General features: G+C 41.7%; 2 protein-coding genes across 5 annotated transcripts; one reads left to right on the forward strand and one right to left on the reverse strand.

Annotated features, from left to right (window-relative positions):
• Window positions 1-1,652: 1,652 nt before the first annotated feature.
• Window positions 1,653-64,962, forward strand: SLC9B2 (solute carrier family 9 member B2). 4 transcript variants are annotated; one of them, XM_063458556.1, is made up of 13 exons: window positions 1,887-1,935; window positions 3,833-4,038; window positions 10,160-10,277; window positions 12,962-13,139; window positions 13,603-13,773; window positions 17,430-17,572; window positions 19,399-19,526; window positions 23,926-24,101; window positions 53,017-53,123; window positions 59,000-59,149; window positions 59,321-59,429; window positions 62,724-62,860; window positions 64,412-64,962. In XM_063458556.1, the coding sequence occupies exons 2-13, from the start codon at window positions 4,019-4,021 to the stop codon at window positions 64,631-64,633; spliced, it is 1,659 nt and encodes a 552-aa protein (XP_063314626.1). In that variant the 5' UTR covers window positions 1,887-1,935; window positions 3,833-4,018; the 3' UTR covers window positions 64,634-64,962. The 4 variants fall into 4 exon arrangements, with proteins under 4 accessions (XP_063314625.1, XP_063314626.1, XP_063314628.1 ...); XM_063458555.1 differs by lacking the exon at window positions 3,833-4,038 and having other exon boundaries at window positions 1,653-1,935; XM_063458558.1 differs by lacking the exons at window positions 1,887-1,935; window positions 3,833-4,038 and adding an exon at window positions 1,991-2,041.
• A 29,226-nt stretch (window positions 64,963-94,188) lies between these two features.
• On the reverse strand, window positions 94,189-103,713 carry CISD2 (CDGSH iron sulfur domain 2). Its single transcript, XM_063458559.1, has 3 exons — window positions 103,577-103,713; window positions 99,439-99,653; window positions 94,189-95,432 (listed from the first exon to the last, which is right to left on the reverse strand). The coding sequence occupies exons 1-3, from the start codon at window positions 103,677-103,679 to the stop codon at window positions 95,343-95,345; spliced, it is 408 nt and encodes a 135-aa protein (XP_063314629.1). The 5' UTR covers window positions 103,680-103,713; the 3' UTR covers window positions 94,189-95,342.
• Window positions 103,714-144,179: the final 40,466 nt, after the last annotated feature.

The following is a 144,179-nucleotide window of genomic DNA, read 5'->3' on the forward strand; positions in this document are numbered from 1 at the left end:
TATTATGAATAAAATTAAAAAAAAAACTGTGAGAAATTTAGATTTTTTAAAAGATTTGTAGTTCCGCCTGACATTTTATCTGTAAATGTCATAATTCTGTTAGCTTTTACTGCATTAAAATGCACATATTTATCTAGGTCTAGACATTAATCAAGGCTTACCGTACATACAGTTAAGAAACTCCCTAGCAATGGAGATTTAGCATGCCGTTACACCATAAGCCTAGGTTATTTCCATGTTATAAAAAGTGCATTATTATCATTGGTTATATAGCCAGCAGCATTAGCACACATGCAGACAGAGGACCTAGATACGAATTACCCAACCTAGCATGTTTGTATAGTTATATTGTGTATATAAGTTTATTCTCTAAGCTTTGTTAGCAAACAGAGAAAACTAACTGTTAAATCCTTTACTCTAAAAAATAGTGCCTGACAAACAAATGTCACAACTCGTATTACATACTGTACTACTACATACCTTGCAATCGCTGTTGTGGCGTAACAAGGCTGTCTGTTAATTTTGTGCACAACAAAAATAAAGAATAAAAAAAAAATGCACATATTTGTATTCAGCAAAGTCTCATGAGTACAACAGTACCCCCCTTTAACAGGTTTTGCAGTGCTTTGGAAAGTCACAGGGTCAAATATAGCACATTCCATCTTTCCGTTTTATTCACATTGAAATTTGCCAGATTAGTAATGTTACTTTTGAGACTGTGTGGTAGCCCAGGAATGAGAATTACCCCCATGATGGCATACCGTTTGCAAAAGTAGACAACCCAAATTACTGCAAGTGGGGTATGTCCAGTCTTTTTTAGTAGCCACTTAGTCACAAACACTGGCCAAAGTTAGCGTTCATATTTGTTTTTGTGTGAAACAAGCAAAAAATAAATATTTGGCCAGTATTTGTGACTAACTGGCTAGTAAAAAAAAGACTGCACATACCCAACTTGCAATACCTTGGGTTCCCTACTTTTGCAAATGGTATGCCATCATGGGGATAATTCTCATTCCTGGGTTACCATACGGTCTCAAAGGCAACATTACCAAACTGGCAAATTACCAAACTCTCTAACTTTCCAAAACACCATACTTGGGAGACCTCACTGAACACAAACATTAGTGTTTCAAAACAGTAAAACATATTACAACAATATCGTCCGTTTCTCTGAAATTGCTATGTTTATAGCTGCAGGGTTAACCCTAGATGGACCTGGCACCCAGACAACTTCATTGAGCTTAAGTGGTCTGGGTGTGGTCTTTTAATTTAATACCTTAGCTTAGTTTAGGCCCTTTAGAATTAAACTACCAGTAGCATGGACCCCAGAATACTTGAGTCTAAGGATATTTTTTTGTATTTGCTCTTGAGTCTTTGGCACACACACTCAAAAAAATACTTATTAAAAAAAGTATATATTACCTTTGTGTGTGTATAGTTTCCTCACAGCTGTTAACAGTACATTCATTCCTAGCTGCACTAACTACTGTGTCACACATAACGCATATACCAATCAGCCATCCATCTTCCTTCTAGAAAGGTGCATGAATGTAGAGTAGCAAACAGAAGGGGTGTGACTCCTCCCCAATGAAAGCCGCTCCTACACTCATACATTGAGGACTGTACCGTTATTATTAATTTATAATGAAGGGCGCTTCATTCATAGCACTTAATGGATAGATGTATAGTCTTAGCAGCTGACGTGTGGTAGTCTATGGAGGTTAATGCAGTCCGAGGATTTTGCTGGCTATCAGTCATTAGACTAATATTTATTTTAACCCTGAGTCCTCCCACTTTTGCCTCATGGAGACACAGCTGATAGGCAGCTATATTGAGAAAGAGGAAGCTGTACAGTAGCCTGAGGCAGTGTATGAGAAAAGGGTGTCTTCTGCCTGCTCTGTGTTTGTGGAAATCCGGATTGGGGGGCGGTGTAAGGTAAGCTTTTACTGCTGCTGTGGATACAAGAAGTGTTTCATGCCCCGGATGGAGATTCATGCTGCCTCTATCTATTGGACTGCTGCTGGCTGCCATTGAAGAGGGGGTGAGGAGATAGCAGACAACCTACATAGGGCTTTAATTCAGTCGAAATACACTGATTGCTTTGCACAACGCTTATCTAAGTGTTTTGGTTTATAAGGCAGCATCCTGATCAGCAATGATGGTTACCTTTAAGTTCTGTTCAGTACAGACCTGTAGAACAATACGATGTTACAAAAAAAACCCATTATATTTCTGGTGAGTTCACGTTTTCATTTTAAATTATTGTCATTGAGACAAAGTTGTGAAAGTAGATCAGTCAGTAGGAGCATGAGGTTTGAATGTGGCATTCTTGGTGATACATAGTATATTGTAGTATATATCTGTTTCCATGGTGACTGCTCCACCGTTAGTACTTTTCCCCACACGTATCCCTTATTGATAATACGTTTTGTTCTAAATCAGTTGCAAACTATAAGAATGTTTGTGCCTTGCCGTTGGTGACCGGTTGTGGGTGCTTAACTTTGACAGTCATTTTATAAACAATGATGTAAAGTATCAAATGACCTTTGTAGCTTCATACAACACATGCCAGTGACACCTTTTTAGGGTAAACCAGAGCAGCCAGGAAGGGCAGTGTTTGTTTGAAGTCAGTCAAATACGAGCACAGTTTGGCAATTTGGGAATGTGTTTTTAAAATATATTTTTTGTTTCTGTTCCATTCTAGCCAATTTAAAAACATGTATTTTTTTGTATGTTAGTTTTATTGATACATTTTAACGTGGTTACATCTATCTGATAATCATCACTGACAAACTTATAAAAGCAAGCAATGTGTGTTGCAACAATGTCAGTGTGGAGAGTGGAGTTACAGGTGGGAAAATTCTAGAAAACTACTTTTGGATGACAGGAAAAAGCTAACTGACCCCTTTTATCAATCACTGGTAGTTTTTAATTGGTTTCTCACATACATATTTACAAGGTGTGTACAAATGTAGTAAAATCCCCCATTTTGTTTTCAGCTATGTCAGTTATATTTAGCTGTAATTCCATAGTATTCACCTTATAACTCCTTACATGACTCGATAAATCTATTCCATAATGTCTACCAAATGTCAATAGTTTGCTCTCATTTGGATTCTACTTAATCCTGACAATAAAATGCTTCCTACCGTTTAGTAATGCTATATAATGTTTAAGGGGTTTAAAATACTTTTTATAAAACAACACAGCTCTGAGGATTCAATCATCATCAAATGTGGTTTGGAATTTGAGTGCCAAGTAGTGCTCTACGCTAACTGCTTTTGTCCTTCTCTAGTTATTCTGTTTGTGCATCAGATTAAGGTCCCTAAATGTGTCAAAATATTTTAAAAGTGGTTTCATGAAAACTGGGTTTTTCCCACCGCCTACGCCGCTGCTTTTGCTTGCCGTTTTCAGAAATTGACTTCTACATAAGCACATCCAACCTTATAAGTCAATGGAAGGCTGAGAGTGCTGGGCTACTACAAAACAGTTGGACACAAAATGAGGAGGCATTGCACTACACTAACCATGGTGAAATTTGGGGCACCAGTTTTGAAAGAAAGACTGCAGAACTAGAAAAAGTGCTGTCAGGCTACGAAATTAGTAAGGGGATGGAAATTATTAGGTCATGATGAAACACTAGAAAAACTACATTTGTTTTCTTCAGAAAAAAAATACATCTCATAGGGAATCTGATAGCACTGTACAAATATATACTGGGTCAGTACAGAAAGGAATACACAACAGACAAGAGGCCACACATTGAGACTGGAAGAAAGGCGTTTTCGATTACGGCAGAGGAAGGGATTCTCTGATCATGTCCCAAATCTAGGGTTTGCAGGGAACTAATCTCAATCAGCGTAGTGTGAGCACCCCTTTTTCTGCCCTGTCCACCTCCAGCATCAGAGTATATGAGGGCACCTAAGGAGAGATATTGGGTTGGAAATTTACAGCAGCTGTTGACAAGGACACGCCGAGCACCATAACCACAGTCAGGCTTAGTTCAGTGCTGGGGCTTATGTCTGAAGAGGACACTAGGTAAATTGTCAAATCGATTTTAAATGGTTTGACTGCTTACACTGGGAGGGCGCCATGGCACTCTTGGCACCATAACCACTACTTTTTAAAAAAATATTACTAAATACTAAAATATTTCTGTAATTACCTCAAAACATGTACGAAATTATCTTATGTTTTACTTTGGTTTAGGAGGTTCGTGTCTGTTCTAATAGAAATGTAATATTACACTCCGTACCAATTCCACGTATCTCCATTGTAAAAAGACGTGTTGTATAATTGAACTCTGGCAATGGTTTACTAGAACATTTTGGTATTACAAGAAGGTGTGTTTTCAGTAGTTACACATGATTAGGATTTGAATGGTGTGTTTACAGAAGATGTTTGAATTGATAACTGGCATAATTATGACCTAATAAACCCACCCAATATACCTAGATTGGATAACTGCTTTTTCAATAGTGGAAAAGCCTATGTATAGCCTGTTGTTGTACTGCAACATACATCACTCTCAGCAAATATGACATTTGTTGTACATCTTTATTGAATCAAATTGCAGTTGTTTAAACAGTTTGAATTGCAAATGCCATAACCCTGCAGATCTCCTTTGGTAATAGCATGAGTTATAGTTTTTAAAAGGTCACTGGCAGTATATGATTGTTAAAATTACCGGTAAATGTGTTCCTTACAGTGTTTATTCATGTCTCCCCCGTTGCTTAAAAAAAAAAAAAAAAAAAAAAGCACAGCAATAAAAGTTCTCTCTTATCTAGAACCAGGACAGTCCTTTCCCGCACTCAATCCACCTTCTGTGAAATAATCAGGATTGCTGATCACAGCAAAGCCTGGACACATAAGGAGAAGCATGACACATGCATAGTCGTCCTTTTTAGGCATTGGTGGCAAACACCTTTATTGCACCTTCCCTAGTAAGACACGGACACAACTTAGTATTGGATTCAATTTTCTACAGCTTTAATAAAAAAAATCATAACATTCAAAAATAAGGTCATTGTCAAACATCCCGGAACAAAACCCCTTAAACTCCATCCATCCCCCATTTACCCCTTGACAATGACCCCACAACGTACATCACCGTATAACCATAGACTTATAAAAACAGCCTAAGAAGGCACCATTTCCTACACAGATCCAAACCTTAGGGGTCTACCAGGATACCCTTACACCCCAAGGTTCAGAGCCACCGACGAGCTTGAACCTACCAATAACACACATAATACTACTTAATCAAAACAGTTATTTCCCAGCCTAGATAACCCAGTTCACCCCAATTTTCTTATTTAACTCCCCGCCACAGCTCAGTGCTTGACCGCCTAAAGCCACCTGAGCGTCCCCCACCCAGCTGGAAGAGCGCAAGCCCTCTTGAAATCCCTGGTTGAGAAAAATCATTGCTTATGTCTGAAAGATGCACTCCATCTTTCATAAAATATCCAGGGAGAATGTGTTCCAGCTCTACATGCCTAACCACTATGCCTCCAATCCACCTGATGAAGACTGACATCAACTTGTTCACCTTGCCCCTACATTTTACAACAGCTACCATATCCCTGGAAGTTGAAGCGAGGCACCATCTCGGACCAAATGATAACCACCCCCGGAAAAGGCCTCATAATCAGCCCATATCCCTCTTCATGTAACTGACCAAGTCCCTCTGAGGAATAAGCCCAAGATCATTACCCCACACATGAATTAACACCACGTCTTGCACATGCCCTATACCCACTCTCAAATATTTCCCAGCCGATCTGTCTCCACCCTGCACCCCGAAAACTGAACCATTTCAACTTGACCAAGGCCCGCGAACTGCAGCTCTCCTCTGTGCCCAGTAAACTAAAGAGTGGCCGACCACCCATGCGACCCCACCTGAGGAAATAAACAAACAAGTGACTCTTCGAAAAAAAAAATCCTTACAGGCCCCTTAGCCACCCCGCTTACCATCCGACCAACCAATGTACCTATTCCACAGACGTAAATATATATTTTTTTTATATTATATAAATCTCTGATACTTACATTGACCGATCGGGCCGCACGTAAGACCGGAACCGTTTTGCTTTCCACCTTCCAATCCGCTTAACTAATTGTTCCCTAAAACCCATGCCCTCTGTCGCTGCTCTAATCCGGAGGGAATGTGTGCCGAATTGCTGTGGATCTAACCCCCATTCCCTGCAGGCCCAATCAGAGAAACTGGAATCGTGACAATGAAGACCTGTTTTCATGCTGCAAGAAAGAACCCCCAGCTTTCGACCGTGCGTTCCGATAAATTGATGCACAGTAAACCAGGCACATGCTCGACCCCTCCAATGAACACAAGGTGATTGTGCAACCTTTTCCAAAAAATGCTTAGTCAGATGTGTCCAGCCATTCATCTTAAACAAGAACGCTAAAGCAGCCATGTTCCGATCTACCACTGATGGGGATGCCCGTGCAGCTAATAACTGACAAAGAAATCACAATAACGAATCTAAGCGCTTCTCCAAAGAGCCCCCCCCTCCCCCCGTCCTAGCTGCCGTTTCATCCCAAGTATTCCAGACCTTCACATAAGCCGCCCAAGTACCGGGTGCCAAAGACTCCCTTATGAGTCCTCCAAGCAGGATGTCCCAAGCTGCCACATTTCATCCGGGCAAGCTGATCCTTCGACCCTGGAGTAGCCGTACAAAATGGCTCCCTCTGCAAACGAGAGAGCGCATCAGCGACAACATTCAAATACCCTGGCACATGGCGTGCCCTAAAAACAATATTCAGTGACATGCAAAGTAAGATAAAATGCCGCAGTAACCGAACAACAGATATGGAGGAAGCAGTCATATGCTTGACCGCGTCAAAAACCGACATATTGTCTGTAAAAAAAATGACCTTTTTATTCAGCAGCAGATCCCCCACAAAACCAACGCCACTACCAAGAGGAATAGTTCAAGAAATGTCAAGTTGCGGATAAGTGCCCTATCTTTCCATGTCTCTAGCCACCACTCCGCACACCACCTGCCTGCAAAGTATGCACCAAAATCCACACTCACCAATGCATCAGTGTACAACTCTTTTTTTCAGAAGAGAAAAGAAACATGAAAGAAACATGTCTATTGAAATCTCTAAGGAATGTCTCCCACATTTCTAGGTCAGCCTTCATGGGTGACGTCACCCTGATGAAGTGATGAGGAGACTTTACCCCACAGGTTGCTTTTGCCAGGAACCTGCTAAACACCCTTCCCATCGGAATCACTCTGCATGCAAAGTTAAGGCGGCTAATGAGAGATTGTAGGGTAGAAGCATAACCTTCTTTGCCTTTCGAACCTCCTACAGTCGGAACCAGAAAACAGGATCAGAGGACATAGCAACGAAGGAACAGGAGGACACAATAACGCAGGATCAGGCGGACACAGGATGAAGACCAGGAGACGCAGGACACAGGACAAGTCACAGTATGCAGGAGCCAGGAACACAGGAAACCAGGGAAACAGGAAACAAAAGGCAATGATCTGGCAAGGAGTGAGGGGAGAACCCAAACTAAATAGTTGCTAAACAAGGACCAGGTGAAGTGCTTAGTGAAAAGAAATCAGGAACAGTGCCAAACAGAAACAGTGGTGAGTATGAGTACTGCACGAGGGCAAATCAACTAAGGAGTGTCGTGACACCCGGACTGCTGCCTTGATTCCTGCCCGAAGGGCTTCCAGAGCAATGCCTGAGGACACCGCCGCCGCCATCTGAAAGGAAGGAAACCAAGAAAAAATGGACAAAAGAACAACAAAGGTAGGGACCACACGGGAGGGACAACAAATGGTCTCTGGTGTAAGTTAACAAAAGACCAGCTTTCACAAAATGTCTGTGTTAAATACCAGCTAAAAACCCCTCCTACCCATTGCCTCTCCCCTCCATGGCCCCCTCCTCAAACCTTTAACCCCTCCTATGCCAGCCTCCTTAGCTCTGTCAAGGCCCTATTCCACTGCTTTGCTGTTCTATGTGCTGCATTATTAGCTTTCAGCTTCATCATGCTGTGTGTGATGACACCAGACATGAAGACCTTGTAAAATCAAAGGTCTTAAAGGATCACTATAGGCACCCAGACCACTTCAGCTCAATGAAGTGGTCAGGGTGCCAGGTTCCTCTAGTATTAACCCTGCAGCTGTAGTGTCAGAGAAACTGCTATGTTTACACTGAGGGTTAATCCAGCCTCTCACTGACTGCCACTATAGGCCGCTTCCGTGATTGGTTCATTATTGGGTTGCCCTATGACAGTTTGTTTTTTCTTCCTAATGCAGTGGCACCTTAACAGCTGTTTATGGTATAGTTCTTTTATATTTCTTTACCACTCGGCACATTTATATAAGTGGTGTCTGATACACAATTGTATATACATCACATAGTGTGCTTTTATACACATCGATTTTTTGATATAGATTATGTAATGTTTGCGCTGTCCACTACCTATTTTTTGTACTTATCTTAAGATCGGAAGTGTTTGTGATTCCTTCCACAGTAGCACTAGCTGCACTTTATCTTTAGAGCCTGGTATTACACACTGTATGTTATAGCATCTTAATTCTGCATACTGCAGGACAATGGTTTTTAAAAGCTGTGCACCAATCTGTTTAATTTATAAGCATCTACGGCAGGGGTTCTTAACCCAGTCCTCAAGGACCCCCTACCAGTGCAGGATTTAGGGATTACCCTGTTGTGACTAAAGTGTTTGTTCCTCCCACTAAAAAACACATTAGACACAGCAGGGTAATCCCTAAATCCTGGACAGTTCAGGGGTCCTTGAGGACTGGGTTAAGAACCCCTGCTCTAGATGCTTATAAATTAAACAGATTTGTGCACAGCTTTTAAAAACCATTGCCCTGCAGTATGCAGAATTAAGATGCTATAACATACAGTGTGTAATACCAGGCTCTAAAGATAAAGTGACTGGGTTGAGAACCCCTGATCTAGAGAGACATGGAGAACCTGATGACCTTAGCTAAAGGATTTCTCATACTTTCTATCAACAGCATTCAAATATTGCTTACTGCTGTACAACCTGTCAAAATGTATACCATATAAGATCAGCAGAACATGGTGGTTCTAACAATCCTAACCTCAGTTGATTCACATAGAAGGGTAAAAGATCCCACAAGATTGGTAATGTTTGTACAGCTGTAGTTGCAACAGGGCGTGTTAAAAGCCAACAGGCTAGCTCTGAATATGTAGCATGTTGTAACTCAACAGAAGAACCAATAATGAGTCATTAACTAAGCCAAAAAACCTGGAGAATTCAAAAGAGCTTTAATCTCCAGCGCCGGGCTTGCCTATGGACGTCAGCGTCTTCTCACTGGGAAAATCATTTAAGGTGCCACTGCATTAGGAAGAGAAACAAACTGTCATAGGGCAACCCAATAATGAACCAATCACGGAAGCGGCCTATAGTGGCAGTCAGTGAGAGGCTGGATTACCCCTCAATAATGAACCATAATAAAATAGAAATAATAAAATAGATCTAATAAGTATCACACTCACATTTCCTTAAGTCTGTTAATAGTAACTGGCTCAGGTAGTATAGCCTTGGTGTGACACAATCGTTTTACTGGATAGGATGAGTATCTTGATCTCCAATAGGTACATAAAATAGGAGCAAGGCAAGCCCAGTTAAAATAGTGCAACTTAAATGTATTATAACACACATAAAAACCTTACATCAAGGTAACTGGAATGCCACAGTCCAACATATATAGCAAAACGCGTTTCAATGCTCCTCTTGCGTCTTCCTCAGGTGAATAAAGTTATTTCTGGCCTCTCTAGTGCCATTTTGGGCTGCGGAAGCTGCTGCGGCCCGTCGAATAACTGTCTAATATCGGGCCTTTTGGAGTCATCAATTTCCGATTTTTCCCATCGCTCTTTTGGGGGGTACAGGGTCATCACTATTACAGTCAATGAGCGATGTTGTTTGATTTTCGTGGTAATTTTGTGTGTTTTTGGAGGTAGCAGTTTGAGCTCCACATAAACACACCTTGTTAGGTGCTCAGCTCTTTTTTTATAATATTTACATCCCCCCCATAGGAACACCTGTTTAAACTGCTTGATTTTGGTTATGCATTGTATTTAAACAATATTAGGTTTACAGGTATTTATGTATGATTATTCTTATTCTCAGAGGGAACACAATGGAGAATAAAGAAATATTTCATGAAAATTATAATTCTGGAGAGGAACAAGTGGCCACCTCGGAGAGTCAGCCATCTGATGTGAGCAGCACTGGGAACATTGTTAAGGTAAATGTCTAACTAATTATAAGCTGCAGTAAAGCATTCACCACGTTCAATGATTTTAATAACCAGAATAGTGTAACCCTACTAGGTGCTAGAACTGCAACTTTTGCAAAGCAAAGTTTCCTATGTCTCCAAAGAAAACATGTTCTTTTAATCTTTTTACCTAAAGCGGTGTGGGGAGGAATGTCTGGTTGCTACACAAGGCAAGGTAATCAGGATAAAAGAAGCAATATGGCCCTCTAGCAATCCTGCTTGATGTCTATTTTTAAATAAATCTTTCTTTGTTTTACTGCTTTTCAAGTTTATTTAGTAAGGTGAGAATTGTCCGGAATTTACAGTGAATTTCAAATTTAAAGCCAAGGTAGCTGAACTAGAAACTTACGTAATTGACTTTTTTCTTGTCCCTTGTAACTTATCTGGAGTGTGATTTATATTCCTAATCTTGTCTTCCTTATCTTTATTGATGTTTCATTGACAGTTAAAGGACCACTATAGCCTGATTTCCCATAAAACAAAAATCTGTGTTTAGTAGATATAACTTCAATGAATACAGGCATGTCTTTTTCATGCATGTATTTATTGGAGTTACAGTATATCTTAAAACGAGCATGTCAAACTCAAAGGCTAACACGGGACAAAGAACAAGATTTAAGTTTATGTGAATCGCAAAAAAACAAAAACTTCAGTTTTCATAGAAACATAGGTTTATATAGAAAAGTACGGTCTAAAATAAGTTGCCTAACTGACACTGGATGTCCTCATGCTCGCTTCAAAGTAAACAAAAGAGCAGATTTATTTTAAGGAGACGTGCATTTGTATATAACCAATGTTTCAGTCCAACTACCTTGGTAATAGGACTGAAATGGTGAATGTATGCTGTTGCACAGCTGTAAAAAACAAATGACGTTATCTTGTTGATTTTGAAGTCCTATGAGTGTGTTCTTTACTTTGGCTGAGATCATCAAACTTGATGATCTCAGCCAATCCAATATAGGAAAGCATTGGGAGGCTATTGTGCATTTGTGGAAAAACGCTACACGTCTAATGAGCTTCTCCATGGGGAGTGTTCAGCGTCTCCATGCAGACCCAGTCTAATACACTGCCCCATTTAATACACTGCCCTCAAATCCAATACACTGCCCCCTCTCTCCACTCTAATACACTGGCCCTTAATCTAATACACTTCTCCTACTCACTCCACTCAAATTGAATACGCTGCCCACCCCCCTACCCCCCAATTTAATACACTGCCCCCTCCATCCCTCAATATAATACACTGCTCCTCTTCCCCTACCTTAAGATGAGCCACCCGTCCTCCAGTTCCAGCCCTGCTGTTCTCTAATGAAGCAGGCCAGATGCTCCTCTGGCACTGCGAGCAGGAGGGAAGGCTGGCCTGCTCTGCAGACAGAGAGCCACTCTGCACACTGTAGCGCAGCCGCAGGATATGACTTCACATGCTGTATGCGCATATCCGGTGGTCGGCGTGGACTAATGCTTAGCGCTCTTGCAGCTGTCGCAGCACGCGATCGGCCATGGTAGGGCAGATGGAAACAGACAGGAAAGATATTTCCTGTCTTGTGGCTGGTCATAGCCACAGCACAATGAAGCCCTGGGCAGGAAGGCTGCAAAGATAGTCATTATGGCCCGCATGTGGCCCATGGGCCGCAAGTTTGACATGCTTGTCTTAAAAGAACTAGTAAATATTGCAGTTCTTATGAACTGCATCCTTTGCAAGTACTCCCTTTTTCCCAATAAACCTATCAGATTTATCATAGAGAAGTCCCTAAATCTCTTTGACCAGGCGTGTGTCCTCGCATCTGATCTGAATGTCTGTGCAGGCATCAGGGGAGCACACAGAAGGAGAAAGCAAACCTCCCTGTCTGTCTATTTGATAGCTGGGGGTGTTCCATAAATTAATTATAGAAGTGCTGATTTCTTATAGAAATCCACACTTTCATAAAATGAGGATAAGGTAGGATACCCCTTACCTATAAAGCTGAAGTGCTTGGTGTGGAGCAGTCCTTTAGCTGTCATTTATTATGTTCATGGTTCTGATACTCTTTGTAACTTAAATCTTTAATTTTGTCTTATCTGTTGGAAATGTTTACAAAATATTATTTGGGGAAAAATGTGCTACCCTGCCCTCTTGTTATGGCAGGACAGCTTACCTATCATCCCAGGGTCTGCTCACTGCTGTCTCTGCCATTGTAAGGTCATCTCAAAAGTACAGAAATGAATATGGGCAGATAAGCATCCGTTGATGTTGCAGCTGTGATTTTGTCCACCGTTCTTTCCTTGTTAAAGTGGATAATAACTCCAGTACTAAAGTTTTCCTGTCTTGGCCTGCGATTGCTCCATTTTTAGAATTTCTGTAGCCCTTGGCTACCATTCTGATGATGTCAAGGGACCGGGTGATAGTCATCAAATGTACTGCTTAAAAACTTTACACCACCTGTTTAATTAATAATGTGGTGTAACACATGATCAGGGACTTTATAGATAAGATTTTTTTTTAAGCATGACTAGACAAATGTTTTCGGAAAAATGTCTCCTACACGCCATAAAACAAAAAAATAGTCAAAATTATAATGTGATGTAATTAACTTTACTTGATAGACATCAATTATGTTATTCAATTCTTTGTTATTACTAATTCAAATGTATTTCATATATTGTTTATTTCCTAGGATGGGGCTTTTGTAAATCCCAAAGTGCAAGATGGAAACTTCCCTACAGAAGAAAGTGCACTATTAAACAGTGGGCAGCAGTCAGCAGAGGTCAGAGCGGAGTCCACCATGTGCATGAAGATGAAGAAGCTATTTGCCTGTCCCCCCCAAGGACCTCTATCTGTCATAATCACCAATGGTACAACTACTCTACTGTAGCTTTTAAGGGGTTAAAAATGCCACACATTGTGAGGACAGATATGTATGGGTATATAAAAGTTTTGGGACGTGTCACTGGACTGTATATACAAAGTGATTTAACTCCTCAATTGCAGAGAATTGAGCAGGGGCATGATCTATACACCAAAACTGCTTAATTAAGCTAAAGTTGTTTTGGTACTTAGACTATCTCTTTAATGGCTTAAAGGTAGCTGACAATCTGTATGTAAGTGTCAAACATGATGTCTATCTCAAAGCTATAAAAACCTTTACCAAATGCTGCATTGCCTGCTCATGATGTTCAGACATGACATTGTTTGATCAGAAGAATGTGATGACTGTCAGTGACTGCTAATTCACTACTAGGCTGACGTTGATCCTATTATGTAGTACTGAAAAACTATATTCATACTCTGATCTCAAGTCATGTGATTACCTTTCAGTTACCATGATAGCCCTTGTTTGGTGTGTCATATGGTCTATAACCGGTGCGGAATGTCTTCCTGGAGGAAACCTGTTTGGAATTTTAGCTCTATTTTTCTGCGCATTCTTCGGGGGGAAACTTGTTGGTCTCATTAAGCTGCCAACTCTTCCTCCAATGCCTCCACTCCTTGGTAAGTTGAAAATTAACAATAAAAAAATATATAAATATTTACTAAAGTGGGAATTTAAATGCATCAGTGCATCTCTATGGGGAATGTTCAGTATCTCCATGCAGAGTGTGCAGCACTGGACTAGAAAGCACCTCCAGTGGCCATTTGACTGTAATTAGCCAGCAATATACACTGTCTTTTCAATGTTAAAGCAGCGTTTACAGTGCTCAGCCTGCAGGGACAGGCTATAGACATCAGAACCACTACATTAAGCTGTAGTGGTTCTGGTTACGATACTGTCCCTTCAAGGCCAAAATTGCTGAACTGGAAGCATTCTCTAAATCATCTATGCTTACACTTGTGCTACTCTGACCTTAAAGAAACACTATAGTGTTAGGAATACAAAGCTGGAATCTCTGCTGGTACAGCTTGTGCAACTGTACTGGGGCCCACACACTGTCAGGACGCATTGGGTGGCAATGCACTTAGGGACAGCCAATGGGCATCACTAAACAGGGGCCTGGTCAGGTGCAGCGTCCCTCTAAGAGCGCGAGCTGTGATATCTACCGTCTTGGAGGAAGTGACAGATGATCACTTCCTCCAAGCTTCAAACAGAACGCTCCATGCTGGGGGTAGAAGGCAGCAGCAGGCAGAGAGACCCATGTCATCCTCAGAAACCCCAAAAAGTCACCCTCCTGCAGATAAAAGGTATCCAACAGGAGGGTGGCTACATATGATCTGTGTGTTTATATGTTAGTGTGTGTGTGTAATTATGTTTGTATTTCTGTGTGTCAAGGTGTGTGTATGTGTCACTTTGTGTATCTGCGTGTGTGTGTATATATGGCAGGGTGTGTATCTGTGTAGCAGTGTGTATGTATATGTGTCACTGTGTGTCAAAGTGTGTGCATGTGTCCAGGTATGTGTATCTTTGTGTGTGTGTCAGTGTTTATATGAATGTGTGTGTAAGTGTCAGTGTGTTTATATGTGTCTATCTGTGTGTGTGTGTGTGTGTGTGTGTGTGTGAGAGAGTGTGTGTGTGTATATATATATATATTTATATATATATGTATGTATGTATGTATGTAGGTATGTGCATACATCTCAGCAATCAAACACAATCACATCTAAACACACCCTTGCAAACACAAATATTACATGCAAAAACACTTCTGCATGCAAATGCAATCATTACATACAAACACCCCTGGTATTAAAACTATAAAAGTATATACAAACAGCAACTCTACACACAAAAGCACACCTGCATTCAAAAGAAAACATTACATACAAACACACCCATGTATTCAAACGCAAATACAACACACGACTACACGACTGCATTCTAATGGCAACAGTACATACTAAAAGACCCCTCTATGCACTCACAAAGTTTATACAGAAACACACTTACATTCAAATGCACAAAAACTGCACACAAATGCAACCCTGCAAGGATGGGCAAATGGTAGATCCCCAGCATCTTTGGATTTGCACAACAGATATCTTTTCATCATTCTTGCGCTGGACAGGGGCCCAAAATTTCTTGCACCAGTACCTCTTAACATTCGTTCCGACACTTCCTATAGTGTTCTTTAAATTTTAAATTCACTTTAAATTCTCACTTTAGTAAATAACACTTTTCGGCAAGTTCTTAGTTCTTAACTGCTATTCTTAAACTAAGTAATAGCATTAGAGTACTGTTTATTTGTGAAAATACAAGAACATATTACCAAATTACATAATGTGCTTTATTCTCCAGAAGCAATATTTTTGGAAGCTGCTTCTGTTGCTTTGGTACTTTGTAGCTTTCTCAGTCCATTGCAGTGTTTGTGCTACAGAGTACAGCATCCCCAGTGCCCCAGTCTCCAGACTTGGTTTAGAGCCCAATCCACATAACATATCTGTTTTGCGTAAGGATTAAAATGTATGGTTAAGCTAGTGGTTGCAGTTGAGATTCTACATTCAAAATGTTGTGGAGTATGAGATAAATGCCCAGATTTGGGTTAGGATAGTATACACAGTGTTATCCAGTGCCTAAATTTGTGTTTGAAACACCCAGATACATAGTTGCCAGAGCAGGAGACTGTTTTGAACTGTACCCAGTGTTGATTTTTTATTATTATTATTATTTATATAGCGCCATCAGATTCAGTAGTGCTGTACAAAGGGTGGACTAACAGACATTGAATTGTAACCAGACAACTTGACGTACAGGGAAAGAGAGGTGGAGGGCCCTGCTTAATGAGCTTACATGCTAGAGGGAGTGGGGTATAGTGACACAAAGGGTAAAAGTAGGGGTATGACGTAAGTTGTTAGAGTGTTAACCACCTGTATTTGCTTTCTTAGGATTGAGTTAGATTGTTGGGTACATTTGTGTACCTTGTTCAAGTGAGCTATAAAGACACTATGCCCTAATTAGTGCAGACCCGTTACAAACCAGACATTATCTTTGTGCATTTATGGTGCACAGCATTATATTATATGTATTAGTAACCATAGTGTGCCTTAATTTTACATATGCAGATGATTTTCTTTTCTTACATTGAAAATATTCAAAACTGTTTAATGCAAACTATTGTGAAAAGAAAAAGAGGAAAATAGTGTAATAAATTATAAGGCTATTTCACCTATGTGACAAAATGCTGTGCTGCAACAATCACCATCTCTTCGTTGAATCAGTGCATCTCTATGGGGAGTATTCAGCGCCTCCACGCAGGGTGTTGAGATCCTGATAGGATGGAAGCACATATAGTGGCTGTCTGAGTGACTGCACCTAGAGGTGTTACAAGCAATGTAAAAGACAGTGTTTACGGGGTTTTTTGTTATTTTTTTTTTTATTTTTTTTTTTAGAAATGCTGCATGGTAAGCTTTTATGCTCCAAAATCATTTCATTGAGGTGAAGTAATTTTGGTGCTTAGACTGTCCTTGTGTTTTCCTGCCTCTTCATTGGACCATGGAGCCTCTTTACTCATCAGGTCATGTAACTATTTTTGTTCACACAGGACCTGTATGTCCTGTTCATGTGAACCCCCATTTGTCATAAATTCAGTTTTCCAGCGGTTAAGATGTTCATTGAGACTTATCATGGATAAATAGTATGTATAAACTGAGAAGAGGAAGTAATCTCCAACTAGGGAGATCTAAAGTGCTGGTGAATTGTTGACCAAGTGCCAAAATATAGTCTAATCTAAATACCCATTTAGTGCATCAAAGTGTCCCAAGTGAGAAGATAAAACAAAATCCTCCTTTAATTTCGTACTTTTAATAAAGGATCAATAAAGTAATATATGTATTTAGTTTTTCTTTCTTTTTTGTTAAAGGACACATGTAAATACAATTGGAACAACTGGTTCCTATTTGTCCCTCGCATATATACCTACCATAACCAAGATACCAAGAGATATTGGTTCCTCATTCCAATTGTGTTGTCGATTTATTACAATTCACCATCACTTTAGATCTCCCTAGTTGGAGATTACTTCCTCTTCTCAGCTTATCAGTTAATTTGGGTACAAGCCCTCTGGTGTAGCTGGTACCACCATCTGACCACACTACCTCGTACCTATTCCCCTTCCCCCCTCCCTTCTTTCTTAGAGCGGGGGTGTTAGTGACAAGGCACGAATTCGTATAATGTGTGTGTGTTTTTTTGTTTTTTTGTTGTTTTTTTTTACTTTCAGGGATGCTCTTAGCTGGTTTTCTCATAAGAAATATACCTTGGGTCACTGACCTTGTGCAGATTAAGTATAAATGGTCTGCTGCTTTGAGGAACATTGCTTTAGCCATCATCCTGATACGAGCTGGACTTGGACTGGACCCCATGGTAAGAGATACATTATTTAGTACTTAAAGATACATGCATCACTTGACAATAATTATTTTTTTAAATCAGCAAGCAAACACAAATATACACACCAAAATAAAACATGAAAAAGTTTGAAAAGTATATAATACTTGTTTATAAACTTGGTCAGATTTCATTATTGGACATACCTCTCAGCTGGAGTAGTGTATTCTGCCTTCCCTCCCCCCCACCCAACCGCAACCTATCTCTGTTCTAAACCAATCTGCTAATGACAGAAATGGGGCATCATTGTGCAAACAGGAGAGAGAAACCTGACAGTGGAGACTGCATGATAAGACTCTCTTCTCCCGTCAGGATGTTGCTTCGGTTGATCTTCTCACTGCACATGTGTAAATCTGTCAGACATACCCAAAGCACTTTTGCAGCATTCCTAGGCATAAAAAAAAATATTAGTTAGTTCAGTGTTCTCCCTGGAGTGGGTGTGGTAAGCATAAGAATGAAGAAACATATAAATATGAAAAAAAATCATATTTACCTGCTTTACCGTACCTAGAGCATTTAGCGCCCGGGGCGTATTCTGGGTTTGGCACCTCTCCCTCTACCCTCTTCCTCCACACTTTAAAATTAAAAAAACACCCACAATATTTTCGAAGTTTAATGTTTTCATTTTTTAAAATTGCACAAATTTGTAAATTTTGAAATAAATCCTGTCTGGCCCCCTTCTACAAAACCCCTCTCCTGCCCGCCGTTCTACAAAACACATGTCCTGCCCCCGTTCTACAAAACCCCTGCACCCCCCTTCCACAAATACCCTGCTTAGCCCCCTTTAAACAAATCTCTGCCCCCATGTTACAAACCACTGCACCCCCTTCCATAAAACTCCTGCACCTCCCCTTCCCCCAAAAACCCTGCCTCTCCTTCTAAAGTCTCTGCTCAGCCCCTTACAATAGAATACATTTTTTTTTACACAATGAAATTAGCAACAGTCCCAGGCATATAGTCACTCGCACACAGTCACACATACAATTAAAGGCAGATAGTCTCACACACACACACACACACTTACAGGCAGCATTCCCCAATCACAGGCAGACAAACACACACACACACAGTCACAGGCAGGCACTCACACAAAATCACGGGCAGACAATATGTTACTTACAGACAGTATGGGCTGGAGGTAGAGTGGATCCCTTGAAGTCCCTGGAGTCTGTTAGTTAGGGAAGCAGGGACTCCATCCTGCTTCCCCTCGATGTGCAGCAGTAACAGCAGCAAGTGGAGGGCGTGTTTAGCTCCAACCCCGCTGCTAGTTTGGCTCCACTGCCGATTAGCTCCGCCACCATTTTTCTTTGATGCAGCCGGTTTTGAAGTTCTGCGGCTGCCTGCGTGAGTGAGCTGTGCGACTGCCATGCCGCCTTGGTCATGGCACCTCCTTTGTTAGTGCCCCCCCCCCCCCACTTCTGCTTATCACAGCCTTTAAAAACTCTTGACTCTAGATAAGCATGTGCCTATATTCTTAGGTGTTTATTCTGTAAACAGTAGGTTGTTAAAGTAATTTATAGAAGATTTCAAAATAAACTGGATGTGTAATTTCTGATGTAAAATATGCAGCATGGTTTTTGCAGGTTTATTTACTAAACTGTGGGTTTGAACAGATTTTAAATTAATTTTAGCCGAAAGTAGCAAAACTAAAATGATTTGAAGAGGTTTTTCTAATTCACACTTGGCTATTATACTCTTTACTCACTGTGTCCAGCTCTAAGTAATTTGTTGGTTCTACATACATACGTGATAATAATAGTAAAGTACCAATCTGTCTCTTTTTTTTTTTTTAATTCTTCCAGGCTTTGAAGAAGCTCAAGGCAGTGTGCTTGCGTCTGTCCCTTGGTCCATGTGCAATTGAGGCTTGCTCGGCTGCTCTTCTTTCGCATTTTCTCTTGGGACTGCCCATAACATGGGCATTTATGTTGGGGTAATTATTCATTATGTACTTGCTTATCTTATATTTGGCATACAGACGTATCATTTTTTTATTTTTTTTTTAATTCTTTATTTATGTAGCGCATAGATGGAACATAAGCAGGCGGGAGGTACCCCAAAGGCATTCCTCCAGCTTATCCCACGCGGAACATGCGGGGCACATGAGTGACATGCACATTTTTACATTTATAACCAGTAGTTACCATAGTAAATTGTGAGGATGGTAGTAGACAGAGGCTCAATTTTCAAGTCTAAAGCATTAAAAGGTGCAATCAAGCTTCGGTTCGCATAGTCAGAGCAGCTGTCGGGGTGTCAGGAGCATAGTAAGTGCGGGTTGGCATGCTGATACGAAGAGTGGGCGGATTCAGGCGTAATATGGCACAAAAGGCTGTGTACCGTCAGACCATAGTTGGCGATGAAAACATTAAGTTACTGACCACCGGTTGGATATTTGCTTGCAGTGGATAAAACATATTTATAAAGCAGCAGTTGCAGTTAAGAAATACTAAAATTAAACGGAGGTCATGCTAGTGAATATATGGGTACGTAAGTATGTGGTGGCTCCCTTCCAAAGTAGTGTTATTACATTGTCAGCCTGTATTGGACATGCTGTTGGGCTAGTGTAGTCGGTAACCTATTGGAGACGTCCCTCATTGCAGTTGGGACTGGTCGAGTGATGTGAGGGATATACTTCTAAGTATGCCCTAGGTCTAGGTCAAAGTCTTGTGGGCAGAACCTGCCTGCAGCGTGTGAGTGCTATGTGTTGATAGCTCTTTGTCGGCTAGGTGTAGGGAAGGCATACTAAGTAAGCAAGTATAAGGACGGTCGGTGGGGCCGGCAGGCTAGTGACCGTTGGTATAGTCTGCTGTCAGGTGTGTGTGCCAAGGCCCACCTCGGAGGTAGCAACGAAGGTGGAAACGTAACAATGGAGGATTCAGGCATATACCATTACACGGTTAGGAGTTAGAGGAGAGGGAACAAAAATATGAGTAAGAACATAAAAAGAGAAAAGGCACAAAACGTATTGTACTTAAGTGTGGGGAGACTAATAGTCCCCGGTTTGTCTCAGTCCTCAGGTCATCTGAAGGTATGCACGGTGTCGTGCTATAGATTGTGTTTGACCTCCGGGATATGTCCATTGTCAGGTTGTAACCCTGGCATATGGGTCTGCGGGTATTTTGCGGGGCACGAACTCCGGTGCTTCAGCAGAATATCTCCCCGGTGGGTGTACTTTGCTTGCTGGTCGTGTCGGCTGGGCCAGTGCGTTCAAGGGGAGGCCGAGCAGGCTCAGCTTCTCAGTGGCTTCTTGAAGGTCGCGGATGGTATGCTTATTGCCTTCTGCTTCTACCGTAAGGGTGCGCCCCGGACCCCATCTGTACCGGATTTGGTGGAGGCGCAGGAGAGCCGTGAGTGGGCTCATTTGCCTCCTCCACCCTAACGTTCCGCCCGACAGGTCCGCATAAAACGATATGGACATGTCTTCGAAGGGGTAAGTAGGTTGACCCTTAACGGCTTCTAGGATCGCTTGTTTGTCCCTGAATGACTGGAACTGGAGGATCAGGTCCCCCGTTGCAGTCGGGGGGGCCGAGGCAGGTCGTGGAATGCGGAACAGGCCTTCCAGTACGGTTGCCCTTGCTACCTTAGGGGTGAGTATTGATGTGAGTAATCTCCTAACAAAATGTGGCAGCTCGGCTTCGGGAACGGAGTCTGCGACCCCACGTAGCTTTATATTGTTCCGTCAGGCCTTGTCCTCGTGGGCGGCAATTTGTTGCTCATGTTGCCAAGTTTTGAGTTGCAGGTCCCGTAGTGCGGTCTGGAGGTCTGCAATCTGCTTCGCTTGTCTGGTAGAGGTGGTTTCCACTGCAGCCAGTCTGTTGGTAATGCCCTTAATGTCCCCTCTGATCAGGGCCACGTCCTCCGCTATTTTTTTGTGATGGTCCGCCATGAGGGCCCCTATTGCCTCCATGGTCACTGGGGTATGGGGTTTTGTGGGTGGCTGTGTCCGTGATGCGGTCGGAGTCGACATGGGCAGCATGAGGTCTCCCCCATCTTCGTCTGACGACCCTTCTGTGAAGTCAGAGCAGCCTCCATGTAGGGACGCCATCTTGGCTCCTGCAGCATCGTGCGCCTGCCGCCATAGTTCCCCGATATCCATGCCCTGGCGGGGTTTCTCGGGTTTCGCCTTTTTGGTTTTTCTGCCCATTGTGCTCGTGGGGTCTCGGGATCCCCACTTGAGAGGTTTGGCGAGAGAATAAGTGCGGGTATTACGGGTTTTTTCGCTATTTGGTCCGGAGCTAGGCGGCCATGCGACCGTCTGCTTCAGGTGCTAGGCTCCGCCCCAAATCATTTTTAATTTTACTTATATCAGCAAACATATAATTATATCGTCCAAAAATGGGATTCTTATCTCAAACTCCTATTGGAATTGTTTGGGGGGGGGTGTTGAAAGTTGAATCCCTAATACTATAGGACCCTCTGATTCCCCCATCTGGCATGTCTTTCGACATCATCTGGGGGGGACATAATACGCAGGCACAGGGCGCACCCCGCTCACTTTAGGCCTTCCCCACAGGAAAGCATTGTCTCAAGGTTTTCCTATGGGGTTTTCTCATAGGCTGGACCTCTTCATGCAGGAAGTGTCTCTAGTGACTCTCTGAGAGACCATTTTTAGTGACTCTCCGAGAGACCATTTTACAGATCAGTTGGCCGTATTAAGCTGTTGTCCTTGTGCTATCCCTTTAATATGTATGGTGATAGTTTAATTCAAACAATAAATCTGTTAAAATGAACAGATAGTAACAGAATGTAATTCTTTGATTCTTGACATCTGAACTTGGCAGGAAACCATGGCAGCTTTAGACTGCTTCAAGGTTAGATGTTTAGTCTACAAATAGTTGCAAGATTCATCTAAATGTAGTAAGAACGTGCAGGCATGTGGCATGGAAAAACTCTTACAATTTTCTACTTTACACTATTGTTATATTAGAGTAATAGACATCTGCCCTGTGTTTTTTGTAGCCTAAAACACACTTTTTTTTTTTTTATTGCGACTATTTAAAATGTTATAAATGTTGTTTTATTTTTTGGGCCTGAAGAAATAAAAAATTATGTATTTGTGGGAGTTAGGAAGGGGGGGGGGGGGGGGGGGGGGACGTGCTGTGCAGATGTGTTTTTCTGGAGCTCCTCCATACTCGGACCAATTATACAGATTTCATGCCTCCAAATAGATGATTTTCTGATCCAGCCAGGTCTACTTGTTGCAGGAACTACTGAGATACCTTATCTGCTCATCAGTCCCGGTTACTCATCTATTTTCACCATGCCTCGGGGTATTCGGGCTAGGCGCCTGAAACACTGGGGATGCGGCTGATCCCCTAGCTGAAGCAGAGCTGCTTTCCGCAACAGGTAGCCAGTGACAACCCAATCCCTGGACTGGTGGGGGTTATCCCGGTCCTCACTGACTTGTTAATCATCTCTTGGGACATAAGGCTTACAGTGTACTGTTATCCTCTCCTCACTACAAAATGACTACTAAACTGCAGTGCAGAAGAATGGAGGCACCTGATTACACACCCCGAGCTTTGGGCTACAAAGCCATATTCGACCAGAAATGCAATCGCTTTTGGGAGACCCTAGCCAAAAGTGGTACCCACTATCGGACAAACCTCCAGGGCCCTGTGCAGCTGTCCAAATAGCAGTGGAGAAAGCTGCCACCATTTGTTCATGCTCATGAACACCCAAATCACAAGCAGGTCGGGAAATAAACTTTCTACTCCATGCATTGATCAGAAAGGGCCCACTCAAAGCCCAGTTATCCACCAGCAATTGAAAGATTCCACACATCATGGGCATGCTGGACTGTGGACTACATGATGCAAGACCAGTAAAATGGGGGTGCCTGTGATATGTGGACAATGGCACCGGCCTGCTGGCTCTTTCATCCAACCGAGCAGGGCTTTCTGACTATGAGCTCAATGTCTTGCCCAATTGCTGGTGCTGATTGGGACCCTGTCCCTCCTGTATAGACTGGGGGTTGTATGACATAGCATGATGATTGTATGGTGGAATGCCTACATGTTTCAACCCATTATGCAATATATGGCTTAGCCAGCTAGTACTTGTTAGGAACTCATACTTTTATATGATGTAATCTTTGCAGCCCACACGTTTAATGTTGTATATATTGAAAATAATTTCTCACTATATTCATGTCACTCTCAGTGGAAAATATATTGGCATTTCTTTCTGTTCTAAGCTACTCTAAGCGACTATCCTCTCCATAATTCATAAAATTAGATGTCTTTATGTGCTAGCCTTACTTATACTATGGGATTTGTCTGGTTCTCACTATTATGTTCAAGTATGAAATATATACATATATTTTTTGTTAGCTTTGTCTTAGGGGCTGTATCTCCTGCTGTTGTTGTCCCTTCAATGCTGATATTGCAACATGGAGGATTTGGGGTTGAGAAGGGTGTCCCGACCTTGCTAATGGCTGCTGGAAGCTTCGATGACATCTTGGCAATAACAGGCTTTAATACTTGCCTAGGCATGGCTTTTTCATCAGGTAAATACTCTGACTTATTATTGTTAGGGTAGTTAAAATTTGCCATATCACTTTATTTTAAAGTTAAACTGTCCTATTTCTACATTGTGATAAATAGGAATGTATGGTTTTCATTGTTCTACTCTCTGTGAAATGTAACTTATAAATTAAAATGTAACTATATTCCCAGCATATTTTTTTTATTATTTATATTTTTGCAGTGCAAAAGATAGGTGCAGAACGGCTCGAGGTACCCCAACGGCAATCCTCTAGCGTCATATCAAGCTTTACAATTGGGTATTAGATTGGATGTGCACAATTTTATATTATAGTAATCAACAGTTAATAGCAAAATGAACGTGAGCAGTTTAGCAGAATATTGTCTGAGGAGACACACTGCGCCATCTTAGGACATACAACTTGCTATGCATATAGGGAATGGCACATAGTAGAACAGTGATGTCAGGTTAGGTAGACAGCTTGTTGTGTAATTAACACAGCAAGTCTGCCTTTTGCCAGGTATAGGTATGTTATTGCAGTGTGTGCAACTTGTGCATATGCAATAATTGAGAATAAACCCCCTGGCCACACTCCTAAAAAAACATAGCTACATTGCCCGTGGGAGCACAAGAGTGTTCCCCCCCCCATAGCATAGGTAGAGTTATTGGTGAAGAGTATTGGCGAATAACATAAAAAGAGTAAAACATAATAAACACTTTTTGGGGGGGAGTGGAATCTCGCTGCTCAGTGTACGGAATGGTCAATACATTTAACCCCCAAGGCTTTACTCCCTGAATTATAGCTGCATTGCACATGTTATTACAGGACTCCTTGCGACTGCATCATTAGAGTCATTGTAAAAATAAAGAAGAGAGGACACAAATAGAGACACAACTGTTTCAACATGAAAGTCAGCATGTCTCCGTGTTTCTGGCATAGCGGAAGATCCAACTACACACGATAGATTATCAAGCAGGTTTATCATCAGTTTTGTAGAGAGTTCACACTTTGTGGAGTTGGTCGAGAACTATGGGCAGCGTAGCAAGTTAATCCATACCAGTTCAGCCTGTAACCACGTCTGGAGGCCGTGGTTACATGCTCGGAATGGACGCCGATGAGCCTCCCCGGCTGCACCTCGGGACCCTGTGCATCCACATGAGTTTCCAAGTGGATTCTGGGTGAGGTGCCCCATCTGCCCTGAGATCTTCAGTATTATAGTTTGTAGTTTAGTTGGCTGCTTTGCCCAGTTGGGGCCCCTCTGGCTGCATCTCGGTCTTGCGCCTTTCAGGGTACAGAGCTCTGGCTGGCTTTCGTGCCGTGGGTTGTGATGGTGCGGGAGGTTGGGGCCTATTCTCCAGGCGTTTCCAAAATTGCCTGCATATGGCGTCAAATCTTGCCTGGAAAAGGCTGCTGCCCAATCACTTGGAGTCTGTCGCTTTGTGCGGGTAGCGATGCCGTCAGCCATCTTGGTCGTGCCTTGTGTCCCCGCTAGTCAGATATGCGCCCTGAAGCGATTTGTAGGTGAGTACTCTCTGTCTGGGAGTAGACCGGGATGACCCCCGCCGGACCAGCGGGGGGTGGGGGAACGAGGGCTCTTGTGCAGAAACTTAGTCAGTCATGGCAGCGGAGAAGCGGCCGTCTCCCCGCGCCCGCCATGCTTGTAGGCCTCATACTCTTCTTGGGTACGTATTACTCGAAACGTCTATAGAGCTTGGTTGCTTCATCTAAGTGTTGCTTCTAAGTGTGTGTGTGGTTGGAGATATTCTGGAGAGTTTTACAGAAGCTTCAACTGTCTAAGAGTTGTGCTAAGAGTTCTTTTTTACTGTTACAGGTAAGATTCATCTGTAGGAAAAGGTTACTGACTGCACAAGGTTTGATTTCCTGTTGGTAATTATAAGGCATTTGATTGGATTAGGTAGCTACTTGCTATTGATTGCTATTTAAATTAGCTATTGTTTGCTAATAAGCAGAGGCCTACCCAGGTGTTAAACATTCCTAGTGGGAGGTGATTTGAGGAGTATATAAGGGCTGTTGTCATTAGCTTGGCTAATAGAGCTTGGTTGCTTCATCTAAGTGTTGCTTCTAAGTGTGTGTGTGGTTGGAGATATTCTGGAGAGTTTTACAGAAGCTTCAACTGTCTAAGAGTTGTGCTAAGAGTTCTTTTTTACTGTTACAGGTAAGATTCATCTGTAGGAAAAGGTTACTGACTGCACAAGGTTTGATTTCCTGTTGGTAATTATAAGGCATTTGATTGGATTAGGTAGCTACTTGCTATTGATTGCTATTTAAATTAGCTATTGTTTGCTAATAAGCAGAGGCCTACCCAGGTGTTAAACATTCCTAGTGGGAGGTGATTTGAGGAGTATATAAGGGCTGTTGTCATTAGCTTGGCTAATAGAGCTTGGTTGCTTCATCTAAGTGTTGCTTCTAAGTGTGTGTGTGGTTGGAGATATTCTGGAGAGTTTTACAGAAGCTTCAACTGTCTAAGAGTTGTGCTAAGAGTTCTTTTTTACTGTTACAGGTAAGATTCATCTGTAGGAAAAGGTTACTGACTGCACAAGGTTTGATTTCCTGTTGGTAATTATAAGGCATTTGATTGGATTAGGTAGCTACTTGCTATTGATTGCTATTTAAATTAGCTATTGTTTGCTAATAAGCAGAGGCCTACCCAGGTGTTAAACATTCCTAGTGGGAGGTGATTTGAGGAGTATATAAGGGCTGTTGTCATTAGCTTGGCTAATAGAGCTTGGTTGCTTCATCTAAGTGTTGCTTCTAAGTGTGTGTGTGGTTGGAGATATTCTGGAGAGTTTTACAGAAGCTTCAACTGTCTAAGAGTTGTGCTAAGAGTTCTTTTTTACTGTTACAGGTAAGATTCATCTGTAGGAAAAGGTTACTGACTGCACAAGGTTTGATTTCCTGTTGGTAATTATAAGGCATTTGATTGGATTAGGTAGCTACTTGCTATTGATTGCTATTTAAATTAGCTATTGTTTGCTAATAAGCAGAGGCCTACCCAGGTGTTAAACATTCCTAGTGGGAGGTGATTTGAGGAGTATATAAGGGCTGTTGTCATTAGCTTGGCTAATAGAGCTTGGTTGCTTCATCTAAGTGTTGCTTCTAAGTGTGTGTGTGGTTGGAGATATTCTGGAGAGTTTTACAGAAGCTTCAACTGTCTAAGAGTTGTGCTAAGAGTTCTTTTTTACTGTTACAGGTAAGATTCATCTGTAGGAAAAGGTTACTGACTGCACAAGGTTTGATTTCCTGTTGGTAATTATAAGGCATTTGATTGGATTAGGTAGCTACTTGCTATTGATTGCTATTTAAATTAGCTATTGTTTGCTAATAAGCAGAGGCCTACCCAGGTGTTAAACATTCCTAGTGGGAGGTGATTTGAGGAGTATATAAGGGCTGTTGTCATTAGCTTGGCTAATAGAGCTTGGTTGCTTCATCTAAGTGTTGCTTCTAAGTGTGTGTGTGGTTGGAGATATTCTGGAGAGTTTTACAGAAGCTTCAACTGTCTAAGAGTTGTGCTAAGAGTTCTTTTTTACTGTTACAGGTAAGATTCATCTGTAGGAAAAGGTTACTGACTGCACAAGGTTTGATTTCCTGTTGGTAATTATAAGGCATTTGATTGGATTAGGTAGCTACTTGCTATTGATTGCTATTTAAATTAGCTATTGTTTGCTAATAAGCAGAGGCCTACCCAGGTGTTAAACATTCCTAGTGGGAGGTGATTTGAGGAGTATATAAGGGCTGTTGTCATTAGCTTGGCTAATAGAGCTTGGTTGCTTCATCTAAGTGTTGCTTCTAAGTGTGTGTGTGGTTGGAGATATTCTGGAGAGTTTTACAGAAGCTTCAACTGTCTAAGAGTTGTGCTAAGAGTTCTTTTTTACTGTTACAGGTAAGATTCATCTGTAGGAAAAGGTTACTGACTGCACAAGGTTTGATTTCCTGTTGGCAATTATAAGGCATTTGATTGGATTAGGTAGCTACTTGCTATTGATTGCTATTTAAATTAGCTATTGTTTGCTAATAAGCAGAGGCCTACCCAGGTGTTAAACATTCCTAGTGGGAGGTGATTTGAGGAGTATATAAGGGCTGTTGTCATTAGCTTGGCTAATAGAGCTTGGTTGCTTCATCTAAGTGTTGCTTCTAAGTGTGTGTGTGGTTGGAGATATTCTGGAGAGTTTTACAGAAGCTTCAACTGTCTAAGAGTTGTGCTAAGAGTTCTTTTTTACTGTTACAGGTAAGATTCATCTGTAGGAAAAGGTTACTGACTGCACAAGGTTTGATTTCCTGTTGGCAATTATAAGGCATTTGATTGGATTAGGTAGCTACTTGCTATTGATTGCTATTTAAATTAGCTATTGTTTGCTAATAAGCAGAGGCCTACCCAGGTGTTAAACATTCCTAGTGGGAGGTGATTTGAGGAGTATATAAGGGCTGTTGTCATTAGCTTGGCTAATAGAGCTTGGTTGCTTCATCTAAGTGTTGCTTCTAAGTGTGTGTGTGGTTGGAGATATTCTGGAGAGTTTTACAGAAGCTTCAACTGTCTAAGAGTTGTGCTAAGAGTTCTTTTTTACTGTTACAGGTAAGATTCATCTGTAGGAAAAGGTTACTGACTGCACAAGGTTTGATTTCCTGTTGGTAATTATAAGGCATTTGATTGGATTAGGTAGCTACTTGCTATTGATTGCTATTTAAATTAGCTATTGTTTGCTAATAAGCAGAGGCCTACCCAGGTGTTAAACATTCCTAGTGGGAGGTGATTTGAGGAGTATATAAGGGCTGTTGTCATTAGCTTGGCTAATAGAGCTTGGTTGCTTCATCTAAGTGTTGCTTCTAAGTGTGTGTGTGGTTGGAGATATTCTGGAGAGTTTTACAGAAGCTTCAACTGTCTAAGAGTTGTGCTAAGAGTTCTTTTTTACTGTTACAGGTAAGATTCATCTGTAGGAAAAGGTTACTGACTGCACAAGGTTTGATTTCCTGTTGGTAATTATAAGGCATTTGATTGGATTAGGTAGCTACTTGCTATTGATTGCTATTTAAATTAGCTATTGTTTGCTAATAAGCAGAGGCCTACCCAGGTGTTAAACATTCCTAGTGGGAGGTGATTTGAGGAGTATATAAGGGCTGTTGTCATTAGCTTGGCTAATAGAGCTTGGTTGCTTCATCTAAGTGTTGCTTCTAAGTGTGTGTGTGGTTGGAGATATTCTGGAGAGTTTTACAGAAGCTTCAACTGTCTAAGAGTTGTGCTAAGAGTTCTTTTTTACTGTTACAGGTAAGATTCATCTGTAGGAAAAGGTTACTGACTGCACAAGGTTTGATTTCCTGTTGGTAATTATAAGGCATTTGATTGGATTAGGTAGCTACTTGCTATTGATTGCTATTTAAATTAGCTATTGTTTGCTAATAAGCAGAGGCCTACCCAGGTGTTAAACATTCCTAGTGGGAGGTGATTTGAGGAGTATATAAGGGCTGTTGTCATTAGCTTGGCTAATAGAGCTTGGTTGCTTCATCTAAGTGTTGCTTCTAAGTGTGTGTGTGGTTGGAGATATTCTGGAGAGTTTTACAGAAGCTTCAACTGTCTAAGAGTTGTGCTAAGAGTTCTTTTTTACTGTTACAGGTAAGATTCATCTGTAGGAAAAGGTTACTGACTGCACAAGGTTTGATTTCCTGTTGGTAATTATAAGGCATTTGATTGGATTAGGTAGCTACTTGCTATTGATTGCTATTTAAATTAGCTATTGTTTGCTAATAAGCAGAGGCCTACCCAGGTGTTAAACATTCCTAGTGGGAGGTGATTTGAGGAGTATATAAGGGCTGTTGTCATTAGCTTGGCTAATAGAGCTTGGTTGCTTCATCTAAGTGTTGCTTCTAAGTGTGTGTGTGGTTGGAGATATTCTGGAGAGTTTTACAGAAGCTTCAACTGTCTAAGAGTTGTGCTAAGAGTTCTTTTTTACTGTTACAGGTAAGATTCATCTGTAGGAAAAGGTTACTGACTGCACAAGGTTTGATTTCCTGTTGGTAATTATAAGGCATTTGATTGGATTAGGTAGCTACTTGCTATTGATTGCTATTTAAATTAGCTATTGTTTGCTAATAAGCAGAGGCCTACCCAGGTGTTAAACATTCCTAGTGGGAGGTGATTTGAGGAGTATATAAGGGCTGTTGTCATTAGCTTGGCTAATAGAGCTTGGTTGCTTCATCTAAGTGTTGCTTCTAAGTGTGTGTGTGGTTGGAGATATTCTGGAGAGTTTTACAGAAGCTTCAACTGTCTAAGAGTTGTGCTAAGAGTTCTTTTTTACTGTTACAGGTAAGATTCATCTGTAGGAAAAGGTTACTGACTGCACAAGGTTTGATTTCCTGTTGGTAATTATAAGGCATTTGATTGGATTAGGTAGCTACTTGCTATTGATTGCTATTTAAATTAGCTATTGTTTGCTAATAAGCAGAGGCCTACCCAGGTGTTAAACATTCCTAGTGGGAGGTGATTTGAGGAGTATATAAGGGCTGTTGTCATTAGCTTGGCTAATAGAGCTTGGTTGCTTCATCTAAGTGTTGCTTCTAAGTGTGTGTGTGGTTGGAGATATTCTGGAGAGTTTTACAGAAGCTTCAACTGTCTAAGAGTTGTGCTAAGAGTTCTTTTTTACTGTTACAGGTAAGATTCATCTGTAGGAAAAGGTTACTGACTGCACAAGGTTTGATTTCCTGTTGGTAATTATAAGGCATTTGATTGGATTAGGTAGCTACTTGCTATTGATTGCTATTTAAATTAGCTATTGTTTGCTAATAAGCAGAGGCCTACCCAGGTGTTAAACATTCCTAGTGGGAGGTGATTTGAGGAGTATATAAGGGCTGTTGTCATTAGCTTGGCTAATAGAGCTTGGTTGCTTCATCTAAGTGTTGCTTCTAAGTGTGTGTGTGGTTGGAGATATTCTGGAGAGTTTTACAGAAGCTTCAACTGTCTAAGAGTTGTGCTAAGAGTTCTTTTTTACTGTTACAGGTAAGATTCATCTGTAGGAAAAGGTTACTGACTGCACAAGGTTTGATTTCCTGTTGGTAATTATAAGGCATTTGATTGGATTAGGTAGCTACTTGCTATTGATTGCTATTTAAATTAGCTATTGTTTGCTAATAAGCAGAGGCCTACCCAGGTGTTAAACATTCCTAGTGGGAGGTGATTTGAGGAGTATATAAGGGCTGTTGTCATTAGCTTGGCTAATAGAGCTTGGTTGCTTCATCTAAGTGTTGCTTCTAAGTGTGTGTGTGGTTGGAGATATTCTGGAGAGTTTTACAGAAGCTTCAACTGTCTAAGAGTTGTGCTAAGAGTTCTTTTTTACTGTTACAGGTAAGATTCATCTGTAGGAAAAGGTTACTGACTGCACAAGGTTTGATTTCCTGTTGGTAATTATAAGGCATTTGATTGGATTAGGTAGCTACTTGCTATTGATTGCTATTTAAATTAGCTATTGTTTGCTAATAAGCAGAGGCCTACCCAGGTGTTAAACATTCCTAGTGGGAGGTGATTTGAGGAGTATATAAGGGCTGTTGTCATTAGCTTGGCTAATAGAGCTTGGTTGCTTCATCTAAGTGTTGCTTCTAAGTGTGTGTGTGGTTGGAGATATTCTGGAGAGTTTTACAGAAGCTTCAACTGTCTAAGAGTTGTGCTAAGAGTTCTTTTTTACTGTTACAGGTAAGATTCATCTGTAGGAAAAGGTTACTGACTGCACAAGGTTTGATTTCCTGTTGGTAATTATAAGGCATTTGATTGGATTAGGTAGCTACTTGCTATTGATTGCTATTTAAATTAGCTATTGTTTGCTAATAAGCAGAGGCCTACCCAGGTGTTAAACATTCCTAGTGGGAGGTGATTTGAGGAGTATATAAGGGCTGTTGTCATTAGCTTGGCTAATAGAGCTTGGTTGCTTCATCTAAGTGTTGCTTCTAAGTGTGTGTGTGGTTGGAGATATTCTGGAGAGTTTTACAGAAGCTTCAACTGTCTAAGAGTTGTGCTAAGAGTTCTTTTTTACTGTTACAGGTAAGATTCATCTGTAGGAAAAGGTTACTGACTGCACAAGGTTTGATTTCCTGTTGGTAATTATAAGGCATTTGATTGGATTAGGTAGCTACTTGCTATTGATTGCTATTTAAATTAGCTATTGTTTGCTAATAAGCAGAGGCCTACCCAGGTGTTAAACATTCCTAGTGGGAGGTGATTTGAGGAGTATATAAGGGCTGTTGTCATTAGCTTGGCTAATAGAGCTTGGTTGCTTCATCTAAGTGTTGCTTCTAAGTGTGTGTGTGGTTGGAGATATTCTGGAGAGTTTTACAGAAGCTTCAACTGTCTAAGAGTTGTGCTAAGAGTTCTTTTTTACTGTTACAGGTAAGATTCATCTGTAGGAAAAGGTTACTGACTGCACAAGGTTTGATTTCCTGTTGGTAATTATAAGGCATTTGATTGGATTAGGTAGCTACTTGCTATTGATTGCTATTTAAATTAGCTATTGTTTGCTAATAAGCAGAGGCCTACCCAGGTGTTAAACATTCCTAGTGGGAGGTGATTTGAGGAGTATATAAGGGCTGTTGTCATTAGCTTGGCTAATAGAGCTTGGTTGCTTCATCTAAGTGTTGCTTCTAAGTGTGTGTGTGGTTGGAGATATTCTGGAGAGTTTTACAGAAGCTTCAACTGTCTAAGAGTTGTGCTAAGAGTTCTTTTTTACTGTTACAGGTAAGATTCATCTGTAGGAAAAGGTTACTGACTGCACAAGGTTTGATTTCCTGTTGGTAATTATAAGGCATTTGATTGGATTAGGTAGCTACTTGCTATTGATTGCTATTTAAATTAGCTATTGTTTGCTAATAAGCAGAGGCCTACCCAGGTGTTAAACATTCCTAGTGGGAGGTGATTTGAGGAGTATATAAGGGCTGTTGTCATTAGCTTGGCTAATAGAGCTTGGTTGCTTCATCTAAGTGTTGCTTCTAAGTGTGTGTGTGGTTGGAGATATTCTGGAGAGTTTTACAGAAGCTTCAACTGTCTAAGAGTTGTGCTAAGAGTTCTTTTTTACTGTTACAGGTAAGATTCATCTGTAGGAAAAGGTTACTGACTGCACAAGGTTTGATTTCCTGTTGGTAATTATAAGGCATTTGATTGGATTAGGTAGCTACTTGCTATTGATTGCTATTTAAATTAGCTATTGTTTGCTAATAAGCAGAGGCCTACCCAGGTGTTAAACATTCCTAGTGGGAGGTGATTTGAGGAGTATATAAGGGCTGTTGTCATTAGCTTGGCTAATAGAGCTTGGTTGCTTCATCTAAGTGTTGCTTCTAAGTGTGTGTGTGGTTGGAGATATTCTGGAGAGTTTTACAGAAGCTTCAACTGTCTAAGAGTTGTGCTAAGAGTTCTTTTTTACTGTTACAGGTAAGATTCATCTGTAGGAAAAGGTTACTGACTGCACAAGGTTTGATTTCCTGTTGGTAATTATAAGGCATTTGATTGGATTAGGTAGCTACTTGCTATTGATTGCTATTTAAATTAGCTATTGTTTGCTAATAAGCAGAGGCCTACCCAGGTGTTAAACATTCCTAGTGGGAGGTGATTTGAGGAGTATATAAGGGCTGTTGTCATTAGCTTGGCTAATAGAGCTTGGTTGCTTCATCTAAGTGTTGCTTCTAAGTGTGTGTGTGGTTGGAGATATTCTGGAGAGTTTTACAGAAGCTTCAACTGTCTAAGAGTTGTGCTAAGAGTTCTTTTTTACTGTTACAGGTAAGATTCATCTGTAGGAAAAGGTTACTGACTGCACAAGGTTTGATTTCCTGTTGGTAATTATAAGGCATTTGATTGGATTAGGTAGCTACTTGCTATTGATTGCTATTTAAATTAGCTATTGTTTGCTAATAAGCAGAGGCCTACCCAGGTGTTAAACATTCCTAGTGGGAGGTGATTTGAGGAGTATATAAGGGCTGTTGTCATTAGCTTGGCTAATAGAGCTTGGTTGCTTCATCTAAGTGTTGCTTCTAAGTGTGTGTGTGGTTGGAGATATTCTGGAGAGTTTTACAGAAGCTTCAACTGTCTAAGAGTTGTGCTAAGAGTTCTTTTTTACTGTTACAGGTAAGATTCATCTGTAGGAAAAGGTTACTGACTGCACAAGGTTTGATTTCCTGTTGGTAATTATAAGGCATTTGATTGGATTAGGTAGCTACTTGCTATTGATTGCTATTTAAATTAGCTATTGTTTGCTAATAAGCAGAGGCCTACCCAGGTGTTAAACATTCCTAGTGGGAGGTGATTTGAGGAGTATATAAGGGCTGTTGTCATTAGCTTGGCTAATAGAGCTTGGTTGCTTCATCTAAGTGTTGCTTCTAAGTGTGTGTGTGGTTGGAGATATTCTGGAGAGTTTTACAGAAGCTTCAACTGTCTAAGAGTTGTGCTAAGAGTTCTTTTTTACTGTTACAGGTAAGATTCATCTGTAGGAAAAGGTTACTGACTGCACAAGGTTTGATTTCCTGTTGGTAATTATAAGGCATTTGATTGGATTAGGTAGCTACTTGCTATTGATTGCTATTTAAATTAGCTATTGTTTGCTAATAAGCAGAGGCCTACCCAGGTGTTAAACATTCCTAGTGGGAGGTGATTTGAGGAGTATATAAGGGCTGTTGTCATTAGCTTGGCTAATAGAGCTTGGTTGCTTCATCTAAGTGTTGCTTCTAAGTGTGTGTGTGGTTGGAGATATTCTGGAGAGTTTTACAGAAGCTTCAACTGTCTAAGAGTTGTGCTAAGAGTTCTTTTTTACTGTTACAGGTAAGATTCATCTGTAGGAAAAGGTTACTGACTGCACAAGGTTTGATTTCCTGTTGGTAATTATAAGGCATTTGATTGGATTAGGTAGCTACTTGCTATTGATTGCTATTTAAATTAGCTATTGTTTGCTAATAAGCAGAGGCCTACCCAGGTGTTAAACATTCCTAGTGGGAGGTGATTTGAGGAGTATATAAGGGCTGTTGTCATTAGCTTGGCTAATAGAGCTTGGTTGCTTCATCTAAGTGTTGCTTCTAAGTGTGTGTGTGGTTGGAGATATTCTGGAGAGTTTTACAGAAGCTTCAACTGTCTAAGAGTTGTGCTAAGAGTTCTTTTTTACTGTTACAGGTAAGATTCATCTGTAGGAAAAGGTTACTGACTGCACAAGGTTTGATTTCCTGTTGGTAATTATAAGGCATTTGATTGGATTAGGTAGCTACTTGCTATTGATTGCTATTTAAATTAGCTATTGTTTGCTAATAAGCAGAGGCCTACCCAGGTGTTAAACATTCCTAGTGGGAGGTGATTTGAGGAGTATATAAGGGCTGTTGTCATTAGCTTGGCTAATAGAGCTTGGTTGCTTCATCTAAGTGTTGCTTCTAAGTGTGTGTGTGGTTGGAGATATTCTGGAGAGTTTTACAGAAGCTTCAACTGTCTAAGAGTTGTGCTAAGAGTTCTTTTTTACTGTTACAGGTAAGATTCATCTGTAGGAAAAGGTTACTGACTGCACAAGGTTTGATTTCCTGTTGGTAATTATAAGGCATTTGATTGGATTAGGTAGCTACTTGCTATTGATTGCTATTTAAATTAGCTATTGTTTGCTAATAAGCAGAGGCCTACCCAGGTGTTAAACATTCCTAGTGGGAGGTGATTTGAGGAGTATATAAGGGCTGTTGTCATTAGCTTGGCTAATAGAGCTTGGTTGCTTCATCTAAGTGTTGCTTCTAAGTGTGTGTGTGGTTGGAGATATTCTGGAGAGTTTTACAGAAGCTTCAACTGTCTAAGAGTTGTGCTAAGAGTTCTTTTTTACTGTTACAGGTAAGATTCATCTGTAGGAAAAGGTTACTGACTGCACAAGGTTTGATTTCCTGTTGGTAATTATAAGGCATTTGATTGGATTAGGTAGCTACTTGCTATTGATTGCTATTTAAATTAGCTATTGTTTGCTAATAAGCAGAGGCCTACCCAGGTGTTAAACATTCCTAGTGGGAGGTGATTTGAGGAGTATATAAGGGCTGTTGTCATTAGCTTGGCTAATAGAGCTTGGTTGCTTCATCTAAGTGTTGCTTCTAAGTGTGTGTGTGGTTGGAGATATTCTGGAGAGTTTTACAGAAGCTTCAACTGTCTAAGAGTTGTGCTAAGAGTTCTTTTTTACTGTTACAGGTAAGATTCATCTGTAGGAAAAGGTTACTGACTGCACAAGGTTTGATTTCCTGTTGGTAATTATAAGGCATTTGATTGGATTAGGTAGCTACTTGCTATTGATTGCTATTTAAATTAGCTATTGTTTGCTAATAAGCAGAGGCCTACCCAGGTGTTAAACATTCCTAGTGGGAGGTGATTTGAGGAGTATATAAGGGCTGTTGTCATTAGCTTGGCTAATAGAGCTTGGTTGCTTCATCTAAGTGTTGCTTCTAAGTGTGTGTGTGGTTGGAGATATTCTGGAGAGTTTTACAGAAGCTTCAACTGTCTAAGAGTTGTGCTAAGAGTTCTTTTTTACTGTTACAGGGAAGATTCATCTGTAGGAAAAGGTTACTGACTGCACAAGGTTTGATTTCCTGTTGGTAATTATAAGGCATTTGATTGGATTAGGTAGCTACTTGCTATTGATTGCTATTTAAATTAGCTATTGTTTGCTAATAAGCAGAGGCCTACCCAGGTGTTAAACATTCCTAGTGGGAGGTGATTTGAGGAGTATATAAGGGCTGTTGTCATTAGCTTGGCTAATAGAGCTTGGTTGCTTCATCTAAGTGTTGCTTCTAAGTGTGTGTGTGGTTGGAGATATTCTGGAGAGTTTTACAGAAGCTTCAACTGTCTAAGAGTTGTGCTAAGAGTTCTTTTTTACTGTTACAGGTAAGATTCATCTGTAGGAAAAGGTTACTGACTGCACAAGGTTTGATTTCCTGTTGGTAATTATAAGGCATTTGATTGGATTAGGTAGCTACTTGCTATTGATTGCTATTTAAATTAGCTATTGTTTGCTAATAAGCAGAGGCCTACCCAGGTGTTAAACATTCCTAGTGGGAGGTGATTTGAGGAGTATATAAGGGCTGTTGTCATTAGCTTGGCTAATAGAGCTTGGTTGCTTCATCTAAGTGTTGCTTCTAAGTGTGTGTGTGGTTGGAGATATTCTGGAGAGTTTTACAGAAGCTTCAACTGTCTAAGAGTTGTGCTAAGAGTTCTTTTTTACTGTTACAGGTAAGATTCATCTGTAGGAAAAGGTTACTGACTGCACAAGGTTTGATTTCCTGTTGGTAATTATAAGGCATTTGATTGGATTAGGTAGCTACTTGCTATTGATTGCTATTTAAATTAGCTATTGTTTGCTAATAAGCAGAGGCCTACCCAGGTGTTAAACATTCCTAGTGGGAGGTGATTTGAGGAGTATATAAGGGCTGTTGTCATTAGCTTGGCTAATAGAGCTTGGTTGCTTCATCTAAGTGTTGCTTCTAAGTGTGTGTGTGGTTGGAGATATTCTGGAGAGTTTTACAGAAGCTTCAACTGTCTAAGAGTTGTGCTAAGAGTTCTTTTTTACTGTTACAGGTAAGATTCATCTGTAGGAAAAGGTTACTGACTGCACAAGGTTTGATTTCCTGTTGGTAATTATAAGGCATTTGATTGGATTAGGTAGCTACTTGCTATTGATTGCTATTTAAATTAGCTATTGTTTGCTAATAAGCAGAGGCCTACCCAGGTGTTAAACATTCCTAGTGGGAGGTGATTTGAGGAGTATATAAGGGCTGTTGTCATTAGCTTGGCTAATAGAGCTTGGTTGCTTCATCTAAGTGTTGCTTCTAAGTGTGTGTGTGGTTGGAGATATTCTGGAGAGTTTTACAGAAGCTTCAACTGTCTAAGAGTTGTGCTAAGAGTTCTTTTTTACTGTTACAGGTAAGATTCATCTGTAGGAAAAGGTTACTGACTGCACAAGGTTTGATTTCCTGTTGGTAATTATAAGGCATTTGATTGGATTAGGTAGCTACTTGCTATTGATTGCTATTTAAATTAGCTATTGTTTGCTAATAAGCAGAGGCCTACCCAGGTGTTAAACATTCCTAGTGGGAGGTGATTTGAGGAGTATATAAGGGCTGTTGTCATTAGCTTGGCTAATAGAGCTTGGTTGCTTCATCTAAGTGTTGCTTCTAAGTGTGTGTGTGGTTGGAGATATTCTGGAGAGTTTTACAGAAGCTTCAACTGTCTAAGAGTTGTGCTAAGAGTTCTTTTTTACTGTTACAGGTAAGATTCATCTGTAGGAAAAGGTTACTGACTGCACAAGGTTTGATTTCCTGTTGGTAATTATAAGGCATTTGATTGGATTAGGTAGCTACTTGCTATTGATTGCTATTTAAATTAGCTATTGTTTGCTAATAAGCAGAGGCCTACCCAGGTGTTAAACATTCCTAGTGGGAGGTGATTTGAGGAGTATATAAGGGCTGTTGTCATTAGCTTGGCTAATAGAGCTTGGTTGCTTCATCTAAGTGTTGCTTCTAAGTGTGTGTGTGGTTGGAGATATTCTGGAGAGTTTTACAGAAGCTTCAACTGTCTAAGAGTTGTGCTAAGAGTTCTTTTTTACTGTTACAGGTAAGATTCATCTGTAGGAAAAGGTTACTGACTGCACAAGGTTTGATTTCCTGTTGGTAATTATAAGGCATTTGATTGGATTAGGTAGCTACTTGCTATTGATTGCTATTTAAATTAGCTATTGTTTGCTAATAAGCAGAGGCCTACCCAGGTGTTAAACATTCCTAGTGGGAGGTGATTTGAGGAGTATATAAGGGCTGTTGTCATTAGCTTGGCTAATAGAGCTTGGTTGCTTCATCTAAGTGTTGCTTCTAAGTGTGTGTGTGGTTGGAGATATTCTGGAGAGTTTTACAGAAGCTTCAACTGTCTAAGAGTTGTGCTAAGAGTTCTTTTTTACTGTTACAGGTAAGATTCATCTGTAGGAAAAGGTTACTGACTGCACAAGGTTTGATTTCCTGTTGGTAATTATAAGGCATTTGATTGGATTAGGTAGCTACTTGCTATTGATTGCTATTTAAATTAGCTATTGTTTGCTAATAAGCAGAGGCCTACCCAGGTGTTAAACATTCCTAGTGGGAGGTGATTTGAGGAGTATATAAGGGCTGTTGTCATTAGCTTGGCTAATAGAGCTTGGTTGCTTCATCTAAGTGTTGCTTCTAAGTGTGTGTGTGGTTGGAGATATTCTGGAGAGTTTTACAGAAGCTTCAACTGTCTAAGAGTTGTGCTAAGAGTTCTTTTTTACTGTTACAGGTAAGATTCATCTGTAGGAAAAGGTTACTGACTGCACAAGGTTTGATTTCCTGTTGGTAATTATAAGGCATTTGATTGGATTAGGTAGCTACTTGCTATTGATTGCTATTTAAATTAGCTATTGTTTGCTAATAAGCAGAGGCCTACCCAGGTGTTAAACATTCCTAGTGGGAGGTGATTTGAGGAGTATATAAGGGCTGTTGTCATTAGCTTGGCTAATAGAGCTTGGTTGCTTCATCTAAGTGTTGCTTCTAAGTGTGTGTGTGGTTGGAGATATTCTGGAGAGTTTTACAGAAGCTTCAACTGTCTAAGAGTTGTGCTAAGAGTTCTTTTTTACTGTTACAGGTAAGATTCATCTGTAGGAAAAGGTTACTGACTGCACAAGGTTTGATTTCCTGTTGGTAATTATAAGGCATTTGATTGGATTAGGTAGCTACTTGCTATTGATTGCTATTTAAATTAGCTATTGTTTGCTAATAAGCAGAGGCCTACCCAGGTGTTAAACATTCCTAGTGGGAGGTGATTTGAGGAGTATATAAGGGCTGTTGTCATTAGCTTGGCTAATAGAGCTTGGTTGCTTCATCTAAGTGTTGCTTCTAAGTGTGTGTGTGGTTGGAGATATTCTGGAGAGTTTTACAGAAGCTTCAACTGTCTAAGAGTTGTGCTAAGAGTTCTTTTTTACTGTTACAGGGAAGATTCATCTGTAGGAAAAGGTTACTGACTGCACAAGGTTTGATTTCCTGTTGGTAATTATAAGGCATTTGATTGGATTAGGTAGCTACTTGCTATTGATTGCTATTTAAATTAGCTATTGTTTGCTAATAAGCAGAGGCCTACCCAGGTGTTAAACATTCCTAGTGGGAGGTGATTTGAGGAGTATATAAGGGCTGTTGTCATTAGCTTGGCTAATAGAGCTTGGTTGCTTCATCTAAGTGTTGCTTCTAAGTGTGTGTGTGGTTGGAGATATTCTGGAGAGTTTTACAGAAGCTTCAACTGTCTAAGAGTTGTGCTAAGAGTTCTTTTTTACTGTTACAGGTAAGATTCATCTGTAGGAAAAGGTTACTGACTGCACAAGGTTTGATTTCCTGTTGGTAATTATAAGGCATTTGATTGGATTAGGTAGCTACTTGCTATTGATTGCTATTTAAATTAGCTATTGTTTGCTAATAAGCAGAGGCCTACCCAGGTGTTAAACATTCCTAGTGGGAGGTGATTTGAGGAGTATATAAGGGCTGTTGTCATTAGCTTGGCTAATAGAGCTTGGTTGCTTCATCTAAGTGTTGCTTCTAAGTGTGTGTGTGGTTGGAGATATTCTGGAGAGTTTTACAGAAGCTTCAACTGTCTAAGAGTTGTGCTAAGAGTTCTTTTTTACTGTTACAGGTAAGATTCATCTGTAGGAAAAGGTTACTGACTGCACAAGGTTTGATTTCCTGTTGGTAATTATAAGGCATTTGATTGGATTAGGTAGCTACTTGCTATTGATTGCTATTTAAATTAGCTATTGTTTGCTAATAAGCAGAGGCCTACCCAGGTGTTAAACATTCCTAGTGGGAGGTGATTTGAGGAGTATATAAGGGCTGTTGTCATTAGCTTGGCTAATAGAGCTTGGTTGCTTCATCTAAGTGTTGCTTCTAAGTGTGTGTGTGGTTGGAGATATTCTGGAGAGTTTTACAGAAGCTTCAACTGTCTAAGAGTTGTGCTAAGAGTTCTTTTTTACTGTTACAGGTAAGATTCATCTGTAGGAAAAGGTTACTGACTGCACAAGGTTTGATTTCCTGTTGGTAATTATAAGGCATTTGATTGGATTAGGTAGCTACTTGCTATTGATTGCTATTTAAATTAGCTATTGTTTGCTAATAAGCAGAGGCCTACCCAGGTGTTAAACATTCCTAGTGGGAGGTGATTTGAGGAGTATATAAGGGCTGTTGTCATTAGCTTGGCTAATAGAGCTTGGTTGCTTCATCTAAGTGTTGCTTCTAAGTGTGTGTGTGGTTGGAGATATTCTGGAGAGTTTTACAGAAGCTTCAACTGTCTAAGAGTTGTGCTAAGAGTTCTTTTTTACTGTTACAGGGAAGATTCATCTGTAGGAAAAGGTTACTGACTGCACAAGGTTTGATTTCCTGTTGGTAATTATAAGGCATTTGATTGGATTAGGTAGCTACTTGCTATTGATTGCTATTTAAATTAGCTATTGTTTGCTAATAAGCAGAGGCCTACCCAGGTGTTAAACATTCCTAGTGGGAGGTGATTTGAGGAGTATATAAGGGCTGTTGTCATTAGCTTGGCTAATAGAGCTTGGTTGCTTCATCTAAGTGTTGCTTCTAAGTGTGTGTGTGGTTGGAGATATTCTGGAGAGTTTTACAGAAGCTTCAACTGTCTAAGAGTTGTGCTAAGAGTTCTTTTTTACTGTTACAGGTAAGATTCATCTGTAGGAAAAGGTTACTGACTGCACAAGGTTTGATTTCCTGTTGGTAATTATAAGGCATTTGATTGGATTAGGTAGCTACTTGCTATTGATTGCTATTTAAATTAGCTATTGTTTGCTAATAAGCAGAGGCCTACCCAGGTGTTAAACATTCCTAGTGGGAGGTGATTTGAGGAGTATATAAGGGCTGTTGTCATTAGCTTGGCTAATAGAGCTTGGTTGCTTCATCTAAGTGTTGCTTCTAAGTGTGTGTGTGGTTGGAGATATTCTGGAGAGTTTTACAGAAGCTTCAACTGTCTAAGAGTTGTGCTAAGAGTTCTTTTTTACTGTTACAGGTAAGATTCATCTGTAGGAAAAGGTTACTGACTGCACAAGGTTTGATTTCCTGTTGGTAATTATAAGGCATTTGATTGGATTAGGTAGCTACTTGCTATTGATTGCTATTTAAATTAGCTATTGTTTGCTAATAAGCAGAGGCCTACCCAGGTGTTAAACATTCCTAGTGGGAGGTGATTTGAGGAGTATATAAGGGCTGTTGTCATTAGCTTGGCTAATAGAGCTTGGTTGCTTCATCTAAGTGTTGCTTCTAAGTGTGTGTGTGGTTGGAGATATTCTGGAGAGTTTTACAGAAGCTTCAACTGTCTAAGAGTTGTGCTAAGAGTTCTTTTTTACTGTTACAGGTAAGATTCATCTGTAGGAAAAGGTTACTGACTGCACAAGGTTTGATTTCCTGTTGGTAATTATAAGGCATTTGATTGGATTAGGTAGCTACTTGCTATTGATTGCTATTTAAATTAGCTATTGTTTGCTAATAAGCAGAGGCCTACCCAGGTGTTAAACATTCCTAGTGGGAGGTGATTTGAGGAGTATATAAGGGCTGTTGTCATTAGCTTGGCTAATAGAGCTTGGTTGCTTCATCTAAGTGTTGCTTCTAAGTGTGTGTGTGGTTGGAGATATTCTGGAGAGTTTTACAGAAGCTTCAACTGTCTAAGAGTTGTGCTAAGAGTTCTTTTTTACTGTTACAGGTAAGATTCATCTGTAGGAAAAGGTTACTGACTGCACAAGGTTTGATTTCCTGTTGGTAATTATAAGGCATTTGATTGGATTAGGTAGCTACTTGCTATTGATTGCTATTTAAATTAGCTATTGTTTGCTAATAAGCAGAGGCCTACCCAGGTGTTAAACATTCCTAGTGGGAGGTGATTTGAGGAGTATATAAGGGCTGTTGTCATTAGCTTGGCTAATAGAGCTTGGTTGCTTCATCTAAGTGTTGCTTCTAAGTGTGTGTGTGGTTGGAGATATTCTGGAGAGTTTTACAGAAGCTTCAACTGTCTAAGAGTTGTGCTAAGAGTTCTTTTTTTACTGTTACAGGTAAGATTCATCTGTAGGAAAAGGTTACTGACTGCACAAGGTTTGATTTCCTGTTGGTAATTATAAGGCATTTGATTGGATTAGGTAGCTACTTGCTATTGATTGCTATTTAAATTAGCTATTGTTTGCTAATAAGCAGAGGCCTACCCAGGTGTTAAACATTCCTAGTGGGAGGTGATTTGAGGAGTATATAAGGGCTGTTGTCATTAGCTTGGCTAATAGAGCTTGGTTGCTTCATCTAAGTGTTGCTTCTAAGTGTGTGTGTGGTTGGAGATATTCTGGAGAGTTTTACAGAAGCTTCAACTGTCTAAGAGTTGTGCTAAGAGTTCTTTTTTACTGTTACAGGTAAGATTCATCTGTAGGAAAAGGTTACTGACTGCACAAGGTTTGATTTCCTGTTGGTAATTATAAGGCATTTGATTGGATTAGGTAGCTACTTGCTATTGATTGCTATTTAAATTAGCTATTGTTTGCTAATAAGCAGAGGCCTACCCAGGTGTTAAACATTCCTAGTGGGAGGTGATTTGAGGAGTATATAAGGGCTGTTGTCATTAGCTTGGCTAATAGAGCTTGGTTGCTTCATCTAAGTGTTGCTTCTAAGTGTGTGTGTGGTTGGAGATATTCTGGAGAGTTTTACAGAAGCTTCAACTGTCTAAGAGTTGTGCTAAGAGTTCTTTTTTACTGTTACAGGTAAGATTCATCTGTAGGAAAAGGTTACTGACTGCACAAGGTTTGATTTCCTGTTGGTAATTATAAGGCATTTGATTGGATTAGGTAGCTACTTGCTATTGATTGCTATTTAAATTAGCTATTGTTTGCTAATAAGCAGAGGCCTACCCAGGTGTTAAACATTCCTAGTGGGAGGTGATTTGAGGAGTATATAAGGGCTGTTGTCATTAGCTTGGCTAATAGAGCTTGGTTGCTTCATCTAAGTGTTGCTTCTAAGTGTGTGTGTGGTTGGAGATATTCTGGAGAGTTTTACAGAAGCTTCAACTGTCTAAGAGTTGTGCTAAGAGTTCTTTTTTACTGTTACAGGTAAGATTCATCTGTAGGAAAAGGTTACTGACTGCACAAGGTTTGATTTCCTGTTGGTAATTATAAGGCATTTGATTGGATTAGGTAGCTACTTGCTATTGATTGCTATTTAAATTAGCTATTGTTTGCTAATAAGCAGAGGCCTACCCAGGTGTTAAACATTCCTAGTGGGAGGTGATTTGAGGAGTATATAAGGGCTGTTGTCATTAGCTTGGCTAATAGAGCTTGGTTGCTTCATCTAAGTGTTGCTTCTAAGTGTGTGTGTGGTTGGAGATATTCTGGAGAGTTTTACAGAAGCTTCAACTGTCTAAGAGTTGTGCTAAGAGTTCTTTTTTACTGTTACAGGTAAGATTCATCTGTAGGAAAAGGTTACTGACTGCACAAGGTTTGATTTCCTGTTGGTAATTATAAGGCATTTGATTGGATTAGGTAGCTACTTGCTATTGATTGCTATTTAAATTAGCTATTGTTTGCTAATAAGCAGAGGCCTACCCAGGTGTTAAACATTCCTAGTGGGAGGTGATTTGAGGAGTATATAAGGGCTGTTGTCATTAGCTTGGCTAATAGAGCTTGGTTGCTTCATCTAAGTGTTGCTTCTAAGTGTGTGTGTGGTTGGAGATATTCTGGAGAGTTTTACAGAAGCTTCAACTGTCTAAGAGTTGTGCTAAGAGTTCTTTTTTACTGTTACAGGTAAGATTCATCTGTAGGAAAAGGTTACTGACTGCACAAGGTTTGATTTCCTGTTGGTAATTATAAGGCATTTGATTGGATTAGGTAGCTACTTGCTATTGATTGCTATTTAAATTAGCTATTGTTTGCTAATAAGCAGAGGCCTACCCAGGTGTTAAACATTCCTAGTGGGAGGTGATTTGAGGAGTATATAAGGGCTGTTGTCATTAGCTTGGCTAATAGAGCTTGGTTGCTTCATCTAAGTGTTGCTTCTAAGTGTGTGTGTGGTTGGAGATATTCTGGAGAGTTTTACAGAAGCTTCAACTGTCTAAGAGTTGTGCTAAGAGTTCTTTTTTACTGTTACAGGTAAGATTCATCTGTAGGAAAAGGTTACTGACTGCACAAGGTTTGATTTCCTGTTGGTAATTATAAGGCATTTGATTGGATTAGGTAGCTACTTGCTATTGATTGCTATTTAAATTAGCTATTGTTTGCTAATAAGCAGAGGCCTACCCAGGTGTTAAACATTCCTAGTGGGAGGTGATTTGAGGAGTATATAAGGGCTGTTGTCATTAGCTTGGCTAATAGAGCTTGGTTGCTTCATCTAAGTGTTGCTTCTAAGTGTGTGTGTGGTTGGAGATATTCTGGAGATAAACTGGAGGTAATCTGAGGTATCCAGGAGGATAAATAAAAAAAAAAAAAAAAAAGGTAAAATTTGTTTGATTTAAATTATTCGCCTCATTGGAATGGCAGACTTAGTTCAGTGTAATAGTTGCTTTGCATTTGTTTCACGTTCCACTTTTTGGAGGTTTGGTTGTTGTCTAATCTGTAGACAGTTCTCTATCTTGCGGCAGGAGATTGTATTTTTGAAGTCTGAGATTTGTAAATTATCTGGTAAACAAATTCAGGCTGGAACTGCTGCAAAGCCATTGCCGCAGAGACATACTAGGAATGGCAGATGGATTACTGTAGGATCTGGTAGACTTGGAGTTGTGGATAAAAGGCATATTGCACAGTCTGTTGTTCTACATAATTCATTTTCTGCACTTTCAGAGTGTAGTGGTGTCCTGGAGATAGGCACTGAGGCTAGTGGTGTTGTGCAGAGAGGCACTGAGGCTAGTGGTGTTGTGCAGAGAGGCACTGAGGCTAGTGGTGTTGTGCAGAGAGGCACTGAGGCTAGTGGTGTTGTGCAGAGAGGCACTGAGGCTAGTGGTGTTGTGCAGAGAGGCACTGAGGCTAGTGGTGTTGTGCAGAGAGGCACTGAGGCTAGTGGTGTTGTGCAGAGAGGAACTGAGGCTAGTGGTGTTGTGCAGAGAGGCACTGAGGCTAGTGGTGTTGTGCAGAGAGGCACTGAGGCTAGTGGTGTTGTGCAGAGAGGCACTGAGGCTAGTGGTGTTGTGCAGAGAGGCACTGAGGCTAGTGGTGTTGTGCAGAGAGGCACTGAGGCTAGTGGTGTTGTGCAGAGAGGCACTGAGGCTAGAGGTGTTGTGCAGAGAGGCACTGAGGCTAGTGGTGTTGTGCAGAGAGGCTTGAAGACTATGGTGAGGCCTAATAGAAAGCAGTTGTTGTTGGGGGATTCCATCATAAGAGGTGTGGAGATGGACAATGGTGGTCTTGTGAGGTGTCTTCCCGGAGCTACTGCTCACAGAGACAGGAGACGTATCTGTAATATTGTTAAGCAAGCAAAGCAGGAAGGGGAATTGGATGTACTTGTCCATTTAGGGACAAATGACTTGGCTTGCAATGAGGTTTCAGAGGTTAAGGAAGTTTTTAGTGTTTTTGCCAATGATATACGGCAGGTTGCTTCCACACTGTCATTCTCTGAAGTTCTGCCTGTGCATAACACTCAGAACGACAGGCGGATGCGTATTAGGGACTTTAACTTGTGGCTTGGTGAATGGTGTCGGGAGCAAGGATTTGGCTTTATTGCTCATGGTAGCTCTGTTTGGAATGGAAATAAACTGTACAAAAAAGATGGTTTGCATCTTTCTCAAAAGGGAACAAATGTTCTCAGTGAGCAGTTCAGAGGTTTTGCTAGGATGTTTTTAAACTAGGAGGGGGGGGCAAAAGGGTGATAAAACATCAATCCAATTGTCCCCCAAAACAAGGACAGAAGGTGCCTGTAGCAAGTGTGTTAAAAAATGATAAGCTTAGAGTCATGTCTACAAATGCTCGCAGTTTAGGGAATAAGATCCATGAACTTGTGGCAATAATGGCAACTGATAGTGTAGATTTAGTCGCTGTTACTGAGACATGGTATAATGAGAAAAATGACTGGGACATAGCAATACCAGGGTACTCTTTATATAGAAAAGACAGGGAAGGCAAGAAAGGGGGAGGGGTGGCCCTGTATGTAAAGGATAGCATAAAATCTAGCCTAATAAAGGTTAGTGAGGCGAACATAGAGTCCGTTTGGGTTACGTTAGAATTTGGTAATCACACAGTAACTCGTGTAGGTGTGATTTATAGGCCCCCAGGACAAATTGAAGAGTTAGATAATCTACTAGTTGAAGAAATAGCTAAAATGACAATGAAGGGGGAAGTTATCATCATGGGTGACTTTAATCTTCCTGATGTGAATTGGAAAACAAAAATAGCTACTTGTGCCAGGAGCACACATATTCTAAACTCCCTACTGGGATTGTCTCTAAAACAAGTCGTTGAGGAGCCAACTCGTAAAGAGGCCATACTAGATTTAGTGTTAACAAATGGAGATTTGGTATCAGATATTACTGTAGGTGAAAGTTTAGGATCCAGTGATCATCAGTCAGTGTGGTTTAATATAAGAACAGTGACTGAGTCACACCACACAAAAACAAAAGTTTTAGACTTTAGAAAAACAGACTTTTCTAAAATTAGAATATGTGTAAAGGAGTCATTATCAGACTGGAGCAATTTATATGGAGTCCAAAAGAAATGGGATTATTTAAAAGTTGCACTACTGAAGGCAACAGAAAATTGCATTAGGCTTGTCAGTAAAAGCAAAAAATTCAAGAAACCACTGTGGTACTCCGCAGATGTGGCCAAAATAGTAAAAAACAAAAAGTTAGCATTTAGTAATTATAAAAAAACCCAGAGTGAGGAAGACAGAATGACCTATAAGATTAGGCAGAAAGAGGCTAAGCAAGTTATAAGAGCTTCCAAATCCCACACAGAAGAGAAAATAGCACAGTCAGTAAAAAAGGGGGACAAAACTTTTTTTAGATACATAAATGAGAAAAGAAAAGTAAAACAAGGATTAGTTAGATAAAAAACAAAAGAAGGAAGGTATGTAGATGAGGATAAAGGTCTAGCTGACTGCCTCAATGAATATTTTTGTTCGGTATTTACAGATGAAAATGAAGGAAAGGGACCTCAGTTAAGAAAAAGGATAAATGAGTCATTTATTACACGTGAGTTTACAGAGGAAGAGGTTCTATTTCAACTGTCAAAAGTAAAGACAAATAAGTCAATGGGACCTGATGGAATACACCCAAAGCTATTAAAAGAGCTTAGTGGTGTACTAGCAAAACCATTAACAGATTTATTTAACCAATCATTGATAACAGGAGTAGTCCCAGAAGATTGGAAGTTAGCAAATGTTGTGCCCATTCACAAGAAAGGTAATAGGGAGGAGTCGGGCAACTATAGGCCAGTAAGCCTTACTTCAGTAGTGGGGAAAGTGATGGAAACCATGTTAAAGGATAGGATTGTTGAACATCTAAAAACACATGGATTTCAAGACCAGAGACAACATGGGTTTACTTCAGGGAGATCATGCCAAACTAATCTTATTGATTTTTTTGATTGGGTAACTAAAACTATAGATCAGGGTGGTGCAGTAGACATTGCTTACCTAGATTTCAGTAAGGCTTTTGACACTGTTGCACATAGAAGGCTTATCAATAAACTACAATCTTTGAGTTTGGATTCCAATATTGTGGAATGGGTAAGGCAGTGGCTGAGTGACAGGCAACAGAGGGTTGTAGTCAATGGAGTATATTCAAAGCTTGGGCTTGTCACCAGTGGGGTACCTCAGGGATCTGTACTTGGACCCATTCTCTTTAATATTTTTATTAGTGATATTGCAGAAGGTCTTGATGGTAAGGTGTGTCTTTTTGCGGATGATACTAAGATATGTAACAGGGTTGATGTTCCAGGAGGGATAAGCCAAATGGAAAATGATTTAGGTAAACTAGAAAAATGGTCAGAGTTGTGGCAACTGACATTTAATGTGGATAAGTGCAAGATAATGCATCTTGGACGTAAAAACCCAAGGGCAGAGTACAGAATATTTGATAGAGTCCTAACCTCAACATCTGAGGAAAGGGATTTAGGGGTGATTATTTCTGATGACTTAAAGGTAGGCAGACAATGTAATAGAGCAGCAGGAAATGCTAGCAGAATGCTTGGTTGTATAGGGAGAGGTATTAGCAGTAGAAAGAGGGAAGTGCTCATGCCATTGTACAGAACACTGGTGAGACCTCACTTGGAGTACTGTACACAGTACTGGAGACCCTATCTTCAGAAGGATATTGATACCTTAGAGAGAGTTCAAAGAAGGGCTACTAAACTGGTTCATGGATTGCAGGATAAAACTTACCAGGAAAGGTTAAAGGATCTTAACATGTATAGCTTGGAGGAAAGACGAGACAGGGGGGATATGATAGAAACATTTAAATACATAAAGGGAATCAACACAGTAAAGGAGGAGACTATATTTAAAAGAAGAAAAACTACCACAACAAGAGGACATAGTCTTAAATTAGAGGGACAAAGGTTTAAAAATAATATCAGGAAGTATTACTTTACTGAGAGGGTAGTGGATGCATGGAATAGCCTTCCAGCTGAAGTGGTAGAGGTTAACACAGTAAAGGAGTTTAAGCATGCGTGGGATAGGCATAAGGCTATCCTAACTATAAGATAAGGCCAGGGACTAATGAAAGTATTTAGAAAACTGGGCAGACTAGATGGGCCGAATGGTTCTTATCTGCCGTCACATTCTATGTTTCTATGTTTCTATGTTTCTATGTCTCTTGAGTCGTGTCAACTTGTGCAGCTGAATGTCACCTCTCTGTTGGTGGCTTTCTCGTGTCAATAAATTGCCATTTCAGCATTGAAAGTCTGCTTTAATCGCTGCATGCAGTAGGAGCTGTTGAGGTTTGCTTCCTCTCATCTCTGCAGTCAGGCCCCGCCCCTCTCCCAGCAGATTTATATGCACATCTAACTAGGTTATTGTTGGTCAGCACCTGACTGTTCCTTAGTGTGTTAGGTAGCCAGCTTTGAATAACTTCACAATTTTCAAACCCTCTGTAACTGTATAAAAAAGAGAACCTTGTATAGAGCATGTGATCTCAGCAACTAATGAGAATCTGATTTGTATCTCTCAGAATGTTAACGGCACAGGAACACTAAAGTGTTATTTCTTTGAATGATGCTGGATGCCCACTATGCCCCCAAGCCTAAGCAATGTTTGCCTACAAATCTTTTATCAGAAACCTTCTACAGAAATGGAGAAATGCTGTGGCAATTTAAAGGAACAGTATAATATAATATTTATGTACATACTCTTCACTGCAGCCCAATAAATCTACTGTGAAGCAGTTGATGTCTGTCTAATCAAATGCTATTGCTGCGATAAACCAATCCATGGCTGACACCTAATGTAAAATAGGTTAAATTGTGGAATCTATTTTAGTATTAAGCCCCTAGTGTCTGTCTAAATGACAGCAACTAGAGGGAACTGTAAAATGAAAACAGTGTTGCTACTCAGAACTAAAACTTTTCTACTTTGACAGAGCAGGGGCAACATCTATGCCCCATAATCACTTGCACAAGAAGTGATTTTACTACTTAGACTCTTTATGTGTCACATTATGAATCTGGGATTAGCTAGGGGCATGTTCAGAAATGGCTGTGTTAAATAGATAACCTAAGCACCAAGTTAAATTTAGCTTAATGAAGCAATTTTTGTGTTTAGATCATGCCTTATGTAGTCTCACTGTCGAGTCCTCTGACATTTAGGAGCTAAATCACTTTTGTTTCTGTTAATGCAGGCCTAGGCACATCTCCCCTGGCTGTTACTCACACAATGTACATGAAAAAAACAGTTTAATTATTAATCAAATGTGACACCACAGTGTATTTACTGTAGAAGTTTTGATGTCCTGCTCTGTTAATTGAAATTTAATCACACACATGAGTTAAAGCATTTAATCTCTTTACAGAAAATGTGTAGTGAGTCTGTAGGTCACATGCAGCGGAGGTGTGTCTAGGGCTGCATAGACCAAGTGATTTACCTCCTAAAAGCAGATGATTGAGTAGTTAGACTGCAAGGGCATAATCTACACACCAAAATCACTCCATTAAGCTAAAGTTGTTATGTTGCTTATTGTGACGCAGCTCCCATACCCGGACTGAGTAACTCCGCCAGGTCAGCTTCCTCTCTGCTACCAGGGACTCTGGAGTGCTTCAGACCCAGTCACTAAAGTGTGATTGGGGTCTCTGAGGACCTCTTCCACTGGACCAGGCTGTAGCCCTCTTATTCCAGACAGGTATCGCCCTCTCTGCCTCTTCCGTTCCTCTGACAGGCAGACATCTATCCCTCTGCATACAGTGTCTCCAACGACTACCTTTACAAAGGCACTTGTGGTCTAGATCTTTCTTAACTTGTCCCAGGAATCAAGAACCAATGCAGTTGGCCAACAAGTCCGAAAACTCTGTCACAAACCAAACAGGACACACAATTGCCAATGGAACCAACACACAATACGTTATTTTGGACAAGGACTACTCTGGTGACTTGTCCTTAAATATGTGGTGAAATCCTTTATAAATATAAACAAACATACATAACATCATGCATCAAATATATAACACAATCACAACTTTCAAAGCTATGGAGATACACAGATGCAACTGGTCAGTTATTTGTAATTTCCTAATTTGCATATTGTGATTATACAAATCAATGATTTTCCAGTTTCACCAACAGAGGGTGCTAGAGAGTCATCACAAGTCAGAATAAAATCCCCTTTTAAAACAAGGCATCACAACTTTGCAATAGTGCCAAACCCAAACCAGTGAGGAAAGCAGTCCGAATGGCCCCTGTCTACCTGCCTCCCTGAACAGAACCCCTTCCCGACCAAAGCCCATAGTTGGTGGAAGGAGGCTGACCTGCAGTCCTCTTTGAGTGCCAAGGTAATGGAGGCTTCAATTGCACTTAGATCTGTTTTTACTTACTCCTTACTCAAGAAGGGACTACTTTCTTATATCTCCACCATGGAAACGAACCAGGATGACATTTTGCCACCTTGCGAGTATTAGCACATTATTGTTTTATAGTTATGGTTTTCAGCTTCTCATCTCCAATGTGGGGTACCTTTCTTTAATATGCATAGTGTCTGATGCTTTGTTATTCTTAAAATGGAAATGCTTATCTGGTGTATTTGGTTATGTAGCCCTGACTTCCATCCTGCTTTCGATATCTGCTTACTTTCCAATAAAATGATTTTGGGGGGGAAATATCCACTGGATAAAATCTTTTGGCAAATTCACTGTTCTAAGTTTCCTTGTGTCTCTCACTGGCTTCTTGTGTTTGCACAATAGCTTAGAGACAGTGTGCTGACATTGTTCCTGATGGTTAAAATAAGTCAATTGCAGACCTCCCAACCATCCTGATTTTAGCAGGACAATCCCAATTTCTGTTCTGTCTCACCATCCCCTCTGCTATTGGCTAATTGCAATAAATTTGATATTGTTTTTGGGAATGCATGTTCCCAAAATGCCAGCAAAAATGTAAACTATTAACTATTATATATATTAACTATTGCTTAGTCTTTTGTACATTGTGGGAGAGAGACAAAGTAAGGCGAGGCGTAATTTACATGAAGAGGTACTAAATCCAGAAATTTGTTTTGTGGAAGGTAAAGACCAGAAATGTAGTAGTGGGGAAGGTAAGTGAGCTTAATTTTATTATAGTTTATTTTCATTGCAAAGCAATGAAAGCCGAATGCTATATACTGGGTTGAGCGTGAAGTGGGTTAATCCATTGAGCACAGCTGAAAACAAGGCTTTACGTCGGTACGAAGTAATAACATTGATGTTCTGAGATCTTTTATTCTTAATTTGCAGCACACGGACTTAACACAACATGTGATATGTTTTCACAGGCTCCACCATTAACAGCATTGTCAGAGGAGTACTGGAAGTAGTGGTTGGCATATCTGCTGGACTCCTCTTGGGATTTTTTCTTCACTACTTTCCAAGCAAAGATCAGGTGAAACCAAATTTCTTCTCAGCGTCTAATCCTATGCTGACATGCATTCAGTGACCAAATATTTTGGTGGGTACACTACTGAAATGCACATGGTGTCGGTAGCAGATAGAAATGTTTGGCAAAAGTAAAAATAGATCTCAGTGTGCGAGTGTTGTTTAACCTTTTATGAACCACTGAGTATTGGAAATAAGGTCCTTGCTTATTCGGATTTTAAGGTTTCCAATTTCTGTTGAATTTTTGCAGAATGTTGAGTAAAAGAGCTGACTTTGGCTATTACCTTTACAGATATATAATATGCCACTATATGTACACTATCTGTAATATAAGAAACACCTTGCTTCACCCCATTTTACACACTAATTTTACCAAGTCTCTGCTGGGGTCTATCTAAACAAAAATGTATCAACATTTTTTCAAATATGTATTCTGGCTGCAGGATGATACTGTGGCCCAACACACAGAACTAAGTAAAACACGGAAACAATAGAAAATATAAATAAACGTGTTACCGGGCCAGATTTAATGTAGAACGAATAGTCAGTAACTAGCCGAGGTCAGAAACGCAGACAGAAGCATACACGAATGGACAAAGCCAAAAGGTCAAGGATACCAGAAGTACGAATAGTCAGGAACGAGCCAAGATCAAAAACCAGTAGATAATTTCAAAGAATGCTCTCTCAGATAACCAGCTAGTGAAAACCATGACAGGGCAATGAGTAAAACAGTAACAGGGGGTGTAAAAAGCCCTAAACTTTATTTCATTGGTTAGTATAGGTCATGTGATTCCAAAATGTACGTGCGTGTCGACAGGGCCGGCCTTAGGCATTTGGGCGCCCTGTGCGAAAAATCTTCACAGCGCCCCCCCTTCCCGTCCCCCCCTCCCCCACTCCTTCCCCCTTCCCACACACCCTGTCACACACACACACACACAGGCAGACAGCCATACACACACACACACACACACAAACACACTCAGGCAGTCATACACAGACAGCCACACACAAACACACACACACACACACACACACACATAGAATGTGACGGCAGATAAGAACCATTCGGCCCATCTAGTCTGCCCAGACAGTCACACATAGGCAGTCACACACACAAACACACACAGGCAGACAGCCACACACACAGGCTGGCAGTCACACACAGACAGCCACACACAAACACACAGAGGCAAACAGCCAAACACACAGAGGCAAACAGCCAAACACACAGAGGCAAACAGCCACACACCCAGTCTCACACACACACACACACTAACAGACACAGACACACACTAACAGACACACACACACTCACCCACATTAACACATTTTTTTAAATTTATTTAAACCCCCCCCCAGCCTCCTTACCTTTGGGAATGCTGGGGGGGGGGGGGTCTCTTCCTCCCTGGTGGTCCAGTGGCTGCTGGGCGAGCGGCACTGGCGGGCGGGCGGCTGACGAGGGAGCACTTCCTCTGAGCTGTCTGCTCAGCTCCCTTGCGCGCCTCAGAGTGAGGCTGGGAGCCGGAATATGACGTCATATTCCGGCTCCCAGCCTCACTCTGCGGCACGCGAGGGAGCTGAGCAGACAGCTCAGAGGAAGTGCTCCCTCGCCAGCCGCCCACCAGCGCCGCCCGACCACCCAGCATGTCTGTTAGCCGCAAGGCTAACAAGACATTTGCCTTGGGCATTTGGGGGCGGCTTTTTTTGCCGCCCCCTGGAAAATGCCGCCACAGGCAAATGCCATGTTTGCCTCGCGGCTAATACGCCCCTGCCGTGTGAGCTATGCGGCCGCATGGGGGCCCCCTGCTCCATAGCGCCCTGTGCGGCCGCACAGCTCGCACACCCCTAAGGCCGGCCCTGCGTGTCGATGACACAACGCATGCATGTTCGCGTGACTTTTAACCTGGCCAAAGGCGGGGTTACTAAAACCCCATGGGAAAACAGCAGCTGGCGTAAATGAGAATGGCATACTTGCCAGGGGACGCGGCACAGGAGGATGGAGCTGTGACCAACAGCGCCTGACGTAAGTGTAAAAGATTTTCAGCATGACTGCACCGATCTGGCGTGGTTATGTGTGCTGCCATGCCGTGAGCCATTACACTTGCTTCTGGAGTATCAAATTACACTGACTTCTGGACTATCCCCACTTTATCCCTGACATTGCTTACTTTGGTAAATATGATCCTTATATGTAACATGTTTTTAGAACACTGCTTAGTTGGTACCATTTTAGAGGTAATGATCTTAATATTAAGCTGTTTAAAAACATTAGTTGTGATCTCCTCCAACTCATGGGAAGAGAATTGGGTGATGTTAATAGAGAACACAACGGCATACCTCACCTCTGGTCCTCTAGGATGTGGAATGGGACATTACAATTTAAAGGAACATGTATTCCTGACCCTATAGTGTTAAACCCACCATTTAGGTGGCATGTACTGACCTCTGGTCGCGCAGCATAGGGAAAAGTACTCACCTCCATCGCGCAGCCCTCCTCCTGCCGTGCGCTCCAGCTAATCCACGCTGGCGCGCAGCATGACTCCCTTATATAGACTGTAGGCATGACGTCACACTTGTTCTTAAAGTGACCTCATCATCATTTCAATCCTAATCTATTTTGAGTCGCAATGATGACGTGGACCAATCAGTACACAGGTAAGCCTATTTAAGGCTTTCTTTGGCACATATTATCTGCCCTGTTGTGGTTTCTGATTTCTGGTATCCTGACCCGGCTTCATATTTGACTTGTATTTTCTGGTATCCAGACCCGGCTTTATCTTGACTTTGTGTATTTCTGTACCCTTGACCTTATTTCTTGTACCTTAAGTCCGGCCACTCTAAGGCTCGGTAATACGCCTTTTTGGATCCACCTTTTGTCGGTTTCCTCTTTCCTGCCTGTTGGGGTACAGCTCCCATGACAGATAATCATTTAAGATAAATCACCACATCTCAAGAAAGTTGGGAAAACAACTTTGTTTTCCTGGCACTATAGTATCACTAAAAGTTTCAAAGTTTGTGAGAGAGTCTCTTGAGAACCAACTAAGAAATAACTGCATTTCTTTCTGTTTAGCCTTTTCCAATGATCCTCCTGAGCACTGGTTACATGTCTTTTTACATCCATGGCAGCAGGATAGCGCACCCGCTACAGGCTAGGTGTTTAGATTTTTAGATTTACACAAGTCCTTAAGTTTAGGAGCAGGAGTGGACATTTTGCCTACTTTATCCAGTTTATCTGGTAAAGCAGGACTAGACATCTGGAAAACAGAAACATAAGAATACTGTGTAAAAATATAGTAAGAATCCATAAGTAATAACAATGGTAAGAAGCCTTTAAGAAAAAGAGAGAAATGTATCCCCCCATGTAGGCGGGCTGGTGACACATTATACCTGTTCTTACAAGCACCCTTTCTATCAAACAGGCTAGCACAGTTTAACCATCCTATGCATAATTCAAATTTTGCACCAAAACCTGAATTCCTCTTGCACATGCAGTAGCACAACTGGAACTTCAGTAGAAGCAATGCAAGCATTCAACCTCTGTGCTCAGACTCAATGTCTGTTTGTTGATTGTCATGCCAACCGGGGTTGCCTATATCAAGGACTCTGCCAGAAAGCAGCAAATCTGTGCACTGGCAACAAATGGTATTGTTAAGGTATGTGCCATGCCTGTTCTATCTTGCTCAGCATGTAAATTAAAATAAAATGTGAATAGAAAATTAAATGAATCTATTCAGGTTTAACATTTTATTTTAAAAGCACTTTGTGTTGGCTATATGATTGTGCTAAAATATCAGAAGTAATAGTGCCTCTTTAAATCCTAGACTTTCTCATATAACTCAAATTCTCGAAGATAATCTTGGGCACATGAGTGTAGTTGATCCTTCTGGAATCTGAAAAATGTATACGTGATTGTAGAACATTAAAGCCATGTTGACATTGTAAGCAGCTGTGCATTCTGGGAAAATTTTAGTTTTATCTGCCTTAAGTTTTTAAGGGGGTGTTAATGGTTATGAAATCAAAGCTAAGAGACCACAGTTTTCCAAGAGCGTTCTTTAGAATGTTAATATTTCTTATTGTGTTTTAGGTTATTTTCTCTTTCATTTCTAGGAACTATACTCTATCTATTTCTATCTCCCTATCTATTTCTACCTATTTATTTATCTATCTATCTATCTATCTATCTATCTATCTATCTATCTATATATATATATTTCTCTCATTAAAGGAACTCTCCAGTGCCAGGAAAACAAACCGTTTTCCTGGCACTGCAGGTCCCCTCTCCCTCCCACCCCCCATCCCAAGTTGCTGAAGAGTTAAAACCCCTTCAGTGACTTACCTGTATCCAGCGTCGATTTCCCTCGGCGCTGGGTCAGGGTCCACCCATGCTCCTCCCCCTCCGACGTCATCCGGCGAGGCAGACCTATTGAGCATGCGTGGCCGGCGGCAGGGGAGACCTAATGTGCATGCGCGGCAATGCTGCGCACGCGCATTAGACCTCCCCATATGAAAGCATGGAATAATGCTTTCAATGCTTTCCTATGGGGATTTCGGCAATGCTGGAGGTCCTCACATAGCGTGGAGGTGTTCCTAGGTTCTTCTCTGAAAATACAGTGTTTCTCTAAAAATACAGTGTTTACATGAAAAAGCCTGCAGGGAGCTATTGTACTCACCTGAACAACCCCATTAAGCTGAAGTTGTTCAAGTGACTATAGTGTCCCTTTAAGAATGACTAGCACATTAGTGGTGTAAAAGGAGTAAAGTTCAGCTGCTACAATTATAATTATGTATGCTTCTATAATAGCCATATAAAATGTTTGATACGCTGTGGGGGACAAATTCTACAGAAATGCGGGCCATAAACATTGCATGCAGTACTTTAACTAGTGTGAACTGAAAAGCCATTCAATTAACAATAACTCAACTCAGTTTCATTGAAACAAAATAGTGCGTGGCACTAATGGAACCACTCCATTCCTTAAAAGCGTCTTCACCCGAGACTCTCAGTCATCTGTGAGGCAAGGGGGATACGAGGATGTCCCTTTCTACTTTTTTAATGCAATAGGCCCTACCCTCTGGCCACGAGTTTGAGTACAGGGGATGGACAGTGATCTTTTTACAAAATCTAAATATGGTTTCAAAGAAACACAAGGCAACAAATAGTCCCAAAAGCTGCTGACCAATAGTAGGTGCATAAAAACTGCTAAACTTTTTAATGTGACAATAATTGAACAGCTGTGAGGCTAGACAGCTTGGCATTACTTCCCATCATTCCCACTCACCCTCCCCTTCCTCCCCCCTCACCGCATGCCACCCATTTTTTTTCTTCTTTTTGTCCTCTTCCTCATCTTCTCTTCTCTATCTTTCCTTACTCCTCACAGACTCTCTTCCCAGTCTCCTACTTTCAAAACATCCCCCTAACTTGGGAATTAAACTGCATGGCTAATTTGCATCCACCTTCACTGGCAGGTGTCGAACAGAACATCACAGCTAAGACTGCATAGCTATACAGCACAAATTTTGTCTTACGGGTCTTCTGTATCTACCAGCTACTGGATTTCCTTAATTACGTTTTATATATGTCTTGTTTTCTGTCATAACTGATTAAATCTTGAAAATAAAGATTGAAGTAAACCACCCATGGACAAATGGTATCCATAAAAAAAGTAGACATAAATCAAAGCATGTAAACAGGTAATACAGGATTGAATCAGCATCATACATCATGAGTTTGACAAAACTGGAATCTGTGATTGGACATCTGTTCAGGAACCCCTTGTATTCAGATCCAACGGAAACACATGCAGAATCAGTGACTCTTTATTACAGTCCCTAATGTTACAGAAGATATAAAGTATTCACGAAACTATTATTTTTATTGTACAGGGAAATCTAAAATGGAAGAGGACTTACATTGTCCTGGCTCTGGCCATATTTGCAGTATTTGGCAGTCTGACGTTTGGTTTTCCTGGTTCTGGAGGCCTATGTACACTAGTTATGGCATTTCTAGCAGGCATTGGATGGTCAGCTGATAAGGTAATTATGAGCTGTATAGTCTGGACTACCCTCCAAAGTGTTTACAACAAGCATTGAACAGATTTAATTATTTTACATTAAAATATAACTTTCTTTTAACATTTTACTTCTACATACACGATTTATTTGTATTAGTGTTCATCTTCATTAGTGGTGTTATATTTCTTGTAGACTGTTGTTGAAGATGCAATTTCAGTTGCTTGGGACATCTTTCAACCACTGCTTTTCGGTCTGATTGGTGCAGAAATATCTGTTGCATCTCTGAAACCGGAGACTGTTGGTAAGTTGTAAGTCAGGTTTCCCAACACTCATCCTAATGCCTCAGGTAGGAAATAGGCAGTCATGGTATAAGAGACTAGTAATAAATACAAAAACAATAAGTTAACGTTTATGCTCTTATCTACACAAAGCACCTAAGGTGAGAAGTGTTCCTTTAAAGACACTCAAAATACAATGGTTACAAAGGGGGGAAAAAAAAACAAAGGAGTTGTGTAATTCACCATAAAGTGATAATAATAAATGGTACAAACTTTGTAATAGTATGGTTTACCATAGACACTGTGTATCGATATAATAGCTGGTAGGATCTACCATGAGTACATATCTATTGGGAAAAATATAAAAATACTGTAGTATAATTAACATAAGTGGGGGGTGGAGGTGGTAGAAAACTCACAAGATATAGATGTATTCAGGCATATCTCCCTTAATATTAGGGTAGTAGTGAAGTTGTGGAAGTTCTAGATATGTGATAGATCTTCTTGCCACTCAAATCAAAGAAGAAGATAGAAGATAGTGCAGATTGTATAAAAAGTATAACAATTTATTGTATATATTGCACTTACAATGTTTCAGAGAAAAAACAGCATGTCTCCACACCAAGGTGGTATGCACGTGTTCCAGCAGGTAAAATCACAGCAACGATTCCAAACAGCAACAACAGGGTAAAATAAATAAAAAGTTCATATGAACAAATTAACTAACTAAATCCAACGCGTTTCCTCCTCTTCTGGACTTCCTCAGGGATGTATAAATCCAATCCGACCAGGTTCCGCTTTTATATCAGTCAGGTAACGGGTGTTATTGACAGCAGCTGCTGGCGTGCGTTCCACTGTGGAACATACGGACCATTCGAAAAATAATGTTGCCGATATGAATGGCAACATAGTGTTAACTAATTCCAACAGAACCAATTGCAAACAAAGGCTCATATTTGACTCAAGCATATAATACAGCGATCCAATACAATCACATACAATGGCAGTATATTAGGAGCTGGGCATGTCAGCAGAAAATGCTTGTTATTTACAGACTGATATACATTTAAATTTGTACTAAAAAGCATACATGTCTGAGACACATTGAAATCAACAAAATGGTATAGAAATATATATCGAATTGCATGTACAAAAAATAATATAAAAAAATGTAAAAGAAAAGTTAAATAAATGTGAGATATAAAAAATGGCTAAATGTATAAGTGTACAAATGCAGGAGTGCATATAATATGTATAAATGAGTAAATAAAGCAAATGTATGGATAGGTATACATGTGCCTATATTGAAAAAATACATGCATGAATATATAAGTGGATGTACATATGTGCCTGTACCGAGAGATATACATATGCACCTGAGAAAAAATGAAAAATAAATAAAAAAAATAAATTAATATATTAGAGGAAACTATTCTAAGAAGTATGCAAAATAAATGGGTGTATGGATATATGAATGCGAGCATAGATACATGAATGTATACATGTGTAAATATATGAATGGATCTATGGATGAATGAATGAATATATAACTGTCATGCCCAACACCTTTTACTAAACAGCATAATGATTAAATAAGTCCTGTTAAGTCTATTTCCTGACATTTGAGAGGAGGAGGAAACATCAAAACTACACTAAACAGTAAAGAAGCCCAATGGATCTTTAATTTAAAAACTTTAAAATACGGTCTAAATCAGGAAATAGACTTAGCAGAACTTATTTAATCATTATCCTGTTTTGTAAAATTGTTCTTCTTGGGTGACTCAAAAAGGCCTAGCCGATCTTTACACATTCCTTTTTTTCAATGCACTTCCTTAATATCCATATAGGAAAATACATGTAATTTTCATGGATGAAACTAACACTATTTTCCCAATTGCAGAAATACCATCTAGACTAATGTGGATTTTTAGGTGCCCTTATATATAGAGGAAGTTTTTTCATATTATATATTTACATTGATACTTATATACTTATGCCATTTTGTAAAGGTGTTGGGCATGACAGCAATGATTTGCTTGGAAATTATATATTTTGGGGGGTATATATTTTGTACTGATTTTATATATTTTTTATCTATTTGTTTCTTATTTTTATTTTTTATTCATTCTCTTACTTTTTTTTTTTTAGATGCATAATATTTTATTATCCTTTTTCTATAGTTATAATTTCATATTCATCCAGTTATATACTCATTCATTCATCCATAGATCCATTTATGCATCTATTCATATATTTATACATGTATTTATCTATACATTCATGTATCTATGCTCGCATTCATATATTCATACACCCATTTATTTTGCATACTTCTTAGAATAGTTTCCTCTAATATATTTTATTTTTATTTATTTATCATTTTTTCTCAGGTGCATATGTATATCTCTCGGTACAGGCACATATGTACATCCACTTAATATATTCATGCATGTATTTTTTCAATATAGGCACATGTATACCCATCCATACATTTGCTCTATTTACTCATTTATACATATACACATTTATATATGCACTCCTGCATTTGTACACTTATACATTTAGCCATTTTATACATTTAGCCATTTTTATATCTCATATTTTATTTTTTTATTTTACATTTATTTGATTTATTATTTGTACATGCAATATGATATATATTTCTATACCATTTTGTTGATTTCAATGTGTCTCAGACATGTATGCTATTTAGTACAAATATAAATGTATATCAGTCTGTAAATAACAAGCATTTTCTTGGTGTGGAGACATGCTGTTTTTTCTCTGAAACATTGTAAGTGCAATATATACAATAAATTGTTATACTTTTTATACAATCTGCACTATCTATCTCCTTCTTTGATTTGAGTGGCCAAGAAGATCTATCACATATCCAGAATTCCATCGCTGGAGGTCTTCCACAACTTCACTACTACCCTTATATTAAGGGGGATATGCCTGAATACATCTATATCTTGTGAGTGTTCTACCACCCCCACCCCCCACTTATGTTAATTATACTACAGTATTTTTATATTTTTCCCAATAGATATGTACTCATGGTAGATCCTACCAGCTATTATATCGATACACAGTGTCAATGTTAAACCATACTATTATAAAGTTTGTACCATCCTATGTTTTTTTTTTCCCCTTTTGTAACTATGGTATAAGAGACTTGATTATTTCCTCTGCCTAACATGCAAACAAAGAGGTGTAATGGCATAAATAACTAATAAATTGTCATTAATATATTGTGTCAAATGAATACAGTTGTATCCAATATAGATCCAGTAACATTTCATGTTTTATTTCAGGGTTATGTGTGGCCACACTTGTCATATCTTTGGCAATTCGTGTATGCGCAACATATTTAATGGTATGCTGTGCTGGATTTAATTTAAAGGAAAAAATATTCATCTCCCTGGCTTGGATTCCTAAAGCAACAGTACAGGTAAGCTTCAAATTCAAAATAATGCAATGCATAATTAGTTTTATTTGGTAATGCAAAATGCATAAAATTGTTATACTGACGGTAAAGTATCTCTAGGTGGTTTATTCGGTAAAGAGTGATTTTCCAAGTAAAATGTAATGCAAACACAGAAAATTTGCCTATTTTGGCTTAAAGGAGCCCTCAAAACATCTAAAGCACTTTTAATTGCTGAGGAGCTTTATGTGTGAAGAGTGTGTCCTATATTTTCCATTTTATCAAAAGGGGAGATTTCAATAGAAATTGGCACTTTTATACATTAACCTTGTTGCACCCCCTGGCTGTCAGTTAAACAGCTAGTCCGGTTACTTCCTGGTTTGGTTAGCTCAGAGGAGCTAAATTTAAGAAGAGCCATTGCCCAGAGCACCTCCCTTGCAAAGATTTCTCATTGAGCTGCATTGGGAAGTCTGTGATTGAACAGTCACATATAGTCTGGGCTGGGTGAGAAGGGTAGGGCTTGCCAAAGCAGCTGACATGAGAACCGCAGGGTTTGCAAGCTGTTTTTAATATACCCTCGATGAAAAGAATGCATTATTAAATGCATGCATGTTTTACTGTCCACTAGACAGTGATTGTTTTATGTTATTTTTGTTTTGCATTTGGGCAGTGGAGTGTCTTGAAATTGTTTATTTTACGGCTCAGCTTGCAGTAGAAGCCTACAGTGTGTTTACTTTGCCTACTAATTATATTGTCTGGATGTTTTTAATTCAGAATATTCTCACTGTCATTATGTATGAGGACATAATCAAATTAGCAATATTAGAGTTGTGTTTTTATGATAAAGGTGGATTGGATGTAGACTTACATACCACTAACACATGATTTGTCTATGATTGACCTGCTAGCTTCAGAAGCTAAAGGCAGATGTAGTTTTAAAATATCTGGAGGACATCAGTGGCACAGCTGGGGTGGGCTGATTCAGGCTAGAGCCCCAAGTTGGCCTCCGAAAAGCACTGTATCTCCAAAGTGCCATATATATGTATAGCCATAAGTCCTAAGATCCTGAGGCGACCCAGAGGCTCTGAGCTATGCACAGCTTTCACCCCTCTGGTTTCAGGCCACGTGTAATTTATTCTGTGAGTTTGTGGTAGTTCAGAGTGTTACTATGAGTTCGTAGCTCACAAGAGCCATTACATGATGCTTGCAGAGACCAGAAACTCTCCACACCGAACCACCAGGGATCTGAATTATGTCCCACTTCCTGCCGGAGGGAGGGTGGAATTAACTTGAAACCAGATTACTTGAAAACCAGAGTAATCTGAATGTACCTTTCCTGGTTAAATACAATATTATTATTATTATTATTTAAAAAATAAATAAATGTTTAAACAACACATTTCTTACACACACTGCATACCCTATCTCATAATACACAATACATTCCTTACACACACACACACACACACACACTACCTGCCCTAAACACTAGCCATCACCAGCAAAATACATAATGACGTCTATTGTAATAAATGCATGGCAACTGCTCTTTTCTGTAATACCTGTTGTATCACATAGGCTGCAATAGGGTCAGTAGCCCTCGACACAGCAAGGACAAATGGAAAAGTAGAGTATGAAGAATATGGTATGGATGTCCTCACGGCAGCGTTTTTGTCGATACTGATCACCGCACCAATAGGAGCAGTCATCATTGGCCTGACAGGACCCAAAATGCTACAAAAAGCAACTGATGAAGATAAAGAACAAAGAACCACGATAGGAGAATCTAGTATTGTATGAAAAGCAGCAGTTCCTCCATGCAGGTTGTGGAGGGTCGGGAGAAGTGACTCCTTGACTGACAATTTTTCTATATAGGCATTACACTGGTTTGGAATGGATATAAATTCAAATAGCTGGTATTTTAGCATAAAGCCACATTTGTTTAATTTTGAAACGGTTTTATTGTATTTGTGGAACATGACTGGGAGGACATATAACTAAAATAAAAAGGATTACAAAGCTAAAAACTAAATATAGCAGTTGGAAATTGTTTGCTGGTTTGTACACACAAAGGAAATACCACGTTCAACAATATTTTTCAAAAATGGATCTAATGTGTATTAATGTAAACACACTGATACAAAAATTATTTATATATTAATATTATATAGACTATATACCGTACATATACTGTATACTCTGTACATGTATATGCAGAGTTTAACCCCTTAAGACCGCAGGACGTACTATGCCGTCCTTATTTGGGCGGCTCTAAACGCCGCAGGACGGCATAGTACGTCCTGGGCGGTCTTACCCCCCACGTGGCCGGCGGCACATGGCCGCTGCAGATCGCGGTCGGGGGGCATGCCTGGCCCCCCAGGCAGCCCCCCTGTGCCTGGGGACCGCAGTCTGCTGCTTCCGATCGCAGTGACAGGCTGTCACTGCGATCGGTATTTACCATGTGTCAGCCGATTTTAAAATCGGCTGACACATGGAGCCGCGGCATTTTCACTGTGCAGATCGCGGTCGGGGGACATGCCTGGCCCCCCAGGCAGTCCCCCTGCGGTCAGTGACCGCGATCTGCAGAGTCTAATCGCAGGGAGAGGCTGTCTCTGCGATCTGAATGCAGAGACAGCCTCTCCCTGCGATCTGATCGCAGTGACAGCCTGTCACTGCGATCAGAGTTACTATGTGTCAGCCTATTGGCTGACCCATAGTAACTGCAGGCAGGATCCCCCTGCAGATCACGTTGGGGGGCATGCCTGGCCACCCAGGCACTCCCCCTGTGGCCAATTACCGTGATCTGCAGGAGGTGATCACAGTGACAGCCTGTCACTGTGATCACTGATCCTGTGTGTCAGCCAGTGATGTAAAATCACTGGCTGACACTGTCTCTGCCCCTCTGCTCCCCTCTTAACCCCTTAATGTTACAAAATAAAATAAAATACAGTTACACATCAAATATACTTAGATCATATATATAATATATATATATATAAATGATCTAAGTATGTGTGTATGTATATATATATATATATATATATATATATATATATATATATATATACACACACATTTACACATACACTAAGTGTATTTTAATATTTATATATTAAGGATATTGATTAAATATATACATAATTATAATTATATATATATATATTTTATAATAAAAAAATATAAATACGCTAAAAAAATAAATTAAAAAATTAAAAAAAAATAATTAAAAATATATATATGTGTGTAATTTCGTTCTAACTGTATTTTGATATTAATATATATATATTGATATAAAAATACACGTAGAACGAAATAATATATATATGTATATACCTAAGTATATACGTATACATCACTATATGTATACCTATATATAAATAAAAATAATTGTAAAAAAATTATATACATATATATACATATATATATCCACACACGTGTATATATAATAATTTTACATATATATTTATGTAATAATTTTACATAATTAGGTATCCTAATTAATTACAATTAGCGGGACCTGCCTAACAACCCAGGCCGAAAGTATAGGGAATTTAATTTGCTAGCACTATATTTAACCCTATAACTTTCCAAGACACTATGAAACCTGTACATGGGGGGTACTGTTTTACTCGGGAGACATCGCTGAACACAAATATTTGTGTTTCAAAACCGTAAAATGTATTACAACAATGATATCGTCAGGGAAAGTGAAATTTATTGCATTTTTCGCACACAAACGGCACTTACACTGACGATATTTTTGCTGTAATACTTTTTACTGTTTTGAAACACAAATATTTGTGTTCATCAAAGTCTCCTGAGTATAACAGTACCCCTCATGTACAGGTTTTAGGGTGTTTTCAAAAGTTACAGAGTCAAACATAAGGCTTGTGTTTCAGTTTTTTCACAATGAAATTTGCCAGATTGGTTACGTTGGCTTTGAGACCGTATAGTAGCCCAGAAATAAGAATTACCTCCATAATGGCATACCATTTGCAAAAGTAGACAACCCAAGGTATTGCAAATGGGGTATGTTCAGTCTTTTTTAGTAGCCACTTAGTCACAAACACTGGCCAAAATTGGCTTTCAAATTAGTTTTTTGCATTTTTCACACACAAACAAATATTAACGTTAACTTTGGCTAGTGTTTGTGACCAAGTGGCTACTAAAAAAGACTGGACATACCCCATTTGCAATACCTTGGGTTGTCTACTTTTGCAAATGGTATGCCATCATGGGGGTAATTCTCATTCCTGGGCTACCATACAGTCTCAAAGGCAACGTAACCAAACTGGCAAATTTCAATGTGAAAAAACTGAAAAGTGTAACATGCTTTATTTGACCCTGCAACTTCCCAAAACACCATAAAACCTGTACATAGGGGGTACTGTTTTACACGTGAGACATCGCTGAATACAAATATGTGTATTTTATTGCAGTAAAAGCAAACAGTATTATGACATTCACAGTTAGAATGTCACATAGAACTAAGAAAATTTAAAAAAAATCTTATTTTCTCTCATTTTTTTATATTGTTTTCATATTACGTTATGTTCCATACCTAAATATTTGATGTTAAATGAAAGCCCTGTTTCCCCTGAATAAAATGATATATAATAAGTGTGGGTGCATTTAATATGAAAGAGGTGAATTACGGTTGGACAGACATATAGCGCAAATGCCAGGTTTTGTTTAAGTTTTTTTTGGATCACAACTTGTACATTTGGCTGCGGTCTTAAGGGGTTAAAGGGACACTATAGTCACCTGAACAACTTTAGCTTAATGAAGCAGTTTTGGTGTATAGAACATGCCCCTGCAGCCTCACTGCTCAATCCTCTGCCATTTAGGAGTTAAATCCCTTTGTTTATGAACCCTAGTCACACCTCCCTGCATGTGACTTGCACAGCCTTCCATAAACACTTCCTGTAAAGAGAGCCCTATTTAGACTTTCTTTATTGCAAGTTCTGTTTAATTAAGATTTTCTTTTATCCCCTGCTATGTTAATAGTTTGCTAGACCCTGCAAGAGCCTCCTGTATGTGATTAAAGTTCAATTTAGAGATTGAGATACAATTATTTTTTTCTGTTTCTGTGTAAGGTCTATAGTGAGTTTAAAAGTATGTAACTGGGTGAGGAAAAATGTAAAAGAAAAGAAAAAAAAAAAAAAAAAAAGGGACAGAGGTATGTTAAAACCTTCTTGTCAAAATAACTATAGAAGAAACCATTTCCATAGAGATATTTCTGACTACTAGAGGTAAAGCAAAAAAGAAACTCGGTTTGGAGTATGGCCTATTACATTAAATGTATGTCTATGAATGTTAACGGGTTAAATAGCCCATTTAAGAGACGGGTAGCAATACAGGAGATTAATAATTCTAAAGCATCAATAATATGTTTCCAAGAAACACATTTTTGTACAAGAAACCCTCCTACTTTTAAACCTAAAAGGTACCCACAAATATATCATGCGTTTTCACCCCATAAAACAAAAGGGGTTGCTATAATGTTTCATGAGGATTGGTTATTTAATCAGGAGTTAATATATAAAGATAGGCAAGGTAGACTACTGATAGTGGTTGGAAATTTAAATGGAGTTCACATAACAGTAGCCTCGATATATGCCCCAAATAATTCACAAATCTCCTTTTTGAGTAGAGCATTTTCTAAAATTAAGGCCGTGTGTAAAGGTCAAACTATAATTTGTGGAGACTTCAATTGTACAATAGACCCAAATATGGATATAAAGAGAAGTAACGCTAAGAACCCACTACATCAGACCACCCTCCTGAGCTCTAAATTTTCTAAACTTATTAATTCCCATGATTTATATGACACATGGCGCTGTTTATACCCAGGTGAGAAAGATTATACCTTTTACTCAAACGTTCATAGCACTTATTCGAGAATAGATATGTGCTTAGTGGATAAATTATCATTACTGAATGTCACTGAGACAAAAATAGGAATCAGAACTTGGTCAGATCATGCTCCACTTGTCATCACTTTTAAAGCACAATTTGCAGCCAGGGGTAGAAGTGTATGGCGACTCAATGAATCACTTTTAAATGAAACAAAGTTAGTTTCAAAAATTTGTGGAACAATTAGGAACTTCTACAATGACCATATTCATGACCCCTCAAGTATTATAACAAAGTGGGTGACACTTAAGGCAGTTCTTAGAGGACTATGTATACAAGCAGGTTCGATAAGGAAGAATAGGGCAGTGGAAGCTAAAGGGAACCTTCTAAATAAACTCAGTGAACTAGAGAAAGCAAATAAATTAAACCCCACAAAAACTCTAACAGAGCAAATAATAGGTGTTAAACAAGCAATGCAAGAGCAGTCTATAAATATAATGGAGAGTCAAATGAGAAAACTTAAACAAATCCACTATGTACAGGGCAATAAGGCTGGCAAACTATTAGCGAGCAAATTAAAGTCGCAATATTTACAGACTAAAATACAATTTCTGCTAGATGCAAATGGTACAAAACTGTATAATCCACAAGAGGTAGCAGATGAGTTGGCTTCATATTACTATAAACTATACAATTTAAAATTGGACTTAAAACTGCATCAGCCCTTAAAAGAGGAAATATCTACCTTTCTTAATGAGGTTAATATGCCTAGACTGACTGATCAACAAAGTATGGCTCTGTGTGAACAAATATCTGAAGATGAAGTAAGAAAGGTGATATACACATTACCTAAAAATAAAGCCCCGGGCCCAGATGGGTTTTCAAACAATTTTTATTTAACCTTTGAACCTCAACTTACACCTCATCTCACAAACTTATTTAATCAATTTAAGATCTTTGGGTCTTTACCAGAAGAAATGCTTCTGGCGCACATAATCACTTTGCCCAAACCAGGTAAAGTCCCTAACGAGAGTGCTAATTTAAGACCTATATCCTTACTAAACACGGACATTAAAATATATGCAAAGATTTTAGCCATGCGAATTAAACCTATGTTATTTGATTTGATCTCACCAGAACAATCGGGGTTTGTCCCATCAAGACAACCAGGAGATAATACTCGCCATTTTCTAAACTTAATCACCTGGGGACAAACTAACAACCAAAGGGGCATATTATTAGCTCTTGATGCTGAGAAAGCATTTGATCGACTAAATTGGACTTATATGCAAGAGGTACTGATAAGTATGGGGTTTCCTATAGCCTTTTTGAGTAATTTAATGGCCCTTTACTCTAATCCTTCGGCCAAAATATATAACTCTGGCTTTCTGTCCAGATCAATCCAAATAACAAATGGTTCCAGGCAAGGCTGTCCACTTTCACCATTGATTTTTATTCTTTGTATGGAGCCCTTAATAAGATATATTAAATCTCAGGAAGCTATTAAAGGTGTAACTACGCCAATAGGGGAACAAAAAATTGCTTTATTTGCGGATGATGTCCTTTTATTCTTATCAGATCCAGAATCATCAATCCCACAGCTACTCACCACGCTGGAAAGATTTGGACAAATATCATATTACAAAAACAATTCTAAAAAATCACAGGCATTGGTTTTAGGACTCCCAATAGATGTCACAAAACGATTAAAAGCGACATATATGTTTGATTGGCGGAAATCATCTATTTCCTATTTAGGCATTAAACTCCCTACAACACACAAGTTGATAATAAAAGAAAACCACCTTCCACTTATACATAAACTGGACTATCAACTTAAAACATGGGAGAATAAAGAAATATCTTGGCTGGGCCGTATACAAACAATAAAGATGATGATTTTGCCACATATTCTTTATCTTTTCCGCACACTGCCAATTACTATCCCAAATACTATACTCCGGAAGTTTCAGTTATTGATCAATGCACACATATGGAAAAGGAAACCACCAAGAATTGCACAAGAGCAACTTTGGCTTCCATTTGCTAAAGGGGGTTTAGGGGTCCCAAATATTAGAATGTATTATAAGGCTAACATACTTGCCCAAGGCCTCTCATCTCTAGATAGGGCCTCTTTGCCGTTATGGCTACCATTAGAAAGCTCTCAGTTTACACAAGGCCCACTAACTTCCATTTTATGGTCAGGGATTAAAATACATAACAAGGCAGTAGACATGCTCCCACCCACAAAAACTCTTTTGCGCATATGGAGAGAGGCTATTTCTAAACTTTCTATAGGACAAGATTTATTATTTGCAGCACCCTTGCAGACTCTCTCTGTTTTTACCTCAGACTTGCAGCTAGATGATTGGACAAAGTTAGGGGTATGTCAAATACGGTTACTATATAACGATTCAGGTATTAAATCATTTCCTGACTTGGTTAAAGAATATTCTCTACCATCCAGGGAATTATTTACATACTTACGTATTAGGAATATTTTGCAAGTAAATAATATGCAAAAAATTCAGCAACTAACACCATTCGCTTTAAAGTGTACAGGGAGACTGCCTAATATTAAAGCCTTGTCCTTTTGTTACAATACTCTTCTGACACAAGGGGAACCTAAGAAACAGGAATATGCTCTAAAATGGGAAAGAGATTTGAAGGAATCATTTTCGTTATCAAGTTGGTTTCAGGCATTAAAGATAACCAAAGGGGTTTCCAGTAGTCTTAATCATTGGGAAGCCTATTGTAAGATTATTATGCGATGGTACTGGGTGCCATCTAAATTAGCAAATATCTTTAAGGGGACGAGCAATTTATGTTGGAGATGTTTAAAACATGAGGGGTCGTTATTACATATTTTCTGGCTGTGCCCTAGTATTAGTAAATTATGGGAGGAGATAGATACATTTTTTAGGGTAGCATTGAAGGTTAATATTCCATACAGTCCAGAGTGTTTTCTACTTCATATATTTCCCACACAGCTTCGTGAAGAAAAATTTATGATTATCCATTGTTTAACAGCAACAAAAATTTCAATAGCTTACAAATGGAAAAATAGACAAGCACCAACAATAGCAGAGGCTTTGAGTAGATTTGATTCCTTTAGCATATATGAGAAAATGGCAAGCCGAATAAAGGGAAGAGAAGACTTATATAAGCGTAGATGGCATCAGTGGCTGGTAATAAGAGATCAATATGCACTATTGCTAAATAATGTCAAATAGACCTTACTTTATCTTTTGCTGTATTTTATTTTTATTTTATAAAAAAAATTTTTTTTTTTTTTTTTTTTTTTTGTTGTTATCTTTTTTTGTTGGGGGGGGGGAGTGCATTGCATTTAGAAGTATGGATTAAGGAGAAAGGATAATGGTATAAAAATATAGTAAAAAGTTGATATTACTATTGTATAGGGGCGGTATTAAATGTTAAGCATGTTCCCCATTTTCCCCTGTTTTCTTCTTTCTGTATCCCAGTTTGATGCTTCAGGGTCATATGATATGACCGTTGTTATCAACATAAAATCAAAAAAAATAAATAAAAATGAGACATTAAAAAAAAGAGATACAATTATTTAACCCCTTAACGACGAGTGACGGACGAGGTCCGTCACTCAGGGGAATGCGTTAATGACGAGTGACGGACCTCGTCCGTCACCCGTTAAAATTAACCCCAGATCGCCGCGATCGCGGGGTTAATGGTGCTCCGGTCTGCCTCTGCATTAGAGGCAGACCGGGAGCACCGGATCGGGCTGTCAGAGTACATGTGCCCGCTCTGACAGCATGCCAGAGCGGGCACATGTGCTGTGTATACTCACCTCCGCCTCCCTGCACTTCCTGGTTCTGTGTGAAGTGCAGGGAGACGGATCTTCAGTGATCCTGCCCCCTGGTGGAAAGAAAATATAGTAAAATTAAAATCCCACCCCCCTTTACCCCCCCTTTACCCATTTTAATAAAAAATTAACCCCTTCCCTGCCAATTGATCACTGACTACAGTGATCAATTGGCAGGGATTACATTTTACTAAGATCTGATTTTTTTTTTTAACCCCTGAGGGTTAATTCTTTTTTTTTTTTAACCCTCAGGGGTTCAATTTATTTTAATAATTAATTTAAATATTTTAAAATTATAAATTTAGCTAGCTGGGGAGGGTGGAAGTTAGTGGGGAATTGGGGGATTTAGTATTACGCTAACTAGGGGTTAACGTTAAAAAAAGTTTAAAAATACGCTTTAAAAAGTTAAAAAATTAAGTTAAAAAAAAAGTTTTAATAACATTTAAGTAAAAAATTTAAAAAAATAAACCCTTTACCCAGTCCAAATAAAAATTAACCCCTTCCCTGCCAGTCGATCACTGCCTACAGTGATCAAAATACAGATCACAGTATTATACTGTGCTAATTTTTTTTTTTAACCCCTGACGATTAACTTTTATTTATTTTTTAACCCTCAGGGGTTAAATTTATTTAATTAACTAATTTAAATATTGTATAATTAAATATTTTGCTAGCTGGGGTGGGTGGGAGTTATGGGAAAATGGGGAATTTACTGTTAGTGCTGCTTACTGCTAGTTAGGGGTTAACGTAAAAAAAAAAGCTTAGAAAAATGTTAAATCTGTAAAAAAAAAGTTTTACGAAAGTTTAGGAAACTTTAAAAAAATGAATAATCAAAACAAAAGTTTAAAAAATAGTTTTAAAAAGTAAAAAAAGTTTTAAAAAGTAAAAAAATACATTTAATAACGCTCATTACCACTACACCTGGTACAAGCTAGCGGAAAAATGATCCCACGCTAAGGTTCAAAATATGCCTTTTGAAATACCCTGGGATGTCTTCTTTAAGAAATGGTATGGCTTTATGGGGTATTTGGTTTATATAGCCTGGTAAAATACTCTAAAATGGGACATGGGCACAGCGTAAAAATTGAAAGTTTGAAAAAAAATGGAATGGCTGTGTCCCAAATGTGCCCCTCCGATGTCCACATATACCTGGCAAAGGTACATACGGGGGTATTTTTGTACTCAGCAGACATAGCTGAGCAACATATGAAGTATTATACAGTGGTAGTACACATAAGGTTTGCAAAATATACTGTGCAAACTCACTTTGTGTGTCAAAAAGGCAGAAAAAACGCTTATTACCACTACACCTGGTACAAGCTAGCGGAAAAATGATCCCACGCTAAGGTTCAAAATATGCCTTTTGAAATACCCTGGGATGTCTTCTTTAAGAAATGGTATGGCTTTATGGGGTATTTGGATTATATAGCCTGGTAAAATATTTTAAAATGGGACATGGGCACAGCGTAAAAATTCAAAATTTGAAAAAAAATGGAATGGCTCTGTCCCAAATGTGCCCCTCCGATGTCCACATATACCTGGCAAAGGTACATACGGGGGTATTTTTGTACTCCGCAGACATAGCTGAGCAACATATGAAGTATTATACAGTGGTAGTACACATAAGGTTTGCAAAATATACTGTGCAAACTCACTTTGTGTGTCAAAAAGGCAGAAAAAACGCTTATTACCACTACACCTGGTACAAGCTAGCGGAAAAATGATCCCACGCTAAGGTTCAAAATATGCCTTTTGAAATACCCTGGGGTGTCTACTTTAAGAAATGGTAGGCCTTTGTGGGGTAGTTTGAATTTAAAACCTGCAAAGATGCTTGGAAATTGCACATAGGCCCGGCGTCAAAATTCAAAGTTCGGTCAAAACTGATATGGCTTGGTCTCCTATATGGAACTGTAGCTTCACAAAATAGTGCCATAGACATACAATGGGGGTGTCCTTTTACTCAGAAGACTTAGCTGAGCATAATTTGGGGGGTTTGAACTTAGTGGCACACATGAAATATACAAAATGTCCAGCAAAAATGCAATCCGTATGTAAAATATGCACAAAATTATTTTTTACCACATACTTTGGCATGTAACGGTAAAAAAATGGGGGCATGTTAAGGCACAATATGCACCTTACGAGATACCCTGGAGTGTCTACTTTTACAAATGGTAGGCCTTTGTGGGTTTTTTTTGAACAGTCAAACTACTATAATACCCCAAATGGAAGCATAGGCTCATTAAATCCGTCTCTCAAAATTCTACTGTGAATACTGAAAAGGACAGGTCTCCTATATGGCACTGTAGCTTCACGAAATAGTGCCAAAGACATACAATGGGGGTACCGTTGTACTCAGCAGAAGTAACTGAACACATAATAAAACTTTGTACAGGAATAGCACACACCAAATTTACAAAATACACATGAGAAGTTCTTTGTTATAAGTTTGTGTGCGAAAACCCCCAAAAAACACAATTTTACTCCAATATTTAGCAGAGGTTGGCGGTAAAATGGCTACGTAGAAAGTGTCAAAACAACCTTAGGTAAATAGCCTGTGGTGTCTACTTTATATAAATATATACTTTTGTGTGGCAATTTTGTTTTCTTTTATGGCTATTAGGCTTACAAGACAAACATACCAAATTCTAAAATCGCTCCACATAAAAAGTTTATTTTACTCCTTGTGCTTTGTGACCTGTAACTACCAAAAAAAACTGAAAATCCCAGACACATTATATATTCTGTAAATCAGAACAACTAAATGAATTTATTTTTAATTACTTTCCTTAACCTGCACTAATTATGTACACATTATTATTGCAAAAACTGTAAAAAAAACACACAAAAATTCATTTTTTTGCATATTTCTGTATTTTTTTTATAATAAATAAGCATTTATATATACATGTGTTACATCAAATTAAAGCCCTTTCTGTCCTTTAAAAAACGGTATATAATATGTGTCGGTGCAATAAATTAGTAAAATGCAAATTGCAGTTGAACGCAAATAGCAAAAAATGCAAAAAATGCCGTTGTCATTAAGTGAAAGACAAGCTTCTGAAGCTCTGTCCTTAAGGGGTTAAGGTAAATTACATCTGTTTGAAAGTGAAACCAGTTTTTTTTTATGCAGGCTCTGTCAATCATAACCAGGGGAGGTGTGGCTAGGGCTGCATAAACAGAAACAAAGTGATTTAACTCCTAAATGACAGTGAATTGAGCAGTGAAATTGCAGGGGAATGATCTATACACTAAAACTGCTTTATTTAGCTTAAAGGACCACTCTAGTGCCAGGAAAGCATACTCGTTTTCCTGGCACTAGAGTGCCCTGAGGGTGCCCCCACCCTCAGGGACCCCCTCCCGCCCGGCTCTGGAAAGGGGAAAAGGGGTAAAACTTACCTTTTTCCAGCGCTGGGCGGGGAGCTCTCCTCCTCCTCTCCGCCTCCGTTCCTCCCCGTCGGCTGAATGCGCACGCGCAGCAAGAGCTGCGCGCGCATTCAGCCGGTCACATAGGAAAGCATTCATAATGCTTTCCTATGGACGCTTGCGTGCTCTCACTGTGATTTTCACAGTGAGAATCACGCAAGCGCCTCTAGCGGCTGTCAGTGAGACAGCCACTAGAGGAAATAGGGGAAGGCTTAACTAATTGATAAACATAGCAGTTTCTCTGAAACTGCTATGTTTATAAAACAATTAGTTAACCCTAGCTGGACCTGGCACCCAGACCACTTCATTAAGCTGAAGTGGTCTGGGTGCCTAGAGTGGTCCTTTAAGTAATTTAGCTGACTATAGTGTCCCTTTAAGGTTGTTTACGCATTACAAATATTGTTCATCAAAGATTTACATACACTATTACATGGTGCGATCTGCGTTGGAAGTACAGCAGGTTTAGGTAAACAAAACCAAAAATAAAATTCTCTACAAGCTTAAAACCTAAATAATCTATCACTCAGAACATACACCAACGTTCCTACAGTAGAGTTGAAGCTGTTTTATTAACACCAACTATAAGTGTATTGATGGTTTAATGAGGGTGGATGAAATAAATTGTATAAGTTGTTAAAGAGACTTTTTAGCCTAGAGTTTGATGCGTTTTTTAAAATACATTATTAAAAAAAAAAATTATGCTCTCCCATACAAAGTACAGTGCCTTGCAAAAATATTCACCCCCCTTGACTTTATACCTATTTTGTTACATTACAGCCTTAAGTGCAATGTTTTATTAACCCCTTCAGGACGGGTGACGGACGAGGTCCGTCATCCAGGGGATTCCCTTAACGACGGATGACGGACCTCGTCCGTCACGCGGTAAAATTAACCCCAGGTCGCCGCAATCGCGGCGATCGTGGGGTTAATGGTGCTCCGGTCTGCCTCTGTATTAGAGGCAGACCGGGAGCACCGGATCGGGTTACCCCAGTACATGTGCCCGCTCTGACAGCATGTCAGAGCGAGCACATGTGCTCTGCATACTCACCTCCGCCTCCCTGCACTTCCGGGTTCAGTGTGAAGTGCAGGGAGACGGATCTTCAGTGATCCTGCCCCCTGGTGTTAAAAAAATAAAGTACAATTAAAATCCCACCCCCCTTTACCCATATTAATAAAAAATTAACCCCTTCCCTGCCAATTGATCACTGGCTACAGTGATCAATTGGCAGGGATTACATTTTAATATGATCTGATTTTTTTTTTTAACCCCTGAGGGTTAATTCCTTTTTTTTTTAACCCTCAGGGGTTAAATTTATTTTATTAATTAATTTAAATATTTTAAAATTATAAATTTAGCTAGCTGGGGAGGGTGGAAGTTAGTGGGGAATTGGGGGAATTAGTGTTAGGCTAACTAGGGGTTAACGTTAAAAAAGTTTTAAAATAAGCTTTAAAAAGTTAAAAAATTAAGTTAAAAAAAAAGCTTTAATAACGTTTAAGTAAAAAATAAAAAATAAATAAACCCTTTACCCAGTCCAAATAAAAATTAACCCCTTCCCTGCCAGTCTATCACTGCCTACAGTGATCAAAATACAGATCACAGTATTATACTGTGATCTAATTTTTTTTTTAACCCCTGACGATTAACTTTTATTTATTTGTTAACCCTCAGGGGTTAAATTTATTTAATTAACTAATTTAAATATTGTATAATTAAATATTTTGCTAGCTGGGGTGGGTGGGAGTTTACTGTTGGGGAATGGGGAATTTACTGTTAGTGCTGCTGACTGCTAGTTAGGGGTTAACGGTAAAAGAAAAAGCTTAGAAAAATGTTAAATCTGTAAAAAAAAGTTTTACGAAAGTTTAGGAAACTTTAAAAAAATTAATAAGCAAAACAAAAGTTTAAAAAATAGTTTTAAAAAGTAAAAAAAGTTTTAAAAAGTTAAATTAATTTAATAACACTCATTACCACTACACCTGGTACAAGCTAGCGGAAAAATGATCCCACGCTAAGTTTCAAAATATGCCTTTTGAAATACCCTGGGATGCCTTCTTTAAGAAATGGTATGGCTTTATTGGGGTATTTGGATTATATAGCCTGGTAAAATACTCTAAAATGGGACATGGGCACAGCGTAAAAATGTAAAGTTTGAAAAAAATGGAATGGCTGTGTCCCAAATGTGCCCCTCCGATGTCCACATATACCTGGCAAAGGTACATACGGGGGTATTTTTGTACTCAGCCGACATAGCTGAGCAACATATCAAGTATTATAGAGTGGTGGTACACATAAGGTTTGCAAAATATACTGTGCAAACTCACTTTGTGTGTCAAAAAGGCAGAAAAAACGCTTATGACCACTACACCTGGTACAAGCTAGCGGAAAAATGATCCCACGCTAAGGTTCAAAATATGCCTTTTGAAATACCCTGGGGTGTCTACTTTAAGAAATGGTAGGCCTTTGTGGGGTAGTTTGAATTTAAAACCTGCGAAGATGCTTGGAAATTGCACATAGGCCCAGCGTCAAAATTCAAAGTTCTGTAAAAACTGATATGGCTTGGTCTCCAATATGCCACTGTAGCTTCACAAAATAGTGCCAAAGACATTCATTGGGGATGTCTTTTTACTCAGAAGACTTAGCTGAGCATAATTTGGAGGTTTTGAACTTAGTGGCACATATGAAATATACAAAATGCCCAGCAAAAATGCAATCCGTATGTCAAAAAATGCACAAAATTATTTTTTACCACATACTTTGGCATATATTGGTGAAAAAATGGGGGCATGCTAAGGCACAATATGCACCTTATGATATACCCTGGAGTGTCTACTTTTACAAATGGTAGGCCTTTGTGGTTTTTTTTTTGAACCGTCAAACTGTTATAATACCCCAAATGGAAGCATAGGCTCATTAAATCCGTCTCTCAAAATTCTACTGTGAATACTGAAAAGGACAGGTCTCCTGTATGGCACTGTAGCTTCACGAAATAGTGCCATAGACATACAATGGTGGTGTCCTTTTACTCAGAAGACTTAGCTGAGCATAATTTGGGGGGTTTGAACTTAGTGGCTCATATGAAATATACAAAATGCTCAGCAAAAATGCAATCCGTATGTAAAAAATGCACAAAATTATTTTTTACCACATACTTTGGCATGTAATGGTAAAAAAATGGGGGCATGTTAAGGCACAATATGCACCTTATGAGATACCCTGGAGTGTCTACTTTTACAAATGGTAGGCCTTTGTGGGGGTTTTTGAACAGTCAAACTGTTATAATACCCCAAATGGAAGCATAGGCTCATTAAATCCCTCTCTCAAAATTCTACTGTGAATACTGAAAAGGACAGGTCTCCTATATGGCACTGTAGCTTCACAAAATAGTGCCAAAGACATACAATGGGGGTACCGTTGTACTCAGCAGAAGTAACTGAACACATAATAAAACTTTGTACAGGAATAGCACACACCAACTTTACAAAATACACAAGAGAAGTTCTTTGTTATACGTTTGTGTGCGAAAACCCCCAAAAAACACAATTTTACTCCAATATTTAGCAGAGGTTGGCGGTAAAATGGCTACGTAGAAAGTGTAAAAACAACCTTAGGTAAATAGCCTGTGATGTCTACTTTATATAAATATATACTTTTGTGTGGCAATTTTGTTTTCTTTTATGGCCATTAGGCTTACAAGACAAACATACCAAATTCTAAAATCGCTCCACATTAAAATTGTATTTTACTCCTTGTGCTTTGTGACCTGTAACTACCAAAAAAAACTGAAAATCCCAGACACATTATATATTCTGTAAATCAGAACAAATAAATGAATTTATTTTTAATTACTTTCCTTAACCTGCACTAATTAGGCACACATTATGATTGCAAAAACTGTAAAAAAAAAAAAAACAATATTTTTCATTTTTTTTGCATTTTTCTGTATTTTTTTTATAATAAATAAGCATGTATATATATATATATATATATATATATATATGTTATATCAAATTAAAGCCCTTTCTGTCCTTTAAAAAACAGTATATAATATGTGCCGGTGCAATAAATGAGAGAGATGCAAATTGCAGTTGAACGCAAACAGCAAGAAAATGCAAAAATTGCTTGTGTCATTAAGCGTAAGTCAAGCCTCTGAAGCTGTGTCCTTAAGGGGTTAATCTAAATTTTATGTGATGGATCAGAACACTATAGTCTAAGTTGGTGAAGTGAAATGAGAAAAAAATATATACATAAAACTATTTTTTAGAAATAGAAAACAGAAAATTGGCATGTGCGCAGGGGTCAAGTCCTGGGTAAAAAAATGCAGGAAGTCACCCAAGATCCACTCCACGCCCCCTCTCCCCCCCCCCCCCCCTCACCCCCCAAAAAATTATATGCTTGTATGCCAGGGCTGAGGAAGGGGACAGGAACTGAGGAAAGGGACAGGAACTGAGGAAAGGGACAGGAACTGAGGGGCTGAGGAAAGGGACAGGAACTGAGGAAAGGGACAGGAACTGAGGGGCTGAGGAGGGGGACAGGGGCTGACGAAGGGGGCAGGTGCTGAGGAGGGGGGCATGGGCTGAGGAGAGGGACAGGGACTGAGTAAGGGGATAGGGCTTGAGGAGGGGGACAGGGACTGGGGAAAGGGACTAAGGAGGGAGACAGGGACTGAGGAGGGGGGCAGGCACTGAGGAGGGGGGCAGGCACTGAGGAGGGGGGGCAGGGCCTTAAATAGGGGGACAGGGACTGGGGAAAGGGACTAAGGAGGGAGACAGGGACTGAGGAGGGGGACAGGGACTGGGGAAAGGGACTAAGGAGGGAGACAGGGACTGAGGAGGGGGGCAGGAAATAAGGTGGGGGGACAGGGCCTTAAATAGGGGGACAGGGACTAAGGAGGGAGACAGGGACTGAGGAGGGGGGCAGGAACTGAGGAGGGGGGACAGGGCCTTAAATAGGGGGACAGGGACTGAGGAGGGGGACAGGGCCTTAAATAGGGGGGCAGGGACTGAGGAGGGGGGGCAGGGCCTTAAATAGGGGGACAGGGACTGAGGAGGGGGGACAGGGCCTTAAATAGGGGGACAGGGACTGAGGAGGGGGACAGGGCCTTAAATAGGGGGACAGGGCCTTAAATAGGGGGACAGGGACTGAGGAGGGGGGACAGGGCCTTAAATAGGGGGACAGGGACTGAGGAGGGGGACAGGGCCTTAAATAGGGGGACAGGGCCTTAAATAGGGGGACAGGGACTGAGGAGGGGGGACAGGGCCTTAAATAGGGGGACAGGGACTGAGGAGGGGGGACAGGGCCTTAAATAGGGGGACAGGGACTGAGGAGGGGGGGCAGGGCCTTAAATAGGGGGACAGGGACTGAGGAGGGGGGGACAGGGCCTTAAATAGGGAGACAGGGACTGAGGAGGGGGACAGGGTCTTAAATAGGGGGACAGGGACTGAGGAGGGGGGACAGGGCCTTAAATAGGGGGACAGGGACTGAGGAGGGGGGGCAGGGCCTTAAATAGGGGGACGGGGACTGAGGAGGGGGGACAGGGCCTTAAATAGGGGGACAGGGCCTTAAATAGGGGGGCAGGGACTGAGGAGGGGGGACAGGGCCTTAAATAGGGGGACAGGGACTGAGAAGGGGGGACAGGGCCTTAAATAGGGGGACAGGGACTGAGGAGGGGGGACAGGGATTGAGGAGGGGGACAAGGCCTTAAATAGGGGGACAGGGACTGAGGAGGGGGGACAGGGCCTTAAATAGGGGGGCAGGGACTGAGGAGGGGGACAGGGACAAAAAACAAACAAACAAAAAACTAAAGTGCCTTCCCCCCTCCCTGAGGCTTACCTTGGGCCAGGAGGGGTGGGACAGGATCTGGAACCTGCAGCCTGCAGTCAGTGGAGTCGTCCGGCCTCTCCTGATGATGTCAGGATGAGGGGGCGTGACTTCCTCTGCTCCCCAGCGGTCCTGTGAGAAGAGCAGAGAAAGTCACGCCCCCTCCTACTGACATCATCAGGAGAGGCCGGACGACTCCACTGACTGCAGGGGGAGAGGTGAGTTTAAAAATCCGAGTCCCCAGTCAGAGGCAGGGGATTCGGATTTGTGCTCCCCCCTGCTCTGGCAGCCGCTTGTGCCAGCCCTGGGTCCTGCAGGACTAGTAATGGGAACGGCGTTCCTGCTGTGGAAAAAGTGCAGGAACGCCGTTCCCACGCGTTCTTGCAGGACTCGAGCCCTGCATTATTATTATTATTATTATTATTGCCATTTATATAGCGCCAACAGATTCCGTAGCGCTTTACAATATTTTGAGAGGGGGGGATGCAACAATAAATAGGACAATTACAAGAAAACTTACAGGAATAATAGGTTGAAGAGGACCCTGCTCAAATGAGCTTACAGTCTATAGGAGGTGGGGTATTAGAAACATTAGGATAGGAAATATCAAGTAGGAGTGAAGCAGAGCTGGAGGAGAGAGCAAAGCACTATCCCATAGGAGAGCAAGAGACAGGTATGTAAGGGAGAGATTACTCTGGGAGGCCATACGCTATCCTGAAGAGATGGGATTGAAGGCCCTTCTTAAATGATTGAAGACTAGGGGAGAGTCTGATGGCAGTAGGCAAGTTATTCCATAGGAGAGGAGCCGCCCGTGAGAAGTCCTGCAAGCGTGAGTTGGCCGTACGGGTGCGAGCAGCGGTCAGGAGGTGTTCACGGGCAGAGCGGAGGGTACGAGGAGGGGCATACCTCTGGATCAGTGAAGAGATATAAGATGGGCTGGAATTGTTCAGTGCTTTAAATGTATGGGTTAGCACTTTGAATTGACTCCTATAGGATACAGGGAGCCAATGTAAGGACTGGCAGAGGGGCGAGGTGTGAGAGGACCGACTGGATAGGAAAATCAGTCTAGTTGCAGCATTCATTACAGACTGTAGTGGGGCAGTACGGCTTTTGGGGAGACCAATCAGGAGAGGGTTACAGTAATCCATGCGGGAAATTACTAGAGCATGGACAAGCTCCTTGGTAGCATGCGTATGTATTCACCCCCTTTGTTATGAAGCTTATGAAGCCCATAAAAAGCTCTGGTGCAACCAATTTCCTTCAGAAGTCACATAATTAGTGAAATTATGTCCACCTGTGTGCAATCTAAGTGTCACATGATCTGTCATTACATATACATACCTCTTTTTGAAAGGCCTAAGCAAGAGGCACCTAAGCAATAGGCACCACTAACCGAAACACTGCCATGAAGACCAAGGAACTCTCCAAACAAGTAAGGGACAATGTTATTGAGAAGTACAAGTCAGGGTTAGGTTATAAAAAAAATATCAAATCTTTGATGATCCCCAGGAGCACCATCAAACCTATCATAACCAAATGGAAAGAACATGGCACAACAGCAAACCTGTCAAGAGACAGTCGCACACCAAAACTCACGGACCGGGCAAGGAGGGCATTAATCAGAGAGGCAGCAAAGAGACCTAAGGTAACCCTGGAGGAGCTGCAGAGTTCCACAGCAGAGACTGGAGTATCTGTACATAGGACGATAATAAGCCGTACGCTCCATAGAGTTGGGCTTTATGGCAGAGTGGCCAGAAGAAAGCCATTACTTTCAGCAAAAAAGAAAATGGCACGTTTTGAGTTTGTGAAAAGGCATGTGGGAGACTCCCAAAATGTATGGAGGAAAGTACTCTGGTCTGATGAGACTAAAATTGAACTTTTCGGCCATCAAAGAAAACGCTAAGTCTGGCGCAAACCCAACCCAACACATCACATCACCCAAAGAACACCATCCCCACAGTGAAACATGGTGTTGACAGCATCATGCTGTGGGGATGTTTTTAAGCAGCCGGGACTCGGAAACTGGTCAGAGTTGAGGCAAAGATGGATGGTGCTAAATACAGGGATATTCTTGAGCAAAACCTGTACCACTGTATGTGATTTAAGGCTAGGACAGAGGTTCACCTTCCAGCAGGACCCCAAACACACTGCTAAAGCAACACTTGAGTGGTTTAAGGGGAAACATGTAAATGTGTTGGAATGGCCTAGTCAAAGCCCAGACCTCAATCCAATAGAAAATCTGTGGTCAGACTTAAAGATTGCTGTTCACAAGTGTAAACCATCCAACTTGAATGAGCTAGAGCAGTTTTGCAAGGAGGAATGGGCAAAAATTCCAGTGGTTAGATGTGGAAAGCTCATAGAGACTTATCCAAAGCAACTTGGAGCTGTGATTGCCACAAAAGGTGGCTCTACAAGGTATTGACTTTAGGGGGGTGAATATTTATGCACATTGACTTTTTCTGTTATTTTGTCCTATTTGTTGTTGGCTTCACAATTAAAAAAATAAAAATAAACATCTTCAAAGTTGTGGGCATGTTCTGTAAATTAAATGATGCAAATCCTCAAACAATCCATGTTAATTCCAGGTTGTGAGGCAACAAAACACGAAAAATGACAAGGGGGTGAATACTTTTGCAAGGCACTATAATGAGCTAGCACAGAGCATTGGCAAACAAAATAGTTATATGTGCTCAAGATTTTTCACAAGGTAAATCGTAATGCATTCTCATAGAAAGCATCTGGAGAAGTGCAGTAATTTTAAATGGTAACACGCCTTCAGCAGTCCATTTTCTGTTGGAAATAGAACCTGAAGCTACACACTGTTGGTTAGGTCTACAGAATTTATTTTTCTTAATGAATTGGACAACTCCCGGCACATCTTAGCAAGGTAAAGAGTTACAAGTTTATTGACTAAAGTAAGAATTCAAAGTTAATTTCAAATGTAATGTAAAAATAGCCCAACCTTAAACAATGTCTAATTTAGCTATGCTTTCAGTTTGACTATTTTGGCCTTAAATTAAAAATGCATGTTTAAGTTCTCGCTTTAATGAAAAGCCCTGTTAATGTGCATATGTGTTTATCAATGTGCCAGGAGTGTCACTTTAATAATGAACGCATCTAAGAAACACTCTACCCAGATTTTTCTTTTCCAGATTGGGACTGTACTGTAAATCCAAATTTGTGGTCTTCATTTTAATTAAACCAGCGATTATCAAAACATGTGTGTACAATTTGTTTTACTTAAAACGATTTTATAGGCTTTATAGCAGCATTTTGTATATTGTACCTATAATCCACTGAGCACATGTTGAGGTGCAGACTTCAATGTTGAATTGAAGCAGGAACTTTAGGTGTGAGCACCAATTTCTGCCATAGGTGTTTAATTACTAAACTCTAAGGAAACCCTGAAAAGAGTTCCTGACATAAATAGGATACTCCTGAGAAGTAGATGTCTTATGTTATGTATTATGTAATGAAATCACAATTAGTTTACCCGCAATTAGTGGTTTTATAAGCTTTAGAGCTGGTATAGCATGGGGATTACGGTTACTATATATACATGCACACACACAGAACTGAATGCTCTAGACCAGTGGTTCCAAACCAGTCCTTATGGCCAGGGCCGCCATCAGAAATTTCGGGGCTCCTGACAAAGCACAAGAGTGTGTTTGAGTAGTGGATGTAGTGTGTGTACAGTGATGTAGTGTGTGTTTGTGTAGTGGATGTAGTGTTTGTATGTACTAGATGAAATGTGTTTAGTAGATTGAGTGTCTGTAGTGGATGTAGTGTGTGTATTAGACGCAGTGTCTGTGTATAGTGAATGCAGAGTGTTTCAATTTGTGGTGGATGTAGTGTGTGTACTGTGAATACAAGATGTTTGTGTAGTGGATGCTGTGTGTACAGTTAATGCAGAGTGTATGTTAGTGTAGTGAATGCAGAGTGTGTGTCAGTATAGTGAATCTAGAGTGTGTGCATAGTTTAGTGAATGCAGAGTGTGTGTTAGTGTGTAATTAATGCAGAGTGTGTGTTAGTGTAATGAATGTAGTGTGTTCATTTTTTATTAAATTAAATGTAAATGTTATTTCCCCCTCCATGCTTACCTGTGTCCAGGGAGGGGGGTGATTCCATCCCTGGTGGTCCGGTGGGAGGGGGGGGGGGCGTTACCACAGAGGGGGTCCAGGCAGCTTCTCCTCACTTCTCTCTTCTTTTTTCCAATTTGACAATTGTTATTGTTTATCATGGGGTTGTGGGGTACAGAAAATAATGGAAGGGAACGGGAAGTGGGGGGGGGGGGGAAGGAGCAAGAGCAATATTTGTCGACATTGTCATATATCATGCATTTTCCCTTACATCGCTTATGACAGTCCCACTCTGCCCCAACTCTCCGACCCCTCATCCAAGGGGTCTTGTGTGGGTCTGTGCTTCCCCTTCTTTGTGCTAGCCCCTAGGGGTTTGCTGTCTACTTGTTCTATCCGATCTGTGTCAATCTGGTCTGATGTTGCCTATTCCCTCCCAACTTGTTCTAGTCTCTCCTCTTCTACCTTCACTGCATTCCCTTGGTAGCGTGGTTTCCTTCGTAGGTGCCTTCCTCTAGCAGGATATGCCCTTCCTAGGTGAATGTGTGGGGGGGTGGCACTATTCGATGTTGTAGTGGTGGTAGGTGGCGATATGTAATCTGCTGTGGCCTTGTGGGGGGGGGTCGAGGTGGTGGGGCTGTGCCAGTCAGCCCAAACTGGGGGGGGTAGGGGGTTAACTAGTGGGGTGGCGGACTTATGCTGGTTCCGTGGTTCAGTATGAGGGGGGGGGGGGAAGGGGTCTGGTGCCTCTTCGTCGACCTTGTGTGTCTCCCTAGTCTATGGGCGCACGGGTCCCCCTCCCTTGCTTTGTAGCTGTTGGATCTTTAGTCTAAGGCCTTCATGTGTCAATCACATGCTGAGTTGGTGGCAAAGTCCTTCCAGGACTTCATGTGCATGACCTCTAGGTTCACGTCTTTCTTCTCGTGCAGTGTTCTCGGAGCCTGGGGTGTGTAGAGCATGTGCGTATTGCCCTGTGGGTTGTAAACTGTGTGTGGCTTGGTCGGGATCTGTTGTGTGAGGATTCGTCCCCTCCTCTTGAGGTCATGAACTTAGCCTACGTGGTTTGTAGAGTGGTGGTGGTGGTGGGCTCTCCCATGACCCTGCCTGAGGGCCATCTTTGTGTCCACATGTCGCCTGCTTTTTGCGTGTCTGAGTCTGCTTTGATTTGTGTGTGGGCCATGCGTTCATATGCCCAGTTAACTGTGATTTGACGTACTAGTTCCTCCCTTGTGGGGATGTTCTCGGTTTTCCACCTCCTAGCTATCAGAGTGTTGGCGGCGATAAGAATGTGGAAGAGGAGCTTGTGGACTATTCGTGATAGCGTTTTGTGGCCCATGAATAGTAGGCAGACCTCCGGTGTCCAAGGTGGCACCCTGGATATGGTGTGGGTGGCCACCTCGCCCACCATTTCCCAGAACTGGCGTATGACGTGGCTCATGGTGCCCCTTTCCCTCCCGCACCTCCAGCAGGTGTCCGAGGCGCCCGGGTATATGTGCGCTAACCTATCTGGCACCAGGTACCACCTGTATTGTAGCTTTCTGATCAGTTCAAGATGGGATACGCAGGCTGAGGTTCCTTTGTGCACAAGGAATGCCTCTTTCCATTGTTCGTTGGTGTATGTGGTGTTGAGGTCCCTGTGCCAGGCCCGAGTGAAGGAGGTTTCACTACATGCCTCTTTTGTTAATAATTCACGGTAGATGGTTGATATCGCTAGTTTCAGGGGTCGGTCATGTAGGCAAAGCTTTTCAAATGTGGTCAGTGTTGGGGACTGGAGGTGTTGTGTAGTTTCTTGGAGAGTCGATTTAAGCTGCAGGTAAGAGAAGAGGGCTGAGCCGGGTATTTGATATTGGGTTTGTAGTGTGGGAAAGTCCTTCCACTTTCTTCCCTCATATAAGTGGAGTACATGAGAGCACCCTTGTTTTAGCCATGGTCTATGGTCAAATGTTGGATTGGTCAGTGTGATACTGGGAAGTGGGGTGACTAGGGAGTATGTTTCCCCCGGGCATAGGTGGTCTCGTCAGGTGTCCCACGTTTGTAGAAGCAGTTTAGTGGTGGGTAGCATGGTCTGTGGCACGGGGCGCTTCTGTTTTCTAGCCCAGAACATGTAGTGCATGCCTCTGTTATAGGACCTATGGGATTCAATGTCAACCCACTGTGGCTTTTCTATCGTGGCATGAGCTGTGATCATGGATGATAGCAGCGTCGCCCTATAATATAGTTTCATGTTTGGTAGGTTGAGGCCTCCGGACGATGCCGGTTGTTGAAGGGTTTTCGTTGCCACTCTGGCCTTTTTCCCGTCCCAGATGAAGTATACTACCGCTTTTTGTATGGCGGTGAAAAAACTCTTGGGGAGTGGGATCTGTAGGGTACGGAGCAGGTAGTGATATTTGGGCTGGAGAGACATTTTGAAAGCTGCCAATCTGCCATGCCATGAGATGTATTTGCCATTCCAGTTTTGAAATGTTTGTTTGAATACATTCAATAGCGTCTCGTAGTTGTGTTTAAATAAGGAGGGAGTGGTTTTTGTAATCTTTATCCCTAGAAAGGTGAGGTATTCGGTCCTCCAGTCAAAGTTGAATTTAGATCTAAGGGTCTCTAGGGTGGTGGTGTCAATGCCGACGCTTAGCGCCTGCGTTTTTGCTATGTTTAGTTTGTAATATGACTGGAGTCCATATTCCTTAATTTGTCTGAGAAGATTGGGGAGGGAGATGAGGGGCTGGGTGAGCGTGAGGAGGACGTCGTCGGCAAACAGGTTCGCCTTGTATTCCCTGTTTCCTATTTCCACGCCGTGTATAGATGGGTCTGCCCGGATTTTTGCTGCCAGGGGCTCAAGGGCTAGCACATATAGAAGTGGCGACAATGGGCATCCCTGGCGTGTCCCGTTTTTTAGGTCGAATCTTTAGGACAGGAATCCCCCATTTAGTACCCGCGCTGCTGGGTGTGCGTAAAGCGCCCCGACCGCCGAGATGAAGGTCCCCGGTGCTCCTATCTTCCTCATCACCGCGTCCAGGAACCCCCAGCTCAGGCGGTCAAAGGCCTTCTCTGCGTCTAGGGACATTAATAGTCCCCTTCCGCCGGCGTCATTCTGGACATGGAGGATGTCTAGCACCTTACGGTTGTTGTCCGAGCCCTGTCTCCCTTTTATAAATCCGAACTGGTCGTTGTGGATAATGTCGGGGAGTACGGGTCCTAGTCTGGTGGCCAGCACTTTTGCGAATATTTTGTCATCTGTGTTCAGAAGAGAAATTGGCCTGAAGTTCTGTGGGTTCGTGGGTGGTTTGCCTGGCTTCGGCAGCGTGACTATGTGTGCTAGGAGAATTTCGGGGGTGATGGCATCATTGAATAGTTTAATCAACTGTGGGGTTAAGGTGTCTCAAAATATTTTGTAGTAGGAGTTTGCGAAGCCATCTGGGCCGGGTGATTTATCCGCGGGTAGGGATTGTATTGTGCGTTTTACTTCTGTCTCTGTGATTGGGGCCTCCAGGTCGGCTTGGTGTTGGGGTGTTAGTTGTGGTAGCTGTACGCTGTCTAAGTATCGTGCTATGCCTTCCCGTGTGGGTTGTTGGGTAGTAGGGTCGCTGTGGAGATTATATAGGTCTGAGTAGTATGCTGAGAACTCGTTACTTATGTCTTTCGGGGACATTAGTTTGTGGCCTGTGCGTGATATGAGGTGCGCTATAGCTTGGTTAGCCTGTTTCTGTTTGAGTCTATTGGCCAGTAGTTTCCCCGCTCTATTGCCTTGAGCGTATTGTGTAGCCTTCAGCCTTCTGAGGTGGAACCCGACTTTGTCAAGTGCTTGGTGTTGGATGCTTTGTTGGAGTCGTTTTATCTTTGCTAGCGTGTTGTGGATGGGTCTATTTGGTGACTCGCCCTTAGTTCATATAGCTCCTTTTGCCAGGTGGAGAGTTGTGTTGTGGTTCGTCTACGTAGGTACAACGCCCTTTTTATTAGGAGGCCCCTGATAACTGCCTTGTGGGCTAGCCATATGGTGTGTTGCTGTAGTTCGGGGTTTGTGTTGTCGGTGAAATAGTTTTCTACGTCTGATCGGAGGGAGTCCACATAGTCCTGGTCGTGCAGCAGGGACTCGTTGAGTCGCCATGGGGCTCTGTTTTTATACTCGTATTCGTCTTTTAGTGTCATGGTGATCGGTGCATGGTCCGACCATACTATTTGTCCTATAGAGCAGTCCGCTAACTGGTTTAGGTCTTGCCCCCTCGGCAGGAATCGATCTATTCGGAAGTACGTATTGTGGACTGAGGAGTAGTAAGTGTATTCTCTGTCTTCGGTATGTGTTATGCGCCAGGATCCAGACTCCTATCAAGTTGTTCCCTGTTCCTGTCTGCTTATTGGATATCCAACCTCCTGGCTTGTTCAACGTTTATGATCTTGCGCTGCCTAAACGGACCCTTTTGCCTGTCTGACTTCGTCTCTGCCTTACCCTTGTCTATACTTCGTTTTGAACAACCAAAGTCTGTAACTGCATATTAGACTCTATCTACTAAACTGTGACACCCACCAACAATCCCCGATTTATGTATTTTCAAAATTGAGGACTGGTTTGAGGACCACTGCTCTCTAGCCACAGTTAGATCAAACAATTGAGATTAAGATACATAATGTACGTGGCTGTACAATATAGAAGCCTGACACGGTTCCATAGTTTTTAACATTTCCCAAGCTAATATTTGCTCCTGTTGAATGAGTAAACAGTTTCATTGAAAAACCTGCAATGACATTCATGTTGCTGAATATGTACTGCTACCAGAGGTTGGCTTTAAAAAAAAAAAAAAAATACAAAGAAAGAAAAAGCCCTAATCTGAGCACAAAAACATTAACAGCATACTGCTGCTACTGGCAGAATACACACAGCACAATGCAATCTCTAACAAATAATGTGTATGATATAGTGAGATTGCGTGTGTTTACATACAGGCTTGAAACATTATCTTGATACAAACTGGTAAAGCAATTATAGCTCAAATCATAAATCATTATAACCAAGGAAACCTGACCATATCAACTATAACAATGAAGTCAGGCTCATGGATAGCAATTAATTGGCACAGACCAGTGTATGCATGAGCACAAGCTTCCCAATGCTTTCCTATAGGGAAGCAGTGAAAGAGATCATGTAGATAGACACAAGTACACCACAAAATATAAGGCAAGTAAAACTTATCTTTCAAGCCCTGAAGGAATCAGGTATAGAAAAATGGATCTGGTTTGAAAGGTTATGTGATTCAGTTGTACACTTAGAAGCCTTTGCTATGTTTGTGCATAGCAAACCACTGAATGTAAACATTTTGTTGTATAAAGAAGGCATCACTGTATCTTGTGTAGTGTGTAACTTCTTCCTTCTGTCTTGGTAAAGCAAAATCCATCAGTATGAGGCTCTGGACTTAAAGAGCCAGCCTATTAATGTTCAACTGGCATGAATGTCCCCAATGTGTATGTGTAATGGTGACATGTAAAACATAGCACCAACTATCTGATAAAGGTTTAGATATCCACTCCTTTTTAAGGGGAAGATGAAATAGTGTATTTGAGGTAGTAACTGAATTAAAGTCCTTGGCATAAATTAAAGGAGCATTGAATCTTTAGCAACATTCGGCATTATCACATCAAATCAAAGGTCTTAAAGGCACTACCTTTAAAACAGTGGAAATCAACTTCAGCACGCCAGATGTCGGACTAGATCTTGCATAATGCATTTACAGCCGTAACACTGGCAACACATCGAGGAAATGTAGTCCACAACGGTTGACGGACAGCCACTAGAGTCATGTTTTTGGGAAAATATAACCTTGCAATTTCCCCGAACTTGAAACATTTTATATTGTCCGAGGAATAGAATTGTCTCTTTCCTTAAAAATACTTAATTTAAATAAAGTGGTTTTGGTATCCCTTTAACAGCAAAAAACGACTGTTGTGCATGAAAAATACATAATATACACTCATAGGAAAAACAAAGTGTTATGGGGTGGTGGGGGAGACAAGTGGCGTTTAGTTTAGAAAAGCAGACTTGTGAAATTACCTTAGTGTTTCAAAATAGACTCCTTGAAGAAGAAAAAAAAAGGACAAGCTTCTGCTGGTCTGAATTCAGCTGATGTTAAAGAAACACTTCACAATTATAATAAAAATGTAAAGAAATGCATTTAATGTGCGTTTTGTATGTTTTCTTAAACATGAACATTTTAACTATTGCCTTGTTCTAGCTGCAGATCTAATTTATATGTAGCTTCTAAAAGCCTTCCCCCTCTTCCCCAGCATCTGAAAAAAGTGTAAAACGTTTCATTTATAAAAGCGCCAGTTCCTACTTAAACCAGCTCTTTTATAAAATGGAAGAAAAACAAATTACACACTTGCAAGCTTTCTGTAATTGGAGTGTTCCTTTAACGCCAATTATAGCGTGGATATTGAAGATTCCTGCAAACTTCGGGCTAAAATAACTGAACTGAAATACTTGAGTTGCAGTATTTTTCACGTGTTCTATTTCACCTAAAATTCTCTTAATTGTTTTCAATTCCTGGTTTAATTACCAAATTTGTACCTTGTATGGCATGTTTAGGTTTAACGACCACCATTAAAGGAATACTCTGGACAATGTAAGTGGTTTTGATGGTTTCTTTGCATCTTATTCTTACTGTGCACGTCTTCCTTTTTCACAAAACAACTTCCTTACTGAACTTACAATGTAACTCGGCCAATGAGAGAACACTGTGAGGAGAGTTGTGGACTTGACTCCTTTTCACAGCCAGACATTTTATGAAAATGGGGAGTAGTCTATGGACAGTTATGTTGCAGCAAGATGCAACATTTTTTTTCTTATTATTTTTGAATTGGCAAAGTAGGAAGAAATTGAATGCAAAGTAAAAAAAATTACGATATGAATAAGGCTAAAACATATCAAATGCACTTAAGTTGTTTGGGTGTCTGGAGTGTCCTTTTAAAGGTGTACAGACTAAATTTTTAAACTAAAATACAAGAGTAATAAAAATAAATTAAAATCAATTGTGATGGTTTTAAAATAAGGATTACTTTTGAGTTCATTATTTACAGGTCATACATATTTATAAATGCTAAAAAGGGTAATAAAGGTTAATACATTTATCATACTATTAATACTTGTGGGAAAAAAAGCACACACACCAAGTAAAATATTTTTTTATTCTTCTAACATAATAAACATTATTTCAGCTGTATCAAAAAAGGGAGAATGTTTAATATCACACTTCATAAATCTGTTATTAACAATGTGTTTGAGTGTTTATCACTTTCTTACAGACTCTTCAGGGTACTGTACTTTAAACCTTGTCAGATACTGTGTAATTATATCTACTCTCTTAAAAATAAGCAAGTCAATATATATATAGTTCAAAGAAAGGCAGTTTCATATTTAATTTTCTTTAAATTATTACCATTTGTAATACCTGCTGAACCTCTAAAGGTAAAATAACTGTCAGATATTTCGTTTCAATTGCAACAGTTAAAAGGTTTTCCACACATTCTTTCCCTCATCTCAAAAATAGACTTTTTAAAACAAAGATTACTAAAAATTTGTTTGAATTCTCAAGTAAAGATGACAGTCTGACCTATATGAGCCAACTCGTAAAGAGGCCTTGGAAGATCCCAAAATTATAAAAATTGGTCCGCACATTTGTTCCATGTTCCTGGTTCTAAAAACATATAGGTCAGGGTCAGCAACCTATGACACCTAAAGTGCCTTTGCATATGAGGCTGTGCAGATCAAAGGATCTTACCAGCTGACCCAGTGCTCAAGGGAGCCTTTGGTCTGCACATTCAGAGGGTGCAGACTCTACAAGTAACCCTCTCTTGCATTCCAACACTTCTTAGGGATTCAGATCATTGCTGCAGGTTATCAAGACATCACTCTGTCATGCAGGAAAAGTGCAAGAGTAGATACTGAGGGACAAGCAGTTCGCATCCACACAAGATGCAGACCACAAATACAAAGCACTAGACCATTAGAGAGGAATGAGGATTTGTGTCTGGAAAGAGGAGCAGACATTATTTATAAAAAATAAAGAACACACACACACACACACAAAACATAACTTAATAGGAACCCCCCAAACATGATTCCCACTCAACTCTAAAGACAACCGCACATACACAACCTTGGAAGCAGCCCTCCAACCACACACACACAGAGATAGAACACATTAAAATTAAACATATTACAAGCAACCTATACACACACACACACACACACAATAGACAACTCAACTATATGATAACTGGCAGCCAACAATGAAAAAGCAAGCCACACATTATACTAGGAAGAGGTCACAAACACAAAACACCACATACAATGAATCAATAGTTTTTCCCAATTCAGATTTAATTTGTGAACATTGAGAGCTTAGTGCATAAGCCTGAATATTTCACCCCCATAGTAAATATGACAGTTTAATGAATAATTAATGTATTGACTGTGTGTATTACGTGTCATGTGAGCCAGCTGTATAGAATTGGTGTGTGTAATGTGTGCAGGGTTTGCGTGCTCTCTTTTGCCCCCTTTTGCAGAGAGGGGGCTTTGGTCCCTGCTTGGACATTGGTGGGAAGAGTGTGTTCTGCACTTCCAGACGCAAAAAAAAAAAAAAAAGTCCTCAATCCCTTGCAGTCTGGCATTCAATGAATCAAACTTGATTACTGCAACTTGCACCTGCTAGAGGTGCAGACCACATGCTCCTTGCCCGACCCTGTCCTCCCTGTCTGCCTTGCACCTGGAACTACATTTCCTCTGTGTTTGAGGATACAAACATCCCTGAGCCTCCGCCCCCTGCGCGCGCGCACACACTGCCGCAAAATCCCTCTACACCCACAGAACGTCACAGACATCCCACAAACATACATAATACACACAGGCCACCACGCATAGCCCACATATATACACATAAAACCTCACAAAAGTAGATGCCATACCGATACAGTACACATTCAGAAATCTCAACATAAACGTTACCATTCCAAATTATTAAAAGAAAAATGTATTTAAAAAAATAGGGTTGCACCTTAAGTGACTTCAAAACCTGACTTCAGCACAACAGTATCAAAAATGTTGCCTACCCCTGTTATAAGTATTCACAAATGAAAAGTGGTCTAAGAGCCTAGCAAAAGAAATGAGGGAATATATATATATATATACACACACACACATATATATATATATACATACACACACACCAGATTTTAAATATGCAAAAACAATGAGGCCTGGGACACTGGTATTTATATAGAGATGGGTCAAGCACCTCTAAACAAGGCACAGACATACAGTTTTACTGGAGTTTTAGTACCATGTTACATTACGCTCTATTTCACAATTAACATCCAAACCTTGACAATATGCACCACATTAGCTGAACTAGCCTCAAATGTGTTGGGGTCAGGGAGTACGTTCTTTAAGGCTCATTTCACAGAGTGGGCAGGGACACAGGTTCAGGTTCCTGGATCAAAGACTTGGCATGAGATGAACTACACTTCTTTCTTCTTGAGAATAAGAGGCCCCACGTTGTCTCCTACTACCTCGTTGTGCTTATTATGAGAGCCGTCACAAACGGGAAACTATAAATGGGGAAAAAAAAAAAAAGAGGGAAGATGTTTTATACAACATTACTTATTCAGGCGTTTGTATGATGATATGCTTGCTACACAACAAATTATATCACATACATTATTTTATATAGATTCCTGGCTTTCTACTAGCTCTACTAGCTTTCTACTAGCCATCTTGTCCCCGTATTCTATTTTGCCTATCATAACACTTCTGCACCACTATGGAATATACATATATACATACACACAAAAAAACAAAAAGCTGTAATCTCTTCACAGGTGAAACAGTTGCCCATTTCCAGAGCCTGAATGGATTTCTGGAGATGCATATTTAATTTTTTTGGTCTCACGCGTCAACTTTAAATTTTTTTACCACAACCATCAGTGATGTGTTGTTTTTTTGCTCATCCCACTGTCATGCAAGACAAGTAAAGAGTTATAATAAAACAAGATACATTAATAATCACAAGCAAAGGAACCAGTGAGGTGTTTTTAGGGATATATATAAGCCTAAGCAGGTGTGAAGTAGGCAAAACATTATTTGTTCTAAGCGGGAGTTGGCTAGAAACCATCTCTATTATACATCTAATCTATCAATATCTAACATAAGTAGGCCAATAATAAGAGGTGTAAAAAGAAATCAAAATTGACTTGGTATGCAATTTTCCTGAACTAGTAGCAATCATCCGAGATGTATAATGGTATTATTTATTTGAGCTTAGGACAATAGGCAGAAATCCACAATTTGTTTTACACCTCTGGGCATAGTCAATGTAATCTAGTATTCGCCACTGAGATTGAAGGGGGTTGGGGTTGCCCAAGGAGAGCAGTAGACATTGTATAAGTCAAGTACATCGGAAAGTGTCAAACCAGGTGTCGGACAGAGTGAGTAGCATCCCCCCATAAGACCGGAAGCATTCGCAGAGATCATCACCTGGAGTTGGTGGATCCAGAGTAGAGCGGTAAAGGGTTGCAGAAACTTTCTCCATTGTAGAGTTTCCCCAGAGAGGTCAGAATAAAATATGAGCACTATATTTTCAAAACACATATGGTGGCTCTCTGATGCCATTTCCACAGTCCCTATGCAATTTACAAGGCCTGTAAGGTCTAAGTGGAGCGTTGCCACATCCGCCTCTATAGTTTTCTAGAGGTCAGCGAGTAGCTCCTTCAGAGTGGCTGTAGCAAAAGGCTGGGAGTTTTCACTCCGTGGGTCAGTCTGAGAGTGTGGAAGAGTCGGCAGGACTGCAGCTCTGCCCAGCATTAACTCCTCTGAGGAGTCTGAAAGTTGTTGAGGTCAGTGGCCACCTTGGGCCCACATGCATAATGTGCTTGTCTCAGGAGTTCCTCGATATTCATGCCCAACCTGGGCTTATAAGATTTTTGATTCTTGGTCTTACAACCCATGGTAAGTATGTGTACCAGCACCCCCATTCTTAGGTCATGTAACTGCTCGGGATATCGATAATACAGCAATAAAACATGGAGCCAAGATCATGTTCATCCATCAACTTTGGCTGCTTGGCTCTGCCCCCGTTTTTTTTAACATACAAAATGAAGCACTGTAAAATGTTAGCATAGGACTCACTTGAGAGGTTTTGCATTGACACGACAGGTGAGCTTAAACTTTATGATACTAGTGATACTAAAAAACAAACAAACAGTTATTTAAATGTGCATAGTGATTAGGGATAGAGTCCAAGATTTTTCATTATAATGATTCATTGCAGAAAAGGAATCATTAAGGATGCAGTGTATTTAGTAATATCAAGTGGTCGTATTTAGTTAGTGCTAGAAAAACACCAGTTGAATTCAAACATACCGGTGTCAGTTGTGTATGCACGCCAGTTAAGTCAAATTACTGTGCAATTTAAAAATTGTCAAATGCACGTGTTTTGTAAATAGTACAAATGTAATTGAGGGGGGCTTCAATTGTAAACTCTGATAATTTTTTAGTGGTAGTGTATTTTAGTTTTGGAGGAGTCATGTCTTAAAATAGAGTATCCATAACAGATCTTATGACCATGGAAAAACTCTTCAAGTTCAAAGAGAAATATAGTTAGACTGACTGAGAAAATTTAAATTACAGCCATGTTATACACACATATTTGCCAAGTATTATTACTTATACACAAATTATGGCTGTAAATCACATACTTTTCACTAGTTACTAAGAGGTCATTCAGGGGTTATATTTTAAAGGAACACTTCAAGCACTATAACTACTACAGTGCACTGTAGAGGTTATGGTGGCAAGTGTGCAGTGGCCACAATTGTAAGAGGTCAAACCATTTTTAAATGCTTTCTTTTTTTTTTTTTTTTTAACCTGGGTCCGTTGCCACCACGGCTTCACTACTTGTGGCTCTCTGTCTGAACTAAACCCTGCAGTTAATGGCTTAGCTCACTGGTTTGGAGCCATCCGCTGATACCCTCAGCCAATGAGCTGGCCGTGCATTGCAGGGGTTAGCTCAGAAGAGCGAATGCAAAGCTCATGCCTAGGAGATCCTGGCTCACTGCCAGCAGTGCAGTGTTTGGAACAGATACGTGATAATCCTCAGAACCCAAACAACTGCTCACCATAAATGGTTACTGTTGCAGTGCTGCCTTTTTAATTACAATGAAGATCTGACAAACAGAATATTAGAACTGAAGACTGTGTCGCTAAGCCAATACCATAAACATTATTTAGATCCAAGTTAGAAATGCACTCCAAGCAACAAAATACTACACGCTGTAGCAGTATGGTGCCAAGAATCCCCTGGCACGCTGCCATTTTAAGAATCAAAACCTTTTAAAAAGTTTTACACTTACCTGGATCCCCTGGGCACTCATGGTCTTTTTCACAGATATAGCTGAATAGGACATTTCTAATGCTGGATGTAGTTTATATTAATGCATAAGTAGGAACTTTCTCTTAATGATATCTGTGAAGAAGGGCTAGACCGCAGGCACCAGGGTAAGTGTTAAACAGTTTGAATACACCAGGGCACTACTGGCACCATAATCATACAGTGATTATGATGCTTCGAGTAGCACCTTTAAGAACTTCTGGTCTATAATGTGCAAACATGTGTTACACATAATGAAGCATACTCACAACTATTCTGCATTTTGGCCCCCTGTTCACACTTCTGAACAAAGGAATGTCCCCAAACAGGCCAGCATGGTCTTTAAAATGTACTTGCTTAGACCAAAGTCAATGCATTTCTCCATATACGAGAACAGTTCCACAGCACTCTGTGCATAGATAGCTCTCTTAGTTGCCTGGAGACCACGGTGAATCATCAGGCTCCTTCCTGTTTGCTTCCAAACATCTCAATATGGAACGGTATGGCTCAAAATAAACCACTATTTTAACAAAAAGTTCTGTAACTTGTATAATATTACAAAGGTCTAAATGGTACTGGGTTCAAATATAGTGTGTTGTAAGCTTAAAGGACCACTCTAGTGCCAGGAAAACATACTCGTTTTCCTGGCACTAGAGTACCCTGAGGGTGCCCCCACCCTCAGGGACCCCCTCCCGCCGGGCTCTGGAGAGAGGAAGGGGTTAAACTTACCTCTTTTTCCAGCGCCGGGCAGGGAGCTTTCCTCCTCCTCTCCATCTTGATCGCGACGTCATCGGCTGAATGCGCATGCGCGGCAGGAGCCGCGCTCGCATTCAGCCGGTCGCATAGGAAAGCATTCATAATGCTTTCCTATGGACGCTTGCGTGCTCTCACTGTGATTTTCACAGTGAGAATCACGCAAGCGCCTCTAGCGGCTGTCAGTGAGACAGCCACTAGAGGATTTGGAGGCTGGATTAACCCTCATTATAAACATAGCAGTTTCTCTGAAACTGCTATGTTTATAAAAAAAAGGGTTAATCCTAGAGGTACCTGGCACCCAGACCACTTCATTAAGCTGAAGTCGTCTGGGTGCCTAGAGTGGTCCTTTAAAGAAAAGTCTATTTCCACTGGCCTACTATTAGATATACGCATTCACTGACCTAATTAAGTTTATCCAGTAATAAAGTACTTACGGTCTTTGAGCGCCAACATCGGCAGTATGCAGCTTTAGCAAGGTGCAGGTCCTCTATATTGATCTCGTTCACTACTTTGGGGTTCTCTTTTTGAATTTTAAGGTTTATTAGGCTGTCTTTTTGTTGTTTCTTTTTTGCTAAGAACGGTCGAACAGCAAGGTATCCAAGCAGTGCCATAACACCAAGGAAGGGCAATAACCGCAACCATTCTGAAACTAAAGAAAAGTAAAAGTTATTTAGGATTCAGTTTTAGGAACAAAAATATCTCCAATCACAAATTCACTTAACTACTTTTATTACTTGGAAATGGTAATCATAGTCTACACATTAACAGCAATGCAGATAGATTTACCTTAAAAATATTAAAATGTGCTCAAGTTTTGGGTCCTTAAAAAGTAATCTGCTGTGAGCCCCTATACGGATGATGTAGTATTGGACTTGCATAAGTGACATTGCGCATGTGTCAGTTCTACGACCATATATTTGTATAGTAGGATTGATTAAAACTTCTCAGTCAAGGTGAGCAACAACAGGGAGGATCTGCAAACATTTATTTTCATTAAAATAAATAAATACATTTTTTTTTTAAAGTCTACACACTACTTCCAATGTAAGAGAGCCAACATATAACTCTGCTGAAGACAGTACAGATAGATCTTAATAGAATCCCTTTCTCCTAAAACTGGAGATATCATTTTCAACTGTGCGGGAGCTTAAAGACTATAGCTCCCAGTGGCCTCACTGAGCCACAACAAAAACAGGATAAGAACAGCTGTTTTTAGAAGATAAAAACCTTTACATTCAGAAAGTATTATTATTGGTTATTATTTATATAGTACCAGCTTATTCCGCAGAGCTTTACAATAAGAGGGGAATTTACCAAGTGAGACAATAACCAAATGTAACAGCAACAACAGGTAGTTAAGGACCCTGCTCAAATGAGCTTATAGTCTAGAGGTAGTATGGGAGTATTTAACAGGTCACATTGGGTTTGAAACAGGGGAAACCAAGGCTGATGTATATTTCGGATGCATCCCAGCAGCCACTGAGATACACAGTATGTGATCACTTGCGATATTTAAATCTAACTAAGCACTTAACCTCTCTGTGGCCATCCAGTCCCTTGCTGTAAAACACAATTATAATTATTTATTCAGCAAATAAATCTTTCTAAGGGCTGTAAACAAGACAAACATTTAAAGGACCACTATAGTGCCAGGAAAACAAACTCGTTTTCCTGGCACTATAGTGCCCTGAGGGTGGCCCCACCCTCAGGGTCACACTCCCGCCGGGCTGAAGGGGGTTAAACAAACACTCACCTTTCTCCAGCGCTGGGGACTCTCCTCCTCCTTCGCTCGTCATCGTCTGAATGCGCATGCGCGGCAAGAGCCGCGCGCACATTCAGCCAGTCCATAGGAAAGCATTCTCCATGCTTTCCTATGGACGCTGGCGTCTTCTCACTGTGAAAATCACAGTGAGAAGCGCAGAAACGCCTCTAGCGGCTGTCAATGAGACAGCCACTAGAGGCTGGATTAACCCATAGGTAAACATAGCAGCAAGCAGGGTTAATCCTAGATGGACCTGGCACCCAGACCACTTCATTAAGCTGAAGTGGTCTGGGTGCCTATAGTGGTCCTTTAATCCTAATGCATGTCTGAAATAAAGGAGCCGTAGGCAAAGAGAGCCTTGTCAAAATGAGCTTACAATCTTAAAGAAACTATCTTAAAAACAAGCTTAAAGAAACTATCTGCCACCGTGGAAAGCCAGCAACCTTTAATACACAAATAGATAGTTTCACTCCAAGCATCCCTCAGTGCCATTTACTTGAGGGACAAATGTGGGAAATCAAAGTAAATGAAAATTGAATTTACATTTTAAGGCCAAAATAGCTGAACTGGGAAAATTCTTCAAGTCAGCTATTCTGCTACTTCTGCCTTACTTAAAATTCACTTTAAAATTCCCTACAATTCTCACTTTATTAAATAATGCTGCCCGTGTTTATTCAAAATTGCTTTCCCGAAGGGTTAAAATCTGTTTTGTAACCCGGTTGGAGCCACGGCTCAATTTGCATATATCTAATGCAAGGAGTTATACAATGATATAGATAGGGCGGGAAACAAAGATTTAAGTTAAAAAATGTAACTACTGCAACAGAGGATTTTATTTCATTTTATACTTAGTTGCAGAACATCATCTATACGAGAAATGTCATATCACTAGTAATAACTAGGTAGATCATTAAGTGTTCTTGGGGAACTGGGTACAATTTTATGGTAAAAATAAATAGAAACACAATAAATGTAATTTATGTTATATAGTATGTACATATTGGGATGGGCAAGTAAGTATATCTATTTAGTAAAGTATATCTATTTAGTAAATTTGCCAAGCACTGGCCTTGTCCTGCTTCACTCCGAGGGACTGGATCCGAGCAAGGGCCTTTTGAGCCATCTAAGGGCCTTTTTAACCATGCCTCAACATGGTTAATTTGTCTTCCTTCAACGGTATCCTTATCCCCAACTGTACCCTGCCATTCGTTGTGGCTCATACTGGTGGTCACGAGAGAGACAGAGGTACTTGTGAGACAACCGGTGAGGAGGCTTCTGAGTCGTTCACAAGTACTAGCATTTTGGGGCCCTTCCATGTTAGCAGACTGTGTGTAGCCCATGAAGGGCATAGGCTGAGAGAACATGGGGACTCATGGCCATTTTTTTTTTTTACCTATGACGCTGAGGGAAACAAGCCTTTCATTGTATTTCTATATCCAAACGTTATTCTTAGCCATCTGTGACTCTGCTGAATTTCACCCTGCTGACCTGATTTTACTTTCAAATATCAATAGAGGCCTTGTGGGTGGGGGCATCCTGGGACATAATACTGTTAGCTCATAGTCTATTATGTTTTGTCCTTTCTTTTACTTTCTTTACCTTAAAAAAAATATGTGCTATTGATTCAATGCCATGCTTTTGTATCACACAGTTTGATATTATTATGCTTGCCTTTGCTGACATGGCTTCAAACACGCCTTTGTTATCTTATGCACAGCTAAAAAAAAAGAATAATACAAAGTTAAAATAAAAAATAAAAAAAAAGTTAAAATTGATTGCTACAGAAAATTATGAAATGCCTCATATGAAATTGCAATGGATATCTACTTAATGGATATCTACTTTGCTGTGGTAAGTTGAAATGGAAGGTCATTTAATTATCTTAGATAAAATAAATGAAAACTATTTTGTTTTTAAAAAATGCGTCAAGAAAAAAATCTTTTTTGCATATTTATTTTTTTGTTGCAAAAGCAAATAAAAAAATAAAGTAAGAAATAAAGCAAAGCCACATATAATAGCACTGGGCCCATTGTTCCTACAAGAGAAAGAACTGGGAGACTCTGCTAGCTGCTTATTTGTTTATTTAAAAATCTTTAAAAAAAAACATATCTTAATACAGTTGCATACATACAAGCCTCCTCCCACCATGAAAACAGCTATGCAAATATCGTAACTCCTGTGTATATATAAAAAGAATAGATGGTTTTTAGTCCATAGTGAGTGTTTAGGAGCCATGTCATCAACAACAGTAAACTGTCCTAATGAGCCGAGCAACGTCTCATAGACTGCACCCAGTCTGCAAAGTCTGTACCCACAAACTTTCTGTCTCCATTTCACCCTACAGGAGACTGATACCTTAAAAGGCAAAAAATTATCTGATCTGCCAAATGGGACTACAGACTTGCACTCTACACGTCACTTGCTGGCGCAATACAAGACTTGAAAATACACCCACATTCTGATGGAAAAGAAGCTTGCAAATTTAGATTTTGCCTGGGCATGCACACTATATATACACAAAGCATAATGGGAGCACTGCTGGTTTTTAACATTGAATGGCAGTGTAAGCAGGACTGCAATGTGAGGTACAAAAAAAAAAAAAAAAAGTTTACTCTACACTTTTAGTTAGTGTTGCCACCCTTCTGCCAATTCCTGTGACATTTCTAGATCAGTACTATTATACATGGGAGACACATTGTATTTACATGTTGCTGGGAAAACACAAGCACGGTGCAGCACGTTGCACTTTTAGTGAAGTGTGGAGGAGGAGGGCAGGCCTGGGCAGTGTTCACTATCAAATATGCCTTTACCTGTCAGCCTGGTGAAGCCAGCAATGCTGTCTGGGACTGGCAACTTCTTCAGGTAAGCTGGGAGCTGCACTTTGATGACCCGAGCTATGCTTTCTAACACCATGATGTCTGTGCTCACAGGAAAGGCTTGCAATGTAAAGGATCTCTTCCTGGAGTCAGCAATGGTTTCTGTGACCTTCCTTGTACCTCCCTCTCGCTCTCTGTGCAGCACCTCCTCCTCCTCCTCATCATCATCATCCTCACACAGAGCCAAGTGTATGGCCACAGTGCAGAATGCTGGTTAAAGCTGTAACACTAGTTGTACTTTCCCCTTTTTCACTTTTATACATTGTTGTGCACAGTTATTCATCACTCTATAAAATAGAGACATGTTATGCTGGTAATAAATATTAATACATTGTTTATTGGTCCAATTATGCCTCTAAACTGCAATGTCAGCAATGATACTCTAATCTGACCTTGTATTGTAATCTTGAGCATTTGCTATAGGCAATTCAGATGCAAATTTGCAGGGATTTTGGGCTGCCGGTAATGACAAAAGTGTCAAAACTGAATGTAAAAGTATAGAGAGATCTAAATTACTTTGAAGTTGATTTTGATATTTCAGTAATAAAGGAACACAGGCTCTGACCATGAGGGGAAACCTCAGTCCCTAAGTAGCTAGGGGATAAAAAAAAATCTCCCTGGGCAGCCTTGCACCCCCTCGCTGTACAAAAAGAACAGCAACATTTCGACCTGCTAAGAGGTCGTTTTCAAGCTTGTAAAAGACCTCTTAGCAGGTCAAAACATTGCTGTTCTTTTTTGTTCCATTAAAACTGCCTGCGGCTTCAACACCTTGAGTGCCTGTAGAATTTCTTGTGTTCCCTCTTCGTTGTGGGATTGCTGGTCCTGCTCCAGAGCACCGGCTGGCTGCTGGGATTGAGTGTGGCTCCTACCTTTACTTTTGCAAAATACAAAAGTCCCTACTTTTCCTTGTCTATTTTAGGAGAAAAAGAAGAAAGGAATGATGAAGATAATGAGAAAGATGGCAGGAAGCAATGTAAGTAACAACAATTGGTGAAAATTGTCGGACAATGCTCCTGACGACCAGGGCCGGATTAAGAGCACACTGGGCCTGGTGCTGACAATTATGATGGGCCTAATTACGGAATTTTATCAACCTAAAACACTAAATCAGTCATACCTCCCAAGCGTCATGTATCTGATGGAGATGGTGCTGGAGGGAAACTCATAGGATGCAGCTATAAGAAAACACATACTCTATGCTAATCTCTGTCTAATTTATGCTTTCATCTTTCAAGTAAATCCATAACCCCTAACAGCAGTGTCCAGTGAAGCAGGAAGTCAATGGGCGGGGTAAAAGGGTGGGCCACTGGTGCGAATCACGTGACCAGACCTGCCAAAAGGGGAGAACATGCCCAAAAAGGGGGCATGTCTGTCCAAAGAATTTGAAGGACAGCCTGGCATGAATGCATGTCAGGCTGCCCGCGAATCCTGCAGGCTGTCCAACTAAGGGCATACTATGCAGGTAGCACCCTGAGCTTGACATAAATGCGTCTAATGATGCGCTCACTCCATGCTTTCTAAGGACTGTCCCCTAGCACTCGCTGGTCCACTTCTCTCCTTACCTTCTTACTAGCAGGCAGAAGTTCCTGGTATATAGTCTGGGAGAGAGAAAATGTGTATGTAGTAAGTGTAAAAGAAAGGGGACATGCCACAGTGTTAGAGAGACCAACGTCTGCATTACCTAAACTCATTTTATTGTCAGCCAGTCCACACAAGTTTTGTTCCCATACATCCCTCTTAAGCTTCCAAACTTTCCAAACTTCCAAAAGGACACTATAGTCACCAGAACAACTACAGCTTATTGTATTTGTTCTGGTAAGTAGAATCATTCCATTCAGGCCTTTTGCAATAAACACTGTCTTTTCAGAGAAAATAACTCCACTAGCCACTCCTTAGATGGCTGCTAGAGGTGCTTCCTGTGGCAGTACTGCCTAGTGTGCAGCACTGCCATTCAGTGTCTCCACCCTCTGCATGCAGACACTGAACTTTCCTCATAGAGATGCATTGATTCAATTTATCTTTATGAGGAGATGCTGATTGGCCAGGGCTATGTTGAGCTTGTGCTGGCTCTGCCCCTGATCTGCCTAGTTGACAGTATCAGCCAATCCTATGGGGAAGTATTGTGATTTGCTCATACCACCACTTCCGATGATGTCAGCAGACAGTCAGTTCAGATGCAGACCTAGCAGCATATTTTACTATACTTAGGGAGCCAAGAAGGGGCCAGGGTGGTGGTTTTAACATAATAGGGTCAGAAATACATGATTGTGTTCCTGACCCTATAGTGCTCCTTTAAGGAACAGCTCTGTTGCGTCGAGCCATAGACTGCAGTTATACTTACCTGATCAATGTCACCGGTTCAGTCTTCCTCGCAGGTTATGTGCGTCAAAAGCACCTTTTGGTCATGCGACCTGTAAGGGGGCGTCCTTAAACGCCAAATGAACGTCACTTCCAGTTCAGAATTGTTAGCATCATCCCGGTGACCTAATTTCATCACTTTTTGGAGTCGCAGGGTGACATTGACAAATCAGAGTCTAGGGAACCCTATTTAAACATTGGTTCTGTGCCCTAATGTGTTTTTTTTATCTTAGTTTCCAATTAGTGCGTTCCTTGAATTTTATGTGTATATTTTGGCATTGACTTTTGATAGTTTATAGGAATTTTTAGTAACTCTGTTTTTCTGACCTGGCTGGTTATACGTTCTCCAACTTCTCTCTTTTCCTATCTTATTGTTTTCTGGCCTGGAGGTGTCCCATTGTTCCACTGCCCTGCCACTTTTTAAAAAATTCCCATGTTATTGTCTATCCCCACAGCCTTCCTTATAGACACTGTGCTGCATTCACACTAATGTAATGTAATTAAGATTTGTAGTGTATTTAGTTAAAGTCCATTTTGCTACTGGTTGACTTGGGCTCACTTCAATAAAATGAGGTGGTCCGGGTGCCTATAGTGTCCTTTTAAGGAAGTCAGTGGTCTTTTATGAAGCTGCTGGTGTTGGTGATAATAGGTTTTAGAATAGTTTAACCCTAATCAGACCTATGTATTATCTGCACTCTTGTGATGTTGTAGCCCCTATGTCACACCTCAACTTTTAATTCCGATCTCCCATCTGGACCATGTCTATGAATGGTCCATGACCCATGTGCCCAAGTAGTCAGTCCACCCAAATAATGCACACATCATGCACAATCACATATCAAATAACATCTAGACTTAGCATGTAAACACATGAAAATACTATGCTAACCCCTCTCCCAACCCACCATCCTTTTTCCTGACCTGGCTACTCCAGAGTTTCCTTTTAACAGTGGAGTTGCAGGCTGACGAGAGGAGAATATATCCCTCGCTCTGCTTCTCCTTCCTTACTGCCTGATTTTCACAGCTCACCCCTGCAGACATACTGCAGCCTCTCTTTCTATCTGCACAGCCTCTCTGTGCCAGAAGTTACCCAAGTTAGAGAAGTTCAATCAAAAGTGAAGGGGATTCTGGCCATGGGTAGAAAGCTGCTGCTCAATTCAATGAGTAAAAATGGGCTCCATACCTGCTGATGTCTTACAAATGTTTAGCCTCTTACCTGGTCCTATCTGGTCTCGTGTTCAGCCGGTTCATAACATGTGGCTTCTGCATATCTACAGAAGCCAGATGTTGATCCTAACAGTCATTCATTCAACAAGTCAGTGTCTGTTCATCGAAATTTGCTTGGAACTGTTATTTTGGGCTGGCTGATGACACCCACTGATTCTGACAGAGGTGGAGTTACACCTTTGGCATCAAAGGGGTTATACTCAATAAGTGAGCACAATACTGGAAAATATAAAACAAGGAGTAGTGTAAAGATAAACCCACCAGAGCCTCAATCTAAACAATTTCAACCATTTAAAAATATCCAGTTGCCTTTTGGCCACAATGTGAATCTTGACAAGTGCATAGTCGCCATATGGGCAGGGGTAGGGATATCTACGACCTGAACCGGACTTAACCAATAAGACACCGACACTCAGAGGTATGGGTCAAAATTGTCAACAGCTTTAATGATAATAAAGATAATAATAATCATAACTTATAATTTACAATTATATATAAGGGTCATTACCTGCCACACCCCCTACATCGTATCATCTTTCCCATATTTAAATCAAGGCAATGACCCCACAACATAATACATTTTCCAATATATAACAACCATATGATATAACATGCCAACATTGATCAATTTCACCTGGTAGGGGTATACCCAGATAACCCTACACCACCAAGGTTCTGAGCCACCAACGGACTCGAAACCTACCAAAACATGTACGAACAGTGTACCATTTTAACCAATCAACTAACTCCCCTTACTACTATATTAACTAAGACCCATTATCCTTAATGTTCCTTACCCCACCCGCCACAAGCTTAGACCTTGAAACCTTAAGCCGTCTGAGCTCCGCCCACCCCGCAGAAATAAAGCCCTGGACAAGTCTTCCTGCAAACCTAAATTAAACAGGTCCCACCCCACATCTGAGAGAGGAACCCCATCAGGAGACAAATAGCCCGCTAACACATCTTCCAGCTCCCTGTGCTGGCCCACCACTCCCCCCACCTTTCTGACAAAGCTAGCCATAAACCCATTCACCTTTGCCCAGCAGCAACCTACAGCTGCCGGATCCCGAGCGTGCCACCAACGGAGCCGGGGAACAATTTCAGATGAGAACAGCTGCACCCCAGGGACCCTCGCCCTAATGCGGTTAATATCCTGCTTCATCCGCTTAACCAAGAGACGCTGCAGGATAAGCCCAAGGTCATTTCCACCTGCGTGTAAGACCAGCAGATCCGGTCTTCTTCCCCCCCCGCCACCATCCTAAACACCTCACTGCAAACCTCCTGCCACCCTTAGCCCCTGTAGCTGAAACAGAGCAACCTCATCTGGTCCTCAGGGAAGCCCAGCTGCTGACCCCGAAAACGAACTGCAGCTCTCCTGTTCGCCCAGAATATGAAGGAATAGCCCACGATCCAAGCCACTTGACCTATGGGAACAAGAGAAATATGTCAGCTTAGGCACTGTCCCCCAAGCTGAGCCCCCAATCCAGCTCTCACACCAGTTTGTCAAGGTGAACGTAATACCGGAACCAGACCGATTCCACCTACCGATCTTTTTAACAAGCTCATCCCCCAGGCCCAACCATGTAGCCTCTGTCGCGGCCCCTATCCTGAACGAGTGCAACCCGAACTGGCTTGGCCGGAGGCCCAGCCTGCTAAGCCCCATCCAAAAGACCCTGAGGAACTGGAAACGGAAGAGCGAGAAACCATCATTGGGTACTAAAAACGATACGCCAGTCTTTGGACGCTGAGACAAGTATCGAGACATACCAGCTACCGGGCCCAAGGGGGATCCCGGAAAAGCATGCAGCACCACTTCGACACCCTTTCCTGTGACATCAGTCTTAGACCGGGCAAGGTAAATCACCACCCTCTGTGGGCTCCAACCGAACGACCGAGAGCAATATCCCCCCTTGACTTGCGCTGTTAGCGCTGACCACCTCCCCGATCCGAGAGCGCCGAAGAAGGGCAGCAAAAAGGCCACTACGAATAACTTTGCACCCTGGCAAGGCTCCGACTGAATATCCGCCCCATGGGAACGACCCGACATGCGAAGTTGAGCTTACCGATAAGCTATTGCAGCTCCTACAACATGACCTTCTACTACTGTGGACTGTCACCACTGCCTGCCGCAGCCCCACGAGTTTCGCCAAAGGGGAGACGGCACTCCCCTAGCCGTGAGTCGATTTCCAGCCCAAAGAAACTTAAACATGTGGACGGGCCCTCCGTTTTGTCCGCTGCCAGGGGCACCCCAAACGTGCTGGCCACACACTTGATTGTCCTCAGCAAGAAGCGGCAAGTTGGGGAAACAGCCAGGCTCACACACAAGAAGTCATCCAGGTTGTGTACCACCGCCCGGCTCCCAGATTGCCGCTTCACCACCCATTCCAGGAATGAGCTGAACTTCTCGAAGTATGAACAAGAAATGGAACAACCCATGGGAAGGGAAAGGTCAACAAAGAACTGCCCTTCAAAGAAGCAACCCAGCAGGGACCATGGGCCCTCTGCCTGCGCCTCCTGGCGTCCACCATGGGGGGCGGAGCCAACTATGCACATCTCATGCGCGGGTGGGATACCTTGCGGCAGGCTCCTGCTAGGCCCGCAGGTCCTGTGGGGGTCTCCCCTGCCTCCATCCCTGGACTAAGGCGCTGTGGAGGCCTCCGCAGCCACGCCGGGCTCCCTCCTCCGCGGCCATCTTGCCCCAACGCCGCCATCACTGCTGCCAGCCACTCCTGCAGTCATGCTGTCCCCCTGCTCCTAGTAGCCTCCTAAATGCTAGAAAGCAGCTCCTCCACCGACCATTCAGCCATCCTAAAATACAAAGAAAAGCTTACCAGGCCCAACAACAACAAGCGTGTACCAACTCTGCTAGGTAAGAAATTAGAGTGAGAGATCACAAAATGGCCGACCAGATGTGGCGAAACCAACCTCGCCACTGGGCTTTTGAGAAGCCTGGTTGCTCGCCTGCTCCCTTTGGACTATGGCCCCGTATTGAAACGCTCGATTTTCCCCTGCAGAAAGGCTTATTCGTGCCTTTCTGCCTGGGCGTTCGGTAGATTGAATCTACCGAACCAATGCACGAATGAAGGGACCACCTGGGCAAGGAGTGTGCCGGTGATTTACCTCCCTTATTTGGTGACCGCTGGGTGGCCACTGTTCGTATAGCCGAACACGTGGCAGCGGCCATCTTAAACTCACAACCTTCTCTTGTAATTACACGGACACTGGGTCATTCGGCACTTTGTACATGTGAATAGTGCTACCCCAGATAGCTAAGCCTTGGAGCCCATTCGTGTAACGAAAGACTATGGGAAAGACTTTGGCTCCATGGCAATTGAACTGTATGTATGTGATCTGAGCACCATTCGGTAATAATGTGCGCTCAGATCTAAGCTATCTGGGGATATGTAGAAAGTATATGTTTTATTCATTATTTGCAACATTGTGTATTTTTGTGTCTTTTTACTAAGATGTGCTCAATGGAGTTTTGCCTCTGTCCTTGGAGATAATTGGATTACTTCCAAATTATCTCCAGGATAGAGAGGAGGGATTGTGATGTAATTGTGGGAGTGTCTGAGTGTATTGTACGTATTGATTGGTTGTTCTGCAAAACCCTGTGGGTGGTACTAATGTGTAAGAATGTGTATATAAGGCCAATAAACCCACAGCTCTGTCTGTTCCTGCTTGACCCTCAACACGGAACTTTGTCTCGTTCTTGGAGGGTTTTATTGTATGCTGTTCCAGTTCGACTGCTAGGAGTGTAAACCTTTCGTATGGTTTTTCCTATTCGGCTGTTTACAGCATTCGTATGGTTCTGGTTTGGCTGTTTATGGCAATTATATGGTTTCCTGTTCGGGTGATTGGTGTCTTCAGTAGCTGCCTGTATATCTGGAAGCTGAACAAGAAATGGAACAACCCTTAAACGGCTTTTAACCCCTTTTATACCTGGGGTGCCGTTACACCATTTATATCAGCCAACCCCTAAACACTGATCCACCAATCCCCTACTGCTCCCACCCTTAGCCCACCTCCTAGCGCTGTCAGGGCCCTATTCCCTAAGCTGTGCTTTCTCCATGGGCTTCATTACCAAGCCTCAGTGTAGTCCCATTAATGCAGTTAATGGTTAAACTAAAACTGGTATTTGGCTATATGTGGAAAATGGTCATAATAAAAGTCTAATTCTGTTAAGCAAAACATTTTTCTCTCCTTCTACATAGATTATCATAATTGCATATCTGTTTGTTTTATTTGTCATGTGTCACTTATTTTTTTTTATAAATGGATATATACATGTTCTCACAAAATGAAATCATTTTATATATAGTAAAAAAAAATAAGATTTTCTCACCCCTGGGTGGTATGTGTATTCCTCATTCTTGGGTCCTCTACCAGAGGCCTGGGACTTTGAGTGTTCTTTGAAGTATCTTAGCTGTTTCTAGAACTGCATTCTTCTGTACAGCGATCTCAGATGTCCCACCTGGAATCTGTTGAAGCCACTCCCCCAACTTGAGAGTCACAGCCCTGAGTGCTCCTATCACAACTGGGACTACTACTGCCTTCACTTTCCACATCCTTTCTTGTTCTTCTTTCAGTCGTTGGTATTTCTCCACCTTCTCATTTTCCTTCTTCCTGATGTTATAGTCACTGGGTATTGCCACATCCACCACGACTGCAGTCTTTCGTTCCTTGTCTACCTCAACGATGTTGGGTTGCTTGGCCAGCACTTGCTTGTCTGTCTGGATCTTGAAGTCCCACAAGTAGTGATGTCCCGAACTGTTCGCCGGCGAATAGTTACTGGCGAACATCGCTTGTTCGCCACGGACGGCGAACACATGCGCTGTTAGGTCCGCCCCCTATTCGTCATCATTGAGTAAACTTTGACCCTGTACCTCACAGTCAGCAGACACATTCCAGCCAATCAGCAGCAGACCCTCCCTCCCAGACCCTCCCACCTCCTGGACAGCATCCATTTTACATTCATTGTGAAGCTGCATTCTTAGTGAGGGTAGGGACAGTGTAGCTGCTGCTGATTTGATAGGGAAATTGATAGCTAGGCTAGTGTACCACTCACTCACTGGTGTCACAATAGCTTGCATTTAACAAAAAAAAAACTTTTTGGACTGTAATATAATAGCAGTCAGTTTCCTTCACGAGTGTGCGTTTCAGGGCCTGCCCAGTGCCACCACTCACTCATATCTGGTGTCCCAAAAGCTTGCATTTAAAAAAAACAAAACTTTTTGGACTGTAATATAATAGCAGTCAGTTTCCTTCATGAGTGTGCGTTTCAGGGCCTGCCAGGGCACAGTGTCACACCAGTGCAACTCATATCTGGTGTAACAGTAGTGTACATTTAAAAAAAAAAATGTTGACTGTAATAGATTGAATAGCAGTTAGTTGTCTGCCAGCGTGTGTGTCAGGCTCACAGCGTATACTGTGCCCACTTGCCAAGTGCCACCACTCATATCTGGTGTTACAATAGCTTGCAGTTTGCAGTGCTGGCAGTGCCAGGGCACTGTGTCACACCAGTGCCACTCATAGCTGTTGTCACAGTAGCTTGCACGCATAGTACCATTAATCGAAAAAAAAAATGACAGGCAGAGGCAGGCCACCCCGCAGGGGCCGTCGTGGTCGTGGTGCTGTGATTCCCTTTGGCCCTAGAATAATGCCCAGTGTTCAGAGGCCACGTACCCTGAACTTGAAAAGTTCTGAGGACATAGTTGACTGGCTAACACAGGCCACCCAATCTTCTAAAGCTTCCGCTCGGAACCTCGACGCACCATCCTCCTCCAGCTTAGCTTCGGGCACCTCTCAAGTTACCACTCGCCCGCCTGCCGCCACCACCAACACTAGCACCACAGCCGTTTCACTTGGTATGTCAGAGGAGTTATTTACACATCAGTTGGAAGAAATGAGTGATGCGCAACCATTATTGCCAGAGGATGTAGATAACAGGGATATGTCTCAGTCAGGCAGCATTACACACGTACGGTGTGATGATGATGATGTTGTACCCACTGCTGCTTACTTTTCTGAGTTGTCAGATACAAGTGAAGCGGTTGATGATGACGATGCGTCTGTGGATGTCATGTGGGTGCCCGCTAGAAGAGAAGAAGAACAGGGGGAAAGTTCAGATCGGGAGACAGAGAGGAGGAGACGAGTTGGAAACAGGGGGAGGTCGTCGCAAGGAGCTAGTGGCACAGTGAGACAGCATGCATCGGCACCCGGGGTCAGCCAGACAGCACGCCAATCAACGCATGCTGTTGCCACCACCAGAATGCCGTCATTGCAGAGCTCAGCAGTGTGGCATTTCTTTTGTGTGTCTGCCTCTGACAACAGCGATGCCATTTGCAACCTGTGCCAAAAGAAACTGAGTCGTGGGAAGTCCAACACCCACCTAGGCACCTAGGTACAACTGCTTTGCGAACTCAAAGCCGCCATCCTCCTCCTGGTAAGGCATCTTCAGCCACGTTAACCACTGCTGTCCTCCTTGCCCCCTCTCAACCATCCGCACCTCCGTCTCTCGCCTTGAGCAGTTCCTGCTCATCTGCCCACAGTCAGGTGTCTGTCAAGGACATGTTTGAGCGTAAGAAGCCAATGTCACAAAGTAATGGAAGTAATGGCATGTCTGGCACACAGTGTTGGGGCAAGGGTCCACCTCCTCTACTCCTCCTACTCCATCCTCTTCCATAACCTCCTTGGCTGAGTCCTCTTCTGCTGCTGCGTCTTGCTCCACATCAACGGCACCCCCCCAGCTCCCCAGGTACGGTTCCACATCCCGGATATGGCAGTGTCACGCCATCTTGGGGTTGACTTGCCTGAAAGCAGAGAGTCACACCGGACCAGCACTCCTGTCCACCCTGAACGCACAGGTGGATCAGTGGCTGACTCTGCACAAACTGGAGATCGGCAAAGGGGTTTGTGACAACGGAAGAAATTTGTTGGCGGCATTGCATTTGGGCAAGTTGACACATGTGCCGTGCATGGCACATGTGTGTAATCTGATCATATGACGCTTTGTGCATAAGTACCCAGGCTTACAGGATGTCCTTAAGCAGGCCAGGAAGGTGTGTGGCCATTTCAGGCGTTCCTACACGGCCATGGTGCACTTTTCCGATATCCAGCGGCAAAACAACATGCCAGTGAGGCGCTTGATTTGCGACAGCCTGACACATTGCGATTCAACACTCCTAATGTTCGACTGCCGGCTCCAACAAGAAAAAAACGTTAACGAGTATTTGTATGACCGGGGTGCTAGGATAGCCTCTGCGGAGCTGGGAATTTTTTTGCCACGTTACTGGACGCTCATGCGCAATGCCTGTAGGCTCATGCGTCCTTTTGAGGAGGTGACAAACCTAGTCAGTCGCACCGAAGGCACCATCAGCGACATCATACCATTTGTTTTCTTCCTGGAGCGTGCCCTGCGAAGAGTGCTGGATCAGGCCGTAGATGAGCGTGAAGAGGAAGAGTTGTGGTCACCATCACCACCAGAACCAGCCTTATCAGCATCGCTTGCTGGACCTGCGGCAACGCTGGAAGAGGATTGTGAGGAAGAGGAGTCAGAGGAGGAATGTGGCTTTGAGGAGGAAGACCAACCACAACAGGCATCCCAGGGTGCTCGTTGTCACCTATCTGGTACCCGTGGTGTTGTACGTGGCTGGGGGGAAGAACATACCTTCAGAGAGATCACTGAGGACGAGGAACAGGACATGAGTAGCTCGGCATCCAACCTTGTGCAAATGAGGTCTTTCATGCTGTCGTGCCTGTTGAGGGACCCTCATATAAAAAGGCTAAAGGAGAACGACCTGTACTGGGTGTCCACGCTACTAGAACCCTGGTATAAGCAGAAAGTGCCTGAAATGTTACCGAATTACGGCAAGTCGGAAAGGGTGCAGCAGTTCCAAAATCAATTAAAAAGTATACTTTACACAGCGTATAAGGGTGATGTCACAGCACAACGGGAATCTAACAGGGGAAGAGGTGAAAGTAATCCTCCTCCTCCCACGACCACGCCGGCAAGGACAGGACGCTTTACAGACGTGTTGTTGATGGAGGACATGCAGAGCTTTTTAAGTCCTACGCATCGCCACAGCCCTTCGGGATCCACCCTCAGAGAGCGACTCGACCGACAGGTAGCAGACTACCTCGCCTTAACTGCAGATATCGACACTCTGAGGAGCGACGAACCCCTTGACTACTGGGTGTGCAGGCTTGACCTGTGGCCTGAGATATCCCAATTTGTGATAGAACTTCTGGCCTGCCCCGCTTCAAGTGTCCTGTCAGAAAGGACCTTCAGTGCAGCAGGAGGTATTGTCACTGAGAAGAGAAGTCGCCTAGGTCAAAAAAGTCTACATTACCTCACCTTTATTAAGATGAATGAGGGATGGATCCCGAAGGGACTGACAGTGGGCGATACATTTGACTAAAAAAGGCCTGATGAGGGGGACTACTTAACACACCACTCCTATCTGGTGGCACATTAGATTGCACGCGCAGTGCCCCAAATTTGAAGTAGGAGAACCGACCAAGCATCTTTTTCCATCTCCCGCTTCCTAAAATCGATGCCTTATATACACGTCCCCTGATAGGGGACGTAACAGGGATTAAACTGATAGGAATAGTACTACTCAACACACCACTCCTATCTGGTGGCACATTAGATTGCACGCGCAGTGCCCCAAATTTGAAGTAGGAGGACCGACCAAGCATCTTTTTCCATCTCCCGCTTCCTAAAATCGATGCCTTATATACACGTCCCCTGATAGGGGACGTAACAGGGATTAAACTGATAAGAATAGTACCACTTAACACACTACTCCTCTCTGGTGGCACATTAGATTGCACGCGCATTGCCCCAAATTTAAAGTAGGAGGACCGACCAAGCATCTTTCTCCATCTCCCGCTTCCTGGGTGGAGGAAGAGAGACCTTCAATGACATCAGTGAGGACAAGGAACGGGACATGGCTAGCTTGGTATCCAACCTTGTGCAAATAGGGAGTTTGCGGTTGTGCAAATGGACTGTTTGCGGTTGATTGCGGTACGTTAAACGGGGAGTTTGGTCTGTCACTGTGAAGCGGGCGTAACCCTTACACTACCTGATCGATACAACATCATACTGTCAGGGTACCTGTAGTCTCTACCTCAGAGGAGGTGAGAGACTTAGACGTTTATCCTCCCAGAGGGGTTGTTTCTTCCGTTCCTCGCGGTTCTCTCGGCCATTTACAAGCCGACCGCGAGGGATCCACTTCCTTATATGACACGACGCTCAGTAGTCGACGTCATGACGCAAACCCGGGTCGACCTGTCAGTCAAGTCCCGAGCACTAATCAGGACTCGTCGGGGGCGTGATTACCCTCTAGAATCAAGGTATAAAGTAAGGCTTTCGGCATCTGCTCATTGCCCTGTCGTGGTTCTAGCCTGTCTAGTCACTCAGTGCTCTTGTATTCTAGTTGTCTCTTTGGTTCTGACCCGGCTTGTTTGTACTACCCTGTTTATCTCTGTTACCCTTTGACTCGGTTTGTCTCTCGCTTACCTGTCCTCTCGTTCCCCCGACCTCGGCTTGTTACTAGACCATTCTCTACTTACTCCTTACGTTAAGTCCGGCCATTCTAAGGTCCGGTATACGTACCTACCACCTGTTTGTACTCTGCGTGTTGGATCCCTGTCCCGATCCTGACATTACGACAGGGCCAATGGATCCTGCAGGTACAAACACTCAGGTTGGTCCTTCTGACTCTAGGTTCGACGCCATGGATCACAGAATGGACCAGATGGCTCTAGCACTACAGGCGTTACTATCTCGTTCTAGTAATCAACCAGAGGAGATGCGTAATACTTCTATCTCTCCTGTGAGTTCAGGTCTAGAGGTAGCCACTGTAGGTGCTTCTTCCCGTATCACTCCACCTGTACTTTATGGTGGTTCTCCAGAGAAGTGTCGTGGTTTCCTAAACCAAATAGGTATCCATTTCGAATTACAACCCCGCTCCTATCCTACAGATAGGGTGAAGGTTGGATTTATTATCACATTACTTGTTGAGAAAGCTTTGAGATGGGCCAATCCATTGTGGGAAAATGATAATCCGTTAGTATATAATTATAATGCCTTTGTAGCTGCTTTCAGAAGAACTTTTGACCCTCCAGGTAGAAAGGTCAATGCAGCTAGATTACTGTTGCGCCTTAGACAAGAAAACCGAACACTTGTGGATTATGCACTAGAGTTCAGGTCCTTGGCGGCAGAGGTTAAGTGGAATGAACAGGCTTATATAGATGTATTTTTAAACGGGTTATCAGACATAATCCTTGACGAGGTTGCTACTAGAGAGCTTCCTGAAAATTTGGAGGATTTAATTTCTTTTATTTCTCGCATTGACGAACGTTTAAGAGAGAGGCAGAACACTCGAGAGAGAAACCGTAGACCTTCCTTTAAACTAGCTCCTTCATTTCAAAGTTCTGAATCCACAACCTCACTTTTTCCAGAACCTATGCAGATAGGCAATACTCGCCTCTCAGAAGAGGAGAGACAGTTCAGGAGAAGGGAGGGGTTGTGTATGTACTGTGGAGTCAGAGGTCATTTACGCCTAAATTGTCCTAATCGCTCGGGAAACGCTCGCACCTAAGTTTCTCTAGAGGACAGGCCTTGGTGTTTCTATTTTGTCCTCTAATCTTAATTATAAAGATCACAGGCTTCTGCTACCCGTTTCTTTAACTTGGGAGAAGGGAGTACTAGAAACTATGGCATTGATAGATTCCGGAGCTGCTGAGAGCTTTATCGACCAAGTTTTTGTCACCAAACACGCTATCCCATCCCAGTTAAGGGAGACACCCTTGGCCGTTGAGGCCATAGATGGTAGACCTTTAGTTGAGCCTGTTATTTTCCGTGAAACCATACCCGTTAAATTAACTGTTGGTATCTTACACGAGGAAGACATATCTTTATTGCTTATTTCTTCTCCTTCTGTTCCCATAGTCCTGGGGTATCCTTGGTTAAAAAGACATAACCCTATTATTGATTGGGAATTAGGGGAGATAATCTCATGGGGTCAGGGTTGTCAGGACAGGTGCTTACGGACAGTGTCACCGCTTTGCGCAGTTAACACACCGATTAATTCTACCTACTCTACAGAGGTACAAATACCGCCCCTGTACCTGGATTTAAAGGCAGTATTTGACAAAAAGAATGCTGATACTTTACCTCCACACAGGTCTTTTGATTGTAAGATTAATCTACTACCTGGTACTATGCCCCCCAGGGGTAATGTATATCCTTTGTCCACTAAAGAGAACTTAGTCTTAGAGGAGTATATTCGTGAGAACCTTGAAAAAGGATTCATTAGGAGATCCTCCTCTCCTGCCGGGGCTGGGTTTTTTTTTGTTAAAAAGAAGGATGGTACACTAAGACCTTGCATTGATTATCGAGGTTTGAACAAAATAACCATTAGAAATGCCTACCCAATTCCTTTGATTACCGAGCTCTTTGATCGTCTAAAAGGCTCCAAGATTTTCACCAAGTTAGATCTCAGAGGGGCGTATAACTTGGTGAGAATTCAGCAGGGACACGAGTGGATGACGGCGTTCAATACCCGTTATGGGCACTATGAATACACAGTAATGCCTTTTGGCCTCTGTAATGCACCGGCAGTATTTCAGGACCTGATCAATGAAGTTCTTAGGGAATTTCAACATGACTGCGTTATTGTATATCTGGATGATATACTTATACACTCTAGAGAGATTGAGACTCACCACAGACAAGTCAGAAGGGTATTGCGCAAGCTTCTTCAACATGGCCTGTACTGCAAATTGGAGAAATGCAGCTTTGACCAATCCCAGATAAACTTTCTTGGTTATGTGATTTCTGGGGAAGGGTTTAAGATGGACCCGGATAAGCTCCAGTCCATTTTGGATTGGCCTTTACCCAGGGGCCTCAAGGCCATTCAGAGGTTTATTGGATTCTCCAACTATTATAGGCGCTTCATTAAGGGTTACTCTTCAATTATAGCTCCTATTACCAATATGACCAGACAGGGGGCTGACACTAAGAACTGGTCTACTGAAGCCCTTCTTGCCTTCAAAACACTCAAGGAACTGTTTGCTTCTGCACCAATTTTAGTTCACCCTGATACGACTCTGCCTTTCCTACTCAAGGTAGACGCCTCAGAGACAGGTATAGGTGCCATCCTGTCCCAAAGGTTAGGTGTGGATAAGCCCTTACATCCATGTGGTTTTTTTTCCAAGAAACTATCAGGCCCTGAGAGCAGATATGACATTGGTGACAGGGAACTACTAGCAGTTATCATGGCTTTAAAGGAGTGGAGACATTTACTGGAGGGCACCTTACATCCTGTTACTATTTTGACAGACCACAAGAACCTGTCCTATATTGGGGAGGCCAAGCGCTTGTCCTCCAGGCAAGCTCATTGGTCTTTATTCCTCACGCATTTCAATTACGTGCTCACTTATAGACCTGGTTCTAAGAATTCTAAAGCCGATGCTTTGTCTCGACAATATGAACCTTCTGCGATATCTGAGCCGGTTTTGTCTTCTATAGTACCCAGGTGCAATATTATCGCCAACACGAGTCTTAAGATTCACTCTCCGTTGCTTGGTCAGTTCATGAAGTTGCAGCATCTGGCGCCTAGACAGACTCCTGGGGCAAGGCATTTCGTTCCTCCTGAACTCCAACTGGAACTCTTACAGTGTTTTCACAACAGTAAGGCGGCTGGGCATCCGGGTATTCGCAAGACATATTCCTTGATCTCTAAAGATTTCTGGTGGCCTTCTTTACGGAAGGATATTAGGGATTTCATCGGAGCATGTGAGGTCTGTATGAAGACTAAGCAACCTCATACGCTTCCATGTGGGTTGTTACATCCCTTGAACATTCCAGAGAGACCATGGTCCTGTTTGGCTATGGACTTCATTGTAGATTTGCCTGTTTCTAAAAAACAGACTGTGATCCTCACGGTGGTTGATAGGTTTACTAAGATGGCTCATTTCGTGCCCTTAACTAAACTCCCGACTTCTCCTGAATTGGCGGAGATATTCGCGAGAGAGATTTTTCGCTTACATGGGATACCTTCCGAAATTGTTTCCGATAGAGGTTCCCAATTTGTTTCACGTTTTTGGAGATCCTTCTGTTCTCAACTAGGCATCAAATTGAATTTTTCTTCTGCCTATCACCCTCAGTCTAACGGAGCTGCTGAACGTACCAATCAAAAGATTGAACAATATTTGCGTTGTTTTGTTTCTGAACACCAGGACGATTGGGTCGGTTTGATTCCTTGGGCGGCGTTTGCACACAATAATCTCGTTTGTGATTCTACTCGTTCCAGCCCCTTCTTCATGAATTATGGCTTTCATCCTTCCATTCTTCCCTCGTTTCTCCTTCCCAAGGGGTACCGTCGGTTGATGTTCATGTTGCCAATTTGAGGAAGTTGTGGGATCAGACTCGACAAATTCTCCTACATAATTCCATGTTGTTCAAGAAACACGCTGATAAACACAGAAGGGCGGCTCCGGTTTTTGTTCCAGGTGATAGGGTATGGTTGAGTACTAGAAACATTCGTTTGAAGGTTCCTTCTATGAAATTCGCTCCTCGTTACATTGGCCCTTACAGGGTTCTGACTCGAATTAACCCAGTTGCGTATCGCCTAGCTCTTCCAGCTGCCTTACGCATTCCTAACTCCTTTCATGTTTCTTTACTGAAACCGCTAGTCTGTAACAGATTTTCCTCCACTATATCCTCTCCTCGCTCTGTTCAGGTTGAGGGTCAGGAGGAGTATGAAATCAACTCCATCATCGATTCTCGAATCTCCCGGGGGAAGTTACAATATCTTATTGACTGGAAGGGATATGGTCCTGAGGAGAGGACTTGGGTACCTCAGGAGGACGTACATGCTCCTCGCCTCCGCAGGGCTTTTCACTCCCATTTTCCATCTCGTCCCGGTTCCTTCCGCCCGGTGGGCGTTTCTGAGAGGGGGGGTACTGTCAGGGTACCTGTAGTCTCTACCTCAGAGGAGGTGAGAGACTTAGACGTTTATCCTCCCAGAGGGGTTGTTTCTTCCGTTCCTCGCGGTTCTCTCGGCCATTTACAAGCCGACCGCGAGGGATCCACTTCCTTATATGACACGACGCTCAGTAGTCGACGTCATGACGCCAACCCGGGTCGACCTGTCAGTCAAGTCCCGAGCACTAATCAGGACTCGTCGGGGGCGTGATTACCCTCTAGAATCAAGGTATAAAGTAAGGCTTTCGGCATCTGCTCATTGCCCTGTCGTGGTTCTAGCCTGTCTAGTCACTCAGTGCTCTTGTATTCTAGTTGTCTCTTTGGTTCTGACCCGGCTTGTTTGTACTACCCTGTTTATCTCTGTTACCCTTTGACTCGGCTTGTCTCTCGCTTACCTGTCCTCTCGTTCCCTCGACCTCGGCTTGTTCCTAGACAATTCTCTACTTACTCCTTACGTTAAGTCCGGCCATTCTAAGGTCCGGTATACGTACCTACCACCTGTTTGTACTCTGCGTGTTGGATCCCTGTCCCGATCCTGACACATACCTGATGTTTTAAAGCACGTTATTCCAAACAATTTAGGAATGTTAGGTGATTTATGCCCTTTATGGATTAAAACCAGATTCTGCATCAACTATGTAATTTTCCATGGGAGTTTTGCCATGGATCCCCCTCCGGCATGCCACAGTCCAGGTGTTAGTCCCCTTGAAACAACTTTTCCATCACTATTATGGCCAGAAAGAGTCCCTGTGGGTTTTAAAATTCACCTGCCCATTGAAGTCTATGGCGGTTCGCCCGGTTCGCCCGTTCGCGAACATTTGCGGAAGTTCGCGTTCGCCATTCGCGAACCGAAAATGTCACTACCCACAAGATCTTACCCCTGTCATGCTCCAATCCATATTCTGTGCAGATTTTTCGGTACACAATCCCAGCAACTTGGTTGTGTCTCTGTGTATGCTGTTCCTGCTAACATCTTGCATCTGGCTACTAGGTGCTGGACTGTCTCAGAGGCCTCTTTGCACAGTCTGCACCTTGGATCTTGCCTGGTGTGGTAGACTCCAACTTCTATTGATCTGGTGCTGATTGTCTGTTCCTGTGCTGCTAGGGTGAGTGCCTCAATACTGTCTTTCAGTCCTGCCTTTTCCAACCACTGGTAGGAGTTTGTCATGTGAGCCACATCCACTATCTGCCGGTGGTACACCCCATGGAGAGGTTTGTCTTGCCAAGGAACCTCCTCTATTTCTGCATCCTCTATCTGTCTCAGGCATTCCTTTAGCAGTTTATCTTTGGGAGCCATCATTGTGATGTACTTGTGGATGTTCCGTGATTCATCCAGGACTGTGGCCTTGACATTCATCAGACCTCGACCTCCTTCCTTCCGGCAGGTGTACAGTCTCTAGGTGCTGGATTTTTGGTGGAATGCTCCGTTCATAGTGAGTAGTTTCCTGGTCTTGACATCCATGGTGACCAGTTCTTCTCTTGACATTCATGGTGGCCAGGTTATTATTCCAGCTGGGTACTTGATGACAGGTAGGGCATATGTGTTGATGGCTTAGATCTTGTTCTTACCATTGAGCTGGGACTGTTTGACTCTTTGGAGGTACTTGAATGTTGCTTTCCTCCTTGCCTCTTCCTCATGGTTGTCATGTGTTTGTGGTACCAATTACTTGTAGCTGTTCTCTACATCTTCTATTTGGCCTTCTGGAACTTCAACTCCTTCTGTCCTGATCATCTTCCCTCTTTTTGCTATAATTTTCCTGAAGTTCTCTAGCCTAAATGACGTCCCGTTGTCCTTGCTGTATATCCTAGTTAGGTGGATAAGTGCTCAATGTCTCGCTCATTCTTGGCATACAGCTTGATGTCGTCCATGTAGAGTAGGTGGCTGATGGTGGCTCCACTCTTCAACCTGTATCCGTATCCACTCCTCTTAAAGATCTGGCTAAGAGGGTTGAGGCCTATGCAGAACAGCATTGGGGATAGCGCATCACCTTGGTACATGCCACATTTGATGCTCACTTGAGTTATTGTCCTGGAATTGGCTACTAGAGTTGTTTTCCACCTGCCCATCGAGTTCTTGATGAAGGCTCTTTTATATATAAAATGCCTTAAATGCCTTAAATTTGTGAGAACACGTATATATCCATTTATAAAAAAGTGACACACATATATATATACATATATTTAAGGAAGCAGTAAGTAACCTGGGGAGGTTCGTGGACACTAGCCTTCCTAGTCACAAACTGCAGCAACAAATAGACACTCCAGTGGTGTCTCGGGGCTTAACCCCCGGGTAGATATAGCAAACGTAATGACAGTCCACTCGCTAGAGTAGAAACACTCTGCACATAAATGTCAACTGGAAATAGTTACAGAATCTATATGTTACAGATAACGAATATTATTGAGAATATGTTAACCTATGCATTCAACAAAAAGGTGAAAGGTCAGTAAGGGGAATATCCAAAGCCAAATGGCTAAGCCTCTGTTACTCAAAGTTGAATCTTTCCTATTTGCCAGAATTCAGACTTTAATAAGTATGGTCTATAGCTGGGAAAGGATTGTAGTATAAAAGTGAGTAAAGGAGTCTTAGATATTACACATAAAATTACTCTATTAAAGTAACTAGTAGAGAGATGTAAGTAGATTTGGAAAAAGAACCTAATGCTTCGTCCAACCAAATCTCTTAGTAGAGGAGAATAGCATCATTGTGTAAGTTGGGTGATCTCAAAGTAACCTATTGTGGCTGCTTATGGCACTGCTGTTAACTCTGTCAAGAAATGTTGCAAAGTAGTTGCAATTTGTAACTGTGTGTTCATACAGCAGTCCTATTTAGAGGAGCTGGTATAGCCTGAGTATAAAGCTGCAGTCTATGGGCATTAGGTATAGATTGCCTCAGCGATTATATGATGCTTAATCCTAATCTAATCCACATACCAATGGAGGAAAGTGTGGGCTCAGTGAATACTAGAAACTCTACTAACTGAATGTGGTCTAGACTCTAAGAGGATAAATAAATAATAGAAATAAAACCATGCCTGCACTGTGAAAAGAAGTGCCCTGTGAGAAGAAAAACCCAACGCGCGTTTCAGTGCCTATGTAAGTGCACCTTCGTCAGGGGTAGAAACCCGACTGACCTAAAGTCCTCTTAAGTAGGGGAATGCCTTGCTTGGAGTTAGCGATCATCCAATCGCCTGTTGCCACGTCTCACGACTGGTGCCGATAAGGTGACGTCACTGGTTATGCAAATTGGGACTTTTAGAGTAACCAATCACCGAGCTAGACGTCGCTACTTGTCTGTTGCCGGTCAAGTCAATAGTTAACTCATAAACCGCTGGGATGAAGTGTGTAACAAAGTGCCAAAAAGTATTGCTGGGAAAGATGAAGTCTGAATTCTGGCAAATAGGAAAGATTCAACTTTGAGTAACAGAGGCTTAACCATTTGGCTTTGGATATTCCCCTTACTGACCTTTCACCTTTTTGTTGAATGCATGGGTTAACATATTCTCAATAATATTCGTTATCTGTAACATATAGATTCTGTAACTATTTCCAGTTGAGTGTTTCTACTCTAGCAAGTGGACTGTCATTACATTTACTATCCATCCATGGTCCATAGCAGTGAAATCATAATAGATGATATCATGCTGTGATGTCATAAATGTAAATGCTAGCATAACTGTTGGAACATTCTATTTCCTCCCTGCTATATCTGGGTTTCTGACAGAGCTTCATTCTATATCGCTGGATGTCATACCATTTCAAAGGATCAGAGATCAATTGGATGTGTCCAAAGACTTGGAGCTTGACAAACCTCAATTTGATCTGTAGCAATGTGGGTTCTAGCAGAAGAGTATTATATTTGGAGTTTCTTCAAAGGAGATGAGTATCATTTTAAATTATGGGTTACTGTTTCTGTGTATCTATTTGCCTTTGTGCCAATTTGTCTGTCTTCTTTCCTTCCTTGACATATGTCTGTTTGTCTTTCTGTCTATCAATTTAAATAGCTCATTAGATGATCAAGCCCTGTTTCTAATGCCTCTCTCTATGTTTACCTCTTAATGCCCAAAGGTAAGGAAAATCCTTCAAGCCATGGTTTCCCAGAGGTTTCCTCAACAGGAGGTTTTTCCTGTCCTGGGTGCTGAAGGATGACTCTTCCATGAGTCCAAAGATACCCAACATCTTGGTTGTTTTATAATATCAAAGATATATTTTGGATTGTAGACCCCTTATCTCTATATGCAATAATGTATAATGAAACTAATTCTGTAAAATATGCTTAATTTATGTTAAGTCAATATTTACCTCTCATGTTGATTTTCAAAAATGTTGGAAATGATTTGGTTTGGTTTGCTTCACTAGTAATATAGTAGAAATACTAACCGATAAAACAATATTACAGCCCCTATTATAATACTCAAAGGAAATCCCCCTAGTTCCAGCTAAAGAGAGATAATATCGATAGAGAGAAACTAAGTGTCAAAAGAGTCCGGCCGGACCTAAATACAAGCACCTATACGCTCTCTATATCAAACACTCTATACCAAATCATAGTCCTGATCATTGTACACTGGTATTGTGGTCTAATATAACACCACCTTTAGGAGTCTGCCAGTAAATGTATAAACTGCTTATTGTCTGCTAGTACTCGAATGGCTATCAGCTCCGAAGTGGTAAATTAGTAAATTAGCTCGGACTACGGCTGGATGTTAGATTAAAAATAAGTCCTGACAAATATCGAAACCCCCCCTCCCAGTCCTGTCCAGAAAAGAAGAGTAGACGTTATTAGGTAAAAGACCCAGTGGTCTCAGTGCAGCTCAGTTTCAATCTAACATCCAGTCGTAGTCCGAGCTATTATACTAATTTAATGCTTGTATTTAGGTCCGGCCGGACTCTTTTGACACCTAGTTTCTCTCTATCGATATTATCTCTCTTTAGCTGGAACTAGGGGGCTTTCCTTTGAGTATTATAATAGGGGCTGTTATATTTTTTTTTATCAGCTAGTATTCCGACTATATTACTAGTGAAGCAACACTACAGTTTACCTCCCCCAGATACTCTATCTTTTCCCTCAGTATAGTCCTGACGTATGTAACTCCCACCCATATTTAAGAAGCAAGTGTACTATACCTTGGAAGGGCATTAATACCCAGACTAGGCAGGATATAATCACCTATTGCCTAGTGAGTGGCATTTGTTTTTGAAGTCATGTCACTTCAGTATGTCTAATGTTGACCTTGTTAGATTCACACATAAAGTTACATTGGCCACTGAGATACTGTTGCATAATTATTACTAGCAACAGTTTATATCTTAATCTCAGTTGCTATAAGCAGGAGCCTCTTGGTGTGATGTATAGATTGCTTAACAAATATAACAGTAGATGTTTTTTATATACACTTTTATTATTTTCATTCGCTAATTTTTTCCTCAAGAGGGATTAATAAAGATTTATTATTTTTTTGTACAAGTTTTCCTATGTTCCAAATCTGGCAATTTATCGCCTTATACGAGTGGAACAGCCTCCTTTAACCCCTTAACCCCTTAAGGACCAAACTTCTGAAATAAAAGGGAATCATGACATGTCACACATGTCATGTGTCCTTAAGGGGTTAAGGACACATGACATGTGTGACATGTCATGATTCCCTTTTATTCCAGAAGTTTGGTCCTTAAGGGGTTAAGGGTATAGGGACTGATATTTGGGAGGACCAATTGGAAATCCCTTTTTCAGTTTCTTTCTTTTTTTTATATAAATTTTCTTGGGTTATGCCCTGATACCCTACAACCTACTCAACTCCAGTGAGGGTTTTTTTTTTTTTTTACTCTCCTTCACGGTTGTTGTGCTTTTTCTGGATAAAAGAAATATTGGTGATCTAATGATGGTCGAATATGTAAATATTGAAAGAAAACCCACAAGAAGGAAATTATAAAGGGAGTAGTGGTACAATAAGTAGTGCTGGGGCTTTGCCATTGAAAGAAATCTAAATTTCATTTCTCCTGCACAGCTCATCTTGCAGATGGTCCACATCTCTTCTGTACCACTATAATTAATAATGGATCAATGCTGGAAAGTTCTGACCTGCGTATTTGTTCCCTTCTTATAGCATGTTTGGTGGTGCTGATTATACATCATCACATGTGAAAGTATGTATTTGGTGTTTTTATTCTTGGCCAGACTAGGAACTAGAAGCAGCCCTGGAAACTATTTTTACACCAGCCCTACAATGTATTACGGCTGGTGTAAAGGATCTGCACACTTTGCTGGCATAATACATTGTAAATTGGAAACTATCTCCAACCTGAATTAAAGTATTCATAGAACCTAAAAAAATAAAAGAATTGCTTTATTTTAACTTATGATGTTAGTGTCACAATACCTTACCTTACCTTAATACCGCGGACCTGCGAGGAGATGCTCAGAGCGCCAACTCCTCCCGGCGATGGCACGGAATGTCGAATGCCGGCCGCTCCACACACGTCCCCTTTTATGACACGTCATAGTGGCTATGCCATGAAAATTCAAAATATTCCACGCTTCCTGACACTTTGGGGGCGTGGATTTAAAGAAAAGACACTCCACCATAAAAGAGCGCCTTTTGCTTTTGTTCAGTGTCCTATTGTGGTTTGCTGGTTGTTCCCTCTAGTGCTATACTGATTTCTGTCTGTGTGTTTTGGTATTTGACTTGGTTTGTGTTATATTGACTATTCTGATTTCTGGTATCCTGACTCGGCTACTCCTTATGGTTATCCTGACCTCTGGTTTTCCTTGACTTTCGCTATACCTCAACTGTTCTATTTACGTTAAACCCAGCCATTCAAAGGTCCGGTAATACACTTTCTAATAAGGGTTATATTCTGCGTGTTGGGGTCACTTGTCGGGACAGTTAGGACATGCCATTATGTTCTAAATAAAAGGCAATTTAAATTATCATAGACAGCTTTGCAGTGTGAGCATGTGACCCAGGTATTAATAGAGAGTGATAGGCCATTTTTAGTGGCCCCAGACTGGCTTATGAGCTGAGCTGTATGTAGTGCCAAAACCAAGCGGTGCATAAAGCTCTTTAAATAGGCATTTAAATGCATATAGCTTAATCATGGTGTGAGCAGACTTAAATTACTGGAACACTCTGCTATAGTATGCAGAAACCAGGAGCTAACCTATGATACTGGCTGAGTATGGTAAATGGTAAGGGATTGCAAGTATAAAAAAGTGGACTATGACTTTAAGGTATGAGAAATATGTGCTGTGCCTTTAAATCTCACATAATGTGCGTGATAGGTCTGCTGGTAAAAGAGAAAATAAAACAAAACAAAACAAAAAGAGGGTCCAATAAATCGCAAAAAGAATGGAGAAAGAGAGATGAGAAAATGGGAGGAAGAAGGATAAATAGAAGGAGAAAGTAAAATGAAATAGAGTATAGAAAATGAAAATAAGTAATGAAAATAAATAGATGAATAGTGGATAACGCAGCCGATGATATGTGCAGAGCAGATAACTCTATCCCTAATGGGGTATAGGGTAGTTGGTATCTGCTCCAAATATTATACTTTGTATATATCAAAGATCTGGTTCAAATTATGATAGCAATACAGTATGTGGAACTGGATGCTAAGGTGGTTGTCTATTTAAAAAGTATCACTCGATATAGAAAGCAATGGTACAAACTGGATGTAAATAACATAAACCATCCCGTCTCTGAAGAAGTAGGGCACCCTCCTACGAAACGCGTTAGACAAGCACAGCAATCTATCAGGACTGAGTTCCAGTGCGCAGAGCGCTTACCAGCAGAGAACAGTATTCGCACAGGACCTTTTGTGTATTTGCCGAGTGGAGCCGTTTACAGAGCACGTCCCCTGGAGCGAGATCCTTATCGGGACGCACACCGAAAAGCCCGCCGTCCTCACCGGCAGCAGGATTTTTTGAAGCTCAACGGCCCAAGTCAATCCACATCAATCCCAGCCAAATCCAAGGGTTCCTGCACTTTTCTGAAACTCATTAGACTGGTAACCACTGTATGAACTGTTCCTGCATTATATTTATACATATTTTTATATATTTTTATAATTTTACCAATAAACTGGTTTATGTTATTTACATCCAGTTTGTACCATTGCTTTCTATATCGAGTGATACTTTTTAAATAGACAACCACCTTAGCATCCAGTTCCACATACTGTATTGCTATCATAATTTGAACCAGATCTTTGATATATACAAAGTATAATATTTGGAGCAGATACCAACTACCCTATACCCCATTAGGGATAGAGTTATCTGCTCTGCACATATCATCGGCTGCGTTATCCACTATTCATCTATTTATTTTCATTACTTATTTTCATTTTCTATACTCTATTTCATTTTACTTTCTCCTTCTATTTATCCTTCTTCCTCCCATTTTCTCATCTCTCTTTCTCCATTCTTTTTGCGATTTATTGGACCCTCTTTTTGTTTTGTTTTGTTTTATTTTCTCTTTTACCAGCAGACCTATCACGCACATTATGTGAGATTTAAAGGCACAGCACATATTTCTCATACCTTAAAGGCATAGTCCACTTTTTTATACTTGCAATCCCTTACCATTTACCATACTCAGCCAGTATCATAGGTTAGCTCCTGGTTTCTGCATACTATAGCAGAGTGTTCCATTTTTTGTATAGGTTTTAGTGAATCCCTATTTTTTCCAGTTTTTGAGCGACCTATTGTTAGTCGGACTCCCTCTCCCCTGGGTATTACATTAGGTATACCAGTACCATCCATTTACATAGACTTAAATTACTACTCACACCAGGGAGACCCAGATACCTATTGACACCTTGTGCTCTCCTCTGCCAGCTGGGATCCAATTTAATGCCCAAGGCTGACCAATGAGCTGTATACAGCCGTTTAAATGCATTGAAAACACTGTGGTTGAGCAATTGCGCTCAACCACAGTGATTCTCTTCTTGCAACTCCTCAAAAGGTTTGAACAAACTCTGACAGGGTGTCTCTGCATGCCCTCAAGCCAATTGTGATTGGTGCTGCGCTTTGCCAGCTTTTCAGCACTGATCACAGTATAACCTGATGGGAAAACGTGCTTTATTCATTATTACAGGTAATGTAATAATGAAAAGATCAAAGAAAAAAGTTGCATGTGCTCTTCCCAAAACCCTATGTAAATTTTTTTTAAATATTGAGGTTATTTAGTTGCTCCAATGGCCATGAGAGGGTCATTGGAGCAACTAAATAACCTCCATTTGCTTTTCATGCTTTTCATGCTTTTTGGAGTGGAAATCTTCAGACACCTAACAACCCCCTGCAATGGGTTCATGTTGACCAGCAAACCAGTCCCCCCCGATTTGCTATACTCCCAGCAGTACGATATTTTACATCCAGATAACCTTTTTCAAGCCTTACAAAAGCTTCATAGCTTTACTTCCTCACTCCTCACCCAAACTCCAATTTTATTGATGATCATGCACGGGCCCGCACTCAGTGCCCAAAGAGCGTGAGATCAGTTTTATTTGTATAACCCTAGCACACGTTGGGGCCACTGCATGGGGGCATCCAGAAATTCTTAGATGAGACTATATATGATCAATAATAGTTAATGGATGGCTATTCAACATGGCTATGGGTCAAGACTATGGCAAGATATGCAATACCCCATTAAACCAATCTGAGAACACTGTGAGACATTAGTGTGTTCATTTAAGTGGGATTTGTGTTGTGTAAATATACGAATGTCCCTGACCTACTTTTTACCACCCCTCCTTAATGTTTGGATTCAGCAGAAGTTAATGCACCACACACAACACAAATACAATTGGATATTTTTATATGTTCTTACATTACTCAGTATTTAAATGTTGTATGCACAATAATGCCCTTTAATTTTGCATGCTCACAGAGTTAGGTGGTCGAGTTCGGTGCCCACAGCTAGAGGGGCTAGAAATGCCACATGGGCATAAGCTGAGTACCCTCTCTAAATCTTTGCTCTGGGCTTAGGTGATCTAACAACTCACTCCTGCTTTAGCATAACCTCACAGTCGAGTGATATGCTCATGGCAACTGACACATTATGCCCTCATTATTCCCTCTGCCCCATCCCACTCCCTAGACTTGTGTATAGTCACTCTCTGACCCAAGTCCATATAACTGGCATATGAGCTCTCACTTGAATTACACAATCCTAGCATATTGGGCACCTCTATATGGGTGCCAACGTACACTTATATGGTGGGCTGTGTACAATCGCATTTGCCTGACCATAATTCATTTCATCCACAATGGGGGTCTATGATGGGGAGTGGGTAGGGGTTGACTGGATCGGAGATTAAAACTGAGCACCTTTTATTGAGCAAGAACAACTTGTCAATGAACCTCTTTGATGGTCATGCATGAAAATCCCTATAAAGTAATGTGGGAGCCGGGGAGGCAGAGCTAACTGGCGAGCTGACAAGACGCATGGTGCCTGAGCTCCGACTTAAACACAGAGAAACAGCCACGATACTCAGTCAACTAATCTCACCACGACACAAAAAAAACTGTGGGAGACCTGGTGTGATATGGGGAAACTGCGGGAGACCTGGTGCGATATGGGGAAACATTCAAGGAAATCCCAGGGACCGAACACAGAACATACCAGCGACATCGGACAACTCATGTCCCAGGCATTCAGGCCCAAGATGGTGGACGCCTTTTTAGGACCTAGGGATGGAGTCACTCTCTGCCTCAGGGGACGACTACCTGAGTGATGTGCCGACACCCCCAAAGGAGGCACCAGACCGTGCCACCATGGCAAACAAAACCCCCACTGGCTACTAAGGTTGATCTATCAGGCATGGTGACTGACCTTAAGGCCTTCTTCATGGCAGAACTAGCAGGTCTTTAGACTGAGCTGGGCACTCTTACAGGCCGAATAAGGGCCACGGAAGAAGAGGTTTAGGACCTGAAGGCCCAACAGGATGACATGGCTAAGCAGACACAGGAGCTGGTAGCCACATGCACACAGTTAAACGTACGAGTGAGACAGCTGGAGGATATGTCAAAACAGAGGAACCTAAAGTTGAGAGGGATCCCTGACACTATGACCGCAGACAAACTACCACACTTTATTAAGAGACTGCTCCTGGCTGTCCTACCGCCCAAACAGGCCAAAGGACTAGACAGCCTATTCCATCTACCGGGGCACCCACGCAATAACCCAGACTCCGCAAGAGATGTAATAATGAGCTTAAAATCCCGTTCAGATAAAGAAAGCTTACTCTGCTCCATCAGGGGACAACCCCAGTACGCATTTGAAGACTACACCTTTAACTTCTAACAGACACTACAGTGGCGCGCATCTCTGAAGGAAACCACAATGCAGCTGAGAGCAGCGGACATACCGTATACCCAAGAACACTCATCGCCGAATGGGAAGGGCACAGCCACCGGCTGACTTCGCTGACGGAAGTGGCACAATTCTTGCAAGCACTGGGCATCCACCCGACTACAGGAGCCAAGACACATCGGTGGGACTTTGGCCAACATCACGACATTCACCCCAACGGGACCGACAGCCCCAGTATGAAGAGGCACAACAAAGCTTCCCAATGCCTAATGAGGAAGTGATAATACCAGACACTAAGAACTCAAAACTCCACCGGCTAGCATTATGTTACAATGAGATGTGTCTTGTTATCCCTTATATGCTTTCTGCTTATCTTGCTATCCAAGAATGCCCACACATATTTTGCACTCGACACACAGACCGCATTGCACACCGCCATTGTAGACTCCTCCACCTGACGCACAAACCTACAGAGCACCAAGGCAACACCATAGCGCCAAAGTTGCAATAGAAAAGCAAGTATACTGCAAAGAGAATAACAACCACCCCCCACCCCCCCAGACTCCGGGGTCAAAGGAGCTTCACCACCATGTTAACTCCCATTAATGCCTCAGGCCGCCCTAGCATACACATGTTACTAGAACACAGATCAACCCGGAGACACGCAAACTGCACCCAGGTCCTAGCCTCACAACACAATAGAATGGAAGGGTTGCATCCATAATCTTAACTACTCACCTGCAAGCGCAAGGTGGCTTAGGCAACATTTCACCTTGTATTTTACTACACGTCTGTTACGTAATACTAGGTTAAAAACTTGAATGTATTAATACAAAAATGTGCAAACACAACATGCCATAACCTTTGTTTGCTGATATCGAATGAGCCTGGGAATGCTGTTGTGCAATGCAGGCACTGTTGTACTCACCTGCATTTCAAAAATACAAAATAAATAAATTTAAATTTTTTTTTTTTAAAGTAATGTGGGAGCCAACTCTGTAGCACTGTGAATTTTGCTAAGCAATTGACGCACATAAGATAAATGCACAATTTTTTTTCTCTTCTCTCTGTTTCTTTGTTTTATAACTATCGCCCAATATCATTGCTCCATGTATTGTAAAAAATCTTGGAAGAATGCGTCCATGTGCAACTATGTGAGTATTGCCAAAAATCAAACTATCTGACCCCTGATCAATCAGGCTTTCGCCCGAATCACTCAACTACAACTGCCCTCTTATAACTTTGCAATAACATCCAAACTGGCATGGAACAAGGAAACCTAACTGGAGCTATTTTCCTTGATTTTGTCAAGGCCTTTGACACAGTAGACAACGACATTCTACTGCACAAACTAAAAAACTCAGGTATTGGTGACAGTCTGCTAACCTGGTTTCGATCATATGTATTGGATCAATCACAATATGTGTCCATTTCTGACAGTGACTCCCTCCCTCTCTCAGTCACGTGTGGTGTTCACCAAGGTTCCATTCTTGGCCCCCTACTATTCACAATATTCATAAATGCGCTGCCTAATGTCTGCAAAGCCTCAAATGTGCACATGTACGCTGACGACACAGTAATCTATGTAAGCAAATCTGATCTACCGCAGCTGAGGCTGTGCTCCAAGAACAGTTTTCAGATGTAGAAAAGTGGATCATAAAAAACAAACGTTTTCTGTCACAATGAGCTGTCAAAACTGTTACAATGATATTTGGAACAGTACCTATATTACACAAATTACACAATTCCCATCAATGCATCAAAACAATATCAAATAACACACTGACCGCAGTCCACTCTTTCAAATATTTGGGTATGTTGTTAGACCCTAATCTATCTTTTGACCTCCACATAGAAAAAACTACATCTAAACTTTATCCTAAGCCCCACAGCAAAGGAAAAGATTGTACAGTAAATGCTTATGCCAATCATTGATTATGTGGATATAGCATATGCACCTGCACCGCAAACCCACCTTAATAAACTTACTACATTGTATAACTCGTTCTGCTGCTTTGTGCTACAATGTAATTACATGACCCACCATTGTGACATGTTAAAATGGCTAATCTGGCTGTCGCTGGAATCCAGACTCACCCTTTATCTTTCCAGCCTTGTGTTTAAGAGCTTTTCTGAAAGATCCCACCCTACCTGAGGAGAATGCTTTTCCCAGCTATTCCTACCTCATACAGGGAGTGCAGAATTATTATGCAAATGAGTATTTTGACCACATCATCCTCTTCATGCATGTTGTCTTACTAAGCTGTATAGGCTTGAAAGCCTACTACCAATTAAGCATATTAGGTGATGTGCATCTCTGTAATGAGAAGGGGTGTGGTCTAATGACATCAACACCCTATATCAGGTTTGCATAATTATTAGCAAACAAAATATACACAAGGTGTATAGTTGTGTAGGCACTTCCAACTTAAAATAGACAATAAAAGTAAGTGTGACAGAATTATTAGGCAACTTCCTTTCCTTTGGCAAAATGGGTCAAAAGAAGGACTTGACAGGCTCAGAAAAGTCAAAAATAGTGAGATATCTTGCAGAGGGATGCAGCACTCTTAAAATTGCAAAGCTTCTGAAGCGTGATCATCGAACAATCAAGCGTTTCATTCAAAATAGTCAACAGGGTCGCAAGAAGCGTGTGGAGAAACCAAGGCGCAAAATAACTGCCCATGAACTGAGAAAAGTCAAGCGTGCAGCTGCCAAGATGCCACTTGCCACCAGTTTGGCCATATTTCAGAGCTGCAACATCACTGGAGTGCCCAAAAGCACAAGGTGTGCAATACTCAGAGACATGGCCAAGGTAAGAAAGGCTGAAAGACGACCACCACTGAACAAGACACACAACCTGAAACGTCAAGACTGGGCCAAGAAATATCTCAAGACTAATTTTTCTAAGGTTTTATGGACTGATGAAATGAGAGTGAGTCTTGATGGGCCAGATGGATGGGCCCGTGGCTGGATTGGTAAAGGGCAGAGAGCTCCAGTCCGACTCAGACGCCAGCAAGGTGGAGGTGGAGTACTGGTTTGGGCTGGTATCATCAAAGATGAGCTTGTGGGGCCTTTTCGGGTTGAGGATGGAGTCAAGCTCAACTCCCAGTCCTACTGCCAGTTTCTGGAAGACACCTTCTTCAAGCAGTGGTACAGGAAGAAGTCTGCATCCTTCAAGAAAAACATGATTTTCATGCAGGACAATGCTCCATTACACGCGTCCAAGTACTCCACAGCGTGGCTGGCAAGAAAGGGTATAAGAAGAAAATCTAATGACATGGCCTCCTTGTTCACCTGATCTGAACCCCATTGAGAACCTGTGGTCCATCATCAAATGTGAGATTTACAAGGAGGGAAAACAGTACACCTCTCTGAACAGTGTCTGGGAGGCTGTGGTTGCTGCTGCACGCAATGTTGATGGTGAACAGATCAAAACACTGACAGAATCCATGGATGGCAGGCTTTTGAGTGTCCTTGCAAAGAAAGGTGGCTATATTGGTCACTGATTTGTTTTTGTTATGTTTTTGAATGTCAGAAATGTATATTTGTGAATGTTGAGATGTTATATTGGTTTCACTGGTAAAAATAAATAATTGAAATGGGTATATATTTGTTTTTTGTTAAGTTGCCTAATAATTATGCACAGTAATAGTCACCTGCACACACAGATATCCCCCTAAAATAGCTATAACTAAAAACTACTTCCAAAAATATTCAGCTTTGATATTAATGAGTTTTTTGGGTTCATTGAGAACATGGTTGTTGTTCAATAATAAAATGAATCCTCAAAAATACAACTTGCCTAATAATTCTGCACTCCCTGTATAACCTCTGATCCAGTACCAGTACTTTATTTAGTCTACCTCAATACAAAAAGAAAGCGTCTCGATCCTCATTTTCCTACAGAGCACCACAATTATGGAACGACCGCCTGCACACTTTCAAATCTTCCCCAGGCCTAAAATCCTTTAAGAGATCCCTCTCTGCACATCTCAAAACAGAATACACCTGTCATGGTTTAAAGTTAATTGATGTAATACAAGTTTCCATAGATGGAACAATATGACTGTCTCATGAATTGGACAGATAGCTATTATATGTATGGGATGACTCCTCTGTTAAAGGGACACGATAGGCACCCAGACCACTTCAGATCATTGAAGTGGTTTGGGTGCAGTGTCCCAGCACCCTTAATCCTGACCAGGTAATTATTGCAGTTTTTAATACTAGCTAGGGTTAACGCCTCCTCTGGCTGTCTACCATTCTCTACTAGCCTGTATTGTAAGTCCCGTAGTTCTTTTCTACTTCCCACCAATTTCTTCTTCCCTTCTCAGTCAGGGCCAGTGGTCCTTCCTTCCTTCCCACACTATCTTCATTCACTATAACTTCTACTCTCCCTGGCGGCTCCTTCGTTATTTCTTCAAATGCAATTCGTTGAACTACTCATAATGCCTCTTAATATCAAATGTGACTCTATCAATGCAAATGTCTCAATACCCCCACTAAGTGACATACCCTCATTCAAGAGGCTCATAGACAACAGGAAGATATTTTATTGGTAGAGGAAACGCACTTTAGAATAAATCGATAATTTCAATTGACAAAAAAATATTTTTAAAGTGTTTATTAGCTAACTCCTATGACAAAAAATCAAAAGGTGTAGCAGTCATCCTGCAATCCTCCTGTCCTGTAACCGACAAATTGGCAATCACAGACCCCCAGAGACAATATATGACCGTCAAGATAAGGACAGTCAGTTTTGCATTTTGCTCCTTATATGCACCAATGACCTCTGACCAAACATCTTGGCCTACATTCTTTGTTCATCATTCCTCTCTATCTACCACACACACCATTATAGGAGGAGATTGCAATGAAGTACACTCCCCAGACAAGATCACATCGAATCAGGGGCTATAGCATCCATCTAAGAATTAGGTCCTGTTTTCCCAATTTTTTGCATCCTATAATCGCCTGGATATATGGAGTGCACAATACTCCTCAACATGGGACTTCACCTTTTTTTCTCACCCCATATAACTCGTACTCCTGTATAGACCACTTTTTAATTTCTACAAGTTTATTTGCATGGATCAAAAAATCAGTGATAAGCTCTATCTCCTAGTCTGACCATGCTGACATACCTAAAGTCTCACAATTCCCAACTTGAAATGCCATTGGACATCGAGACGTAATTCTCTTTCGATACATAAGCTAGTTGCTGAGGTTATTTCTAGGAAGATTATTAAATATTTTGACACAAATGCCCCATCGGGATCCTCACCGATCACCTTATAGGCAGCATACAAAACGGTCATACGGGGTAAGCTAATTAGTTTGGCATCGGCAGGCAAAAAAAAATGATTACAACAAATCAGGACACTATCACCAAACAATATCGTATAGGATTCTTGCATAAACAAATTCCAACACCTGTCCTCTTCAGTCAGCTATCAGCAGGGAGTCTCTAAAAATGCTTACTCTTTTCGACACATCCAAAAGAAATTCTACGAGAAAGGGAATAATGCACATTCCTTACTCACAAGACGCCTGAAACAGAGTGGAATCCAAACGGATTTCCTAGACACACACTCCAGAAGACTGCATTAGCAACTCTCCCAAAAAGATAGATGACACATTTCTACAACATTTTACGACCCTATATAAGCATATTCTATTGTCCCCTGAAAGCATGGTACAAAATCATATTCTCACCTCAAGTTTTTTGGACTCACTAGAACTCCTCACATTGACTGCTGAAGCACAAGAGACACTGGCTGTGGAGGCTATGGTTGAGGTGATCACCATGGCTCTTGGCCCAGACGTGTTCCGATGGCCGTGATCTCCCTCAATGCCAAAAGGGAGTTTGAACGCCTCCTTTGGCCCTTCTTGTTTACTTAAATACTTGCTAATTGTGATTTACCATTAGACTTCATAAATTATCCCCTCCTACCAAATATTTCTCCACCCACTTTTCCCATAATGAATGGCATGAGGCAAGGATGTCCCTTATCTCCCCTTCTGTTTACACTGTCTGAAATCTTACCAGTCAACATAGACACTGTAGAGCTGACTCACCTACGTAAGAAATTTCCGTTTTGCCTCTGAGTCCATTATCACTTTCCTGGATGTTCGGCTTCCCAATGATATTTATTCACTCTATGACAAAAACTATTATCCCATATTGCAAAAAGCATGTACAGACTTGACTATTTGAGCACCTTGCTGGGCTGTGTAACCTGCTCCCCAGATTCCTGTACATTTTTCAGGCACTACTGATTTCTGTTCGCAGATTGGACAGTGGACATTTATATGAAATGTAAACAAAGAGTTCACAGAAATTACTCTATATGTCCCCTTGAAGGTCAAGAGGTCTGGGACTTCACAAACTTCATCCACTACCATTATGCTGCTCATTTGGCACAGCCCAAACAATCACACACTCCATAGACCTATGGGACAATTTAAACTATATTTCTTCCTCTCCCCTTACTCAATAAACTATTGCCACAGAGTTTCATGCCTAGGCACTTTACTCTCTACAAAGACAAGGATATCACATCCTTAGGGAACCTCTATGTCAACAATTCCATTCTGGAATAGTCTGCCATTCCTGGCAACACGTCGTTTACGAACTTTGACTTTTTCTGCTACATACAACTTGGAAGCCTGGAATCCTTGCCTACCATCTATCAAACTGGTACATCATTACTTACACCTTTTGAACACAAGTGCATGCATTCAACGATTATACATGATCAGATTTCAGACATAAACACACTATTGGTGACACACACGACTCTCCTTGCCCTACATATCTGCAAGGGAATTGATGAAGCTAATGAAGCCACAGGTTGGACCAAAATTTGGGAGGCAGTAGTGTCACTTGCTATTTGCATGACACTTAAGCAACAGGCCTATATAATGCTGTTCAGGTGATACCTGTCATGGTCTTGAGCAGGTCAGATAAGAGACTTTGGAGTTAACGTTAGGTTCTTTATTGGAGAGTTCGTACATAGCAGGAAATCCTATAAACAAGATTATAGAAAGAAGGGAAAATAGGAGAACCTATAAACAAAATTATCGTTAATGGAAAGAAGGTGAACTTATAAATGGAATTTTAGGCAAAGGTAGATAAATAGAACCTATAATCAAATGTATAGGTAAATAGGTAGAAGGTAAAATAATAGAAATAGAAGTTTAGGCAATATGCCCCAAACAGAATTATAAACAGGATATAATTAGTTAGTATCAAACACCTATAGTTGAAAGTATAGGGTATATAGAAAAACAAGTAAAATAGAACAGAACAGTAAGGTTTCAGAATTACAGATACAATAGCAGTTTAGTGAATCACCCCCCTGTTGGAAAGGATCACTGATAAATAGGTAAATAACACCTTGCAATATTAGTAGTGAAGTCCAGGTTGGTGTTATTCAGGTTGATATAGAACAGGGAAGTATATAGCAGGTTAGTAGTGTAGTTCAGGTTGGAATAGAGCAGGTTGTTAATAAAGCTGGTAAATGTATAAGTCTCACTTATAAAAATAAGATAAATGGGTTACGGTAGTTAAAATCAATTGCACAAAAATGAATATCAAATAAAAACACAGATAAAAAAAATAGTAAAATATAACTCAAGTTCTCTAAGCCCAGGTAAAAAAGTGGAAAAACAGCAGTTAGTCTAATATGTCCAAAATGAATCCGCGTATGAGAGTAATTGATATAAAGGAGTTCACAAGATAGCTTGGATCCAATATACTAAGTAAATTCCACAGAATGTAGCAAAAGGGTAAACACACTAAGCTGTGTATATAGATAATGCACAGCCATAGGGCCCAAATTGCCAGTATCGTATAATTGTAGATTATGCTAGCGCAGTGTACCTATAATCTTAATTTTATTAAGGACAGGAGGCGAGTATTTTGCATAATCTTTCTTTACTAAAACTCCAGCAGCACAGGTTTAACAATAAAGTTTAGTGAAAAAAAACATTGCCATAGGGCAGTGATGGCGAACCTTTTTGAGCCCGAGTGCCCAAACTGCAATACATGCCAACTTTTTTTTCCCTCAAAGTGCCAACACGACAATTAAACCTGAATACTGAGGTTTACGTTTAGAAAAAACTACTCGTACAGTTAACTTTTGTTTTAAAAGAAGAACACAACATAGAGTTAAATTATACAAATTTTAAATAATGATATAAATTAAGCTTATATTAGTATCTCCAACAAATGCAATACATACACACAGACTGCTGAACACATTCACACAGGGGACATAGACAGACTGCTAAATACACACACAGTCCGCTAAATACACGCACACTGCTGAGTACGCAGTCTGCTGAATACACGCACGCAGTCTGCTGAATACACACACACACACACACACACTGCTGAATACATAAAGACTGCTGAACACACACATATACTGCATTGAGGGGTGCAGTGTATGTGTCTGTGTGTAATGTTGTGTGTGGGGGGATGGGGTGCTGTGTGTGGGGGGTTGGGGTGCTGTGTGTGGGGGGTTGGGGTGCTGTGTGTGGGGGGTTGGGGTGCTGTGTGTGGGGGATTGGGGTGCTGTGTGTGTTTGGGGGAAAGGGTGGGGGAAAGGGTGCTGTGTGGGGGGGGGGAAGGGTGCTGTGTGTGGGGGGGAAGGGTGCTGTGTGTGGGGGGGAAGGGTGCTGTGTGGCGGGGGAAGGGTGCTGTGTGGCGTGGGAAGGGTGCTGTGTGGGGGGGGAAGGGTGCTGTGTGGGGGGGGAAGGGTGCGCTGTGTGGGGGGGGAAGGGTGCTGTGTGTGGGGGGGGGGGAAAGGGTGCTGTGTGTGGGGGGGGGAAAGGGTGCTGTGTGTGGGGGGAAAGGGTGCTGTGTGTGGGGGGGGAAGGGTGCTGTGTGTGGGGGGGGAAGGGTGCTGTGTGTGGGGGGGAAAGGGTGCTGTGTGGGGGGGAAAGGGTGCTGTGTGGGGGGGAAAGGGTGCTTTGTGTGGGGGGGAAAGGGTGCTTTGTGTGGGGGGGGAAGGGTGCTGTGTGTGGGGGGGGAAGGGTGCTGTGTGGGGGGGGAAAGGGTGCTGTGTGTGGGGGGGGAAGGGTGCTGTGTGGGGGGGGGAAAGGGTGCTGTGTGGAGGGGGAAAGGGTGCTGTGTGGGGGGGGAAAGGGTGCTGTGTGGGGGGGGGGGGGAAAGGTGCTGTGTGTGTGTGGGAGGGGAAAGGTGCTGTGTGTGGGGGGGAAAGGTGCTGTGTGTGGGGGGGAAAGGTGCTGTGTGTGGGGGGAAAGGTGCTGTGTGTGGGGGGGAAAGGGTGCTGTGGGGGGGGGAAAGGGTGCGGTGGGGGGGGGAAAGGGTGCTGTGTGTGGGGGGAGGAAAGGGTGCTGTGTGTGGGGGGAGGAAAGGGTGCTGTGTGTGGGGGGAGGAAAGGGTGCTGTGTGTGGGGGAGGAAAGGGTGCTGTGTGTGTGGGGGGAGGAAAGGGTGCTGTGTGTGTGGGGAGGAAAGGGTGCTGTGTGTGGGGGGAGGAAAGGGTGCTGTGTGTGGGGGGAGGAAAGGGTGCTGTGTGTGGGGGGAGGAAAGGGTGCTGTGTGTGGGGGTAGGGGTGCTGGGGGTAGGGGTGCTGTGGGTAAGTGGGGTAGGGGTGCTGGGGGTAGGGGTGCTGTGGGTAAGTGGGGTAGGGGTGCTGGGGGTAGGGGTGCTGTGGGTAAGTGGGGTAGGGGTGCTGGGGGTAGGGGTGCTGTGGGTAGTGGGAGTAGGGGTGCTGGGGGTAGTGGTGCTGGGGGTAGGGGGGTAGGGGTGCTGGGGGTAGGGGTGCTGGGGGTAGGGGTGCTGGGGGTAGGGTTGCTGTGTGTAGGGGGAGTAGGGGTGCTGGGGGTAAGGGAGGTAGGGGTGCTGTGGGTGGTGGGAGTAGGGGTGCTGGGGGTAGGGATGCTGTGGGTAAGGGGGTATGGGTGCTGGGGGTAGTGGGGGTAGGGGTTCTGTGTGTGTGGGTAGTGGGAGTAGGGGTGCTGCGGGTAGGGGTGCTGAGAGTAGGGGTGCTGTGGGTAGTGGAAGTAGGGGTGCTGGGGGTAGGGATGCTGTGGGTAAGGGGGATATGGGTGCTGTGGGTAGTGGAAGTAGGGGTGCTGGGGGTAAGGGGGTAGGGGTGCTGTGGGTAAGGGAGGTAGGGGTGCTGTGGGTAGTGGGAGTAGGGGTGCTGGGGGTAGGGATGCTCTGGGTAAGGGGGGTATGGGTGCTGTGGGTAGTGGGAGTAGGGGTGCTGGGGTAGGGGTGCTGTGGGTAGTGGGAGTAGGGGTGCTGGGAGTAGGGGTGCTGGGAGTAGGGGTGCTGTGGGTAGTGGGAGTAGGGGTGCTGGGGGTAGGGATGCTGTGGGTAAGGGGGGTATGGGTGCTGTGGGTAGTGGAAGTAGCAGTGCTGGGGGTAGGGGTGCTGTGGGTAGTGGGAGTAGGGGTGCTGGGGGTAGGGGTGCTGGGAGTAGTGGGAGTAGGGGTGCTTGGGGTAGGGGTGCTATGGTAGGGGTCTGTTGGTAAGGGGAGTAGGGGGTGCTGTACAGGGGCGTATTAGCCGCGAGGCAAACAAGGCATTTGCCTTGGGCGGCATTTTCCAGGGGGCGGCAAAAAACGCCGCCCCCAAATGCCCAAGGCAAATGTCTTGTTAGCCTTGCGGCTAACAGACATGCTGGGCTGGTTGCTGGTTGCTGGGCGGCCGGCGAGGGAGCTCTTCCCCTGAGCTCTCTGCTCAGCTCCCTCGCGCGCCGCCCGCAGAGTGAGACTGGGAGCCGGAATATGACGTCATATTCCGGCTCCGCCTCCCAGCCTCACTCTGCGGGCGGCGCGCGAGGGAGCTGAGCAGAGAGCTCAGGGGAAGAGCTCCCTCGCCGGCCGCCCAGCCTGCCCGCCAGTGCCGTCCTGCAGCCACTGGACCACCAGGGAATGGGAGAACCCCCCCCCCTCCCTACCTTTGGGGGGGGGAGTAAATAATTAAAAAAAAAATGTGTTAATGTGAGTGTGTGTGTGTGTCTGATAGTGTGTGTGTGTGTCTGTTAGTGTGTGTGTGTCTGTTAGTGTGTGTGTGTCTGTTAGTGTGTGTGTCCGACAGTGTGTGTCTGTGTCCGACTGTGTGTTTGTTAGTGTGTGTGTCTCACTGTGTGTGTCTGTTAGTGTGTGTGTGTGTGTGTGTCCGAAAGTGTGTGTTTGTTAGTGTGTGTGTCCGACTGTGTGTGTTTGTTAGTGTGTGTGTCAGACTGTGTGTGTCTCACTGTGTGTGTCTGTTAGTGTGCGTGTGTCCGACTGTGTGTGTTTGTTAGTGTGTGTGTCTGACTGTGTGTGTTAGTGTGTGTGTGTCCGACTGTGTGTGTTTGTTAGTGTGTGTGTCCGACTGTGTGTGTTTGTTAGTGTGTGTGTGTCTCACTGTGTGTGTCTGTTAGTGTGTGTGTCCGACTGTGTGTGTTTGTTAGTGTGTGTGTCTGACTGTGTGTGTTTGTTAGTGTGTGTGTGTCCGACTGTGTGTGTTTGTTAGTGTGTGTGTGTCCGACTGTGTGTGTTTGTTAGTGTGTGTGTCTCACTGTGTGCGTCTGTTAGTGTGTGTGTGTGTCCGACTGTGTGTGTTTGTTAGTGTGTGTGTGTGTCCGACTGTGTGTGTCCTACTGTGTGTGT

Source organism: Pelobates fuscus, chromosome 6, assembly GCF_036172605.1.
Source record: "Pelobates fuscus isolate aPelFus1 chromosome 6, aPelFus1.pri, whole genome shotgun sequence".
Classification (NCBI taxonomy): domain Eukaryota; kingdom Metazoa; phylum Chordata; class Amphibia; order Anura; family Pelobatidae; genus Pelobates; species Pelobates fuscus.

Bases quoted from the DNA above. Each gene is read 5' to 3' on its own strand.
- SLC9B2 (XM_063458555.1), top strand. From the start codon at position 1,871: ATGAGAAAAGGGTGTCTTCTGCCTGCTCTGTGTTTGTGGAAATCCGGA. The intron at 17,573-19,398 runs GTAAGAGATACA...TAATTCTTCCAG, and splicing joins GACTTGGACTGGACCCCATG to GCTTTGAAGAAGCTCAAGGC. The intron at 19,527-23,925 runs GTAATTATTCAT...ATTTTTTGTTAG, and splicing joins ACATGGGCATTTATGTTGGG to CTTTGTCTTAGGGGCTGTAT.
- CISD2 (XM_063458559.1), bottom strand. From the start codon at position 103,679: ATGGTGTTAGAAAGCATAGCTCGGGTCATCAAAGTGCAGCTCCCAGCT. The intron at 99,654-103,576 runs GTAAAGGCATAT...ACTTTTCTTTAG, and splicing joins TGGCTTCACCAGGCTGACAG to TTTCAGAATGGTTGCGGTTA. The intron at 95,433-99,438 runs GTAAGTACTTTA...CCCCATTTATAG, and splicing joins GATGTTGGCGCTCAAAGACC to TTTCCCGTTTGTGACGGCTC.